The 121,896-nt window shown below is 55.8% G+C and overlaps 5 protein-coding genes across 10 annotated transcripts; 4 read left to right on the top strand and 1 right to left on the bottom strand.

Moving 5' to 3' along the window:
* Window positions 1-685: 685 nt before the first annotated feature.
* RASGRF1 (Ras protein specific guanine nucleotide releasing factor 1) lies at window positions 686-26,401 on the top strand. The gene is made up of 27 exons (XM_062501396.1): window positions 686-961; window positions 8,654-8,760; window positions 9,619-9,766; window positions 11,982-12,074; window positions 12,734-12,987; window positions 13,241-13,320; window positions 13,677-13,870; window positions 14,301-14,410; window positions 15,050-15,168; window positions 15,628-15,788; window positions 16,482-16,545; window positions 16,823-16,959; window positions 17,205-17,287; window positions 17,902-18,150; window positions 18,396-18,766; window positions 19,084-19,209; window positions 19,299-19,469; window positions 19,786-19,892; window positions 20,472-20,584; window positions 21,040-21,100; window positions 22,751-22,854; window positions 23,218-23,302; window positions 23,577-23,774; window positions 24,714-24,793; window positions 25,440-25,557; window positions 25,829-25,897; window positions 26,309-26,401. Exons 1-27 carry the CDS (start codon window positions 686-688, stop codon window positions 26,399-26,401), a joined length of 3,771 nt encoding a protein of 1,256 aa, XP_062357380.1.
* A 1,054-nt stretch (window positions 26,402-27,455) lies between these two features.
* Window positions 27,456-34,008, top strand: CTSH (cathepsin H). The gene is made up of 12 exons (XM_062501519.1): window positions 27,456-27,591; window positions 27,731-27,762; window positions 27,860-27,965; window positions 28,051-28,121; window positions 28,511-28,615; window positions 28,875-28,961; window positions 29,546-29,601; window positions 30,653-30,734; window positions 30,814-30,882; window positions 31,284-31,390; window positions 32,507-32,632; window positions 33,251-34,008. Exons 1-12 carry the CDS (start codon window positions 27,519-27,521, stop codon window positions 33,324-33,326), a joined length of 990 nt encoding a protein of 329 aa, XP_062357503.1. The 5' UTR covers window positions 27,456-27,518; the 3' UTR covers window positions 33,327-34,008.
* Window positions 34,009-34,357: 349 nt separating this feature from the next.
* On the top strand, window positions 34,358-50,708 carry BLM (BLM RecQ like helicase). 3 transcript variants are annotated; one of them, XM_062501463.1, is made up of 21 exons: window positions 34,358-34,470; window positions 34,547-35,076; window positions 36,178-36,358; window positions 36,773-36,879; window positions 37,240-37,372; window positions 38,237-38,931; window positions 39,793-39,969; window positions 40,301-40,419; window positions 41,064-41,177; window positions 41,910-42,008; window positions 42,517-42,665; window positions 42,965-43,071; window positions 43,824-43,984; window positions 44,434-44,629; window positions 45,351-45,541; window positions 46,431-46,578; window positions 46,912-47,111; window positions 47,831-48,023; window positions 48,158-48,280; window positions 48,614-48,821; window positions 49,608-50,708. In XM_062501463.1, exons 1-21 carry the CDS (start codon window positions 34,373-34,375, stop codon window positions 49,789-49,791), a joined length of 4,113 nt encoding a protein of 1,370 aa, XP_062357447.1. In that variant the 5' UTR covers window positions 34,358-34,372; the 3' UTR covers window positions 49,792-50,708. The 3 variants fall into 3 exon arrangements, with proteins under 3 accessions (XP_062357447.1, XP_062357449.1, XP_062357448.1); XM_062501465.1 differs by lacking the exon at window positions 34,358-34,470 and having other exon boundaries at window positions 34,978-35,064; window positions 36,776-36,879; window positions 37,216-37,372; XM_062501464.1 differs by lacking the exon at window positions 34,358-34,470 and having other exon boundaries at window positions 34,978-35,064; window positions 37,216-37,372.
* A 189-nt stretch (window positions 50,709-50,897) lies between these two features.
* WDR76 (WD repeat domain 76) lies at window positions 50,898-58,254 on the top strand. The gene is made up of 13 exons (XM_062501525.1): window positions 50,898-50,966; window positions 51,082-51,645; window positions 52,107-52,199; window positions 52,591-52,646; window positions 53,050-53,170; window positions 53,865-53,966; window positions 54,049-54,092; window positions 54,185-54,338; window positions 54,998-55,150; window positions 55,737-55,951; window positions 56,338-56,490; window positions 57,378-57,431; window positions 57,922-58,254. The coding sequence occupies exons 1-13, from the start codon at window positions 50,898-50,900 to the stop codon at window positions 58,172-58,174; spliced, it is 2,031 nt and encodes a 676-aa protein (XP_062357509.1). The 3' UTR covers window positions 58,175-58,254.
* A 2,494-nt stretch (window positions 58,255-60,748) lies between these two features.
* Window positions 60,749-118,169, bottom strand: FRMD5 (FERM domain containing 5). 4 transcript variants are annotated; one of them, XM_062501397.1, is made up of 14 exons: window positions 118,068-118,169; window positions 73,932-74,036; window positions 73,160-73,202; window positions 72,626-72,704; window positions 70,471-70,568; window positions 69,935-70,058; window positions 69,241-69,328; window positions 67,321-67,409; window positions 66,780-66,843; window positions 66,192-66,283; window positions 65,197-65,271; window positions 64,082-64,150; window positions 63,813-63,919; window positions 60,749-61,323 (listed from the first exon to the last, which is right to left on the bottom strand). In XM_062501397.1, exons 1-14 carry the CDS (start codon window positions 118,167-118,169, stop codon window positions 60,749-60,751), a joined length of 1,710 nt encoding a protein of 569 aa, XP_062357381.1. The 4 variants fall into 4 exon arrangements, with proteins under 4 accessions (XP_062357381.1, XP_062357384.1, XP_062357382.1 ...); XM_062501400.1 differs by lacking the exon at window positions 118,068-118,169 and adding an exon at window positions 74,143-74,205 and having other exon boundaries at window positions 73,932-74,105; XM_062501398.1 differs by lacking the exon at window positions 73,932-74,036.
* Window positions 118,170-121,896: the final 3,727 nt, after the last annotated feature.

Below are 121,896 nucleotides of genomic sequence, written 5' to 3'. Positions count from 1 at the left end.
CCTGAGGCTCTGGCTGTTCCTGGGGTCCCCTGCGTCTGTAGGTCTCTCTGAGCTTTGGCTGTGCCTGAGGGTCCTTCTGGGCCCGGGGCTCCAGCCGTGGGTAGGATTCCGAGGGTCCCACACGCCTGGGGTCCTTCTCTCTCGGTGCGGGCTCCCCCCTCTCTCGGTCTGGGGGTCCCTCTCTCTCTCGGTCTGGGGGTCCCTCTCTCTCTCTCGGTGCGGGGTTCCCCCGCTGTGCGGAGCTCAGCGCTGCCGGTGCTGCCGGTGACGGTGCTGCCGGCGGCCCCGGCATCCCAGGGCCCGGGGGCGGCCCCGGCGAGCGCAGCGCGGCGCGACCACCCCCGCACCGGCGGCAGGGAAGGAGGCAGGAAGGAGGCACGGGAAAGGCAGAGGGAGGCAGGGAAGGAGGGCCCGGCTCCGCTCGGCGCTCGGGGTCCCCGGTGCCGCCGCCGTCACTCGCCCCGCCCGTCCGCGCTTCGGAGCGGCGGGTGCGGGACGCGGCGCTCACCGGCACAGCCGCGGCCGGGGCTCAGCGGGGCCGGGCCGCGGGATGAGCGCCCGGCGGCTCCCCGGGGGCAGCGGGGGCCGCTGATGCTGCGGGGACCGCGGGCACCGCGGGGGCGGCGGGGGTGGCTCGGCGCGGCCCCGCCCGCGGCGGGGGCCATGTGAGCGCGGTGCCGGCAGGATGCAGAAGGGGATGCGGCTCAATGACGGGCACGTCGCCCACCTGGGGCTGCTGGCGAAGAAGGACGGGGCCCGGCGCGGATACCTGAGCAAGCGGAGCGCCGACAACACGAAATGGCACACCAAGTGGTTCGCGCTGCTCCAGAACATGCTCTTCTACTTCGAGACCGACTCCAGCTCCCGGCCCTCGGGGCTCTACCTGCTCGAGGGCTGCGTCTGCGACCGCGCGCCCTCCCCCAAGCCCCCCCTCTCGGCTAAGGACTCCCTGGAGAAGCAGGTGGGCGACACGGGGGTCCCCGCGGAGGGGGAGGGAGGATTCCTCGCGGGGGTCCAGGCCCCGCACCCCCGGAGCTTCCGGCGCCCGTGACCTGCCCCACGCGTGACCGGGGTGGGGAGGTGAGGATGAGGCCGGTCTGTGCGGGGGAAGGGGGATGATTCCCGTGTTGCAGTGCCGGAGCGGCGGGTGGGTTCATTGTGGGGGTGTCCGGGGCACCCCCACTCCCCCTCCGAGCTAATTAACCGCCGGTAATTAGCGCGGGGCTGCGGGGCGCCTCCCAGCGGCCGCGCTCGGCTCTGCAGAGCCCCCCGGCCCGGCGGGGTTCGGGGTCTGGGGTTCGGGGCAGTGGTCCCGGAGGGGCGGGGGGACAGTGGGGTGGCCCCGGCTCCGCGGCCTCGCTGTTTCGCAGCCCCTATGCCCGTTCCGTGCCCCCGCGGTTTGCCCGGCAGCTCCCCCGGCCCGGCGGTGCCAGCAGCCTGCGGTGGGTGCGTGCTGCTCGGCGGGGGGAGCTCAGGGCCTTGTTTTCAGGCAGATTTCACCCCGTTCCGGCTCGCCACGTGTGCGGTTTGCACCTCCAGCCCCAGCCCCGGCGGGGGGAAGAACGGAGTGTGGGTCCCTGAGCCCCCCGTGCCGGCGCGGGGCTCCAGGGTCCTTTGGCACCGCTGATGGCTGCGGGCGATCAGCGCGGAAACACCAAAGCCCTTGCGAGACCCTGGGAAAATCCAGGGGTCCCCCGGCCCCAGGACTGCTGTGGTCCCAGCCGTGAGCACCACAGCCCCTGGCAGGCCCCGGGGATGGGTTTCTCCTCACCAGCTGTGCCTTTCCCGGCTGGACAGGGCATTCCTGGAGCAGCAGGGCACGGACGTTGGCAGCCTCTGGCGTGTTTATCTGGGGTGGTTTGCTGGAGCTGGGATGTGCCGTAGCAGCCAGGAGAGATGGGGTGGTACCGGGATGGGGGAGAAGAGCTGGCACCCAACTGCGGGGGCAAATCCCCATCCATGGCTTCCAGAGCCACCCCCAGTCCCATCAGCGCGGACAGGAGCCAGCTGGATTCACCCTCTGACCCTCTGGTGGTGTCCGGAGCATGGACGGGTGCCCTGTGGGTGCCCGTGGCACGGCGGCACCGGGGGTGGGAGCAGAGGGGGGGTCCCGGTGCCGCATCCCGGGCTGGGCACGTGCGGGAGGCACGGCGCCTTTTGGGTCCGGCTCTGCAGGGCTTGCATAATTACTGCCTGGCAGGCTCGGGGAGGCGCCGGGAGTGCTGCCGGCAGACTGCAGGATGGGGCCCAGGGGCACCCCCGGCACCCCAGGGCATGGGGCAGCCTGGCAGGAGATCAGCCCCCCCCCCCCCCCCCCCCCCCCAGTTCTGGCTGTTCCTGGCACACCCCCTCCCTCCCGGCTGGGGGCACAGCAATATTTCCCTGTGAAGAGGAAAATGCTGTGGGTTTTGCCCAGCTGGGGCTCCCTGCGTGGGCTGCGGCAGCGAGGGTGGGTCTGTGGTCGCAAGGGGCCACACCACTGTGGTCGTCACTGCTGTCCCCTCAGTTACAGCTCCCAGTTCAGCTTCCATGAAGTTCAGCAGCCAGGCTGCAATCAACCTGCCTGGCCAGGCTGGAATAGAGCTTTTGAATCGAGGCTCTGGGTCCTCGTGTTTGTGCAGGAGGGATTTTCCACCCTGCAAGCGCCGTGGGGAAGGTGTCACATCCCCTTTGCAGTTCAAAACGTACGCATGGTGTTGATCCCGGCTGTGAGTGAGGGGCTGGGGGCACAGGCAGCTCCTGCCGTGGCAAACACAACCCCTGCCCCTGCTCCGCGTGGATCTGCAGCGGTTCAGAGCCTGGCTTGGAATTCTGTATAATTCCTTAGGCCAACCGGGGCTGGGAGCCGGAGCGCTGGATCCCGCTGCTCTGCAAGCTAATTAATGGCCCGGGGATGAGATAAGCGGCGAATATTGATGGTGCAGATCCGCAGGCTGGCCGGGCGGCAGGAGCAGGGGGCGCACGGGGCTCTGGGCAGGCTCTGAGCTCCCCACGCCGGGACAGCCTCGGCTCCTGGCTCACCTGAGACCCGCCCGTGCCCAGCAGCCTCCAGAGGGAAGGTGCTGAGGAAATTTCTAGCATTGCCCGTGGTCCCAATTAGCTGTGTTCTGAGGGTATTTATCTATCTATCTGTGCAGCTCCAGCTGGAGCTCTGAGGACAGTGTTCCTTGCAGCAGAGCAGCTCCAGGTTTGGATTCCTTCCTTGCTGGAGTGGAGCCTGAAAGGTTCCCGATTCTCTGCAAAGGAGAAATTTTAAGAGGTGGGGCTTTCAAACCCTCTCTTTTAACGTACACATGTTTTGCTTTGGGGGGGATTTTTTCCCTGGAACAAGTGAATTTTAGCATTGGTTTATGTGCGAATAAGGGAGCAAAGACATGTGGAAAACTGGAACACCAAAGAGGGATTTTTCTGCCTCTGGAAACTTTGTTTTGTTTTTTTCCAGAAATGAATTTTCCTTCCAACCAGTTGGATGGGGAAGGTAATTTCCTGCTGGGTGAGGTCAGGCTGTGGCCTGGGGAAGGGTCTGTGGATGGGGAGGGATGGGGAGGCTGTGACCTGGCTGCTCAGGGCAGCGGTGCTGGGAGGAGCCGGGCTGGGAGGGAACCCCCTTGTCCCCTGCCGTGGTGTCAGGGTCATGCCACGCCCCAGCCCCGAGCAGGGAGGGGTGCTGGGATGTGCTTTTACCTCTCCCCTCCAGGCCCTGGGCAGGATGTGGGGTGCCCCAGGTGAGAGGGGCATGGCCAAGGTGAGAGGAGCTGAGCAGGTGTAAGGTGCAGAGCTGGGGTCCCCTTGGCTCATCAGCAGGAATCACAGCTGGGTTTGCTCATGGATCCAGCCTGGAGACGGATTCAGGATCACAGAATCACCGAGGTTGGAAGAGCCCTCTGAGGGCTTTCAGTCCAAGCACTGCCCCGGCACCACCAAGGCTACCCTTGGTTTTTACCCCCAGGTAATTACCTTGCCCTTAGGTAATGTCCTCAAGTGCTGCATCCACACAGCTTTTGAACATTTCCAGGGATGGGGACTCCACCACTGCCCTGGGCAGTTTCCAGCCCCACATCCCAGTGCTGTGGGCTGTTCCTAAGCAGGAGCCCCCAGACAGAGCCGGCGTGGTGCTGGCTCAGGCAGTGGCCCTTGGCTCCGGGCTCTGTGCCTCTGGAGCTGAGCTGTGCTCCCCCAGCTGGGGCTGCTCCTGAGCACGCCCTGCCTGCCATGGGGATTTCCTTCCCCATCTCCAGAGCGGGGCCACGGAGCACGGAGTTCACCCTGTGAGTTCTCTCCATCCTGTGGCCCCCATTCCCGAGACACTGGGAGAGCTGGAATGTTTGGATGCCTTGAGGACTTGCCCCTGCCAGCCCAGCAGTCCCAGCTCTGCCAGCCGCAGCCCCAGGCCCTGCTGGTGGAGCCGTTCCTGGCAGTGCCAGGGCTCGGGCATCTCTCCAAGGGGCAGCAGTGGGGCCACGGGACCCACCCGTGCCCACCCCTGCACGGGGGCTCACCTTGGTATCCCCAAAAGGACTGTGGGGGTGTTCAGAGGGACCAGACCCCACCAGGGGAGCAGGGCTGGGCAGATCACCCAGGGACATCTGAGCAGGGCGGGTCTCAAGCTATTCCAAACTTCAGGATTGGCGTCCCAGGCACTGGATGCCCAGATTCCAGCACTGGCTGCAGCTCCATGAGCATCACCCATGTGGGGCAGTGAGAATTCTTCTACCTGAATGTCATTCTAGGCAATCGGATTTTTGGAGACTATAAATCATAATTTGTGGACTTAAACCTGAACTATCCATCAGTATTGAGGTGACACTGGGTTTTTAATTAATTAGTGTATTGAGTGATGCCATGTGGGGGTTTCTGAGTGAGGGGGATGCTCAGACAGTCAGTCTCAGCGATGCCTGCATGCCTGCCTGCCAGCATCACTGGATAAAATCAGGGGAAAATGGATTTATTTTAATTATTTTATGAATATTTCTGTGCAAGACTCCAGAGCCTGCTCCACAAGGGTGATGCTCACCTCTAGCCTCCATTTTCAAATATCCTGGCAGCCCATAGTGAAACAAAGAAGGGAAATTGCAGCCTCTGGGATATTTTTTCTTATTGTCAGCACGGAAATGAGCTGCTGGAGCATCCTACTCTGAGGTCCTGTTTTCCCAGAGCACATAGTATGTAGGTCAGGGATGTTAAAAGCTGCCATGGCTGGCTGTGGATTTTTAGACTCATCCATCCAGAGCAAGAAAATTCTCCTCCTCTTGCCCTTTGTGTCAGCTGGAATCACCATCAGCTCCACAAGCAGGCGGGTGTGGATCTGCCCACTCCAGGAGGGCGGAGGGCAGGCGGTTTGGAGGGACGCTGGGGGCATCCCTGGGAGGGGAAGGAGACCTGTGGTGGCACAACAAAGGCAGGAAAGGATGGCAGTCACTGCTGGGGCAGCTCTCTCGGGGTCCCCCCACGCTCACACAGGCAGTGCCCAGCGTGGGGGCTGGCAGAGCACCCACCCCCAACCACAACAACCCCAGGGGTCTGGTGGGTTGTTCAGGCTGTGAAGATGCCCTCCTGTAAATTCCAAAAAATTCTGTGAGAGGTTGATTTTTCGCTTTGGCGATAAGGAGTCGCTTTAAAGCTGGTTTGAATTTTTTCGGAGCCTTTCTTCACATCAGGCCTTGGTACCCACCCCCCGCAGCGGGCAGAGCCCGGTGCTGGTCACGGGCTCTGGGTGCCCCTAAAGTGCTCTGAGGTGTCCCTTGGTGACCCGGAACTCTCCCGCGTTATTTTGGGCAGAATTGCTGCATCCCCTGGGGCTTCCTGTGGGAAATCCCTGAGCTCAGGAGACCTGGGCATCCCCCAGGGGTCCGGGGGCTGTGTGTGTCCTGCGGTGCCAGATGGACACACATCCCTCGGTGCTGGGCTCTGGGGAACTGGGGAGGCTGGGAACACCCGCAGTGAGGGACTCCTGGAAGAAACACATCTGCTGGTTTTGGTGAGAGCAGGGCCAAATCCCAGCAGAGGGGCTGGGAGTTGTTGAGGTCATAAATGAACAAAAAACGGTGAAGGGAGAAGCAAAGTGATGCTGTGGGTGACTCGTGCCCTGCCCTGGGTGGCACAAACTGCCCCAGGGGTGCTGAGCTGGGGCTGTGATGGAGCTGGGGGCTCATCCTGGTACTCCCAGCCCTCTGCCCGTGCCCAGAGCCTGTGCTGGTCTGTGCCCATCAGTCGGTGCCATCCAAGGCTCTGGTGCTGGGACTGGTCTGATCCTCTGTCCCTGGTGTTGGGAAGCGCTCTGGGGCTGTTGGTGTGATGTGTCACTGTGATGGCAGACAGGGATCATCTCTTAGGCGGAGATAAAAGCTGGTGGGAGTTTTATTATTCCAATATAAGATAACTTCCTCCTTGCCAGCACGCTGCGCTTCCTGAGGATTGTGTGGGGATGAACTGGAGCAGCACATGGACCGGGGTGCGTGTGCAGGAGCCAGACTGGGATGGCAGGAGCAGCCGTGGGGATGGAGGAGCCCTGGCTGCAGCCCGACCCTGGGGGCTGACTCCCTCATCATTGCTCTGCTGCTTCTGGTGAGGGGGGCAGGGGGGGGCACCTGTCCAGGCTACCTGCTCCAGGTGCCTGCTCCGGGTCCTGTCCTGGGCTCTGCACCCCTGGTTCTAACCTCAGGCCAGCCCTGAATCTGCTGCTTTCCCAGGACTCTTTAACCCAGGCTGTGCTGGGCTCTGGGCAGGTGCACTCACCCCCAGCAGCACAAAGGGCACCGTTTTTGCCATCCCCACGGGCCTGAGAGCACACACGGGTGTCTGCGAAGGACAACCCAGGGCTCCCTATCTCCTGCCAGGCAGGGACAGGTTTGGAGGAACTCCTGGAAGTGTGTCCCCGTGTTTCCAGTCCCATGGGGGCCCCAGCCAAGCTCAGCAGTTGGTGTTGGATCACGGAGTGGGGATGTGCCCACTATGCTCTTGGGGTGCTCCATTCCTGCAGCACCAGGAGCTGCCAGGGGTACCAGGGCCTGGAAGGGGCTCCCCCAAACCTCACTGGTATTTTAGGGGAGCATTTCCAGCCTTGCCAACCTGATGAGCTCTTCTTGATATAGTTACAAGGGAAAGGTTGTAAAAGTGGGGACAGAACAACACCCATAGGGACCACAAATTTTTGGTGAATTTTCTGTCGGAGCTGTCTCTTTGCAATAAAAGCCTTTGGGAGTGGGAGGGAGGGAAATGGGTGGGATGTGAAAGGCTGGGGAGCTGCTGCAGCTCCAGAGGTGTCCTGCAGGCAGACACAGGGCTCTGGGCAGCTGGAGCACGGCAGGCTGGGCAAGGAGTGGGCAACGGACAATGGTGTTTGACACTGGGGTGTGTGATGGATGATGGTGTTTGGTCATGGGGATGGCTCCAGGAGGAGAAAGCTTGTCCACAGGATCAGCAGGAAAAGATCCTGCACTTAAAGCAAGGGAGCTGCATCTTCACCAGGGCCCTGCAGCTGCTCCCCAAAGGTGAGAGCTGTTTTGGAAGGAGGGCTCTGCTGTGCCTATGGGCAGCGTGGGCTCCTGACCCTCCTCTCCTCCCCTGGAGGGGCTGGGTGAGCTCCGAGGGTGTCACTCCGAGCCCTGAGCCCTGGGTGGGCACGGGCTGGGGGTGCTGGCTCTGTCTGTGCTGCTGCACCAGCTGTACCCTGTCTCCCCATCATGCCTGGCTCACCCAGACCCTCCTGAGCGCGTCTGGGGGTCCCTCTCCCCAGCACCCCCGGGCCTGCTCGGGGTCAGGAAGGGAAGGGCGTTTTGCTGCCCTTTGGTGTTTCCATGGCACACGTGTCACAGCCGGGGGCTGCCCGTGTCCTGCCAGGCTGGTGCTCCCTGGCTTGGAGCAGATTTTACCTGTGAATTCAGGTCCCCCATGAAACCCAGCAGAGGAGCAGATGATGTCAGGATGAGCTCGTTCCAGTGGGTTTGGTTTAGCCCAGTTATTCCGGGCAGTATCCGGCACTGCAGCGTGGTACCTGTTTCCTTGGAGACTGCAGGGAAGCAGAGGAGCGGCACAAACCCGGCGACGGCACCGCACACAATTAGCACAAACACTGCAAATGTCAAGGGACGCTAAAAATAGCTCCACACCACGGCCACCACCCCCCCCCCCCCCCCCCCCCCCCCTCCGAGCAGGACACGAGGGACCCAGGCTCTGCTCGGTGTCACCTCCGGGGGCTCCAGTGTGTGCCCCAGGGGCTCGCTGTGCACACAGGCAGGGATCTCAGCACCAAGGAATGGCTGGGCTTGGAAAAGACCTCCAAGGCCATCAGGTCCAAGCCTTTAGCTGTGGATGTGGGTGGGGATGCAGGTCCAGCTCAGCATCCCTGCTCCTGTGCCCGTTCCCCAGGTGAGGGTGTCCCCAGGGCGGGTGCCACAGGTTCAGGGCTGCAGTGCCCTGGACTTGGGTGGGTTTCAAGGCATCAGGTGGATTTAGGTTTTCCTGAAGCTGGGTCTTTGCCCAGCAGGATTCTCCTCACCAGTGGCACGGCTGTGCTGAGGGCAGCCCATCGTGGCTGGGCTCCTGGTGTTTCCAAACCTGTTTATTTTCAGTGACCCAGCCCGTGGTGGGTCAGGAAGTGTTTTGTGCCAGCCCAGTGTGAGGTGTGACCGAAACCCCTGTGCTCACCCCACAGCACTACTTCACCGTTAACTTCAACCACGAGAACCAGAAGACCCTGGAGCTGCGGACGGAGGATGCCAAAGACTGCGACGAGTGGGTGGCAGCCATCGCTCATGCCAGGTGTGCACTGTGCCTGCACGGGTGGGGGTCCAGGTGAAGCTGTGCTGAGTGTGCCTGGGGGGGCAGGATGAGCTGGACACTTCGTGCTGGGCACTCTCATGCTGAGTGGGGGCTGTGTTCAGTTGCTTCCCTGTCCCCATTGCCATCCCAGTCCCATGGCACCGGCCACCCTGGCACTGCCTGGGATGCCCGATTCACCCTCAGGCTGCAAGCCCGTCAGGAAGGGACTCGCCTGGGATAGCAAACCTGGTCAGGAAGGGTCTGTCCAGGCTCCTGGGTTTGTTCGGGCTCCTGGGTTTGACCAGGCTCCTCTCTGTGCCCTGGGAGTGCTGGCACAGCCTTGGGGAGCAGCCAGGAGCCAGCACGGTGCAGGAGCCTCTCTGGGGAAGGAAGGTGCTGGGCTGGCAGTGAGGTGTGGGATCAGGTGAGAGCATTGTGCAGGGAGTGGGAGAAACCCCCTCCCCTGCAGCCCCTGCCAAGCGCAGGACTTTGCAGGAGCTCGTGCCACATGTGCCCTTAAACGCTTGGAATGTGTGGCAGGTTACAGAGGTTTGGCCACGGGTGTTTGGGGGTCTTTTCTGGCTCTGTGATTTTATCAAAGTTTGCTCTGTCCTTTCTGTTTGCCCCCTGTGGGAGCCCATATTCTCCCCAGATGTGTCCTTTGGGAACAGCGGCATTCCCAGCTGCAGGAGCTGCCTCTGGCTGTTGCCCCTGCTCTGTTCTGGGAGCCGGGGGCCCGGGGAGGAGCAGCCCTTGCCAAACCGCAGCCCCCGATGCCGGGGGCGATGCCGGGGGCGATGCGGGGAGCGCAGGGCAGCTCCTGCGGGGGAGGGATGCTCACGGCCGTGTCTGCTGCAGCTACAGGAACCTGGCGACAGAGCACGAGGCGCTGATGCAGAAGTACCTCCATCTCCTGCAGATCGTGGAGACTGAGAAGACTGTTGCCAAGCAACTCCGGCAGCAGATCGAGGACGGGGAGATCGAGATCGAGCGCCTCAAGGCCGAGGTGAAGCGCCCGGCGCTGCCCCGTGGATGCTCCGACGCTCCTGGGGTGACCCGTGGGAGTGGGGTGGCATCCCCGCGTGGGCAACTGTCACCTCTGGGGTGGCTCTGTAGTGCCACAGGGCTGGCCCTTCTCCTGCAGGAGGGGCGAGGCCATCGCCTGCCTTGGGGATTTTCCTGGCAGGAGCGGTGCAGGGAGTGGCTGCGGCTGTGGCTGTGCCACCCCGGTGCGTGCGGGGGCTTGAGAGGAGCCCTGGAGTCGGGAAGATGCTGCTGCAGCATGGAAGGGCTGAGGCCAGCAAGGAGAGCTGGGGAGATGGTCCTTGCCTCTTGTGAGGGAAGGAAATAGTCGCTGTATCCCAGAATCCCAGAATGGGTTGGGTTGGAGGGGATTTCACAGACCCTCCTGTCCCACCCTCCGGAGTCACTCCTGCAGCTCCAGGTCCCTCTGGTGCTGGGATCCCAGAGCTGGGGCGGCTCTGAGTGGGGCAGAGGGCATCTGGTGCCGCCCGGGTGGCAGGGGGATGCTGTGATCCCACAGACCTGTAACCCCACAGCACCCCTGCCCGACCCTGCCCCGGGAGCTCTGGCAGCAATTCCCTCGGGGTCGGGTGTGGGAAGGGTGACACGAGGCCGGGTAAGACAAGCAAGGTGCACAGATGACTCAGCAGACGCTGCCGAGGGACACGCGTGTCCCCAGGGTCCCTGGGAGGAGGAGGAGGCAGCTCGGGAGATGCCTGGCGCTGGGGGTGACGCTCTCGGTGCGGGGTCTGCTCTGCGGCACTGGGGATGCTCGGCAGAGGGAGAGGAAGGTGATACCTGGTGCTGAGGGGGTGCTGGCAGTGGGGGATCCCCTGGGGTATCCCGGTGCTGCCTGACTCTGCCCTGCAGGACTGTGCCCCCCGAGTGCCCCTCCCTGCCTGGGCTCTGTCTGCAGGTGGGTGCTGGCACTGCTGCTGTGGCAGTGGGGATGGTGAGCGTGGGGTACCCTGGGGCACCCCAGAGCCAGTGCTGCTGCCAGGCCCCAGCTCGTGGATGGCAGGGCGTGGGGCATTGGGGTGGAGGCAGCCAGGAGAGGGTTGGTGGGGCTGAGACCTTGATACCAAATCACTCGGAGCCTCAACATCGCCCTGGAAGAGGCAGTGAGGGTGGTTTCACCTGTCCTAATGGTGGGCTTTTCCTTAAATTCTGAATTTTTGGGTTCAAGTGTACAGGTCAGTCGTCATGTGCTGGGGTGCACAAAAAGCTCTAAAATCTCCTCTAACGTCTGATCCATATAATGAAATGGGGTGAAACAGATGTGTAGAAGCTGGATCAGTGAGCATGAGCCTGTGGCCATCAGGTCTGGTGTGTTCCTGCTTTTTCCAAACTCCATCTTTTTTCCTCTTTCCAAGTTGTTTCCTTCTGTTCTCTTCTGTAAAATCACAATCCAGATCACATTTTCCCAATTCCCACGTTCTGGATGGCACATGTGCTGCTTTCTTGCCTTTTCCTGTCACTTTCCAAGTGGTTTTGGCCGTGGGGGCCGGGACACACGATGAGCAGAGGAGGGAGAGAAAGTACAGGGAGGAACAGAGGAACCCAAATCTGGGAGCTGATGGCTCTGATCCCACATGTGCGGGAAGCGGCTGCAGGCTGCTCCCCGCCTGCACATTTTGGGGTCCAAATGCTCAAGATTTTTCTGCCATTTTCTCTCTGAGTTGTGTTTATTGAGTTGCTGTGAGGGCTTTTTTTTTGGGAAAGAGGGATGGGATTTGTATTGGGCACCCATCAGGATTTCCAGGTCCCGGTCCTGGTGGGGTTCAGAGGTACTGAGGAGTTGGTGACAGCTCGAGGAGCCCTGACAGCTCTGCCATGTTTCTTCTTCTGCTTCATCCACCCATTGAGTCCCCATCCCTGCAGGGACTTAAAACCCATGTGGATGTGGCACTTGTGGACCATGGTGGGTTAGTGGTGGCCTTGGCAGTGTTGTGATTGGACCTGATGATCTCAGAGGGCTTTTCCAGACTGAAGAGCTCTGTGAGACTGTGAGTCTGTGATGCCCATTAGGGCAGACCCAGCACAATGTGTCCCTGGGTCTGTCACTAAGCCAGAGGCTCACGCTGTTCCCTGGCACAGGGGGAGCTCAGGATGCCCTCAGTCCCAGGGATGCCCTCAGTCCCAGGGATGCCCTCAGCCCCTGGGCAGTGCTGGGCAGCTGCTCACCCCTGTGCCCACAGATCGCATCCCTGCTCAAGGACCACGAGCGCATCCAGGCCAGCCAGAGCAGCGCGCCCAGTGATGACGACAGTGACATCAAGAAGATCAAGAAGGTGGGTGGAGGTGGGGGTTGGCACCTGGGAGTGCCAATGGCAGACATGCTCCTTGGGGGGCTGAAAGAGGTGTCTGCAGAAGTGCTTTTGTCAGCAGGGTTTTTGAGGGGGAAAATGGGAGCCCATCTGTTGGCAGGGCACTCCCAGCATTCCCAGGAGCACGAGGTGTCCCGGCCAGCGCTGGCTCCTGCACCACCAGCCCCTCTGACTTGTGTTCCCATGGCTGTCACAGCTTTTATTTTGGCAAAGGAGAAGCCATCACCCTGGCAGGATTCCCTCAGGGAGCAACAGAGCAGCCCTGGGCACCTCCTGTCCAGGGGACGGGAGCTGGGCACAGAGCAGGACGTGCTGTGGGTGCCCAGTTACACAAGGAAGGGATTTAAACCTTATCTCCTTCCATTCCCTGTTGTGGTCTGGGACACTTTCCACTACCCCAGGTTGCTCCAAGCCCCATCCAACCTTCCCTCGAACGCTTCAGGGATGGGGCAGCCTGTGCCAGGTATTTAAATGAATATAAATCTAAATGTTGGGTTCCCAGGAAGAGGCAGCAGCGCACATCCCCCGGTGCAGAGCCAGGGAAGTTCCTGGCTGCCCTGTGCCCAGCCAGGGTCCCTGCTGGCCCCAGCTCTGTCCCTAACTGGCAGGCACTGCTCCCTCAGGTGCAGAGCTTCCTGCGGGGCTGGCTGTGCCGGAGGAAGTGGAAGACCATCATCCAGGACTACATCAGGTCCCCCCACGCTGACAGCATGCGCAAGAGGAACCAGGTGGTGTTCAGCATGCTGGAGGCCGAGGCTGAGTACGTCCAGCAGCTCCACATCCTCGTCAACAACTTCCTGCGGCCGCTGCGCATGGCTGCCAGCTCCAAGAAACCGCCCATCACTCACGACGATGTCAGCAGCATCTTCCTCAACAGGTGAGCTCCAGCCCGGGCCCCGGGAGATCTGAGGTATCCCAGCAGCTCTGGGAATCCACTGCCCTCCCTGGGAGTCTGCAGCTCCATCATTCCCTGTGCCTCTAGGGACCCTCTGCACTACCTGGAGCAGCTGTCCCCAGCCAGCCCAAGGGCTGCCCCTGGGCTGGGGATTTGGTCTGATTCCTTGTTATTTACCTCTCATTCATCTATCTGTTCTTAGTTTGGCTCAGTCCTGTCTTGGTTCCTTTTCCAGTGAAACAATCATGTTTTTGCACCAAATTTTCTACCAAGGCCTGAAGGCGCGGATCTCCAGCTGGCCCACGCTGGTGCTGGGTGAGTGCTGCTGCCTTCTCCTCCTCCTGCTCCTCCTCCTCCTGCTGCTCCTTCTGCAACTCCACAGGCATTTGCCAACCATCAGCAAAACACACTGCACACCATGTCCTCGCTTGGTCATGTCAGGCACAGAGTAAAAACCCCAGAGTGACCAAATTCTGGTGTTGTGGTTTTGGTGGGAGGTGGGGCTGGGCCGTGCACAGGGTTGGTCATGCTGGAGAGCATCTCTGTGTCCCTCTAAACCCCAGCTGGGCAGAGCTGGGGCACACGGAGCAGGACACCTCGGGGTGCTCTGGGTGGGTGAGGGGGATCAGGGGGCTGGAGCCTCCCACCCACATCCCCTGCTCTGCCTGCAGCCGACCTGTTCGACATCCTGCTGCCCATGCTGAACATCTACCAGGAGTTTGTGCGGAACCACCAGTACAGCCTGCAGATCCTGGCGCACTGCAAGCAGAACAGGGACTTTGACAAGCTGCTCAAGCATTACGAGGCCAAGCCTGACTGCGAGGAGAGGACCCTGGAGACCTTCCTCACCTACCCCATGTTCCAGGTGACCACTGGAGCAAGGCTGGGCCCCAGGGATGCTGAGGGAGATGGGATGGGCCAGGCAAACCCCATGCCCACAGCTGGCACTGTGTGGTGGGAAGGCAAAGCCTGGGTGGAGGTGGCCTGGGGCTGCACCCTGGTGGTCCCACACGGCTCCTGGGACCTGCTTGGACCATCACTGCGGGAGGACTCTGGGTGCTGCTGGCTCCCCTGTTATCCCACACCTCTGGGACTGGGACAGGGACCAGCAGGGTGCTGGGCACAGTCCCACGTTGTTCCCCCTCTTTATTCAGCTTTGGCACCAAGAGCTTTGGAGTTTAACCGCTCCGGTCAGGGTGTCCCTGGCCAGGGTGTCCCCAGCCATGGTAGAAGCAGCCCAGGGTGGGTCCCTGCTGTCCCCAGTGCCCCTCTGACCTCTCTCTCTCCCTCTGCAGATCCCCAGGTACATCCTGACCCTGCACGAGCTGCTGGCCCACACGCCCCACGAGCACGTGGAGAGGAACAGCCTGGATTACGCCAAGTCCAAGCTGGAAGAGCTGTCCAGGTGAGAGCTGCTGATCCATCCCTGGGGTGTGGATGGGTGCTGGCTGCTCCTGGCCAGGGGCAGTGATTCCCAGGGCTCCTGGATGATGGGATGAGGGCTTTGAAGGCCTGGGATGGCTCTGAGTGTCTGGTTCTGTGCTCTGTTCAGGACTGGTGGGGCTGCCCTGTGAGAAGGCACCGAGTGCCTCTGAGATCTCCACACGAGCACTTGGGAATTGGCCATAATTTTATGGTTTTTATCCTCTTCACCCCCAGCCCGTGGACTGGAGTGGTCTGGATGTCAGTGCCAAAAGCACCCCCACACTTTAAATTCTGTGAAGAGTTTCCATCCCTTTCCCCACTCCTCAAGCAGCAGGAGTATTAGAGGGGGCTGGTAATGGGGGCTGGGGGCGGGGTCTCTCTGCCCTAAATCTGAATATTGTGATTTCCAAGCACTCATATTTCAATATTTATCATCCTGGAGGCACAGTCTGGGCAGCTGCACAGGTCACAGGAGCTCCTGGCTCATTCTGGGTGGATACTGCTGCAATTCCCTTGACATTCGTTCAGTTTTGGTTCTACCTGGTGCAGCCCCACCACATGTCCAAAGGGGTTGGGAAAACCTGTGCAGATCCCACCCTTTCTCCTCTCCATCCTTCAGGATAATGCACGATGAAGTGAGCGAGACTGAAAATATTCGGAAAAACCTGGCAATAGAGAGGATGATCATCGAAGGGTGTGAGATCCTGCTGGACACCAGCCAGACCTTCGTCAGACAAGGTGTGCGTCAGTGCCACTGTCCCTGTCTCTATGCTGAGTGTGAGCCCCATGGCCCTGTCCTGTGTGCCCTGTGGAATTTAAAAACGTGACTCAGTTCTGAGTTTCCACTGCCCAGAAACATTCAGCTCAATGTGGCACTTGTGGCACTCCCAGGCACTTGTGGCATTCCCAGGCATTTGTGGCACTCAGTCCAAGCATTTTTGGCACTCCCAGGCACTTGTGGCACTCCCAGGCACTTCTGTCGCTGAATTTTGGCTGTTACCGATGCCCCACCCAGGGAGGCAGCAGCAGCACCTGAGCTCGATGCCCTGGAGTGCCCCGGGATGGGGGCACAGGCTGGGCAGGGACCCGGCCGGTGCCCCCGGAGCTGCCGGGTGCCCAAAGCCCGGGGGTGCTGCCAGCCCCGGCTGCCGGGGCACGCTCGGAGCTGTGCCGGGGCTGACGGCGCTGTCCCCGCAGGGTCCCTGATCCAGGTGCCGATGTCGGAGAAGGGGAAGATCACCAGGGGCCGCCTGGGCTCGCTGTCGCTCAGGAAGGAGGGAGAGCGGCAGTGCTTCCTCTTCTCCAAGCACCTCATCATCTGCACCCGCGGCTCCGGGGGCAAGCTGCACCTCACCAAGGTGAGGGCTGGGGGCTGCTGCTGCTCCCTGCATTCACTTATCGTGGTCCTTGTCGGAGCTGAGCCGTGGGAGATATGCGAAACTACAAGATCTTGATAAAAGGATTTACCCTGATTTGCAGCAGAAACGCTGACAGTCTATTCTGGAAGAACCTGGAATCACAGCCCGGGCTGTCTGTAGCACTCCCTGGGCTCCTGTGTTTATTTGGGGAAGTTTGGCAGTTAATTGAGCAAGAATCTTACAGAAATTGCTTGTTACTGGCATTAAATTATCAGTTTGAAGAATTACAGTCCGTGGCAAAGAGCTGATAATTGCAACAACAGACTTTGGGAAAATTAAATTTAAAGCTCCTATTAAATAATTTATAAACAAATTAGTTGATCAGTTTGACAAGGAGAACCCAGAGATCCCAGCAGGCACAGACTTCTTTTTTTTCCCAGTGAAAGCAGGCTGTGTGTGTGTGTGTCCCCCTCCCCTGGGCTGTGTGTGCCCCCTCCCCAGGGACATCGACCTGTCCCCATCCCTGGGGTGGGGGAAAAGGATGGAGGAAATGCCAGCCTTTGGGGGGGGTTGGATCCTTGGGGGCTGCACTGGGAGCCAGGGGATCCTTGGGGGCTGTACTGGGGTGCGGGCTGCACTGGGGGGTCAGGGGATCCCCCAGGGCCCTGGTGCTGAGCCCCTTGCCCCCTGCAGAACGGGGTGATCTCCCTCATCGACTGCACGCTGGTGGAGGAGCCCGAGAGCACCGATGAGGATGGTATGTGCTGGGAAGGATGAGGAGGGGGGTGGTTGGTAAGTGGATCAAATCTGGGTGTCAATGGATTCATGGAATCCATGGTTGAAGTTTAATTAGATTAATTATTTATTGTGAACCAAGCAGACCCACACTTAGACAGACCTGACCTTCCTGGGGCAGCCAGCAACCCACACAAACCTGAATAAACCCTCCTTGAAAGTAGGATAAAGCCCTTGCTGGGAGAGAGGGGATGGGAAAGGCTTTCCCAATCACTGTGTGGGGCTTTCCTGTTCCAAAGCCAAAACATCGGGACAAGACATTGACCACCTTGACTTCAAAATCGTGGTGGAGCCGAAAGATTCCTCCTCTTTTACCGTTATCCTCGTGGCCTCGTCCAGGCAGGAGAAGGCTGCGTGGACCAGTGACATCAGCCAGGTAGGAGCCAGCAGGGAGGGGCTGTGGAGTTCTCAGCATGAGGAGCTGCCGGGGTCCCTGCGGGCTGCAGCTGCGTTTGGGCACGCAGGTTAACCCCTGGTGTGCTGCCTGCCCCACGTCTGGGTTTGCACCCCGGGAGCTTTCCTGGCCCTGTTGGGGTGTGGGGGACCCACAGTGAGCAGGGGAATGTCTGCTCTGGACGAAGCCAAGCCCTGATCCCTGCACCTTCTCCCTGTGTCCTGCAGTGCGTGGACAACATCCGCTGCAACGGGCTGATGATGAACGCCTTCGAGGAGAACTCCAAGGTCACCGTGCCCCAGATGATCAAGTGAGTGTGGACAGGGCTGGGACACAGCTCCAAGTGCTGCCAGGAGCCCCGGGACCACTGTGACCTCCCCGGGACCACTGTGACCTCCCTGGGACCACTGTGATCTCCCTGGGACCCCCGCAGCCTCCCCATGTGCTCCATGGGCGGTGATTAGGAGCGTTAATGAGCTGGGGAATGAAGGGGAGAGTTTAGAGAAAAATAACAATAGTGAAGATGGGGCGAAAAGGCCAGAAGGGAGGGGCAGAGGGGCTGCTGTCCCTGTAAATGCTGGGGTGCAAAGGCTGTGCTGGGACATGTGTGGGACCAGGGGGGCTCTTCCAGCCGCTGGGACAGGGCAGCACGGGGGTGTTCCTGCCCCATTCCCTGCTGCCAGGCCTTCCCAGGGGAAGGGGTTTGGTTTGTGTGCATCTGGGGATGGCCTGTCCACATCCCTCTGCCTGCTGAGCACTCTGCCCCTTCCAGGGTGTGGATTTTCCCGGCTTTGCCCTGGGAGCATTCCCACCCGTGATTTCCATGGGGACACCCTGGACCAACAGGGCTCCTTCCTGCACCGCTTCCCACGGTCTCTTGGTTTCGTTCCAGGCTGGAACCACAGATATCTTGTTTCTCTGCAGGTCTGATGCCAGCTTGTATTGTGATGATGTTGACATTAGGTTCAGTAAAACGATGAATTCCTGCAAGGTCCTGCAGATCCGCTATGCCAGTGTGGAGCGGCTGCTGGAGAGGCTGACGGACCTGCGCTTCCTGAGCATCGACTTCCTCAACACCTTCCTGCACTCCTACCGTGTCTTCACCACCGCCCTCGTCGTCCTCGACAAGCTCATCACCATCTACAAGAAGCCCATCAGTGCCATCCCTGCACGGTGAGGCTGCAGTGCTGCCCCAGCTCCTGCCCTGGTGCCACCCTGGGGCTGTGTCACTGCTCCTCGTGAGCTTCCCCAAGCAGGGGATGAATCCAAGCTCTGCAGGTGTCCCCCCCAAGTGCTGGCTGTGGGGTGCCGGGGCCCATGTTGTGCCTGGGGGGATACCCTGGGGTCCACCACGGGGGGATCCCCATGACCTCCTGGGCAGGGCGGGTGCCAGCTCAGCCTCTCCCTGTCTTTCCCAGGTCCCTGGAGCTCCTGTTTGCAAACAGCCAGAACAACAAGCTGCTCTATGGGGAGCCCCCCAAGTCCCCCAGAGCCAACCGCAAGTTCTCGTCGCCGCCGCCACTCTCCATCACCAAATCCTCGTCCCCCAGCCGCCGGAGGAAGCTGTCCCTCAACATCCCCATCATCACCGGGGGCAAGGCGCTGGACCTGGCGGCGCTGAGCTGCTCCTCCAATGGCTACGCCGGCGTCTACTCCTCCATGGCCCCCTTCAGCAAGACCACTCTGGACATCAACAAGCTCTACGTGTCCAGCGGCTATCCCAATAAAATCCCAGACGAAGGAGAAGCGGCCTCGGAAAAGCAAGAGGAGTCGCTGCCAGGCAAGCAAAGTGAGTCCCTGTGGGTTTGGGGGGCTCTGGTGCAGAGGGGCCAGTTTAGGTGCATGCACAGGGAGCTCCTGCCTCCTGAAACCTCAGTAATTTTTAATAACTAAACAAAAAAAACCCCACCTAACTGCCCCCCCACCCCCCAGAGGAAAAAAACTTGTTCCAAAATATCCCACAGAAACAGCAGAACTCTGTACCTCTCCTATACATGGTGGCTGCATCCAGAGCTGGAATGGGTCAGACTTCAGGAAATGGGGAAGAACTAAAACATGGCTGTGTTTGTGTGCAGAGGGTGTAAAGGGGTTCCCTGTTCCTCCCAGGCTCAGAGGTGTCTGTCAGGGAGGAGTCAGACACAGATCCCAACCACAGCGATGAAGCAGAAGCTGAAGCTTCCCCAACAAAATCTCCAACGACTCCCAAGTCCATCAAGTGCAAAAATTCATCAGGTAACGAGTGAGGTCTGGGGCTGGCACCTTTGGGGACCTGTCCAGGCAGCAGAGGTGCCCACAGGAGTGTGGGGTTTCTCCTCCCGCAGATTTCTCGCTGTTTTCCTACAACAATGGCATGGTCATGACGTCCTGCCGGGACCTGGACAGCGCCCGCAGCGCCCTGTCTGCCACCTCTGCCTTCGCCATCGCCACGGCGGGGGCCAACGAGGGCACCCCCACCAAGGAGAAATACCGCAGGATGTCCCTGGCCAGCGCAGGTACCTGCCCCGAGCGGGTGCCTTTGGGGTGTCCATTCCTACCATTCCCAGAGGGGTTTCCCTCCAGGCACGCTGTGCATGGGAAGAGCCCTGCTGGGGGAGCCCTGAGCCCCCAGAGCCTGCTCCAGGCCGTGTCCTGGGAATCTGGGCATGGTTCTGCCCAAGGGATGTGCAGGTGGCCCCAGGTGTGCCACTGCCTCCTGGCACAGCAGCTCAGGGGTGTTGGGGAAGGGGGCTGCTCCTCTGGCAGCCCTGCAGGAGCTGTGAGCCCTTCCTGAGGGAGCTGTGCCGTGCTAAGGGGCCGTGGCAGTTTCAGGCTTCCCGACGGACCAGCGGAACGGGGACAAGGAGTTCGTGATCCGCAGAGCGGCCACCAACCGTGTCCTCAACGTGCTGAGGCACTGGGTGTCCAAACACTCACAGGTGGGCAGCAGCTCCTTCCCTCCCTCCTTCCCTCCCACCCCTCCTCCAGGAATTCATCTGCATGCTGGGTGCCTCAGCCAGGACTCAGCTGAGCTTGGCATTGAGGTTTTGGTGAAGCAAAGGAGTGTAGATGGTGAGGAGCAGGGAGCTGGGATCCCCCGGCAGGAGAACAGGGATCACATCCCAGTGTTTGCACAGTTGGGGTGCAGCAAGGGGAGCTGGAGCAGCCATCACCCCCTGGCTGGGTGCAGAGGAAGGGGTCTCTCTGGGTTTGGTGCCTGTTGGGATGCTCAGGATGGGGACAGGGCTGGGCACTGGGAGCTGTCCCTGCTGTGCTGTCCCTCCCTGCACTGGTGGCTGGGGCAGTGAGAGCAGTGTTGCACTGGTTGTCACTGGGAAGTCCCACAGCTCTCCCAGGCCTGGTGGTGCTGGTGCAGTGGAAATGAGTGAACCTGTGCTTTCCTGTGCTGGGGTTTTGGGGAAGGACAGCCCCTTCCCCAGCTGGGTGCTGGAAGCAGCTCTGCTGGGATCAGTGTCACTTCCAGCACCGTGACCCCACGGCTGTGCTGGCCTTGGCAGGACTTTGAGACCAACGAGGAGCTGAAGTTCCGGGTGATCAGCTTCCTGGAGGAGGTCATCCATGACCCTGAGCTCCTGACCCAGGAGAGGAAAGCAGCTGCCAACATCATCAGGTGAGGGGCTGTGGGCAGGAGGTGGCATTTCCTGACACTGACACAGCCGCTGGCTGTCTCTGCTCTCACCGGGATCACAAAGCAGGGGCTGTGCCAGGGGAGGAAGATGAGGAGGTGGATGGGTAGTGCTGGCTGTATCCAGCCTCAGAATGGGGTGGGTGTGAACCCCTGGTGCAGGGCCGAGGTTCAGCGTTGAACCCAGTGGGTGCAGGGCCCTGGCTGTGCTAGGTGCTGGTGTGGCACCGTGGCTCCCTTGGCCAGGGGACACGTGTGGGCCCATATGGCCTTGGCTCAGGAGTGTTTTTCTCTTGAAAATGAGCAGTGGGGCTGAGGGTATCTCGTGAAACACAGCCTGGGTGTTTCAGCCGTGCACATCTTAGCAGCCACGCTGCCCTGCTGGAGCTCTGTGGGTCTGCTGGTTTCCCAGCTGCAGCAATCCTGTCTCTGTGTCACAGGACCCTGACGCAGGAGGATCCAGGAGACAACCAGATAACCCTGGAGGAGGTGGTGCAGATGGTAAATACTGCTTCCCTCCCTGCCTGCCCCCGCTGCCTTGGGGTGGTGGGAGGGGAGCAGCCGAAGGTCCTGATGCTCCAGCACACCTGGCTCAGGGAAGAGCGAGTCTCAAACCCAGTGCCAGGGCTGCAAAGCAGGGAAAGGCCTTCTGGGGAGGGGCCAGCTGTGAGCACAGCTGGATCTGTTCCAGGCAGAGGGGACACCATCCCCTCTGGAGAGGGCACAGAGAGGTTCCCATCATGACCTCTCTGCCCCCAAACTTGTCCCAGTTCCAAGTGATGGGCTCTGGCTCAGCCAGCATCACTGCTGCCCCCTGGGAAGAGAGCCCTGGGGATGTGCCATGGATTTAGAGCCCCCTGGGTCACTTGCTGCCCTTCTGCATTGAAAAAAAAAAAATTCCAACCAAACCTGTTCCCAAAAGAACTCAAGAACCACTTGAAGCTGGCCTGGAGCACCTGAAACACCCAACGTTCTGTCCCCTGGCTCTGCTGGTAGTTCTGGAGGGGCCAGTCCCTCCTGGGCTTTGTTTGAGCTGTTGCCCATCACTGCCTGTTCTGGAAACTTCCCCTGAAGAGGAGAGAACAAAAAGCCATGAGAGTTTCACTCTGCCCCTCAGGCTGAGCAGCAGTGACCTGCAGTCTGAGGGGTGGTGGGAACGTCAGGGTCCCTCCCTGCCTTTTGGGGTACACATCATGAGCAGGGGGGCTGTGTTGTGCTGACCCTGGGCTGGTACCTGCGGCGTGCCTGCTGCCCCCTGCCCTGCACAGGTGCCACTGGTACCCCCTGTCCCCGGGCACTGTGGGGTGTGCCTCACAGCTGCACCTCCAGGTGCCCCTGCAGCCACTCCAGGGGCCCTGGAGCTGTGGAGGAGCTGTGGGGTGCTTGTTTGCTGGAGCTTTCACAATCCCTGTCCCAAGGGATTGTGCAAAGGGCTCTTGCCTCGTGCTGGGCTTTGTGTTGATCTCGTGGGGTTCTTCTGTGTCATCAGGGCTGTTTGGGGTTTATTTGGGCGGGATGCTGGCGGGGTTTGTTTTTTTTAGTGGCTGATCTTTTCCCTGCAGGCGGTGGGGATGGAGGTGTTGCAGGGAGTGGCACCAACCTTGTCTGAATGCTGTTTTTTGGGGGAGGTTGTGGGGGTGTGTTGGGTGAGCTGTGACTGAGGATGGGGTCTCGGTGACGACGTCTTTGTGGCTGGTTTGAGGACAATCACCAGGCAGTGACCCCGTGCAGGTCTGGACCTCAGGCTTTGGCTGTCACCCCCAGGGTGGCTCCGTGTGGGGCACCCTGAGCCCTGCCTTGGCCAGAGCCCGGCAGTGGGGACAGGGATCATCCCTGTTCCTCTGCTTTTCTGGAAATCCCTTGGAAGAGCCATCTTGCCCCTCCTGGGCAGGGGCAGTGGCGCTCCAGCTGGGATCCCTGGGTGCTTTGTTAATTAAACAGCCATTGTTAAATCCCTGGGGTTCTCAGGGCTGGGAGGAGCTGGGCACAGCACAGGGGTGCCTCTGGACCAGCGAAGCACCGCACACCCTGACTCTGCTGGGGAAAAACCTTTGGGTTGGGAGCCTGGCCTTGGCTTTGGGTTTGTGTTTGGGTGTGTGGGAGCTCATTGGGCTCCTGCCTGGTGACCCCCATTGCTCCTCTGTCCCACAGGCTGAGGGGGTCAAAGCAGAGCCCTTTGAAAACCACTCAGCCCTGGAGATCGCAGAGCAGCTGACACTGCTGGATCACCTGGTCTTCAAGAAGATCCCATATGAGTGAGTGATCCCCATGCGTCATGAAAGGTGGCTCTAGTCACCCAGGGCTCACATGGCTGGGGTGACCCCAGGGAGTGCAAAGCCTTCCTGGGCTTTGCCAGTAGCCCAGACTTGGCTCAGGTGCAGATTTGAGTCCTGATCCTGTGGTTTCTCTGCTTTTATGGGATGTCCCAGAGGTAATCAGCTCAGGGAGGCCCTCCCACAACCATCGCACTTCCAACCACAATCATGAGGGCCCTTTCCAGCAGGGTGGGGGCAAAGACCCCGGGATCTCCATCCTGTGCGGGTGCAGTGGAGCTTGCAGGGCTTGGACATCCCATAAAACTGGGATATAAATGTTGACCTGACCACTGTGGTTTGCAGAGAATTCTTTGGGCAAGGCTGGATGAAGCTGGAGAAGAATGAGAGGACTCCATACATCATGAAGAACACAAAGCACTTCAACGATGTAGGTGCAGCTGCAGGGACAGGGCGATGGCACAGGGGAGGCAGCTCAGCCCCCCTGCCCCAGGGCTGGGGTGTGTGAGGGTCACCTGTCCCACCTGTGTGGGGGTCACTGTCCCAGGGCCCCACCTGCCTTGGGGAGCCAGTGCAGGTGCAGCACTGCTGCTGCCGGTGCTGCTGCAGCACAGGTGAATCTAGAAGCTGCTGTGAGGCTGGAGCACAGGGAGCTGTGCCCAAAGCCACGCTGCAGCTCGGGCTGGGCGCCCTGCGTCCCCCAGGTCAGCAACCTGATCGCGTCGGAGATCATCCGCAACGAGGAGATCAACGCGCGCGTCTGCGCCATCGAGAAGTGGGTGGCGGTGGCCGACATCTGCCGCTGCCTGCACAACTACAACGCCGTGCTGGAGATCACCTCCTCCCTCAACCGCAGTGCCATCTTCCGCCTCAAGAAAACCTGGCTCAAGGTGTCCAAGCAGGTACGGGAGGGCAGCTCCTTGGAGCCGGGGTTTGCTGGGGTGGTGTCGGGGCAGGATGGGATGCGTGGAAGAAGAGTTGGGGAATGGAGAAAGGTGTTTCAGGTCATTCTCGGGAGGGAGGTGCTGCAGGGATGGGCAGGCCCTGCCTTGGAGTTGAGTTTGTTTGTGGAATCGCAGGAGAGTTCGGGTTGGAAAAGCTCTCTGAGACCATGCAAGGGCAGCTGTGCCCTCAGCACTGCCGAGGCCATTACAAGCCCGTGTCCCGTGTGCCACATCCACATATCTGCTCAGTCGCTGACTGCACCACTGCCCTGGGCAGCTGTGCCACGGCCATTATGAAATTTTCCCAATATCCAACGTAAACCTCTCCTGGCACAACTCCTTTCCCTTTGTCCTGTCACTTGTTCCCTGTGAGAAGACCCTGGCCCCACCTTGCGAGTCAGAGGTGCAGTTAAACCTTTCCCAGAGAGCCCCTGCGTCTGCACACACACACAGACCATCTTTGGTTTTCTGGGCTCCTTGGGCTGTTGTGGATGAGCAGGATGAATTGATGAATTCCTGTTGGAGGTATGTGGCACAGGAGGAGCTGGCTCTTACTGGTGCAGAGCCACATGGAACTGGGCTGGCACCACTGTGGGCTCCTATCAGCGAGGAACAGCAATTTTTGCTATAAAATGATAAACTTGTGAATGAAAACAGGCTCTGGTGAGGGCAGAGGTGGGAGCAGGGGAGGCAGCAAGTGCACAGCCTGCTCAGCAGCAGCCAGGTGTGACAGCCAGGGCACAGCTGTACCTGTGCAGGTGTGGGCACAGCCGTTGGGTGATGTGCCCTGGGCAGGGTGGGATGAGAGTGACCCTGTGGCTCTGCAGGCTGCACCCCTAGCCACAGGGAGTGGGGGGTCATCCAGGGCCCCCCCAGCAGCAGTTTGGTTTCTTGCAGACAAAGGCTCTGATTGATAAGCTCCAGAAGCTGGTGTCGTCAGAGGGCAGGTTCAAGAACCTGAGGGAGGCACTGAAAAAGTGAGTGCATGGTACTTCTTTTGCATGGCTGCTCCTGGCTGTTGTGGGGCCTGAGCTCTGCTCCCAGGATTGTTCAGAGCCTGCACTGAAGGAATTCCTGTTGAGCCAGCAACAGGGGCTGGCAAGGGATCCCCAGGACTGAGCTACTCCTTTGGGCAGCATGTGATAGGATGGGAATAAAGGGGGAATAAAAGGGACTGCAAAGGAAAAATCACTGCCAGACACCGGAGAACAATTTTCCCCATGACTGTCATAGAATCATGAAATACCAGAATGGTTTAGGCTGGAAGGGACCTTAAAGCTCATCTTGTTCTATACCTCTCAGTAGGCAGGGCCCCTTTCCACTAGAGCAGGTTGCCCATGGAAGCTTCTGAAGGTCTTGCTGACCTGCTCAAAGGGTCAAAGCTGCCCTCAGCTCATCTCCTGCATCCCATGGCTTTGTGAGGGGCACAGCCACAGCTGCTGCTTGTCCTGCTGTGCTGGTGGGAATGAGGCCCAGCAGCATCCCCTGGGAGAGCCTTCCTATATTAGAGAGAATCCTTCCAATTCTGCTGTCTGCAGCATTGTCCCCTTCTCCCCTACCCTGTCCCAAGCCCCAAAGTGAGAAAGTTTTATTCCTCATTTTTTTTCTGGTTTGCTCTCAAAGTTGTGACCCTCCTTGTGTCCCCTACCTGGGCATGTACCTGACGGACCTGGCGTTCATCGAGGAGGGCACCCCGAACTACACTGAGGATGGCCTGGTGAACTTCTCCAAAATGAGAATGGTGAGTGCTCCAGCCCTGTGCGTGGGCACAGGGGCCAGCCTGGGGTGATGTGGTTGTGGCCAGGTCTGTGTCCCCTCAGGCTTCACCTGCACAGCACCAGGAGGCCACGTCTGTCCCCTGCACAGACCTGGGCTTGTTCCTGATGTCTGGAAGTGACAAAAAGGCCTTTGCATTGTGCTGTGCTGGGTGCCCCTACCCTCTTGGGCACTGGGACAGGTTCCCTGGGCGATGGCTGAGCCACACGCACCTGCTGTGTTTAATCCCCGCACAGATCTCACACATCATAAGGGAGATCCGCCAGTTCCAGCAAACCTCCTACAAGATCGAGCACCAGCCGAAGGTACAGCCTTGTCCCCGGAGCCAGGGGCATGCTCTGCTCCTCATCTCCCTCTTCCATCACAGCATCGAAGCCTCCAGGACCTAGCAGCTGCATGCTGGAGCCTGTTGGCAGAAGGGCAGGGGATGGAGGGAGGGGCTGGGGGCTCCAGCAGAGGAGGACTTGCTGCAGAGGGCAGCTTTGATGGGCAGGCTCTGAGGGCTGCAGCCTGGACACGCTAAGAAGCAGCTATTGAGGGGCAGCAGAGCGTGTCCTGCTGCCCCCGCTGCCAGCACCTCTGCCTCATGCTGGTGAGCAGCAGGAGCTCAGGCACCCTCTGTGCCAGGCGCCCCGTTTGCCAGGCTCTGGGTGCCCGGGCTCCCGGGGGTCAGTGCCCTCCCAGCCCCCACCCAGCCCGCTCCATCCCGTCCCCAGGTGACGCAGTACCTGCTGGACCAGTCGTGCGTGATGGACGAGGAGAGCCTTTACGAAGCTTCTCTGCGAATAGAGCCCAAGCTGCCTTCCTGAGCGCGGCGAGGCCGCCTGTACACTCGCGATCCCACCCTGTACATAGCCATGGACGCCCTGGAGTGACTCCCAGTCTGTGCTTCTCCGAGCCACCCGCCCCCGCCCCAGCCCGCGCTAGACCTCGCCTAAGGATTTCCCACCCCGTTAAGGTTTAACGCATCGACACTTCGCTGGAGCCCCGGGTTCTCTTCGATGATGTTACTTTTTGCCATTTGTCCCTCCTGGGGGGCTGGTGGTCGGGCAGGTGAGCCCTGTGTCCCCCCGGGGCTCTGGGGCAGCGCAGAGCAGCTCTCACTCGGGCAGTGCTGGCGGTGACATCCCACGGCAAACTCTGTAAGGTGGGAGAAGGGAACACATTAAAGGTTGTCCCTCGGTGTGAGCTGCCCTCTGTGTGTGTGCCACCCTCGTGCTGGCCGGGCACGGGGGGCCCCGGCCGCTGCCCCGCTCCCTCCGAAGTTGGGAAGATGGAAGCATCCCCTCGCCTCTCCTCGCTGCATCCAGCTCCTGTCGATATGCTGTAGATCCGTACCCTTGTGCCCACTCTGAGTACCATGACGTAGAGTTAGAGATGACGAGTGTTTTTATTACATCTACTGTAATCCTGGCTAACCACCCGCTAGCAGGATATAGTAATGTAGTGCTTATTCTGTGAATAGTACCTGGGTTTTTTACATTGTACAGTCCCTGACACGGTTCCCCAGCAGTGGCAGGCATGCTCCACTCACACAACACTTGCTGTAAGCAATACCTCGTGGTATGGGAATTCTCTTTCAAGCCCTAAAACTATTTCAACTTACAGCTTGTTTGGGAAAAAAAAAATAATATTTCCATTTTTTTTGTAAAAATATATGTTTCCTGATTACCTCTTGCTAATAAATCTATTCTATCTCAGGGTGAACCGGGGTTTGTGATAGTTTTACGGGCGGGAAAACGCCGGGCCCGGGCCACGCCCAGTGCCGGTGCCACGCCCAGTGCCGGTGCCACGCCCAGTGCCACGCCCACTGCATGTACCGCCCATTGTCCCGCCCCCTGGCAGCGGCACGGCCCATTTCGGCTCCGTTCGGCTTCGGCCAGGCCCGGCCCGGTTCGGCTCGGCTCGGCTCGGCTCGGCTCGGCCATGGGCTGGCCCGTGCTGCTGGCCGCGGCCGCGCTCCTGGCCCCCGCCGCCGCCTGGGAGCCCTCGGCCGAAGGTACAGGGGCACCGGGAGGGCAGCGGGGACTTGGCACGGCGTGGCCTGGGCCGGCTCGGCTCGGCTCGGCTCGGTCCCCGCTCGGTCCCCGCTCGGCTCGGCTCCCCGGCAGAGCTGACGGTCCCGTTCTCTCCCGCAGAGGAGCAGCTGTTCAAGGCCTGGATGCTGCAGGTGAGCTCGGAGAGCCGGGCCGGGCCGGGCCGGGCCGGGCCGGGCCGGTCCGGGGTCCCCGGCGGTTCGGGTGCCCTGACGCTCCGTGTCCCCGCAGAACCAGCGGCGGTACGGCCCGGAGGAGTACCCGCGCAGGCTGCGCGTCTTCCTGGGCAACAAGCGGCGCATCGAGGAGCACAACGCGGGCAACCACAGCTTCCAGAGTAGGAGCCCCGAGCCCTGCTGGCCACTGAGCCCGTGCCGGCTCTGGGCGCCTCGCTGAGCGGTGTCCCCTTTGTCCCCCTTTAGTGGGCCTGAACCAATTCTCAGACCTGACCTTCGCAGAGTTTAAGAAGCTGTACCTGTGGAGCGAGCCCCAGGTGAGTGCTGGCAGTGCCGGGTGGGCAGGGAAGGAGGGGTTCCCTCGCCTGGGTTCCCCCCGTGAGTGGGGTTCTGCGGTGCCCCGCACCCGCTGCTGGGCCAGCACCCATCACTGTGCCGCTTGGATCGGGTCACATCCTGTGCCACCAGCACCGGGTAAGAGCGAGGTGAGCCCTCTTCCCGTCCCCACGGCTTCCAGCAGCCTCTAGCCGAGCTGTCCCTTCTGCCGTCAGCTCCCTGAGCCAGGGCTGCAGCCTGGCTCTGCCCTCCGGGGCTCCCTCCTGGCCCGCGTGTGTGTGGGCAGGCTGGTCACCGATCCCCCACCCCTGGGGAAGGGTGGCTGTCACTGGCCTGGTGGCTCACCACAGCCCTCCTGCCTCGCCTGCAGAACTGCTCGGCCACCAAGGGGAACTTCCTGCGCAGCTCTGGGCCCTATCCCGACTCTATCGACTGGAGGAAGAAGGGAAATTTCGTGACACCCGTGAAAAACCAGGTGGGGAGAGTGTGAGATGCCCGGAGAGGGGCTGATGGCTGCGGGTGGGTGCTGTGGCTGAGGAGCAGTGCTGGGTGCCTGTGCCACAGGGATCCCCGAGCCACTCTGTGCCTGCTGTGCCCCCGGGCAGGGGCTGAGCAGCTGCCAGCAGGGACTGGAGGCTCTGCAGTGCTGCCAGGCCCCTCTGCCCCGGCGTTTTGGGGAGGCTGCTGAGCCTGCAGCACCTCCCGGAGCAGTTCCTCTCCCGTTCCTCGTGCAGGGTGCCTGTGGGAGCTGCTGGACCTTTTCCACCACGGGCTGTTTGGAGTCTGCTATTGCCATTGCCACAGGAAAGCTGCTCTCTCTGGTAAGGGATTTTCCTGGGCTTGGGCAGAGCCCTTTTGGGAGCGGGATGGAGCCAGAGGGGCTGGAGGCTGCTGGGAGCAGGCATGGGGAAAGAAGCTGTGCATTGCCAGCCAGCTGGGGCCCCTCACTGCAGGCAGCGCTTTGGGACATGTTGATTTTTCAGCTCCCAGGGGATTTATATTCCTGAAGAACTAGAAAGACGGTAGCCACTTACACAACTTAGCAGGATAACTGAGGTTTGGGTGTGTTAAAAACAAACCTGACCTTTGGAAGACATTTTAGCCAGTCCTTCTGGGGGGTAGGGATGGATTCCTGGCAGGCTGAGGAGGAATGCCTCTAGCATCCAGGGCATCCCAGACTGCTGGTCCCAGGTCTTCCTTGTCTGCCTCCTGGGACACGGAGCCGTTTCCAGGTGACTCCCAGTGGGTGAGCAGGCAGCTGCATGGCTAAACCAGTGCTGTGCTGGTTGTCACAGCCAGCTGCACTGATAAACTAGCTCTCAGTTCCTGCTGTGGGGTTGCTTTTTGTGCCACTGACTCTGAACCCAGGTGTGGGACAATCCGTGACTCAAACCCTTCTCTGCAGGCAGAGCAGCAGTTGGTTGATTGCGCCCAGGCCTTCAATAACCACGGCTGTAGTGGGTAAGTCAGAGAGGGTCAGAAAGAACAGAAATTAGAGTATTTTACATCCTGTGATGGACAGCCTTCCTCAGGATCTGCCTTCCACAGAATGGAATGGCTTTTTTCTTCCCTTGGCTGCAACGTGTCAGGGAAAGCAACTTTGGATTTGGTTGCTTGTTTTAATTTCACCCTCCCTAGAGGTTAGGACATTTCAGTAAATCTCCAGTGTTTCCCAACCTCTGTTGTTCCTCATTTGTGAGTTTTTATCAGGGACATTTTTCACACAGCAGCCATAGGCCAGGCTCTGATGGGCTCTGGGACAGCAAGGGGGGTTCTGGCTGTTCTGCCCTGGGTCACGTGCAGCTCGTGGTACCGTGAAGAACCCACAGAAACCTTAGCTTCCCCTTCGGGAAATTCCTCCTGCCTTTGCTAGAGAAGGCAGACAACTGAGTTTTCTGACAACTTCTGTTTTCTGTGAGATAAGTGGTCCTAGAGGGACGCTCAGAGTACAGCAAAGCCACTCTGGTGCTTTTTATTTTTCTTGAGACTCCTCCTTAGGCGTTTCTACATCAACACTACCTGATCTTCTCTCTTTCCTTGCCTCCTGAGATGTGCTTCTGGAAGGTGGCCCGGGAAGGGAACAGCTGCTTGCTGGAGATGTGGGTCTCTCAACGTCCCCCAGGCTGGGCTGGGGCTGGGCAGAGGGCACCAAAAACACCTTTCAGCATGTGAGGCTGGTGCTGTGTGGGCCAGCTGCCCTCATGCCATGAGGACTTCTGGTGTTCTCCAGGGACCTGGCACCTGGAGAATGAGGTGTGACCGTGCCAGGCAGCGTGGTGGGCCGGGCCAGCAATCCCAGGCTGGGAGATGCTTCAGGAACAGACTGAGTTTGTGCCTCTGGAGGCTCTGGGAGGGCACTGCCCTTCCCTGTCTGCCTGGCTGGTGGGACTGGTTTGCAGAGGGGGAAATGTTGATGGCTTTGCTCTGCAGAAGCTGCAGTGTTATTATCCAAACTCATCATTGCCATCCTAATGAACTTCTCCCATCCTAACTGAGCCGTGTTTTCTTGCAGGGGCCTGCCCAGCCAAGCCTTCGAGTACATCCTGTACAACAAAGGGCTCATGGGGGAGGAGAGTTACCCCTACAGGGCCAAGGTACTCCCAGCACAGCCCCAGCTGTCGTGGCACAGCACAGCCTGGCACAGGCTCCAGCAGCTCCTTTCTGTCCCCACAGAATGGCACCTGCAAGTTCCAGCCAGAGAAGGCCATTGCCTTTGTCAAGGACGTTATCAATATCACACAGGTGAGGCCCTGAGGGCTGCCTTCCCAAACTTCCAGAGAACCAACAGAAGGTGCTGGCATGCCCAAGGTGTGCTGGGCTCAGCAGCTGGAGCTGCAGCCTGTGTGCTCCTGGAGACAGCAAGATGCTGGCATTCTCCTGCTCTCCTGCACACCTTCTGGAAGGTTGGCACCAAGGAGGTGCTGGAGCCAAAATCCAGGCCCTGAGTTCCTGCCTGCTTCCCACAGTGGGTGCACCTGCAGGCTGGGACAGAGCACTGTTTCTCATCTTACAGCTCAGCACTTAGATTCCTTGTGTACGTGCAGGAAGCCAGGGTTATCCACCCCCCATGCCCTGGCTGCTGGTCCTGGACTGCTCCCAGCACAGCCAGGAGACGATGGATGACCCTTGGTCCTCTCTTGCAGTACGATGAGGATGGCATGGTGGAAGCTGTGGGGAGACACAACCCAGTGAGCTTTGCTTTTGAGGTGACCAGTGACTTCATGCACTACAGGAAAGGAGTGTATTCCAAGTGAGTGGGTGAACCTGGTGTGGTGAGGTGAGGGCAAGGGGAACGTGTGGGGCTGGAGTCACGTGCAACCCTGTTTCTCCTGCTAGGTGCAGGAACACTGCACTGCATTCTCACACTCCTTTTACGTGATCGGTACACACTGGAAAGATGAGAGCTGAGTGAAGCAGCACAGATGCTGTGAGCCCAGCAAGGGGGAAACTGCATGTTTGGAGAAACAGAGAAATACTGTGGAGTAATGAACCCTCAGTCACGTAGAACTGCAGGGAAAATGCGAGGGAAACTCTGAGCCTGAGGGATCTGCCCCAGGGAGCTCTCAGAAAGGAGTAGGTGGTGATTCCAATGGCTTTGCTGGACCAATAGCCAGTGATGCCAGAGGTGAGTGCCAGCCCTGGGCAGGTGTGAGCTGTGAGGGCAGGGACACTGTCAGAGGAACACACCAGGAGCAGTTACCCATGGATTTACAGTCTAAGGTGTATTTAAAGTCAGAGTGCTTGGAATAATTGATGCTCCAGAGCTTTTAGCCCAGAGCAGCTGTTAACAGATGGAAAAAAAGGGAAATCTGAGGTGGATTATTGATCTTTTCCTGTGCTGCAGTTGGAAAATGTTTCAAAGTAGATGCTCCTGAGGTGGGAGCATGTACCATGAGTTGTCTTGTTTCATACTACAAGCAGCAGCTTTCAGCAAGTGCAGTTTAAATGTTAAAAATTTAGAGGAAACACTTATTTAGACCCAAGAGCTTGGTGTTCCTGTGCAAAACATGAAATAGTGCCCTTGAATTTCAGGGCAGTACAAACCAGCACCGGGAGGCACTAAGAACTGCTGGTTTCAGTTGGGAAAATTCCTTTGCACTGTAGCTCCTCTTGGTGGGCCAGGAGCTCAGAAGTCCGTGGATTCCCTAACTCCAGATATGGCTGGTAATTCCAGAGTGGAAAAGCAGAGTAGTGTCTCCTTTCCGTGGCTTCCCTCCTTACCCTCCACAGCTGGGAGTTCAGAGCATCCCATAGTTCTGTTTGCAGTGTGGGTTCAGTGTGCTGGCTTGACCAATCCCTGGCTAATTACAGACTGCTTTTCAGGCTAATTACAGGCTACTTTTCATCAGTGTTATCTTCCCTGCAGCCCACGCTGCGAGCACACCCCTGACAAGGTGAACCACGCAGTGCTGGCCGTGGGCTACGGAGAGGAGAGGGGGACCCCTTACTGGATCGTCAAGAACTCCTGGGGCCGGCTGTGGGGCATGCAGGGGTAAGGGGGTCCTGCTGCCCACCACGCTCTGCCTGGGCAGGGGAAAGGCTGGGATCCCACCCACCCTCAGCCCCAGGCCACCCTCATGCTCTCCAGCTGGAATTTGGCAGCTGGGAATCGTCCCAGTCTGGGTGGTGGCATGGCTCACCCAGCCACTTCTGGAGTCACTGGTCCAGCAGAGCCTGGGGTCAGCCGAGCTGCCCTGGTGCCCAGTGGTCAGACAGTGTGTCCAGAGCTGCTGGTTCCCCTGGTTCCTCTCTCCTGGTCACACAGCCAGGGGAGAACAGGTCGTGCCAGGAGTGTTTGCAGCTGCAGGTGGAATTGTTGGGAGTGAGATGCTAATTCTTGTTGAGGGTGTAAGGGGACAGGGAATGGCATTGCCTGGAGAGCTGAGTGGGAAGGGACCTTAAAGCCCCTCCAGTGCCCCCCCTGCCATGGCAGGGACACCTCCCACTGTCCAGGTTGATCTAAACCCAGTGTCCAGCCTGGCCTTGGGTACTGCCAGGGATCACAGCTGCTCTGGGCACCCTGTGCCAGGGCCTGCCACTCTTGTGTGCCATGCTGGCTCTGCCAAAGGAGGGAACGCTCACTCACGCCCATTTCTCTCTCTCTTTTTAGGTATTTCCTCATTGAACGAGGCAAGAACATGTGTGGTCTGGCTGCTTGTGCCTCCTACCCTGTTCCTCAGGTGTAGGAGCATGGCACAGGCTGGGGACAGGGGGCAGAGCTGGAGTCACTGATGAGTTCCAGTGGCTGACTGTGGAATGAGGACAGGCAGAGCAGGGTGCCACATCCACTGAGAGGTGTTACCCTGCAGAAAGGTGTTACCTGCAGGCAGGTTCCTTGGCTTGCACACACCTCCTGCAGCAGCACGACCTGAGCCTGCTCTCTCCAGCCAAGCCCTTGCGTGCTCCTGTGCCCTGCCAGGTTCCCTCCTCCTGCTGTGATCAGGTGTGCCTCCATCCACCTGTCCAGACCCGCAGGAAGTAGCAGGGGCTGCGTGGGTGCTGGGAAACCACACTGGTACTGATTTAGGGTACACACCCTGTCCTTTGGGTGGCTTTTTATGTAATAACCAGGTGTGAATTTTAGCAATTTTTAAATTTTCTTTGAAGGCAATTTCCCTGTTCTTTAAAGGAATGGTGAGCGAGTGCTGTGATTTGTACACTTTTATCAATTTTCATGAAATGCCTGCTATCTTTTGTATTAAAAAATAGGGTATTCTAATGGATAGGGAAGAAACAGGTGATTTGTCTTTAACCCATCAGCCAAGACGCGAGAACCTCGGTGCCGATTCTGAACAGGCGCTGGGTTAATGAAGAGTGTCTGTGTTATTTCACGCTGAAATCTGTCTCTGGCAATAAAGCTGCCTCAACACCGGAGCGCTGTGCTGTGAGCTCTGAGGGCGGCCGAGGGGGGGGGTGCTGCTGAGGCGCTCCGGCCTCACAGCGCCGCTCGGCCCACCCCAAGAGCGTTCGACGGGCCGAGTACTGCTCGGGGGTGTGGCGTGCGGCTTTGGAGCGGGGCCGGGGCCGGGCAGGGAATGGGCCCGGCCTGAGGGCGGTGCCGCCATTTCTGGCATTTCCGCTTCCTCAGCCGCTCCCCGTGCGTCACTTCCGCCCCGTCCCTCCATCCAATCGGGGCCCGGCGCTCACTTTGGCGCCGAATGCGAAGTGCGCGCGGCGCGGGCGGGGGGCGGCGGTCGCGGAGCGCGCCCCCTGGCGGCGGGGCGGCCCCGCGATGGCGGCCGTGCCGCAGAACAACCTGCGGGAGCAGCTGCGGCGGCACTCGGCCCGCGGGGCCCTGCGAGCCCCGGCACCGCCGCGGGACCGCCCGCCGTGAGTACCGGCCTTCGGGGAGCGGGGCAGGGCGGCCGCGGCGGCCGGGAAGTCACGGGGGCTCGTCTCGTTGCAGGGGCTTCACCTTCAAGAAGGCGCCCCGGGGCCTGGCCGCCGCCTCGGTGCTGAGGGACAAGGACGTGAACACCTTGCGGGCCCTGCCCTCGGCTCTGACGGACAGGAAAGCGCCGGCGTGGGGCTGCGTTCCGCCTCGCAGCCCCAGCCCGCAGCCGGCCTGTGCCCCCCCGGGCCCCGCCGGGCCGGCCAAGGGCCCCGCCGGCAAGGCCGGTCCCGGCCCCGTTATCACCATCGGCGATGAGTGGGACGATATCGACGACTTCGACCTGTCGGGAATCGAAAAGAAGTTCTCTCGGCCGCCCGTCGTGTCCCCCAAGGGGCTGCGAGCCCCCCGCAAGGAGCCCCCGCGGCCGAGCCCCCGGCCGGCCCCGGCCGGCTCTCCCGAGCAGCGCCCCGGCTCGCAGAGCTCCGTGATCTGCCTCGAGGACTCGGCTCTCTGCAGCGGGAGCCCGCCTGCGGGGCTCGTCCTCGGCCAGGAGTCACCGGCCGGGCCCCGCCGGGATGCGGCCGGCGCAGGTAAGGGGCTGTGTGAAGGTGCACACACCTGAGCCGAGCTGGAGGGGCTGGGCAGGCGTCGGAGGGAGCTGCGTGCTCGGGGCTGGCAAGCGGCCCCGGTCTCATTGAGGTTCTTGGATTCTGTTTTGAGTACCCCCAGCCTGGGAGCAGGGCAGCGTTCTGTCGGGGCAGGAGTAGCAGCTGCTCGCGTACTGGAGTTACAGAACTTCCCACGTGGCATTCCTGAAAGGGTCAATCATCTGTAGGGATGTTATGGAGAAAGAACCACTTAGAAAATTCATGCAGGAGAGACATAAAGTCATTTTACACCTAAATGAAATGTTAAACCAGAAAAAGTGATCTCTCTCCATTTTTAACACCAACATAATAAACACTACAAAGAACTCCAACCCTCAGTTATGATCACAAAATTCCTGTCTGTCATTGCTTTGGCAGCTCTGTCCCATCGCTCTATTTTAGATTCCTTACCTGCTGTGTTTTCAAACCTTGTACCTTTATTTGGGAAATTAACATGTTTATGCAACTGAGTAACATCAAAGGGTGTTCTGGGATGCTGCTCTTACACTGAACTATGAAAAGATTTATGAACTGTATTTCTGCTCATCATATTTTGTTGTCTTTTCCTTTCTCTGTGGAATTAATTTTAATAAGTTAATGATAACTGACCTTTCTTTGTAGGATTTGTCTAAGACACAGTATGTATACATTTACCTTCCAGTTCCAGTACAGGGACTGTGCCAGCTGATGAGTCTGCACTCTTTTAAAGGCTTGGATTTAATGTAATAGGAGCTTTTTATAAAATAGGTTTCTATATAAATACTGTTTATAGAAAAGTATTGCAGAAAAATAGACCTCTTCAGTGTTTCCCTTCTGCCAGGACAGGTGACTGTAGGCTTAGCTGTATCACTTTTGCACTTAAATGAGGGTTTGTGGGGCTTTGTCAGTCTGGTTTTAATGAGGGGAGAAAAGGGAGCAGTAAGATTTATCATTTAAAAGTCAGAAACTGTATCAAGCGAGCGTTTTGAGATCTGGCTGCTGCTTTTCCCCTCCCTCTGTTTGTGGCAGGCTGAGCGTGCAGTGTTACTCAGCAGTATCAATGCACTTCTCTTGCAGCTGCTGGTGCTGAAGAGGGTCTGTCCCAGGAGCAGCAGGGGGCTGGGAACAGCCCCCCAAAACTGGATGGAGCCACCAGGCCATGTGCAGGTGCTGAGCTGGAGGAGGATGACCTGGACATCATCCCTCCCTCCCCTGAAGAGGAGCTGCCTCCCTTCTCCCCCTCTGTACAAAGTGCCAGGTAATCAGAGTTCACTGCTGAAACCATCTGTGCATGGTTAGAGAGGTACCAAAAGCCATCCAAAACTCCTGCTTGTTGAAAAGGTACAGGCTGAGCTTGTGTCTCTTTGCTGCTTGGCAGGTTAATGGTTGGCAGCTGCAATTAAGGCTTTATCAAATACTGTTTTTATGGCTGATGTTTTAGGTAGCTTTCACTTCAGAAAAAAAGCAGGGTTACTTTTGTAGTGGGATGGGGGAAAATTACTGGGGCAAAATTCTACACATTGGTACGCAGGATGAGTGACTGCTCAGCTCTTGGGTTCTACCTGCTCCTTGAGGAATTTATCTTTTCCACACGTCTTAAATCCTGCTGTTCCATGGAAATGCCTCAGTTTACAGATATCTGTACTTTAATGGCTTTTTCTTTTGGTCTTAGCAGTGTTTTCAAAAACTCTCCTTCTGGTGGAAGATGCAGCTCCGAGGCCAGGCAGGAGAAAGCTCCCACAACACATCCTGCAGGTGATCCCAGTGCAGGGGATTCAGGTACACAAAATGTTTTGGAATTTCTTATCGCTGATTTTGGGGATAGCTTGCAACTATTTATTATCCTGTGTAATCCAATAACGTTAACTGACTGATGGAGAATTAACATCTGTAGATGGAGAGTTGACATAAATCATTAATTAGAGACAGATAATAAAATACAAGGGCAAAAATATTTAAATTCATTGAGTTCCTGCGCACAGAAACAGTTTCTTTATGCAAATGGACTAAAAATATATCGGAAGTAAATAGATCAGACTGATTTACTGCAAGGTAAATGTGCTGTCCTCTGGGAGAGTGGTATCCTCATGACACCTATTGTGATGAAAATGACAGTGCTGAAGTCCCTCCCCGTGCCAGGTGAGGCCGTGCCCGTGGCCCTGCAGCTGTTCCGAGTCATGGAGGCCATCTGTGAGCTGGTGGATGCCGTCCCCCTGCAGGAGCTGCAGGCCCTGGGCTGTGCCAGAGCCCTGCTGCAGCACAGGGACCTCAGGTAGGCTGGAGCAGGGAACTGCCTGCAGGTGTCCCCAGCACACTGGAGAACCAGGCAGGAGGGATTTCAAAAGCTGGAAATACTGACTGGGGGAGGGAACAAAATACCCCGAAGTGCTGCAAGTGTTAGCAGTCCCTGTGTGATGCCAGAGGGAGGATGCAGTTCCACAGGCAGTGTGAGGAGCTGCCTGGCACCAGGTGATGTGATGTGAGCTGCCAGGTGTCCTCCTGCCACAGGCATTCAGCTGTTGCTGCCTCCCCTCTGCCTGACTGCAGGGATGGTGATTCCTCCTAACATCCCTAGACTTGTCGCCTTCCAATGGAATCGTTGCTGCCACAACCTGCTGCTTTGTCACCTGATGGCACAATATGTGGACAAAGCTTTGGGAGTTGGGATTTGGGTTAGATTTTTCCTGGACTGGGACTATGAGCTTCTGTAAATGTTCTCAGTACAACAACTTAACTTTATTTCTCATTGCCGTAGTCAGACATAGTCTTTAGAAAATACCTAAAAACATTTGGTTCAGGCATACTTTAAACTTCAGGTTTTACCTCTAAGGATTTATTTTTTATATTCTACCTTGCCTGGATCTGTTCCTTGCTTTTAGGAATTCTTTTGTTTTGTGTCTGTAGAGGTGATATCACAATTTTGCCATTGGTTTCTTCTGGTGGTATTCTCTCTTCCCTAGATTTGTTTGAAATCATTTTCAAACATGGTGACTCAGAACACGATGGAACCACCATATGTTAATATGTTTAATAGCAGTGAGACAAAGCTGTTTAATGAATGTTGTAGAACATGGTAAATCACTGCTTGTGACTAAATTTTTTTTTTCCTTCTTCCTTCCCTTGTTATCTCTCCCAGGAGAAAATTGCTTGCTAATTCTGTCAGTTTGAACCAAAATGGCATAAATGCCACTTTTCCTAGAAGCTGGAGGTCTCCCATGGAGCAGGGCCCTCATGTGTGTCCTGGTGCAGGCTCAGGTTCCGGCCCAAACTGGAGCTTCAGTTCTGACAGAAGCTCCCCCAAATCCACAAACCTCCAATCGGTGCTTTCTGCTCATTCCAGCAACTCTTCTGCCACAACAAATCAAACCTTGGACACCTCTTGTGCCTCAAAGCAGGGCGTTGAGGATCTGCCCAGCCCAGGAACTGCAGGGCTGCCCTGTCCCAAGGGAGGTGGCAGGGAGGGAGCTTCCCTCAAGCTCAGCCTCCAGTCCTGCAGCAGCAGCTGGGACCAAACTGCGGGAACAAGGACTGGGAACCAGCCCCCGAGCAGCACAGCCCTGAGGGCTCAGAGCACAGCTCCCAGGGCCAGTCCTGCAGGGAACACCTTGGAGACAAGTGATCCAGACTTGGACCTGGAGCTCTTTGACATGGATGACTTCGATGAGGACTGGGAGAGCCCGGGGGCTGCTCCAGCCCCACCCACGCCTGTCACAGAGGGGCCTCCTGCCAAATCCCTCTTGTCCAAGATTATGTCCAGAGCCAAAGGGTCTGTGGGATCTGATCCTGCTGCTCCAAAGCCAGGCCTGCTGGTGGCAACAAAGAATCATCCAGGTGAACTATACTCCTGAGGATTACTGGATGTTTCCATTTTTAAATTCTTTTCACTGCCATCTCACACGAGGGCACCATTTGTCAAGTTATTCATGGGTTTAGGTCTTCAAAGAAACCAGAGCAGTTGTTGGTAGCTGTAAAATTGTTTATTGCAAAAGCACATCAGTATCAAAGGCAAAGTGTCCAGAATGTTAAAGTCAGTGTTAAAGTTTTCTGGCATAGAGTCCTGAGTATTTATTTTTAATAGAATCTGAGACCAAGTAACTACTGCAGATCACATCAATGCTTTTTGTTTCTGTGGAAGTTTCTTTTGGCTCCTTTTTAGCAGTGTCATCTTGGTTTTTTGTTGTTTTTTTTTTTTTTCCCTCTAAATTATGCCAAACGTGAATATTCCCTTCCTGTGCAGGTTTCAGGCTGCTGGAAAATGAAGCTGCTAAAATTAGAAATGAGGGTGTTACTGTGTCTTAGTTAAATAATGATTCTATAGTTTTTGATTCAAAGCTGTACAATGGTTTTTGCTGCAAAATGTTCCAAAATGGGTTTGTGGAAGCAAAGGTTGGTCAGTGTCATTTCAGGTTAATGTAGGCATAGGCTGGCAAAAGGGGAGGTGAAAATCAGAGTCACAGAATGCTTTGGGACCATTGAATCCCATCCAGTGCCATCCCTGCCATGGCAGGGACACCTTCCACTGGCCCAAGCTGCTCCAAGCCCTGTCCAGCCTGGCTTGGACATTCCAGGGATCCAGGGGCAGCCACAGCTGCTCTAGGTACCCTGTGCCAGGGCCTGCCCACACACATGGGGAATTATTTCTTCTATAACTTGATGTCCTAACTTATTCTAATTACATTTTCTCTCTCCCAGATCCAGTGATTCATAACCCTGCACTGGAGCGTTTCAGGGGTATGAAATTTCCCCATTCTGCAGAAATGATGAATATATTTCACAGGAAGTTTGGACTGCACTCTTTCAGGACAAACCAGCTGGAGGCCATCAATGCTGCTCTGCTGGGAGAGGATTGCTTCATCCTCATGCCCACAGGTACGTGGGCTACAGACCTGCAGCTCCTTCTGCAAGCCTTGGGACAAACTTTTCTGTTCCCCTGTGCCTTTGTGCTGCTGGAATTCTGTGACTGCAGGATTTCAGGGGTATTTTTGCACTGGGGTATTTTGAGTGAGGGAATTGAATTTCAGCCTTCATTAATAATTCCCACAGTAACTCTTTCTTATCCTACAGGTGTCATTTTGTGACGGGCAGGCATTGGTAGAAATATACTGTTTCCAAAAGTGCTGTAAAATGGGAAGTAAGAAATAGATCTCCATCCCTTTTCTCTTGATGTCCAACACTTGCTGTGTTTGTCTCATCCTCACAGGAGGTGGGAAGAGCTTGTGCTACCAGCTACCAGCCTGTGTCTCTGCCGGGGTCAGCATCGTTATTTCTCCACTGAGGTCACTGATCATCGATCAGGTTCAGAAGCTGAAGACTTTAGATGTAAGTTCCAGCAGCTTTATTGAGTGAAACTGCAGGTAACTGGATTAGAAATCTGAAATTTTACAGCAAATCTTGTCTCTCCCAAATATAAACTGCATAAATTGATTAGATGGACACTGTGAACGGCACAGGAAGTTGCCTGGGAAGGACTAAATTGGATGAACTCCAATATCTTGGCAGTGTGACTGCTGGATTTATTGTTGCTCTTTGTGTTTGGTGTTAGAGCTGTGTTTTTCAGAGCAGGTGCTGGTTCTGAGATCCTGAGAGTTGTAATCATTCACCTACACAGGAACAGCCTGACTGTGCAGCAGGAATGAGCCTGAAGAGTTCCTGAATTGGGGGGGTTCTGGGGGTGCAAACATCTTTGGAAACATGATACACAGTGCAGAAATGCAGGAGATCACAGGACCCCAGAATGGTTTGGGTTAGAAGGGATCTTAAAGTTCATCTTGTTTCACCCCTCACCAGGGGCAGGAGCACCTTCCCCCAGCCCAGGCTGCTCAGATGTGTGTTCCCAAATGTGTGTTCCCAAGACTGGCTGGTTTAAGAACTGGTTTGGAATGAGAGGTAGGGCTGCATTTGGAGGTTATTCTGTTTTGCATATAGCAAAACTCAGTATATATATTTATAACTTTTTAATACAGATTGCTGCAACATACCTGACTGGTGACAGAACAGATGCTGATGCCTCAAAAATCTACATGCAGTTGTCAAAGAAGGACCCTGTCATAAAGCTGCTGTATGTCACCCCTGAGAAGGTCTGCACTTCATCTGCAGTTGTAAAACTGTAGGGGCTACGAGGGGGGGGCTTGCTGTGAGGTGCTAAAAAACTGCACTCAGAGCAGGCTTCTGGGGAAAAAATGCTGAGTTTTAGATAACTCATTAAGAATCTACGTGGATGTAGCTAATTTCAGTCAGTAATTAGCCAAGAATAATAACTGACTAGGTCTGTAAAATGTAAATTCCTAAAACAAGCTCCCAAGCCCACCTGTTTCAATCTACCTTGATACACATTAGTGTTGATCACTGTCCAGTAGCTACTCAATCCAGACTGTTTTGAATGGGGTAATACAGGAAAAATACAACACTGTCAGGGTGGTAGGAGATTGTCAGAGCCTGCCTTGGGCTGCAGTATATGCTGCCTTAAAAATATGTTATTGCACAAGAGCTTTGTAAGAAGGAGCTGGTTAGTTAGAAACAATCAGTGTGCTGATTGTTTCTCTCCTCAGCATTATTTTCCCCTCTGTTTCCTGACATAAGTAATTTAGATTTACTGAAATTTTCCCAGAATGAGGGGCTTTGGGACAGTTGATCCCAGAACCTGCTGGGAATACCACAGCAGCTGCTGGGTTAGAAGACAGCTGGCAGTGCCTTGAAGCCTCACCTGAGTAGCGCAGGGTGATTCTGCAGTTGTTTGTGTGTTGTCAGCCAGGCCAGCTGGCACTTCTAGCCCAGGTATTTTGATTTCCATTTCCACTGTTGTGTCCCAGGTGTGTGCCAGCAGCCGCCTGATGTCCGCCCTGGAGAACCTCTACGACAGGAAACTCTTGGCACGTTTTGTTATCGATGAGGCCCACTGTGTCAGCCAGGTAAAACCTCCTCTTGTTTTTAGGAATGCCAATGATGCCTTGGGTTTTAGCTTTTATATTTTTCAGAATCTCTGCTGCTTAGTGTGTAACCCTGAAACTTCATATTGGGTGTTAGTAAGTTCACAGGGTAGTGAGAAAACAATCCCTTCCCAGCTTGGAGAATCAGGGACAACCAGTACCCAAAAAAGCAGAAACAACAGCAAGGGAAAGGGGGCAAGCTAGGGGGCTGAGACTTCATTGCCTAGGGCTGTGTTGGATAATTAATCCCAATATATAGATCAACCAAAACTTTTGTAGAAGTGTAAAATTCGTGACCAGGATCCATCTTGGATTTGATTTAGGTGTAGCCCCTGCCGGGCTCTCACACTGCCCAAGGGGCATCCTTTCAATAAATACTGATTTTATTCCTTTTTCTCTGCCCTTAGTCTCTGTTCGAGGTCAGCCTTCCCAGGCAACACCAAAAGACTCACTTGGAGCGTTTTACTCTTCCCTTTTGTTTCCCAACCAGTGGGGCCACGACTTCCGGCAGGACTACAAGCGGCTGAACATGCTGCGCAGAAAGTTCCGCTGCGTGCCCATGATGGCCCTCACTGCCACGGCCAACCCCCGCGTGCAGAAGGACATCCTCAACCAGCTCGAGATGCTCAAACCACAAGTGTGAGTGGCTCAGCAGGTTTCTGGAACCGTTTGTTTGTGCCACGGAAATTTTGAGTGGAAGACTTAGTGAAGTAAAAAAAGCATCGCAGGCCCATCTGAATTCCTTGTGTCGCTGTGTCTGATGGAATTAAATGAAATTAAATGCATGCATGGAATTGAATGGGGGGTAAATAAAAAAATATTAACTTTAAGAAACAAAGCACTTGCCAAGCCCTTCCTTGCATGAGGAAGGAAAGCTGTTAAACACAACATAATTATAGCCATAAGGCTGACGAGCACCACAAACTGTCACATTTCAGGTTTACAATGAGCTTCAACAGGCATAACTTGAAATATGATGTGTTGCCCAAGAAGCCAAAGAAGGTGGCGATGGATTGCTTGGAATGGATTAAAAAATATCACCCCCGTGAGTACTGAGCAGCATGATGCCCACAGGCCTTCTCATGAACCACTTCTCAAGGCAGTAAAAGCTTTTATGGTTCTGTAATAATGATACATTTACCAGAAAAGCAAGATGGAGATAAAGTGATGTTACTGAAAATGGGAGTCAGGTTTATGTCTGTTCTAAAGTTGAGAATTTAAGTTAAGATGGAAAAGTACATTATGGTGATGCTCTTGAATAACCCTTCTGGAGCCTGCCAGAGGTTTTAGGATCTTGTCTTCAGGGCATAAAGGTCACCCAATATCTTAATTGTTTAATTGTGTGGTCTGCCTATCCACAGTTCCCCTTGAAGCTATCTTCAGAGATTCCCATCTCTCCAGGCTCGCTTTGGAGTCCTGCAGCTCCTGCTGCTGGAACTGGATTACACCAAGCTCTCTCAGAGCTTCTCCCATGCTGTACCCTCAGAGAGCATTTACTGAACTGCTCTAGGTCTTGAATTATATAGATTTTGTTCATGTGTTCTAAATCCTGAGATTGCACAACACTGATGAGGAAAACATTTATTTATTCCACCTCACCAGAAGCCTAGAAATACTGTTTACGAAAAACTGTCAAGACTACCTAATATTAATAAAATAAGTTCTACAGTGCAACAGTTATATCTTTACTCTTATCTTTATTCCAATGGACAGAGTATTCCAAGCGGTATCTGCTTGGCAGGTGGAGCAGGGAAAGGAAATAAAATTGTATTGTAGTTCAGATTTCTTTTTTTGCAGATGACTCTGGGATAATCTATTGCCTTTCCCGGCACGAGTGTGACACCACAGCAGCCATCCTGCAGAAGGAGGGGCTGGCTGCCCTGGCCTACCATGCTGGCCTCACCGACTCCAACAGGGACCTTGTGCAGCAGAAGTGGGTTAATCAGGAGGGATGCCAGGTGAGGAAAAGCTAGGAGGAAAATGGAGGAAAGTCTGGGCACTTTTATCCCTCTTGGCCTGGGAAATAATAGGGAAGTTGTGGAGTGTTCTCACCAAATGTCTGCAGTATTGAATAACTGATCCCAACAGACCTGCTGGGGCACAGCTGCCACCCTTCACTGGGAGTTCTGTGAATAAAAGGTTGTAGCACTACCCCAGCGGGGAGGACCTGAGCAGTGCAGGGCTTCAGAGCAGCTCCTGGCATGCTGCTGGGCAGACACTGGAATTTGGGGTTCTTCCTGTGTCTGGAGCGGCTGCTCTGACAGGAGGGGAGGTTGTTGCTGTGTTGTTCTTGTTCTGCACTGTTATGGCTGAAATTCTGGGTCCTCCATGTTTCCTAATCCAGGTCACTGGGCTGCTCTCCATGCAGTGCTGCAGGAGTAATGTCGATAATGTGTGTCCTTCCCAGGTGATCTGTGCAACGATTGCCTTTGGAATGGGCATTGACAAACCCGACGTGCGCTACGTGATCCACGCGTCCCTTCCCAAATCCATCGAAGGTTACTACCAGGAGTCTGGCAGGGCTGGGCGGGATGGAGAGATGTCCCACTGCCTGCTCTTCTACAGCTACAGTGATGTGACCAGGCTGAGAAGGCTCATCCTGAGTGAGTTCTCCTCTGGGAGCTCAGAGGCGACATTACAGCAGTCACATTGCACTGCTCTCATTTAGCCTCTGTTACTTCTCTTTTACAAGTGCCATGGATTGTTCAGTATTGCAGGGAGGGGAGAACTGGGAATCCTGTCCTGCATGGTTTTCAGTCAGGTGGCAAGAGCAGGATTTTTGTCACTTGTACTTAATTTTAGTCAAAACCACTTTGTTTCACAGAATCATTGAATTGTTAAGGTTGGAGAAACCTTTAAGATCATCAAATCCAACTGTTAGACCATCTCCATCCCCCGTTCATCACTAAAACATGTCCTCCACATCCACATATGTTTTGAGCACTTCCAAGTATAGTGACTCCATTCAGGGCATCCTGTTCCAGAGCTTTGCTACCCTTTCCATGAAGAAACTTCTTGATATCTAATCTAAATCTAACCCTCTAAAGCTAAGCCGTTCCTGACACAACTTGAGGCCACTTTCTCTCATCCTGTCATGCATACCCTTCTCTTGACTTTTGTCATTCTAGGCTTATTTCCCTTCTCCACTTCTTTAAAACGTCAGTGATATAAGCTGTCTTACATCTGTTCTGTACTAACCCACTCATTTTTTCTTAAGCAAAGCCAGTATTGCAGGTTTTTGTAAGCAAAGGTGATTTTTTTCGCAGTCCATGAAAACACAGAGGTGCAGCTTTAAAAGGCACCACTGGATTTGCTGTGTTTCAGTGGAGAAGGATGGGAACAGCCACACGAGGCAGACCCACTTCAACAACCTGTACAGCATGGTGCACTACTGTGAGAATGTGGTCGAGTGCCGCCGTGTCCAGCTGCTTGCCTACTTTGGGGAAACCAACTTCAACCCCACCTTCTGCAAAGATCACCCAGAAGTGATTTGTGACAACTGCAGCAGGAAGAAGGTAAACCCCGCAGGTTTTATTTGTAGTGTGTTAAACTGAATTCGTATTTAGATGCATCAAAAAGTGGTTACATGACCTTTGGGAAGGCAAATGGAGAAAAGGAGTAAAAGTCCTGTATTTTTGGGATGCTTCCAGGTATTTTCAGGGTTTAACCATGAACTTGTGATGCTTCTGTTCCTGTCAGAGGTATAAGGGTGTTCCTTGTAGGAGGCAGGAGCTTAGATCAGATCCACTGCAATGACCATGGGGAAATCCCTTCAGCTCCTGTCCTGGTGTTTTCGAGGCAGCTTTGTACTGCCAGAGCAGCGTGAGGGCCACATTAGGTGTACACTGCTGAAGGTGATCCAAACATTTGGGTTATGCAAACTCAGTGGCAGGAGCAGAAGGGAAGGCAGCTGTGGAGGCTGACAGGGAAGGGATCCTGATTGGTTTTATACCTGTGGATATTGTTTCTCAGTTCTGTGTTTCAAGCATTCCCTTACACAGCTGTGATTTGAACTAAATTTGACCAGGATAATGCATATTCAGTCTCATTTTGATGCATTTTGGAAGTGTAAATTCTAGAGCGTGGCAGGATAATTACAGGAGTGCTTCCCAAATGATTTACCTTGATTCCCAGTATTTACCCAGCAGTCTTGCACCTCACACTACACAAATAACCCCAGGTGGATAATATACAGTCAGCTGGACTGGTTTTGTGTTCTCACATCCAGAATCCCTGTGACTGTATCACTGTAGGTTACTGACCAGGACATCGTGGTTTCTTTATTTGAAGCAGCTCAATTCACAGCTGAGGAAAGCTCAGTAATGAAAGCTGAGGTTGTCAGTAACAGCTTGGATTAGGGCAGGAACACGTAATGGCATGTCCTAGTCAGGTGTGATTTCACAGGATTACAAATCAAGGAATGTGACCGAGGATGTGAAGAGCATCGTGCGCTTTGTGCGCGAGCACTGCGGCCAGGCAGGGTGGCTGAACGGCAAGAGGAATCCAGGCTCTGGCAGGTACACCCTCAACATGATGGTGGACATTTTCTTAGGTGAGTCTGTTCTCCCAGAAACTCCTGAATAACCTGGGGCACAAATCCCTGACCAGGGATCAAGAGGTTGTGCAATGCCAGCTGGCGTTTTAAAAAACCAGCGTGTTTTGCAAAGTTCATCTTCCCAAGAATGTCTTGGTGGCAAGTGATCCAAAATAAATGAAACTGAAGAGTTAATCCATTTCAGGTTGCTATAGTGATAATATTGTTTCTCCAGTGTTTAAAGGCATTTTTGAATGTGAACAGACTGCCTTGGGAATCTCCCACGGATCTGTAAATGTGTGTACGTGGGCTTTGTGAGCACGGGCTCATCCTGTGCTTTCTTTTGCACAGGTTCAACGAGTGCCAAGATTCAGTCTGGAATATTTGGGAAGGGGGCTGCCTATTCCAGGCACAATGCTGAAAGGCTGTTTAGAAAACTGGTCCTGGACAAGATCCTGGATGAGGATTTGTACATCACAGCTAATGACCAGGCAGTGGCATATGTCATTCTGGGAGAGAGAGCTCAGGCTGTGCTGGATGGGTCACTCCAGGTGTGTAACTGTTTTGTTTCTTGAAGACATTGTTTTAAGGAAGGTGTTGCAGTTTTCCTTTAGCATATCCCCTCAGGTAGCTTAAACACAGTTTTCCTCCAGCTGAACTAACATCTGGTAGATGGAAGGAACAGCATCCAACACATGTGATTCCTAGATCAGTATTTCAGTAATAATGCTGTGGGGCAAAAGGCAAGTTTGAGAGGCTTGGAGAGATTCAAATCTTTTTCTTCTTCCTCACCCATCTGATTCCTGCTGGACAGTGAAGGAATGTTCTAACCCCCACAGAAAGATGGCTAAGAAGGACCAGCACTCCCTTAATTTTCTACTCTTTTTTTTTTTTTTTTTCCTAGTAATTGGTGGGATCTGATGGAATAGGCACTTCATGAAGGTCATGGAACAGTTCCAGGTGTCTTGAGGCAACACCTCCTCTGCATTAGTGCTGTGTTTAGAGCAGGACAGAGCCCTCAGCATTACCCCAGTGACCTCTGAAGCCAGCTGGGCTCTTTTCCCTCTCTCTAAACTCTGCCACCTCTTTGTAGAAGAAACTTGGGTGTGGTTGAGTAGCCTGTAAAAATTTATTTTAAAATGTATACTGGGTAAACAGCTTTTTTTGGTCCATCAGAGGATACTTTCTATTTGCTGTTCTGTGTTCCTGTGTTACCAGTCGGGGTGTGGAGGAGCTCCCTGGCAGGAGTTATGGGTGGCTGTTTTTACAGGTGGAGTTCCACGAGACAGAGAGTGCCAGTTCCATCAGAAGGCAAAGGGCTTCCATGGCAAAGATGTCCCAGCGGGAAGAAGTGGTTAAACAGTGCCTCAGTGAACTTACAGACACCTGCAAAACCCTGGGCAAAGTTTTTGATGTGCATTACTTCAATATTTTCAGTACTTCCACACTAAAGAAAATAGCAGGTAAGGTCAGGTTTCTCTGAAGTCATTTGGGGCTTCTGCATAGAGGGACATGGAAAGGAATTAATTTCCTTCTGGGTATCCTTGTAAAAAGTTATTTGTTTGGCATGTCTGAGGGGTCCTTTGTTGTGTTGCAGAAACCTTGTCCTCAGATGTGGAGGTGTTGCTGCAGATCGATGGTGTCACAGAAGACAAACTGGAGAAATATGGTGCAGAAATCATTAAAGTGATGGATAAGTACTCAGAATGCTCCTTCCCAGGTGTGCTTTGTACCTCAACATGTACTTCCTGTCCAGTGCCTTTCTCCTCCTCTAGCAGATGTTTGATTCAAAAGTTACCATGACTTAATTGCAAATAACCAATTCTTTCACTTCAATAATTCCAAAAGGGAGCAATCACTTTCAGAACACACCAAAGTCTTTCTACCTCTCACTAGCTAAATTCAGGGTATCTCTGAAAGTCTGGGGCTGGGGCAGTGCAGAGGAGGGGAGGAACAGCCAGGACAGATGTTTTGATACCAGCAGTGTTCTGGTATCAGTCTGACTGACCCAGGTGATTCCCTGACTGTGTTTTCCCTCCCTGCCTGTGTGTAGAGGACGCTGCCTGCCCAGGTGTGGACACAGCTACGGGCAGCACTGGCTCTCTGGGCAGCGATGCAGAAGCAGAGGATGCAGGTACAACCTCCAGCTATTTTGGCAATAACACAAACCAGAGGAGGAAAAGGAAGCGGCCACCAAACTCCAGGGACTCCAAGAGGAAGAAGACGAGTGCTGGTGGCAGCCAGCAGTTCCAGCCCAGAGGGTATGTGCATGGGGTCACTTGGCACTTTTGCCTTGTGATGGTCCCAGAACTGCAGTTTTGTGTTAAAATTACCCATGTGTCTGGTCAGAACTACTCTGCTGTGCTTTTCTGCGGGTTTGGTTTAAAAGCTGGTGATGAAGGATGTTTAGCAGTTCTCACAATTGACTGCCACAGACTAAGCAGGGAACACTACATTTCAGTGTTATGCCATAGCCAGCATTATCAGGCTGAATCAGGTTCCTTGCTTGAAATCATAAAGAGGTCTTAAAACTGAACATTTGATGGAATATTTGAACTTTAGACCCTTGTTAATTCAGATTCTCCCTCTGACTGTATCATGCAAGGGAGCACCTGCATCTGCTGTTGGTTGGTTTTGAGCTTCTAGGGCAGATCTGCCTCTTCCCAAGGATTTCCCCTTTCCTGCCCCATTTTTCATCATTCTGCTCCCTGGTTTTTGTAGCAAATGGTTTTCTGAGCCCAGCAGGTTTTGTCCCACCCTTGGCACTTTCCCATCTACTGGAATATGTGTCATTGGCTGCTGCTGCCTCTGAAGCGTCACTTGCTGCTGCTGCTCACCCTTGGATACATCCCAGAGCAACAGCTGTACTGTTCGCTTTTCAGAGGTTGTTTTGAAGCCACGTGCGTTAAAAAAAAATAAATTTTACAAAATGAATGCATAGTCCTCTAGAAAATGCAGTGGTGGTGCCTGTGTGAGCACAGGCTGGTGCAGGGGCCAGGCCAGGCGACAGAGGTGTCTCAGACACACACCTTCTCTGGTTTTTGCAGTGGCTACAGCAGGTACAGAAGGACCAAGAAGCTTCCGAGCTCGAAGACTCCAACTTCCTCTGGTGCCAGCTCCGTGTCCTACAGCACTGGTGGCACACAGGGAGCTGCTGGGAAGCTGGCCATGATGGCACTACCCAAACCCAAATCCAGGAGCTTCCTTCAGCCTTCGTATTCCATATTTTAACTGCAAAATGCCATTACTGAATGAATTTCCCCAAGATGGAATCATTGTTTATTAAATTTTTGTTTCATTTGCTGCTGCTAAACCTTCCGGGACTTGTGTATTTGTCAGTACAAAAGCTCACATTAAATAAATATTTTTTAACTTGTCAGTTTATTTGGGCCTACTGGTGAGTGGTTCTAGAAACTGTCCCCTGTTGGTGACACTCCTCCCTGTGATCCTGATTTACAGCCCCTCAGGGGCATGATTGGGACCACAGATGCTGGGGGCTGTGTGTCACCAAAACTGACTCTGTCCTTGCTGGAGAGCTGGGCAAAGGGCAGGGTAAGAAGGAAAAAAGGTAAGGAATATTTTTAACTCTCCCACTTGATTCCCCACCTCCTGGAACTGGGAGCGCCTAACCCTGCCCTGGGTGTGCATTTTTTTTCAGTTAGTGTTTTTTTGTTTTTTTTTTTTTTTTTTTCTTTTTAAACCGTTATCTTGTCAGTGCCATGGCACAGGGTGCAGGAGCTGCCTCCTGGCCCTGCTGTGCTGCCGGCCCAGGCACGGCGATGCCGCTGTGGGCTGTGAGGGGCGGCTGTGCCCTCATGGCTGTGAGGGGCGGCTGTGTCCTCATGGCTGTGCCCTCATGGCTGTGAGGGGCGGCTGTGTCCTCATGGCTGTGCCCTCATGGCTGTGTCCTCCCGGTTGTGCCCGCAGCACCGGGCAGGGCACACGGGCCCTTCCTCGGCTTGCCTGGAGCCGAGCATTTCACCCGCTGTTCCTGGGCAACGAGTCCGTATGCTTGGGGTTGGGAGGGACCTTAAAGCTCATCCCGTTCCACCCCTGCCACGGCAGGGACACTGCCACCGTCCCACGCTGCTCCAGGCCCCAATGTGCAGCCTGGCCTTGGGCACTGCCAGGGATCCAGGGGCAGCCACGGCTGCTCTGGGCGCGCTGTGCCAGGGTCGCATCCGCTCGGGGAGGGATTTCTCGGCCCTATCGCAGCCGTCCCTGCCCCCCGGTAGCCTGAACCGGGGCGGTGCGGCGGGCGGGCGGCGCTGAGGGCGGGACCCGCCCGGGCCGCCCCCCTGTGCGGGCGGGAAGCGCCGCTCCGCCCCGCGCGCGCCATGGCGCTGTCCCAGCCCGGGCCGCGGGAGCCCGAGGAGCCGTCACCGCACACCCGGCAGCGGCTGCAGGTCCGGCACCGCGGGAACCGGGGAGACGGGGACTGAGATGGGAGGGGACCTGAGAGATGCTGGGCTGTGAGGGGAGAAACCGGGGTAGGTGAGGAGCGGGGCGGGAGGTGTTCAGGGCCTGGCGGTGCCGGGGGTCCCGCGGCGGGTCCCTGCTGACTCCCGTTCTGCCCCGCAGGAGCGTCCCCCGTTGGACCCCGCTGACCGCCGTTCTGCCTCTCAGGAGTTGCCGCCGTCAGGCCCCGCCGTGCCCCGTGCTCCTCCTTCCCCGCAGGAGTGCCCCGCCGAGCCCCGTTCTGCCCCGCAGGATTTTCCCCGGTCAGAGCCCGCCGAGCCCCGTTCTGCCCCGCAGGATTTTCCCCTGTCAGAGCCCGCCGAGCCCCGTTCTCCCCCGCAGGATTTTCCCCAGTCAGAGCCCGCCGAGCGCCGGCCGAGCGCGGTCCCGGGGCCGGCCCGGCAGCTGCGGGTGCTGCTGACGCCGCTGCCCGTGGCGGCCTGGCCGCGGGCCCAGAAGCGGCTGCTGAGCCCCCGCTCCCCGGCCGGCAAGAGGCTGTGCCTGGAGCCCGACAGCGGCTCCAGAGATACCCCCGGCTCCGCGGCCGGCCCCAGCTCGGCTGCCCACGACCAGGACGGACCGTGGGATGCGGACAGCGACGGCAGCGATGGGGGAGACGCGGTTCCGGTGAGTACCCGGCCCCCAGTTATTATATTTATAAAAGTAAACGTTTATGTGCTTTGCTTCTGTATGTAGGTTCCCCCCCCCCGCCTTTTTTTTCCCCTTCTGGCTGTCAGTGTCCCACTTCATTTTACCCTTTCACTGAAGTTTTAAGTTCTTTATTGAGTCTCTTAATTATTTTCATTATTAAAAATTTTGGTACAGTTCTCTTCCTTGAGTTAGTGCCAGAGTAAGTTTTGTAAAACTTACGAAACTGTATGTTACTTAAAAAATTTACAAATCCGTATGGACAGATTTTTGTGTTTATACATGACCACCGCAATTTGTGTGGTCTTATGTTTATTACAAATACTTCAAACCACTTAAAAATAATCTAATCAGTTTAGAGACTCACTTCCCTGAGCCTGGGACCCCTCTTGCAGCCGTGTAACTGTATGATGGAGAATAACTGGCTTTTCTTTCTGTAGGATGGATCCTCCCACCTATCAGCCTATGAAAGGAAAAGACTAAAGAACATTACGGAAAATGCTAAATTCTTCGCTGCTCTGAAGCTGCATGAGGTTTGTATAAGGTCTAAATAGCACCAAAGTGCTCTTTCCAAGTGTCATAATTGCACTGTCATCTTCCTGGTGTGAAACACTTTCCTCACTGAGGCAGCTGTATATGAGGAAAGCCATGAAAATCACAGAATCCTGGATCTTTTGGAAAGGACCTCAAAGCCCCTCTCATTCCACCTCCTGCCATGGGCAGGGCCACCTTCCATAGACCAGGGTGTTCCAAGCCCCATCCAACCTGGCCTGGAGCACATACAGGGATGGGCCAACCACAGTTTCTTTCTTCTTACTATAAATAATTGCAGTAAGTTCATTGGTGCCTTGAGATAATTGTATTTTATACAGGTTAATTCTTTATGCTCATTATCTGTAATTGATCTCTTTCTTTCTCTTTAAGTCAGCTGCAAGGCTTAACCGGCTTACAACTAAAAGGCAATCTCATATCACTAAAAGGTACAGTGACAGTAGGTGAGATTTATATGCTTGATTCTTCATTGTGGGATGAAAACAAACGTGGGGAAAAGGTGGGGGGGAAAAAAGAGAGGGTGTGACCAAGGCGCAAGGGAGAGGGTAACCAGTAAATGGAGGAGAAGGCTTGGCCTTGCCAGCACAGTGCCAGGTTGAGCAGAAAATGAGCTGAAGGCCAAACAGAGTAAGCTGTATGATGGGAGAGTGAATGGCTGGGTGGATAATGAATGAGAGCTGGGAAGGGAAGCAGCAGGGTGGGGAAAACAGAGGGGTGGCACCGCTGTGCGCATTGCAAAGTGCTTGGCTGGGAGGGGCTGATGTCAGTCTGTGCCCTCGGGGCTGTCACCGAGCACGGGGACTCTGAGCTGAGATGTTCTCATTGTTCCAGAGCCAAGCCTAAGAAGGTGGAGGATGAGCCAGCCCGGCGAAGATCCAGGCGCCTGCTCAGGGTGGAGCCGCTGGACATTCCCTTGCTGGAGACGCCCGCCCGGCCAGCAGCAGAGGAATATGTGAGAAGGGAGTGGGCAGCAGCTTCCTAAAACCACTGCTGTGGTTTTAGATGGGTGGCACTGGGCATGGCAGACCCTGAGGCATTCGGGAGCTGGGGACACAGGGACAGTGAGGAAAGGTCAGTTCTGTCACCCCGAGGAGCTGCCACGGCCTTGCCACAAGCCAGGCAGTGCTCTGTGGCCCAGGCTGATGACATGGTGCAGTTGGGGATCCACAGAGGAGTCCTGAGGTGAAACATCCCACCTCAACAGCCCATGGAGCTGAGCAGCCTTAAATCCAAAGGTTTATTACTCTGGTTTTAATTTCGCTCTAACTCTTGAGCTGGTTCTATTTTCCTGGGTAGTGTTTACCATCTCTTTGAAGCAGTGATAGAGCAACAAGTAAAAGGTGTGTTGTTCTGAGAGATGGAAATTTAAATCTTCCGTGGAGCTGTAGAATAGATTGGAATCTGTAATAAAAGTCTTGCTGGAGTATCAGGAGAGGAAGAAACCTAGGGAGGCAGTTTGTCTGTGCTGCCAGGGAAATTCTCTTCATCTTTTTAATAAGGTTATGATGCCACCTCTTGTTTTTTCTGTTTATTTCCTGTCCTGTTGTAGGCATATTCTCAGAATGTCTGCTGTGGGGAAAGAACCAATTCACCTTGTTTGTGATTTTAGTTGGTTTGAGTTACAAAAATTGCCAATGTCCTCCCAGCACCAGGTTCCAGCTGGACCTTTGCCCATGGTTCCAGAGGATCAGGCAGAGAGCAGTAAATGGACAGAGGCCTTACTGAGCACATGGATGAGGATGAGTGAGGTATTATTAGTTTAATTAGTTCTTTGTGGATAACGTAATTTCACTTGGGTTCTGATTTTGATTAGATATCTCCTCTTTGTAGCTGAACGCAGACAATGCTGACCAGAGCACACCTGACATTATGAGGTAATGTGGAAAGAGCAGCCAAAACAGGTTTTCTGGCCCCCCTTCCTTCCCTTATGAGCCTTTTGGTGATGAGTATCATTTTGGTTTTGCAGGTACCAGGAGAGCCTGAGCAGCATGGTGCTGAGCGAGGAGAACATCAGGAAGGTGGTGAAAGCCCGGGTGTGTTCCATGGCCATCCACCCTTCCCAAAGCACCATCCTTGTGGCAGCTGGAGACAAGCTGGGGCACGTTGGCCTCTGGAATGTGGTGAGTGGTTGATGTGCTCCTCATCTGAACAGGTGTGTGCTTCGGGACAGCTGCAGGTGGGGGCACAGCCTGAGATGGCATTTTGTCAGGCTCATCAGAAGTGTTTTAGAGTTTTTCTGTTCTTAGGGATAATATATGGTGGTTGTCAAGAGTGATTGTCAAATTTAGAGTTCCCAGAATGGCTTTCCCATTTGCTCTCCCTTGTTTTCTTCTGAAGATTGAGAGCACAGTCGTCTTTGTGGGATGAACCAGAACTTGGTCCGAAATGACCTGTTTGGTTTCTTTTAAAATAACAAAACGATGCAAAATCTAGAAGAGAAAACATGGGAGATCCTGCTTTCATGCAGTTTGGGTCAGTAACTCAGCCTGAGCTCTCAGTAACCCAGTGTGTCCATATTTTGATGTGGTAGCAGAACCCAGCTGTGCGGGTGAAAACAAGCCAGATGCTGCTGTCCCAATCCAGGACAGAGCTGGTGGCTGCAGTAATTAGGGACCAGAAACAGCCTCACTGTCCATATTACCTGTGCTGTTGTCTCCTCTCACCCAGCACCCTCTGCCTCCTCCAGAAAACATTTCCAAAACCAGAGGTTTGGTTTTAAGAGTACCAGAAATAACTGTAGTGCTCAGCACCTGTGTCTGTGGGATCTGTTATTTTGCAGAGCTGCGGGTCTGAGGAAGGAGCCCACATCTTCACCCCCCACAGCTTCCAGGTCAGCTGCATGCACTTCTCTCCCTGCAACCCTGCTCACTTGCTGTCCCTGAGCAGTGACTGTCTGCGCTGTGCCGATGTCACCAGGGCTGTCTTTGACGAGGTGAGGGTGAGGCACTGCTGGGAAGGTTCAGTCTGCTTGTACCAAGTCATTCTCTGGTTGTTTTATTAACAAGAAAATTCAGGTTCTATTTCCACAAGGACATGTCAGTCAACCTTTAATTAACATCACATAAATAGGGAGATGTTTACTAGACACCAAAGCCCAGCGACAGCCTGGGTTCTCCCAGTTTCCAAGTTTACATTTCTGCACATGATTAAAAGTTTCTGGAGCACTGGAGAAGGGGGAAAGATATCCTTAATCCTCACTCAGTGTGTGCTCAAGGCCGAGAGCCCTTTGATTGCTGGAACACAGAGGTGACAGTGAAGCTCTAACAGGGAATTTGGTGCGTGCTGTCGCTGGTCTGGTTTGGATGGTTAATTATCTCCTAATTATTTCCCCTGTGGAGAGCATCCCTATTTCACAGAAGGGTTACCTGTGGCTGTGTGAGGCTGTCACAAGGACTGCATGGCTTTTTAGTGTATTAAAAAGGGAAAAGATGAAAGCCATAGCCCAGGGAGTGTTTGGGTGTTGGAACAACTGGCTGTTTCCTTTAGTTGTAGTGACATTTAACCTTCCCTGGGCTCAGGTCTGCAGGAGTGAGGACAACTTCTCCTGCTTCGACTTCCTGGAAGAGAATGCCTGCACTGCCATCGTGAGTCACTGGGATGGGGCCGTGGCCGTGGTGGACAGACGGACCCCGGGGGTGTCCTCAGAGCTCTCTGCAGACATTGGCTTCGGGAGGACACGGACAGTCCACGTGCACCCCGTGAACAAACAGTATTTCCTGGCTGCTGGCTCTGTGTATGTAGCCCAGCTTGAGCTGCTTGTTTGCCCAGGGGTCTCTGTGCTGGGGAGAGCTGGGGCTGAGGAGTTTCTCAGCCTCAATTTACAGTCAAAGCCGTCTTGGTCCTTTTAGAAAACAAGTTTCCAGTCCTTAGCAGGATTTAAGGTGGGATTTGGTTTGATTTCCCAAACCAGATGGGGACAGATGGGCCGTGGTGGGCTTTGGCACAGAGGGACTTTATGGAGGGCTGGTTGGGGTGGTTCTGGTGCTCCCAGAATCCCTGGGAGCCACCATTTGAATGGACATTGAAGCTCTGAACCAGCTCCCGCACAGCTTGCCGTGCTCTGGAGCTTGTTTGGTGAATGAAGGATAATTACTGAGGTGTCTGTGGTGCCTGTTGCAGGGATGTTTGTGTTTTCGATGTTCGGTACCTGAAGGCCAAGGGGAACAAGCCCCTGAGCTCTCTCACAGGACACACCAAAAGTGTGGCCTCGGCCTATTTCTCACCTGCTACTGGGAGCAGGGTGGTCACAGTGTGTGCTGATGACAAGCTGAGGTAAGGCTGTGAAAGGAAGAATCCTCATGGAACATTCTGACTGGGTAGTTTATTGTAATAATATTGATGATGATGATAATAATAACAACAAAAATTATTATTATTATTATTATTATTATTATTATTATTATTATTATTATTATTATCTCTCCACATGACCCATCATTGAGAACCTTCTGTCTTTATCACTTTAAAAAAAATTATATTTTCTTGCACTAAAATTTTTAATGTAGTTCTTAATGATTTTTTTGTTTGTTTGTTTGGATTTTTTTTTCTAATTGTTGTTTTCTCTCAGGATATTCAACAGTAAAAATATACAGGTACTATTAATCTTTGAAAAACAAACAAACAAAATCAAAACCCACAAAAACAGCCAGCCAAAACCTGCCTGGTGAACACAAACACAAAATGCTCAGAAACTAAATTTTTTTTGTAGCTGGTACTTGAAATAATGATGATATCAGGTCTTCTGTAAATAGCCTACCTCTTTATCATTTAAGCTGCTGTGAGTTGTTTGTGTTAGAAGTGCTTTTTCTCCTAGTTACTTTGCGACCATAATTAAGGTAATTACCTGATTTTGTGTGGGCTGGGCAGTTTTTGTATCTCCCAAGTTGATGTGGGTGGAGGAGCAGGTGGGATGCTGGGCTGGCCTTTGGGTTCTCCAGCCCCTCCTGCAGAGCTGCCAGCCAGGCTGGGCTGCAGTTCAGCTGAAAGGAAATGCAGTTCCCTGCCTGTGCAGTGCTTCCAGCTGGGGTGCTGCTGCCTGTGGCCAGCCTGGCTGTCTGTGCACTCCTGGCTGCAGGAGATAATGCTCTGGATGAGGGTGAGAGAAGGGCTGACTTAGCACAGGTTCATGGTGTTAATGTCTTCATCTGTTCTGTGCCCAGGGTCTACGACACCACATCCTTGTCATCCACTGTGACATTGCTCAGCTCCATCAGGTAGGGACAAAGACAGCACACCTGGGCCAAGGCAGCGCCCCGGCTGCTCCTGTGGACACAGGGAATGGCTTCCACTGTCACAGGGCAGGGATGGGTGGGATACTGGGCAGGAATTGTTCCCTGGGAGGGTGGGAACACAGGTTGCCCAGAGCAGCTGTGGCTGCCCCTGGATCCCTGGAAGTGCCCAAGGCCAGGTTGGACACTGGGGCTGGGAGCAGCTTGGAACAGTGGCAGGTGTCCCTGCCATGGCAGGGGTGGCACTGGATGAGCTCTAAAGTCTCTTCCAACCCAAACCATTCTGGAATTGTCCCATCCTGCCCATCCCAGGACAGGGATGTGCTGCAGGGATCCAAGCACTCCAGTGTGAGTGCTGAAGGTTTAGAAGGCAAGGGAACATAGTGACAATAATAGGGACGTAATGACAATAAGGAACATAAATGACAATTCAAATGCTGCATTCACCAGGAGCAATGTTCCTCTTCCCTTGCAGACACAACAACAACACAGGCCGCTGGCTGACCCGCTTCAGAGCCATCTGGGACCCCAAACAGGAGCACTGCTTCCTGGTGGGCAGCATGGCACAGCCCAGGCAGATCCAGGTCTTCCAGGACACCGGGAATTTGCTGCACTCCTTCTACAACATGGACTGCCTGACCTCCGTGTGCTCCATTAACGTCGTCCACCCCAGCCAGAACATCCTGGTGGGAGGCAACTCCAGCGGCCGCCTTCATGTGTTCAAATAGAAGTACCTTAGATCTTTATTTTCTGCCTTTCTGCATTGACTTTGTTTATTCCATTTTGAGCAGTTCCGAAGCTGTTGTTTCTCAGGACAGAAATGTAACTTCGAAAGTCTTAAAATAAATCATTTGAACTACCTTTGGCACCCATGTCTTCCATGGAAATAAAAGTGATCCTTGAGCCCCCCAGCCCCTCAGCGCCTTCCTTGTGGTGAGGGGTCAGAACTCCCAGGTGCATTTGTAAAACTGCTCCCGGAGTGCAGAGATGTGCCAGGGACTCACCTGCAGCTCTGGAACTCACTGCACTGTGAAGCTGCTAAAAGATTAAATTTGTCAGTTTGAGCTGTTTTCACTTGAGTAAAAAATCAGAATCATTCAACAAACCTCATCCCGACTCTGCTTTTCATGATATTTAAATATTTATTTAAATTTAAAAATACTTTTCATGGCACCAATGATTTTATGCTAACTAAGGTATTGGATATGTAGAAAAAGGTACATTTTGAAGGAAAAAAAGATGTAACTTACAGTATTTGGCACATGAAAGGTTAATCTCTAGGTTTTCTTTATGAAAACTAAGAAATTCACATTTTCAGGTATTTTACTGTCTACTGCTGAAAGATGCAGTATGCTAGGACAGGATTCACGGGTTTCTGATCTCAGAACCTATGGAAACAACATTTTGATAGAAAGACGGGTAAAACTAACAGGGCCTGGAAACACAGGGCAGGATCTGGGACGGACGCGAGAAACGTACAAGGGAAAATCACCAATTCTTGTGGTTCTGCAGAAAAACGCTGGGTGACAACGGCGGGGGTGACCTGGGGCTGGCACAGAGCGTCACCCGAGGAAAGCCACGGGGCAGGTCCCAGGTGGGGGCTCGGAGGATGGAGCTGTGCTGTCACACGTCACACAGAACATTGCAGTGAGGAGAGGAGGAGGAGGAGGAGGAAGGACAACACTGCAGCGTTAACCCAGGGTAAAAAAATGTCAGCGTCGGGACGAGCACAACTGCATAGAAACATCAGCGCTATGGGCTGAGGTAGGAACACTACACTAAGAGTTAACTTTGCTATGTTGCATAAAACAGGATTATCGTGTAAAAAAAAATTGCTCCTCCACCTCCTGGAGCCTTCCCGGAGAGCTCCTGCCTTGCTCTGGAGCAGGGGCTGGACCCCCCACCCCTCCTCAGGCCTGTGCTGTGGTGGGCCATGGCCTGGGCAGGGGGCTGTGCCCCCCACGGGACCTCTCCCCTTATTGCAGTGACAAGGAGCCCGTGTGCCCCATGTCCCCTGGGCGCTGGATGCTCAAACACAACGCGGACGTCAGGCTTTGTAAAACTGCAGGTATGGCCCCAGTTTACGGAAAAATCTCTCCCTGAGATGAAATTAAACTTGCTCAACTGGTTTTTTTACCCTTTTTTTTTTCTGATATGTCCAACTTGTCACCCCAAGCTAAGCAGAACTGGCTGTTATTGCTCCCTGTGGATGGGCTTCTGCTCCTGGTCACCAACAGTCCTGGGGTCGTCACCGGTACCATGAGTTGGGTTTATTGACTTGCACTCCACGACAGTCAGGGCTAAAGGTGTCCATTGGCTTCTTCAGTGTCCCCTGAACTTGTGTCCTCTTGGGAAGAGTCCCAAAACCAGAGCTCCTTCTCTGTTCTAAGCCCAGCAGGGCTCAGCTGGTGTTGGGCTTCTGGTGTTCACTCAAACCATTGCTCACTGGGAGCCACTCGGTCCAGGCGCCCACAGTCACCCCATCCGTAAAGTAAAAAAAGACTGGATTAGATTTGATAACAAAATAGCATTTCCTTGTTAAAATAGACCTTGAAATGTCTCTCTCTTTTTTTTTTTTTTGTTCTTTTTGCTTGGTTGTTTTTTGTTTGTTTTTTTTTACAAAACAGGTACAACTGGCGGAGGGTAAAGGTCATCCCAATAAATCTGACACAGTCACTACAGCTCCACGCCAGGTTTGGCCTGGCATCCCCTGGCTTCCATGCTCCCCTGCCCTCGGGAGCAGCGATGCTTCAAGGCTTAAAAAAAAGTGGCGAAGGGCCGAGTCCACAGCAAGGCGAGGGCTCCGGATCCGGATCGCTGCGGGGAGGGAGGGAGAGAGGGAGGGACACGGCGGCTGTGTCACCTCTCCGGTGAGCGGGGAGGGCTCTGCCAAGCGCTTCGTGGAGGGCGGGGGTGGCGGGCACAGTGCGGATTGAATACCGTAACAGTACACGAGTGTTAAATTAAACCTCAGTAGCACCATTGCTAAAGCTCCTGCGGAACGGCCCCGCCAGCCCCGGGGGGGGGGGGGGGGGGGGGGGGGGGGGGGCGGGCAGAGCAGTGAATTCCCCTCTGCTCGGTGCTTCCCAAAGTCGTGTGCGCGGGGTCGGGACGGGAGGTGGTGTGCGGGCTCCGGGGGTGGGCACGGGGAAGGAGGGGGCTCCGGGGGCTGCGCCCACCCTCCTCTTCCTCCCGGACAGCCGCCTCCTCGGCCGGCCGGGCTCTGGGTCGGGAGGGGAGGGTTAGCGAGCGGCCCCGGCCGGTCCCTCGGCAGGTCCAGGGCCCCGTGCTGGCTCCTGCCTTCAGGTGTCAATGAGCAGGTTTACCACGGCGCGGAGCTTGCAGGCAAACCATCGCCTGAGGGGACAAAAGTATTGGTAATGGAACTGCTCGAACTCTGGGGTCTGGCGGATATCACGGAAAAAGGCAGTGTCAAGGTCGGACTCGGTAAGGACGATCAGGAGGAGGAGCAAAACAAAGAGGAGTCCAACTGTCACAAGGAGCAAACGGAGGACACTTAAAAGAAACTTATTCACCTGTTGGCCGTGTGCCGGCCCCAGGCCGGCGCTGCCCGGGCACAGCGCCCGCAGCTCGCCCTCCGCCTCGGCCGCCGGCGTGCCCGCCTCCGACTCCTTCTCCTCCTCGATGCTGCACGGGGCCCCGTTGGCCTGGCGGGACAGCAGCATCAGCTCCAGGCTGTGCTCGGCCACGGGCGTGGGCAGCACGCTGTCGGCGGGGCTGTAGCTCTCGTCGGCGATCACGGCCACCCGCTCGCTGCTCTCGGCGCGGCCGCTCCGGCCGGGACCCGCGAAGGCGTCGCCGTGGGAAGCCGAGCGCACCGGGGTGGAGTGGGCGCTGTCACGGAGGGACTCCAGGCCTGGGGAGACAGGGCGGGGACAAGGGGATGCTCAGCGGGGTGCAGAGGGGGTTCCTCTCCGCAGCCGGGAGCGGAACTTCCCGCGCTGCCCTGCCCGGGTGTCCCTGCACGGACAAGGCACGGCTGGCCCGGCTCGCTGCTTCTTGGTGGTGGCGGTGGTGGTGCTGGGGACCTGCAGCCCCTTCCCCGTGACCGTGACTGCGGCGGTGGCACTTCCACACCCGCCTAGCTTGTCACCGGCACTGCGGCAGGGTCCGGGCTCATCCGCAGCGATCACACACACCCACGGGCCGTGGCTGTCCCGAGGTGACAGTGACAGTGTCCCGAGGTGACATTGCCCCTGGTGACAGTGACAGTGCCCCTGGCAGCTGCCCGCAGTGCTTGGGGCCCCTCTGCTGTGGGAAGGAAAGAGCTGGGGAGCGCAGGAGGGCAGAGATGGGTGGCTGTGCTGGGCTGGCAGGGGTGGCTGTCCCCCATCAAATGGGGGGAGATGTCCCCACCACGTGCAAGACCCCCTGCAGCACAGGCTGCTCTGAGCTCACCACAAAGCAATTGTTTGACATCGCTCACACACGAGCAGGAGCCGTGGCAGGAGCTGTGTGCCAGCTCCTGTGCCAGCTCCCAGACCTGTACCAGGCTGCGCTTTGGTCCAAAGAACTCCTGCCCCTACCAACATCTCCTCCAAAGCCCCAGATTCCAAGAAATCACACACATATAGGAGTTGTTCCAGGTAGTTCTGGCAGGGGGATGAGGGGGATAGGAGCTCTGCCATTGCAGTGGCCCCAGCTCCAGGGAGGGTGTCTGAAGGTCACGGTGGGGACCAGCTGGTCCCCAGGGCCACCCTGCAGGCAGCTGGAGAGGGATGGGGCTGGCCAGGGGAAGATCACAGTGCACTAAAGCACCTTGACACTCTGTCACCACCGGTCCTGGCTGCCCGAGGGTGAAGGGCAGCATCTGGAGCTTATCCCGTTCATTCCCGGGGATTTGCAGCCTCCTGGGCCGGGATGCCTCCAGCTCTGACCCTGCCAGCTCTGCACCCTCCCCTCTCATGGCAACATTCCCCACGGCACCCACTGTGTCCCCAGCATAGGGGACAGCCACTGAGGGGGTGCCACTGCTCATCAGCACAGTGACAGCAGTGCTGGCCCCAGACCCAAACCCTCCTGCCATCTGCTTCCACAGGACTGACAGCAGAACCCAGAAAATCCTGGGAATTTGAGTCCAGCCCCACCACCAGAGCTGCTCTGTGCTAACAACAACCTGGAGTCCAGCCAGCCTCAGAGACCCCAGCTCACTCCCTGGCACGCATATCCTGCATCCCACATTCCTGCATCCCAGCTGGCTACGGGCACCACAGTCCATGGGGAGCCCCGGGGACGCTCCAGGAGATCCCAGCCCCCACGGCGCAGCGTTACCTGGCTCAGGTGGGTCCCCAGCATCGTGGCCAAGGCTGGGGCCGGCCGGGAGCAGCGGCAGAATCCCCAGGGCTCGGGACAACAGGCGCGGCCCCAGGGCCAGCACCCGCACCCGCACCCCCCTGCAGCAGTGGTTGATGAGCCACAGGTGGACGCTGACCCTGGTTTTAATCTTCACCAGGCACTTCACCATGGTGGCCGTGGCACAGGGACACGGGGAGTGCGGGCACAGCTCTGTGAGAGGCACTGCTGCCCGCCCTGGGGTCAGAACTATTTTGGGCACCTCATTCCCACGGGACCGAGCTGAAGTGAGAGTGAGGAAAAGCAAAGGGGTGGTACCAGCTCGGGGTGATTTATGGTGGGAGGTGATTTCATGCTCTGGCTGCTTCCCAATGGCATGTGGGGGACAGACTGTCACATCTAACTGGGTGACAGAAGTGACCCTGTCTGCTTCCGTCCCAAAAACTGGCACAAGCACCAGCCCCGGGATCCCTTGGTGGAATTAAATCCCGTCCCTTGAGGTGGACAGTCCCTGTCCCTGCCCACATTCCGGGACCAGGACCAGGATGGGGTGGCTGTGCTGGGGCAGGGTTGGCCCCGCAGCCCATGCAGGAGCAGTGTCACAAGAAGTGGGACACTGCTGTCACCAGCAGGTGACACAGCCACCACCAGCAGCACAGCCACCGCCCCCAGCATGTCCCCAGCCCTGCGGGGACCTCCACAGCTGCTCCCAGTGTTTTGCCTTTTGCCAGACCTTCTTCCCAGGGCATCCCACTCTGGCACAGCCCCAGAATGGGGAGGAGCAGCCTCCCTGCTCCAGCCTGGTGAAACAGCAGCAATCCTGGGGACAAGGCACAGGGGCTGCGGCCTCAGCTGGGTGTGTGTGCACGTGTGCGTGTGTGTGTGTGCACATTGTGTGTGTGTGTGTGTGCACAGGTGTGTATGTGTGTGTACATGTGCATAGGTATGTGTGTACCCACACCTGTGTGTACCTGTGTGTGTGTACGAGCACAGGTGTGTGCGTGTTCCCCCCCCCACACCCCGGCGTGTCCGTCAGGTCTGTCCGTGTCCTACCTTCCATGATGGAGATGTGCACGGCTCTCCGCCGGGTGCGGGGCACGCTGCTCAGCCGGGGGCCGTGAGTGATGGACGGGCAGCTCCGGCTCGGCACCAGCCCTGCCCTGGGGACACGAGGGGACAGGGTCAGGGACAGGGCAGAGCCAGTGCTGCGGGGACAGGGCAGTGCCCTGGCCGTGATCCCACACCCTGGGGCACACAGCAGTGCCCTGGCCATGATCCCACAGCCCAGGCTCCCACCCCTGGAGCTCCTGCCCAGCTCTCACCGGTGGATCTCGGGGGGCTCCCTCTTGATCTTGGCACTGGACTCCATCACCTCCTTGGCGACGCGGCCGCTGCAGGTGGGTCAAGAGCAGCAGAGGTGAGGACAAGAGCACAGCCCTGGCAGCCACGTGGGCACACTGTGCCCAGCCTGGGCCACTCCCCACGCAGCTCCAGGGGAAAGCAGGAATGTTTTGGAAAGCAGGAGTGGGGCAACGCAGGAGCTCGGAGGGCTGGGCTGACATTTCTGCCACCAGAATTTGCTGCTGCCTCTGGCATGGGATGCAGGACACCAGGGGATCACCTCCCCTCAGCAGAGATGGACACAACACAGGCATCCAGGTCCTCCCATGGCAGCGAGGAGGGTGCCAGCACTGTCACCCCAGTGACACAGGCACAGCTCACACAGTGACACAGGCACAGCTCACACAGTGACACAGGCACAGCACACACAGTGACACAGACAGCTCACACAGTGACACAGGCACAGCTCACACAGTGACACAGACACAGCTCACACAGTGACACAGACAGCTCACACAGTGACACAGGCACAGCTCACACAGTGACACAGACAGCTCACACAGTGACACAGGCACAGCTCACACAGTGACACAGGCACAGCACAAACAGTGACACAGGCACAGCACAAACAGTGATGCACCTACAGCTCACACAGTGACACAGACAGCTCACACAGTGACACAGGCACAGCTCACACAGTGACACAGGCACAGCACACACAGTGATGCACCTACAGCTCACACAGTGACACAGACACAGCTCACACAGTGACACAGACAGCTCACACAGTGACACAGACACAGCTCACACAGTGACACAGGCACAGCTCACACAGTGACACAGGCACAGCACACACAGTGATGCACCTACAGCTCACACAGTGACACAGACAGCTCACACAGTGACACAGGCACAGCACACACAGTGACACAGACAGCTCACACAGTGACACAGACAGCTCACACAGTGACACAGGCACAGCTCACACAGTGACACAGGCACAGCACACACAGTGACACAGGCACAGCTCACACAGTGACACAGACACAGCTCACACAGTGACACAGGCACAGCTGTCCCTGCTGCCAGCCCTCACCTGTAGCGGAAGCGGCTGCCCTTGAAGAACAGGTTGCTGCTGGACACTGTCCGCACCTGGCTCGACTTCTCCAACCTGCAACAGCACCAGGAGCTGAGTGAGAGCCCTGCCCTGCTGAATAGGTGACAGCAGCAGAGGTGGCAATGTCACCAGGAGTGAACGCTGTTGGTGGCACGGGCCCGTGGGACACCACAGCCCAGCCCAGCTCATCCCTGCCGGCAGCTCCAGTGCCAAAGGCTCTGCAGGGGCTTGGGCCACAGCTCCTGCCAGGGCCAGCGACACCCACGAGCAGGGACTGACTCTCTCCAGGGGGCTGGAAGCCCCCCTGGCTTGGGAATTGCAAGGTGACAGAGTCAGCCCCTCCGGGCAGGTGGGCACTCGCCAGGGTGGGTGAAGCTGCCCAGAGGGATCCTCCCATCTCCTCCCCATCCTCCCCATCCCCATCACCCTGGGAGTATCCAGCAGCACCTCAGCCCTGCCCATGGTCCAGCATGGGTGCAGAAGCCGGCGGTGATTCACTGCCACAATTAATCACAGAGAGATTTGTAAAGCAATATTGCAATTGCATTTCGTGTTCATGTAATGAGCAGTGAAACCTGCTGATTGCAGCTGCTGATTGCAGAATTCCCAGTGGGAATGCATCGCAGGTTCTGTCTCGCAGCTTGCTGATTAAAATAAAACTCATTACAAAGCACAAAGCGGCCTGGGTTAAGTATGGCAGAGCAGGAAGGTGCTGCTTGGCATTCCAGGCTTCATCCCACATAATTAGTTATAATTTCTTGATGAAAGATTTCTGTGGAGGGATGAGCACAGAGGGGCTGGGAAAGGAGGGACCCCCATCCAGGGGTGCTGGTGATTTTGGTGGCTGGTGGCTCTGCCAAGGCCACCGGGACCAGGTGCCACATGGCCAGTGACTGAGCCCAGGGCCTGGATGGAGCCCAGAGGGGGACACCAGCCCACGGGGGCTGCAGGACACTCCACAAAGCAGCACTCACTTGTAGAAAGCCTGGTTCTCAATCCCACACTTCCAGAGGTGTTTGCAGGCTTCTGGTGTTGGGGCAAAATAGGTGAGAACAATTTTCTTCTCCTAAAGGAGAAAGACGGGGAGTCAGGGGGAGAACAGGGGGTGGTGCTCATCCCACAGACAAAGAACAGAATAGGCAGAGCTGGAGAGTGGCACTGGCACAGACAGATCCTGCTCTGGAGCCATTTGGGGTGCAGGGATCAGCATCCCTGGTATGAGGCATGGGCAGATGTGCTCCAGGGCCACAGCTCCCACTCTGCTCCCAGCCTTTGGGAACAGCCAGAAACACAGGGGTTCTTAAAAGTCCAGCCAGAGGAGTTCTGGCTGACTGCGAGGGATGATGGCAATGAATGAGGAATGACCTTGGGAGTAATCCCAAGGCAGGGCATGGCCAGGAGCTGTGGCCCGGCCTGGGGCTAAGGGGGGCTGTGGGGTCCATGCCCAGATCTGGGCAGCAGCAGGGGCAGGGAGGTGACCCCAGCACTGGCACGGAGCTGCTGTGCCCATACCCAGGGTGATGCTGTGCCCAGGATGTGCCAGGGGAAGGGGAAGCACTCACCTCCTTCTGGCTTACATACAGATAGAAAGTCTTCCCTTCGAATTTCATCTTGGTCACCTCGTTCCTGCAGGGACAAGGACAGGCAGGTGGGAGCTGTGGGGAGCCCACCCTGCCCAGGCAGCTCCCAGCAGCTTCCAGAACCTGTTTTCCATCCCAGGAAGGGTCACAGGGTGGTGAGAGCAGCCCTGGCTCACAAACCTGAGTCTGGAGCTGGGGACAGCCCAGGGTCAGCAGGGGCTCATCCCATGGAACAGTGCCAGACGCCAGGAACACACCAGCCAAAACTGGGCATCCTGAAGTGACCCAGGGACACCTGGGGAGGCTCACAGGGGCTGTGGGGGCGGTTTGGGATGTGGCTGCCATGGGGATGGTGAAGTTTAACGAGGACAAATGAAGAGAACACGGAGCCTGGGGCAGCTCTGGGTGCCCCGAGCACTCCCTGGTGACCACAGCCCCCCAGGGGATGCCCAGGGCAGGAAGGGACCCCAAAAGGGGAGCTCAGCACCTGGAAGGAGCTCAGCACCTGATGAAGTGAACTCACCACTTGATGAAGTGAACTCTCTTGTTCCCCTGCAGGACCACGAAGCCGAAGGGGGTGAAGGCCAGGAAGGCTGCATTGCCAGACACGTCCTGCAAGGCAACGGCCAGGGCTGGTGGCCACCAGCACAGCTGGGCTGGCACGTGTGCCCTCTGCCCCAGGGCTGGGCACTGCACCACCCTGCGTGCCAGCACTGCCAGCAGCATCTCTCACTCACCTGTTATTGTCTCTACTGACACATACAGAATTTATGCTATTAATATAACATGTTATAGTTGTTGCAACTAATGTTTATTTATTAGTATATATTGTAAGTATGCTACTCTCTATATGGTTATTGTGTAGATATTCACAATGTATTTGGTATATATAATTACTATAATATATATAGTTTAATAATTATTTATTATCTCAGAATATCCTGAGTCGGAACCCACAAGGATCGCTGACGTCCAAGTCCTAAATATATAAATATTATATATAGCAATTAACCCAGAACACGATAACCCCCAGCTGCACTTCCCTCCCTCGGAGCCCTGCCCAGCCTGGGTGGCACCGAGCCAGTCCAAACCCACGAATTAGTGTCAGCACTTGAACCCAGCCCAAGGACTGCAGGGGAGGGGGCAGTGACCCTCCTGCACTGCACAGGGAAGAGCGGGGACAGGCTGCACTGTGAAAATGTCAAAACATGAATCCCAGGGGATTTTTGGCCAGGCCAGAAGTTCTGTCCGTCGCAGAAACAGAGAAGCAGAGGGACCCCTGTTCTTGTCACACAAATTCCTGCAGAGATCTGCACACAAAACCAGCACCAAGCACAGTCCAGGGCTCAGGTGAGCCCTGCCTAAGAAAGGAAGATCTACCTCTGTGGGTTTTTTGGGGGGAGGAAACAACTATGAGAGTACCACGAAAACTTCACAGGATTGAGTGAAGGGACACTGAGCTGAGATGGCTGGGGATGGGGAGCAACCCCTCAACCAAACTCCACAATCCACTGGGGAAGAGAGAGCAGAATCAGATTCATTTATTTAACTTTGGTTTCCAGATCCTTTAAGCACATTAACAGCAACTCTTGATGAATCAGGCAGAATTCTGCTGATAGATGTACAAGTGTGTATGTTTGTCCCTAGCTACTATAAGAACATTAATTAGTGTAAATCAAATATGTTCAAAAGGTTCTTGGAGTAAAAGGATGGCAATTACCTGACTCCAGCAGCAAAGGTCACAAATGGGTGGCTGCTGGCAAGACACTGCTTTAGACAGAATTCAGAGCAAAACAACCCTTGGGTACTCAGAAAGAGCCCATAAACAGGGAAACCCTCCCAGTTTACTGCAACTGGGTGTTTATGTGGCACAATTCAGGGAAAAACCCCAGGGAAAAACCCCAGCTCAGGCACTGCCCGAGAGGAGAATTTTCTGTTTGCTTTGTATCCCACATCCATCTGCACGTGATGGGATTACCAGGGACCAGAGGGGCCACATGCAGTGACTTCCTCAGTCAATAAAGAGCATTTCCAGCAGCAAACTGGATTATGGGCTGGGCAGGGCAGAGGGATGGACTGTCCCAGACAGATTAATGCCTGGTGGCTCCTCAGCCACATCACTGACCTTGTTCCTGCCTCCAAAGCTCTGCAGGAGAGGATGGACCTCCTGTCACAGCCGTCTGCACTGAGAACATTTTCCTCTGGCTTCCCTGGTACCCTGGGAGGGTTTCAGAGCCCGCCCCACTGCCCTGGTGCTCTCACACTGGCCAGGGACGGGGCCAAGGCTGACAGCCCCAGCACAGCCCCTGACCACAGCCCCAGAGCCACTGGCAGGTGACAAAAGCACCTGGGACAGTCCCTGGCTCCTCAGCAGATCACCACAGGCCACAGAGAGGAATCCAACCAGCAAGACCCCGAGGAATGAATTTAGGAACTGCTTTACCTTGCATGGGTGTGGGTCAACCCCGTAGGTCTCCAGAGTCTGGGCTTTCCTGAGGAAATTCAGCTCTGAAGTAGCTGGTGTCTGCCCACTGCAGGAGGGAAAAACCGGGAAAAAAAAAGAATATTCCATGGCAGACAGGGAGGTGAAGGGCAGCTACAGGGATCCTGGTAATGATAGAGCATCAGCCACAGCACATCCCCATCAGATTTTTTAGCACTGATCCTCTCCTGCCAGCTACATCCACAGGAGCCATGGCAGCACTGGGAAGGGTCAAAAGGCATCTGCCAAATGTAGGGATGAATTTCCTCCTTGCAGCACAAACATCTCATGGGGGGAAGGCAAGGGGAGCTTGGTGGCAGAAGGCAGCAGCCCCTGGCACACAAGGACAGAGCTTTGATGGGGTTTGGGAAGTGAAACCCACTTCCCTGCCTGGGAAGCCTTCAGGACACAGCTCCAGAGGCACCAGCAGTGCCATGGGATACTGGGGATTGCTGATGGTCTCCACACCTCACTGGGCAGGGCTGAGGGCAGGAGATGTTTGTCAGGGTCACTGTCCCCACCCCTGGGCTCTGCTGGCTGAGGCTGGAGCAGGTCCCAGCTGGATGCGACACACGAGGGCTCAGATTTCTCCTCCCCAAAATCCCAAAGAGGGACAGAAGTGCTCTGAGCACCACCGAGCCCTCAGCTCCTGTACCTGAGCTCTGACTTGTGGATCTCCGCGATTTTCCTCTCCAGCTTCTCCGAGTGCTTGGGGAAGAACTGGAACTTGGAGCTGTAACCTTCTGGGTGCTTCCCCGGGTCGTAGTCCCCAATCTCAGCTGGTGGGAGACAGATGCAGTGGGGAAGAGCAGCAGGAGCAGAGCACAGCGTGCATCCCCAGCACCAGGCAGGGCTGGGCACAGCCTGGCAATGCCCCGACCCCGCTCTGCTTCCCTGGCTGGGAGCGTTTGTCAGGCATTAACTGCAGCCAGTTAGTTTTGCTGTTTGTGTGGCAGTCACCTGGCAGCAGATGGTCACCGTCTCAGATTTATGAATTGCTCAAGCTGCAGGAGCAGGCAGGAGAGCAGGCAGGAGGGCAGGGGCTGGATGAGCCATGGGGACACCGTACAGGTGTACAGGTGAGAGCCCAGCACCCCTCCCCAGCCCAGCCCAGCCCTGGTGGTGCCGTGGGTGTCTCAGGTGCAGTGAAGGATGGGTTTCCTCTGCAGGAAAAGGGAATTTCTGCCTTACCCTGCAGGATGTAGGCAGCCAGCAATGCAGCATCCGATGTCTTGCACAGGAGCCTGCCGTGGTACAGATCCCTTTTGATCTGCAGGAAAACCAGGTACCTGGGGACAGGAGAATTCTTTCTATTAGGTACAATTTAAATTACCCAACCTGGCAATTTAGCCATGGAATACCTGCAGATACTCGCTCTGACATCTCTTTCCCAGCAGCCCATTTACCAAACACGGCACGTGCTGGGCTGATCCTGGCCAGGGCTGGGCTCACATCCACACATCCCAGCCCCTCTCCAGCCCGTGGTGTTCCAGGGACACTGTGCCTGCTCTGGGGCCAGGGCATGACCCCAGGGCTGCTGGAGATCTCCATCAGCCTGGATCCCATCGTGTTTCTCCACACAGCTGCAAACCCAGCCCAGCCCAATGCTCTCAAGGGGCTCTCATGGTCCAGAGCCCACCAGTGCCTGCTGCATTTTCCCTGCATGTTCAGCTTCCTCATCACGTGGATTTTCTCCTTCCCAAACTTTCTGTGTCCCTCTAGGTCTTGGTGTGTGCACCTAAATCCCTCCTCTGCGCTCGCCACGACCAGCCCTGCATCACCCAGGGCTGGAATGATTCCCCCAGCCCTGTCTCTGTGCCCAGTGAAAGGACAAACCACGTCGGAAAAATTATATATTCCAATAAATTTAAACCTAAGTAACATTTTTGGCTGCGTCATGTGGCATTTGGGAAAACCTTTAGCTGGTAAAACGTAAGTCATGGAGTGAAGGAGCAAAATGGAGCGCTCAGAAGTGAATTTAAATAACCAGACTCACACTCTGCAGTCCTTGGTCATGCCTCATTGCTCAAATCTGAGTTTATGAAGAGGTAAACTATTAATTTTCACAGATAAAATACATTAAAGAGAAATCTCGGTGTTAAAGTGGACTCAGTTCAGGGAAAAGTGAATTTTAAGCCCGGGTTCCAGCTGCAGCTGCAGGCACAGCAAGCAGGGGCAGCTCCCCTGCACGGGGGCTTCAGCCTGGCCCTGGGGGGTGTCAGAAGGCAGAGTTAGAGAACATCTGGGGAGGAAATTCTCCTCTGTATTCCACCCCCTGCCATGGGCAGGGACACACAGGGGCCTCACCACCCTGACAGAGAAGAATTTCCTCCCCGTATCCCCCCTCAGCCTGCCCCTGGCAGTGAGCAGATCCCGTCCCCCTTGGCCTGGCACTGCAGACTCTTGTCCAAAATCCCTCTCGGATCTCATGGAGGGGGCTCTCAGGTGTCCCCACAGAAGGCACCAGCTCAGAACCCTCCAGTGGCTCCAGCCCAGCTGCCCGAGGAAGGGCTGAGCCAGGGACCAGGGAGGGCTCTTGGGGTTCCACAACCAGGGCTGGTTCTCCAAGGCTGCAGTGATTGCTCCTCACGGGCTCCTCGTGTCCTTGCTCCCGGCAGGAAGAGCAGCATGAAGAGCCCCTAAAGATAGCAGCTCAGGAGAGGCTGTGCTGTCAGGCTGTGCTGTCAGGCTGTGCACGGCAGCTCCTGACGTCAGAGGGACACGGCTCACTGCTCCCAGGGAACCTCAGGGGACCTGGGACACTCAAACCCTCCCCGACAGGCCGAGCTCAGCGAGGACACCCCGGGCTGGGGACGTGCTCGGGCAGGGCAGCAGTGCCTGGCTCTGAAGTGGAGGAATCTGAGCAGCAGGGATTGTGTTATGGGGCCATGCTTGGAGTGCTCTGCCCTGGAGTGTGGGTTTGGAACTGACTGCACCCACAGACCGAGCCAGGGGCTTTAATCACAGAGCCCAGGGATGGTTTGGCCTGGAAAGGACCTTACAGTGTCACCGCATCCATGGCAGGGACACCTCCCACTGTCCCAGGCTGCTCCAGCCCCAATATCCAACCTGGCCTCGGGCACTGCCAGGGATCCAGGGGCAGCCACAGCTGCTCTGGGAATTCCACCCTGTGCCAGGGCTGCCCACCCTCAGCCTGTGCTCCCCACCAAGCTCCAGGTGCTGACCCAGCACAGGTGGGGACTCCTGTGCTTTTCCCCCACAGCAGGAAAAATGCCAAAGCATCTGGGCTGGTTGGGAAATCCCAATGGCTGTTGTTGTTTCCTACAAGACAAGTTTGTCCTTGTGCTCCTGCCCCAGCCAGTCCCCCCACAGTGCCCGTCCTCACCTGGTGATCTCCTCCTTCAGCGCCGCGGGGTCCGTGGGGTAAAACTTGACACGGAAGCACATGGTGAAGGGAGGCTGGGCTGCAGAGAGCAGGGACACCGTGTCACCACGGGCAGGGCTGCCCCCTCCACCCCTGCAGCACCCTGCTGGACTCAGGTCCTGCTCGGGGTCTCACCTGCCTTGTTCCCCCAAACTGCCCTCGGTAAAGGGGGACAGGCACTCCTCACTGCAGTGGCCACGGCAAGGGCAGATGGCCCTGCTAAAGCTGTGGGAAGTGCCAGTGGCTCTCTCCACCTGCCACCCAACCCATTTCCCATTCCCAAACATCACCTCCTCACCCCCATCATTGCTCTCCTGGTCTCCGTGGAGGCTTGTGGGGATAATCCTGCTCTCAACCCACCAGAACAGCTTCTGGGGGAGCCTGTTCCTGGGACAAGGGCTGGGAATTGACCCTGAGGGGACAGGCTGGAGAAAATGGGAATTCATCTATGATGGGAGGAGCACAAAGCCTGCCCAGACCACCTGCAACACTCACCCCGCATCTGCTTCACAACCGACTTGGTAAACTCCAGCCAATGCTGAAAGGAAAAGAAGGTCATTAAAGCCATGACTTGGTAAGGTGGGGAGGATGAGGAAGAGGAGAGTTTGCTCTGGCTGAGAAAAGCCACCTGAGTGTGGGTGAGTGGCTCTGGAGGGGAGTTGAGGGGAGAAGGAGGCTGGGACTGGTCACATCCACAGGGAGGGAGCAGCTCCATGCCCAGCTCCTGGCTCAGCATCTCCTGCTGCCTCTCACAGCCATGGCAGAAGAGCCCCGGGAGCCGGAATTGGTCGTTCTGTGTTAATATCGATCGGTGGGGAGCACAACACGAGGCTGTCACCGAGAGCTGTGCCTGCCAGCCCGGAGCGATTCTCATTCACAGCCCCGGGGCTCTGCCGGCAGGGAGGGACTGAGGGGACACCGGGCAGGGCTGGCTCCGCACCTGCCCTGTGCGACCCCACAGCCCGGCGTGGGACCGGCTCGCTGGGGCCGTGGCTCTGTGCCACTGGCCCTGGGACTGGCAGGACGGGGACACGGGGACAGGCACAGGAGGGACACGGGCACAGGGACAGGAGGGACACGGGCACAGGGACAGGAGGGACACGGGCACAGGGACAGGAGGGACACGGGCACAGGGAGGCTGAGGAAGAGCCCCTCAGCAGTGCCTGAAGCGATCGTGCCCCAGATCTCTGCCTCACGCTCTGGGTTTTGTCTGCAGGATGAGCCCGAGCCCCGCTCCCCAGCCCGGGCAGGACGGGATCTCTCTCACCCTTTGCTTGTCGGGGTCCACGAAGCGAATGCCAAAGTAATCCTTCTCCAGCAGGTTCAGGTGGTGGCAGAGAAGGTCAAACAGGTACTGGCCCTTGGCATCTCTCTGCAGGACAAAGACACTCAGTGACGGCACAGGCGGGTGTTGGGGCAGAGCTTGGGGTGTGTGAGGGGTCTGCAGCTTGAGAAGTGACACCAAGGACAGTGCAAACCCCACCGAGCTCCCGGTGTGGCATTGTCAGCTCCGGAGCCATCTCCCAGCCCAGCCGAGGGGCAGCTGAGGCAGTTCTGCCCCTAGGGAGGGATGAAAACTCCCAGGCTGGGGAATGTCGCGACAGCTTCCCAGGAGGGAGTTTCACACTTGAGCCGGCTGAGTGGGGGAGAACATTGCCCTGATGAAAAGCCCGGATAAAAAGCCCCGATAAAAGCATTATCCCACCTGCAGGATCCGCTTCTTATCATTCCTCTTTCCTCATCCCTCTCCACCCAGCTGTGTTAAACAAAAATAGGTTTCTGTGGTCAATTCCCGGCGGTGGCTACTGACCCTCTGCCCCCGGGCTGCAGAGGCAGAGATTTGGCCACCACACCCCCAAAACTCTCCTCGTTGCCCCCCTTCCAGTGGGGGCTGCAAAGCCCCTGCTGCTTTGCGAATGTCCATGGTTCGGGGTCATTAACGCTGAATTTGGGCTCACGCGGTCCCGTGTGATTCACAGCGCTCTGCGGGCTGCGCCCGGCTCATCTCCGCGGATCAAAGGCTGCTCCTGACACAGCGCTGCCTCCTTCCTCCCCTCAAACACCGGCACGCAGCGCTGCTGACAAATACACGGAGCACAGGCGTTATCTGATCAAACCAGGGCGTTATCTGATCAAACCAGGGCGTTATCCGATCAAAGAGCCGCTCAGCAGGCGCACGCTGCCGTGGGGCTCGGTGCCGCTCGGGGAATGTGCTTGTGTTGTAAATAAAGAGAATTTCACGCCGTGCCCTGGGGGCCCGGGCTGGCGGAACCAGGGGATGCTGTGCCGGTCCCGGCGGCAAACCCTGGCCGGGACAGCCCGTGCTGTCCCCCGGCTCTGCCCGGCACCGGGACACGGAGCAGGGACTGCGCCCAGAAATCGGGAACTGCCCCGGAGCTCTCCTGGAGGAGCCCGAGCCGAGGTAAATCACGGGAACTGAGGGAGGAAAAGCCGCCCGAGACATCGAGTCCAACCGTCCCCAGCACTGCCAGGACACCACGAATCCATGTCCCCAAGTGCCACAGCCCACAGCTTTCAGTCGCTGCAGTGCCCTGACTGGACACGGCTGGACAGCCTTCGGGGGAAGAAGTTTTCCTGATGTCCAACCTGAGCCTCCCGTGGCACAGCCAGCCTGAGGCTGTCTCCTCTCCTCCTGTCCCTGTTCCCCGGGAGCAGAGCCCGACCCCTCTCGGGGGACCCTCCTGCTGCCTGGGAGCTGGGGACAGTGACCAGGGACCCCTGAGCCTCCTTTTCTCCAGCCCCTTGTCCAGCTCTTCTCTAGACACAGTGCAGGAACTCCAGGTCTTGGAGTGAGCACTGGGGTTCTGGAGTGAGCACTGGGGTTCTGGAACCATCAGTGGGATTTTGGAGCCATCACTGGGGTTCTGGAGAGAGCACTGGGGTTCTGGAACCATCAGTGGGATTTTGGAGCCATGACTGGGGTTCTGGAGAGAGCACTGGGGTTTTGGAACCATCATTGGGTTTTTTGGAACCATCACTAGTATTTTGGAGCTGCTGCTGAAGCCCAGCAGAGCAGCCCAGCTCCTGCAGAGGATCCACGGAGCTCATACCCCTAACTCATTCCTAGCCAGACCCCAAGGACAGTCAGAGCCACCTGGAGCCGCTGCTGCAGCAGGGGAGGGGCTGATTCCACATCCCCAGCATCCTGTCCCTCCTCATCTCGCAGAGCAAATCTCACAGGGCTGTGCTCGAGGCTCCTCTCCCTCCCCCTGCCCCAAAGCAGCACGGAGCCTGCAGAATGCTTTCCTCTGTGATTTTCACAGAGGAATTGCAGGGAAGGACAAACCAGACACTCCCCAGTGCCTGGAATCTGGTGAGAGTGTGAAACCATGGATGGCATTACAGGGAAAATGCTCCCTCTTTGATCTCTCTAACTTGAATTAAACATATTCTAAATTAATCATTAGCAGAATGTCTTTCAGGAAATTATCTGAACTGCCTTTACAAATCACGACTTAAAAGAGCTCCCATTGCATAACACCAGCTTAAATATTCCTTGTTTGGATCTTTATATGTTCTTATAAAATGAGAGTCCTGCCTGGCTGAAGGATTTTGAGGTCAGCCTCCTGGGATGCCCAGGCTGCTGGGGAGACCACGCTGGCACACGCTGGGTGCCACGTGCCAGGCTGGCACCGAGGGCTGGCTCCCAATGCCAACACCTGCCAGGTCCTGTCAGAACCTGGAGGTGCCTCCAAGAGAGCCAGGGAAGGACTCTTCATCATGAACTCCAGTGACAGACAAGGGGGAATGGCTCCCACTGCCAGAGGGCAGGGCTGGATGGGATATTGGGATGGGATTGATCCCTGGCAGGGTGGGCAGGCCCTGGCACAGGGTGCTCAGAGCAGCTGTGGCTGCCCCTGGATCCCTGGAAGTGCCCAAGGCCAGGCTGGACACTGGGACTGGAACAATCGGGGATAGTGGAAGGTGTCCCTGACCCTTCCCTGGCTTTGGGAAGGAGCTCTTCTGGGAGTTTTGTGATCCCTTTCTATGAGGGAAAAGGGCAGGCTCTGCTGGCTGCAGGGAGATCCTGCTGGGATTTCCCAGTGGCAAACACTGTGGTGCAGGTGATGGGAATGCCTGTGGGATGGGAGGTCCCGACATCCTCATCTTCTCCACAGAGCTCAGCAGCTCCATTTGGGACGCCCCTGGCCCCTGAGCTGCACCCCAGTGCTGCCAGCCCAGCATCCCAGTCCCCTCCCAGTGCAGAGCACCCCGGATCCCAGTGCAGAGCTCAGCACACCAAGCTCCAGCCTCTGGGAAGGTGCACAGACTGCTCCTGCAGAATGTGAAATTTGGCACAAATTCCTGCAGGAACCAGGGCTCTGTGCAGCCACGGGCACCCACAGCCCTGTCAAACACGGCCTCCCAGGGCACTGCTCAACTTTTGGAAGAGTAAAGTAACCTTGCATTATTTGATTTTCCAAACTTCTCAGCCAAAACTAGGGTCATCCACAGACAGAAAAATAAACGAAAAAAAAAAAAAAGGAGAGATTTAAAAATAGCAGCTCCTGTGAAAATGAGCAGAGGGCTCAGTTCAGGAGCCTTCCTGTCCCACCCCAGGGCTGGGAACTCGCTGGGGGCAGTGGCAGCATCGCACTGCAGGATGAGCCCAGCTCTGTCCCCAAGCCTTGGCTGCAGAGATTGGTGGCACAGCCACTTTCCAAAACATTGGAAAGTTGTTTCACTCCAGCCGAGGCAGGTGTGGCACAGCACTGACCCCAAAGCCTGTAAACATCTTCACTTCCCACCCCTGCCCAAAGCTGCTACCTCCCCAGCACCACCAGACCAGCACAGCCACCCCCTGACCCCCCCACGGTGCCAGACCCCAGCCCCACCACAGCATTTCCACCTCCCCACGGTGCCAGACCCCAGCCCCACCACAGCATTTCCACCTCCCCACGGTGCCAGACCCCAGCCCCACCACAGCATTTCCACCTCCCCACGGTGCCAGACCCCAGCCCCACCACAGCATTTCCACCTCCCCACGGTGCCAGACCCCAGCCCAACCACAGCATTTCCACCCCCCCACGGTGCCAGACCCCAGCCCCACCACAGCATTTCCACCTCCCCACGGTGCCAGACCCCAGCCCCACCACAGCATTTCCACCTCCCCACGGTGCCAGACCCCAGCCCCACCACAGCATTTCCACCTCCCCACGGTGCCAGACCCCAGCCCCACCACAGCATTTCCACCCCCCCACGGTGCCAGACCCCAGCCCCACCACAGCATTTCCACCTCCCCACGGTGCCAGACCCCAGCCCCACCACAGCATTTCCACCTCCCCACGGTGCCAGACCCCAGCCCCACCACAGCATTTCCACTCTTGGGGCTCCAGTGCAGCGTTCCGCCCCCCCCCCCCCCCCCCCCCCCCCAGCTGCTCCAGGGATTAAACCCAGGATTTACAGCAGCAACAGAAACAGCTGAAAGCGGCTCCTTCCTGCAGTGTTTGGGTTGGAAATCTCCTTGTGGGCTGCCCACTTGGCCCTGCTTCCTGAGCTTAGGAGGAGATTATTTTTTTAAAGGAAACCGTCAAAAAAAGTCTATTTTACAAAGTGAAGTTTAAGCTTAAGTCTCTTTGGCAGCAACATCTGAGCTGGGAGAGATCAAAGACCCTCCAGCTCCACTGCCAACATGAAGAGATTTTCACCAGCAATTTGACTGCAATATTGTGGTTTAAATGCTTCATTTTCCAAGTTCAGCATCGCGCTGTACGAGCCCAGGGTTTCTCATCCTTCGGACAAAGTTAATGTTGGCTCTGAAGGCAGGGCTGAGTCCTCCTGCCTGACAGCTCTCACAGTGAGCCAGAGCCTCTGCTAAGCCCTGGAATGAGGAGGAAATGAGCAGAAATAGGCCTGAGAATATTCATTTGCAGGCAGGGAATAAGCAGCCCAGAAATCCATGAGGACACCTGGAGCAGAGCTCCCAGGGATGCTCTGCCTGCACTGAGCCCTCTCCCAGGGAGGGAGGTGTCCCCAAGGGACAGGACAGGGCTTGGGCTGTGCCTGCACCTCCTGGGGATGTGGGACACCAGAGAGCTGCCCTGAGACCCTGGACTGAGGGTGATGGACTTGGGCTGGAAGGGAACTTAGAGACCACCCCTATCATGACAGGGACACCTTCCATTATCCCAGGAGCTCCAATCCCAATGTCCAGCCTGGCCTGGGACACTGCCAGGGATCCAGGGGCAGCCACAGCTGCTCTGGGCACCCTGTGCCAGGGCCTCATCCTCCCAGGGATCAATTCCTGCCCAACATCCCACTGAACTCTGTCACTTTGAATCCATTCCCCCTTGTCCTATGAGGATGACAAGAAAGATGCTCTGGGAGCTGTAGGTGGATGCCAGGGGAGTGCCCACCTGCCCAGCAGAGCCCTGCCCACCCGAGGAGACTCAGAGGAAGGAAAAGGGGTTTTACATAACTCCAGTGTAATCCTGTTATATTTATAGCATATGCATTTCAGTATTAATTCCCTGTTATCTCTAATCCTTCCTCCTCGCTGACACAGTAATTTCTGTCTTCAAGACTTATCTGGGCAGTTTGATCCAGAAGTTTATAAAGCTCTTGAGGAGGAAAGTTCCTAATGAAGGGACCCAGAGAGCCTTAAACTCAGATTATCGATTCTGCTCTTAATCCTTTACAGGTTTTCAAACCTCTGACGTGCTGGCATATGCAGAAGGCTCCACACGGCTCCCCATCATGGAATTGCAGCCACTGATGTCCTCATTTAGGGAAGTCTGCAGTGGGACAGCAGTTTAGCACATTTCTAAATCCCTTAAAAATCAGGAACTTGTGCCCGGAGCACTCACCAGGCTCCCAGCAGCATCTGGGGAGGTTTGATCTCCTCGTTTATGAGTTCTCCTGACAGCATCCAAGGGCTTTGGAAAACTTACCCTGTGCTTTCCCCTGCGCTTGCCCAGCCCAGCACTGCAGCTCTGGCATCTCCCAGCAAGGAGCAGGAAAGGGAAGAGCCAAACCTCTCTGTCCCCCCATCCCCCTTCCCCAAACGGGCACTTTGTCCCTGCACATGGTCACAGGGGGTGGCAGCTGGGACTGATGCTGCTCCCTGTCCCAGCAGCAGCCCCGGGGCTGGGAGAGACCCTGGCAGGGTGGAAAGTCCCTCTCTGCTGAGCCCCGGCTCTCTCAGGACTGCAGGTCCCTTACCTCTCCATCCACAGGGCAAGGAAGGACATCCCCACCTCCAAATCATGTCCTGGGCTGGCACCAACCTGCACAGAGACTCACAGAGCATGCAGGGAATATTCTCCAGCCCTGACGCTCTCCGCAGCCCAGACCTTCCCTCTTGGTGACTGATGACATGTCACCTTCACTCTGCTGCCACGGAGCTTTTACCAATTACATTCAGGATTTATAAGTCTATAATTGAGCGGCACTGAAAATCTCTCTCCATAAGGACAAATTGGTTTTTCCAATAACTCAAACTCCCTTTTTTCATTCACGAAGCCTGGAGCAGCTCCATGTGGCTCTTGTTGAATTTGGCTCTCCCCTGCCATTAGCATGCAAAAGGCTCTGGGCACCAGCAGCTCTGGTGTGCATTGTTTAGAGCCAATAAATATGTTCAGAGAGATGATCACAAGGAATGCTGGCTCTCAGGAGTCAGACCTACCTGTGCAGGAAAAGTTCTGCTCCTGCAGGCTGGGCTGTCTGGAGCTTGTGGGAGCCAGGAACACTTTGCCAATGGAGCTGGGAAGGCTTTGGAGAATTCCTGAGGGAGCTGGAAAGGGGCTCAGCCTGGAGAAAAGGGGGATCGGGGGGATTCTGTGGCTCTGCACAACTCCCTGACAGGAGGGGACAGCCGGGGGGATTTGGGATCTGCTCCAGGGAACAGGGACAGGAGCAGAGGGAACGGCCTCAGGCTGGGCCAGAGGAGGTCAGGGTGGATTTTGGGAACAATTCCTTTGTGGAAAGGGCTGTCCAGCCCTGGCCCGGCTGCCCAGAACATCCAGGAGTCCCCATCCCGGGGGGGGTTTGTAAATGGGGCCACGGCTCAGTGTGACCCTGATGATCTCAGAGCTGGTTCCCAGCCCCGGCAACTCCTTGCCACAGGGTTGGTGTCAAGTGCTGTACCTGAGCCTTTGCATTTGTACCCAGGGCTCAGCTGTCTGTCTGTCTGTCTGTCCAGGAGCTCCAGGGCCTGTGCTGGGTGCTCTCTGCTCCATGGTCCTGAGTTCCACACTCCCAAAGGATCCCAGAGCTGCCAGCCTGGCTCAGCATCTTCAACTCCAGCAAAGCTGGGCCAGACCTTCCCAACCCCACGAGCTGCTGGGGACAGCCTCGGGGAGCTGAGCGAGGTAGGGCAGGCTCACACCTTGTGTTTCCACCCCTGCGACCCCCGCATAACCCGAGAGGCTCTGGGGAGGCCCCTTGGGGCAGAGGTTTGCAGGATTCTGGGGGAATCGTGCAGTGGGAGCAGCATCCTCCTGCAGAGCCTGCAGGAGCGAGCCCTGCAGCCTGTGCTCAGGAAACAAAATAAACCAAGCAGAAACATCAATCTGTGCCTGCCCCTGGCACCCAGAGCAGCAGCACCCCTGGCTCTCTTGGCAGAGCTCCTGCCCAGCCGCTCGCTTCCCTCCAGCAGCAGGGCTCGGGGGAGGCAGGAAACAAACTCTAAATGCTCCATAAAAAATTCACTTTTCGTGAAAGCCAGGGGAGGTACTGGAAGCAGCACAGGCGTGAGGGGTGCCCAGTGAGCCACAGCCCAGCTCTGCCTTAGCCCTCCCTGCCTGCTCCTGGCAGTGGGTGGGACAGAAACTGTCCCCAAACCAGCCCCAGGGTCCCACAGACTGTCCCCAAACCAACTCCAGGGTCCCACAGACTGTCCCCAAACCAGTCCCAGGGTCCCACAGACTGTCCCCAAACCAGCCCCAGGGTCCCACAGACTGTCCCCAAACCAGTCCCAGGGTCCCACAGACTGTCCCCAAACCAGCCCCAGGGTCCCACAGACTGTCCCCAAACCAACTCCAGGGTCCCACAGACTGTCCCCAAACCAGTCCCAGGGTCCCCAAGGCCATGCTGGACCAGCAGCCCCGGGCCACAGCTGGGGTGGGGCTGGAGACAATGCTGAGCATCCAGCAGGGTGGAATGAGTTTAATTTGCTTGTTCTCCACAAGTGTCCCCAAGCCCTAGTTTCAGTGGAAGGATTCAGTGTGAGCTGTTAGGACCAGCAGTGTATGCCAGGCCCTAAGGAAGCAGCTCAATCCCATGGGAGGGGTGTCCTATACCCCTGCATCCTCCAGAACCAGTGGAAGCATTACAGCTTCCCCCAGATTATCCCCCAGGGAGGATGTGGGTCCCTGCAGGCTCCTGGATGGAGTGGGGGAATGTGGGGGGTGCTCAGCTCATGCTTCCCCATTTAAAACCAGAGCTAAAATAACACAACAAAAATAAGGGAAAATCCCAACTGCAAACACAAGGCAGACACTCAAAACCCCAATTCAGACTCAGAACTAAGAACAGGTTCAAAACTAATGAATATTTCCATCTCCCAGAATTGCACCTCAGGAATAAAGACCATGATGCACCAAGAGAGCAGCTCGAGCCTCTGAGTGAGGCAAACCAGATTTTATTTGTGCTACAAGAATGACCATATGTGGAATCCTTCTGGGAGCCTGCAATCAGTCAGATTAACATGATAATGAACTCTGATTTGCCCAGCCACGGCCAGATCTTTGTCCTGGGAGAAGTGGCACTGCTCCCTGAATATTAACAACGAGGACTCGCTTTTTCTAGCCAGAGACAGCACTGGGCTGCAAGAGGGTCTTACTCACAGGAGATTTCCAGGGAAAGGCTGGGAGCTGAAGGTGTAAGTGATCCACACTAATAGGGGGCAGAGAGCAGAAACTTCCCAATAAATCTGACAGCACCTTGAGCAGCAGTGGAGACACAGACAGCGCTGGGGGATGGAAACCTGCACCACAATCACGTTCTTTCAGCAATAACCCGGGGGTCACTGGATAACACGGCGGGCACTGCTCAGGCAGCACCTGCACAGGTGAGAGGGGGAGAGCCCAGCCCTGGGGAGAGCAGCCTCACGGGGCTGGAAAAGCCTGTATGGCAGAAAATATTTCCAAAGGGGCTCTGGGAAGGCTGTGCCTGCTCGGGGGTGCTCTGGGCAGTCCCTGGCTGGCTGGGGATGCTGTGGGAGCCAGGGATGCTGCCCAGAAATCCCAGCAGGAGCCGTGGGATGTTGCTCTCTGCTCCCCTTCCCCCAGGGGACAGCTCAGGGCAGGGAATTAGGATGGGCACAGGGACACTCGCCCTGCCCGTGCCCCCCATAGCCACCAGCACGGCAGCCTGGCCACTTCTGCACAGCACTGGGTATGGAAAGGGAAGGGGACAGACCTTCCAGAGGGGGATCTGCATCCAGGATCCTCCAAGGCACCCAGGACCATGTCCTTGCAGGGAGACAGCAGCACAGCAAGAGCCCTCTGAGGGAAGGGGCACCAGCCCCAGCCCCTTTTCCAGGAATTCCCAGCCCAGAGGAGTGGGCAGAGGCTGGACAGGGATCTGAGCATCACCAACCAGGGACAGGGCTCTGAGCATCCCCAGACAGGGACAGGGAGTGGGGCCAGCATGGCTGATCTCAGCCCAGCTCCTGCTCTGAACTCTCTGGCAGCTTCTTGAGCAGCTGGGTGTGGAATTCAGAGAGCCTGAGCTTTATTCAGCAAGGTCTGAGCCAGCAGCACGCTCACCTGGGAGCCTGGAGCTGCAGTTTCACTGTGCCCATGGCTCTGGCTGGATGGGGCCCTGCCCTGCCCTGCCCTGCTCTGTGCCACAGGCTGCAGCTCCGGCCAGGACCAGGGACAGGGACACTCACCTCCCATCCTGCTGCTTGCCCAGATCACCCTGGCACCAGCCCAGCTCCACCTCAGGACAGGAGATGCCACTCAGGGCTCCTGCTGCCCACAGCTCATGGCACCACAGCCCCAGGGCTGCCATGCCCAGTGCCACACCAGTGCCACACCAGTGCCACCACACCAGTGCCAGTCCCTCCTGGCCATACCTGGTGTGCTGCTGCCACTCTCTCCATCGAGGGGCTGTGCCAGTCCTGGCTCACCCCTCAGCCAGACTGAAAAACCTCCAAAACCCAAGCCAAAAAACCACACTTTGCATCCCAGATGACTCAGAGCCAACTTGTTTTCCCCCCTTCCCAAGCAGATTTTTCTCTCTTAATGAGGATTGAGGTTGAAAAAGAAGCTGACCTGGAACTGCAGAACGTGCTGAGATCGTTCTCCTGCACATCACAGACCCTGCACATCCAGCAGCCCTTTGCCCTGTTAATGTTTCAGCTGCTCAAGTGCACACTGAGCATTTACAGCAGTCTGTGGTTTTGGGGAAAGTGAGGGAAGAGAAACTGCTGTGGCTGACGTGGGTTTATTTCTAAAGGAGATCTCGGGAACAGACACACGGAGCAATGCATTTGTCATCGCAGCAAGGCCCGTATTTAAAGTCTCTAAATACATATTCATTTAAATGCAAATGTCTGCTTTCACCTGGGACCCAACAAAAGCACTGTGAAGTGAACCCTGACCTTTCCCGTGCCTCTCGATCCCTCCCTGCCTTCCCAAGCCCGTGAGCATGGCCAGGACCGGTGACCTTGCTGGGAAGAAAGCAGCACCCTGCCAGGACCTGCCACCCCACAGGATCCTGGAGTGCTCTGGGATGGGACTGCACTGCCCCTGGTCCCGGGAGCAAGCTGCAGGAACAGGGGATTGCAAGATGCCATCCTGCATCCCTGCATCCTGCATCCCATACACCTGCATCCCCTATCCCTGCATCCCTGCATCCCATCCCTGCATCCCCTATCCCTGCATCCCTGCATCCCTGCATCCCCTATCCCTGCATCCCTGCATCCCTCCATCCCTCCATCCCATCCCTGCATCCCTGCATCCCCCATCCCTGCATCCCCCATCCCTGCATCCCTCCATCCCTGCAGCCCTGGGCACAGGGACAGCTGTGCCGGGAGGAGAGAGCCCATGGCTGATTCCAGCTGCAAAGGGATGGGGCTTTGCTCAGATGCTCTGTTTTTAAAGAAAAGCCCCAGAAGGGCTCTGTCCTTCCAGTCACGTGCCAGTGTCACACACGGCCTTTTCAGATGAACCCCAGAGAGCACGGAGTGCTCTGGTTTGGGGATGGTGATGGGGGCTGGCATCTCCCTGCACACACCCACGGGGCAGTGCTGGGGTTCTGCAGGGACCATGGCACAGAACTCCATCCCCTTTGGCTCAGAGCAGGCACTGCTGCCCCCAGTGCCCCCGGGGTGCCCCCACCCCTCACACCAGGCAGGAGCACACCAGGGGCTTGGCAGGCAAAGCTCTGGGTTCGGGCAGTGTTTGCAGCAACACCTGCAGGAGGGATGTGCCATCCCCTCCATGGCAAAGTCTTGCAGGAGCAGAAGGAAAACTGTTATTCCATCCACTCCCCAAAGCGTCCAGCAGGATCCAGCTGCCCACAGAAAGCCACAAGCAGGATTATTTACTTTGTTGTTTTTTTCCAACAGAAACCAGTGACCTTATTTCTGTGTTCTGTTCTGAGCGCAGGCACATCCCTGCCTTGGCAGCATCACAGGCCCTGGCAGGGGACACGGGAGGGCTGGGCACTGTCCCCTGCTGCCAGGCACCAGGACACTCCTGCTCTGGGGGAAGAGGCTGCTCCAAACCCCGGTGGCTGTGTAAGATCCACCCAGCCCAGGGGATGAGAGCAGTGGCTGCTCCCCAGCCCAGGTCACCCAGGGCTTCCCCCTTCCATTCTCACTTCATGGAAAAGCCATGGAAAAAGCCCAGTAAGGGAACAAGAGCCTCTTGGCACCCCCTACACCCCTCCCTGGCACTGAACTGGAGGAGCAGCCCACAAACCCAGGATTTCTGTCAGCAAAGCCATTCCCCACGTTACACTGGGGAGGAAGAGATCCAACCCTGAAGGCAGAGCTTCCATGGCTCCGAGCAGCCCCATGCCCTGGGAGCAGCAGCCCTGACACCCAGGAACAGAATCCCAGAAATCCCAGACGCCGCTGGAGAGCTGCCTTGATGTCCCTGTGTTTACTTTGCACATCAAACCCAGCAGAAGAAAGGATTTCAGCTCCACTCCACAAAAGCTGTTTGACAAAGCACCAGGGCTGGAGCACAGACAGGTCAGAGAGAAGCCAGGAGCATCCCCAGGGGAGGGGGACCCACCAGAGCCCCCAGAACCTGTGCCAAACCCATCCCCTGGCACAGATTAAAGCCAAGGGCAATGTCACACTCTGCTGGAAAAACCTCCAGTGGCAAAAGGGGCCCCTGGCTTGCCGAGGACAGAGCCACCAGTTCAGGTGCTCTGGGGGTCCCATTCTGACCCCTCCCTGCAGGGAGATCAGCAGCAGCTGATCCCTGATCCCCACAGCTGCTTGCCCATCCATTTATATTCAAATTAACGATGCCCTCTTTGCCCCACCAATCCAGCTGGGCACATCCCAGGGCTCAGAGCCACCCCCAAACCCATCCTTGCTGCAGCCAGGGAAATGCTGCCAGCCGAGGGCACACAGAATAAAAATCCCTCAACTCTCACTGGACTTCCATTTTAAACTGAAATCCAAACCATCCCCACTCTCAAAATCCTCAGCGAATGGCAGGACAATGCCTGGGAGTGCTCCAGGGAGGTCCAAAATGCAGCCCCCCACCCGGAGCAGTTGGAGTATTTCTGCTCATGGAAAGAATGTGGGAATTGCAGACAGACGGACAGACAGAATGCCACCGGCCCTGCCAAACTTGGCCAGCTCATTAAACAGACCCCAGCAAGTCCAAATTCCTTTATCACTATTAAAAATCAACTCCTGGCAATGCTAAAAATCAGAGACATGGAAAGAAACTATCTGAATTCCAAGTCTGTGTCAGTGTCCCAGACAGCCACCCCAGCCAGGGCAGTGACACTGCTTTAAATGCTGCTTACAGAGAATTTCATATTTACAGATAAAAATAATCCACAGAAGCATGGCCCAGGGGACCAGAAGCAGCTGAGCTTGCTTACAGCCTGAGTTTCGGGACAGATCTGCACTGACAGCAGCAGCTCCTGGCCCTGCTGCACCTCCCCAGGACAGGGGGCAGGCACTGAGCCCCCCCATCCCATGGGACCTCAGCATCCCCTGTCCCTGTGACCCCACAGCAGGCCAAGGGCTGTGCCCACCTCCCCTGCCCAGCTCCAGGGGCTGTTCCCATCACCCTGCCCAGATCCAGGGGCTGTTCCCATCACCCCTGACCAGATCCAGGGGCTGCTCCTTGGCACAGGAGCACTTTGCCCCCCCAGGCTGCTGTGTGCTCAGAACAAAGCTGTTTTACACGAGCCCAGCCCTGGATTACTCGTGTTGAATGGGGAAAGTCTCTGCTCCCAGCCCAGATGGCCTCGTAAGCTCCCCCAGAGCCGGATGAGCCCGTGGGGACAGCAGGGCTCAGGGAGCGAGGCTGTGCTGGGGCTGAGCATCCCAGAGGGAACGCTGCACAGCCACAGCTCCTCCTGTCCTGCTTCCCCCAGCACCCACATCCCTCTGCCCTGTCTGAGGAGCCCCTTCAGGTGTCTGAGAGATGAATAGTCCCTACAGAAAACCTCTGGAATGAGGTGGGAGCCCAGCAGTGGATGAGCATTGGAGAACCAGGATGGAAGCAGGACCTCGCAGCAGGTTTGACCTCGCCAGGACAAACCAGGACTGGGTCACAAGCCTGAAGTGACCCATCCTCCAGTACTGTCCATTCTGCCAGTGCCACAACGTGGCCCAGCTGCTGAGGGAACATTCCCCATGCCCAAAGCCCGAGTTTAAAACCCTTGGTGTGACCTGTGTGGTAACATCTGAGCCCACCCAGTAATGTGGGGAGGGGAAGGAGCGAGCAGAGCTGGGTCAGTTTGGTACTGGGCTTAATTGAACAGCCAGACCTTCAAGTACAATGAAATAAAGGAGATGAAGGTGGTAGAACCATGCAAATGTATTGGAAAAGCCCTCCAAGAGTCCAACTCTTCCCCCAGCACTGGGATGGAATTGAACGCTCTGGCTCCTGAGTTTATTTTAAAACAGAGGCCTGCAGAGGCAATAAAAATAATTACAGTAATGAAGTCATTGTGCCTGCACTATCACATCGGATTATCTCAGGGCTGACAGAAGATGAGTCCCTGAGGAAAAGTCTCCCTTTACTCTGCGAGTCAGGAGTGCTGCCAGGACAGCCTGGGCACCACCAGGGTCAGCACAGCCCCATCAGTGCCAGGACAGCCCCATCAGTGCCAGCACAGCCCCCATCAGTGCCAGGACAGCCCCATCAGGGTCAGCACAGCCCCATCAGTGCCAGCACAGCCCCATCAGTGCCAGCATAGCCCCATCAGTGCCAGGGTCAGCACAGCCCCATCAGTGCCAGCACAGCCCCATCAGTGCCAGGGCCAGCACAGCCCCATCAGTGCCAGCACAGCCCCATCAGTGCCAGGGCCAGCACAGCCCCATCAGTGCCAGGGTCAGCACAGCCCCATCAGTGCCAGCACAGCCCCCATCAGTTCCAGGGTCAGCACAGCCCCATCAGTGCCAGCACAGCCCCCATCAGTTCCAGGGTCAGCACAGCCCCATCAGTGCCAGCACAGCCCCATCAGTGCCAGGGTCAGCACAGCCCCATCAGTGCCAGCACAGCCCCCATCAGTTCCAGGGTCAGCACAGCCCCATCAGTGCCAGCACAGCCCCATCAGTGCCAGGGTCAGCACAGCCCCATCAGTGCCAGCACAGCCCCCATCAGTTCCAGGGCATGCCAGGCACTGCTGGGCTCGCTGCCACCATGGAATCCCATTAGAACCATCCCTTTCCTCCCTGTGCCCCCCTTGAGGGGCAGCTCCTTCTCCAGCACAGGGCTCCTGCAGAAATCTCCTTTTCCCTGCTGCCAGCTGCTCCTTGATCCCAGCTGGCACCCAGTGCCAGGAGCCTCTGGCTCCTCTCCAAAGGGCACTGTTGGCCAGGGAGTGTCCAGCCCAGCCCTGCTGTGCCAGCTCCAGTCCAGCTGCTCTGTCCCAAACCAGGCTGCCAGGGACAGGGACAGGAAAAGTGAGGCAGCACCTGCAGCACGGCCGAGCTGCCAGAGAGGAGAAATCCTCCTGTCCCAGGTCGGGAGAGCTCCGGGCTGGGCTGAGGAAGGGCTGAGCAGTGACTCAGCCCTGGCAGAGCAGCTCTACATCCACGGCTCAGGGATGTGAGGGAACAGGCAAGCAGGACCTTCATCCAGCACGGCTCCATCCTGGATGTCCTCCCCACTGAGACACCTGAGCCTGCCCCAGGGCATTTTTCCTGAATTTAACCCTCTCCTGGCTGGGATCCGCTCACACCAGCAGCTGTGATGATGGATTTTCACCTGCTGCAGCAGCCAGACCAGAACACCTGAGTTCAGTTTGGAGAAGGCTCTGGGGAGATCTCAGAGAGCTGGAGGGGGACAAGGGATGGAGGGGCAGGACACAGGGAATGGCTCCCACTGCCAGAGGGCAGGGATGGATGGGATACTGGGAATTAGGAATCCCTGGCTGGGATGGAATTCGCAGAGCAGCTGTGGCTGCCCCTGGATCCCTGGCAGTGCCCAGGGCCAGGCTGGACACTGGGGCTGGAGCAGCCTGGGACAGTGGGAGGTGTCCCTGTCCACCCAAACCAGTCTGCAGGAAATCTGTAAAAAATCCAATTGCAGCTAAGCTCAACACGTCCCTCATTGCTAATTGCAATCAGTCACCAGTGCCTGGGTGCAGAGACCCTTTCCCTGCCCAGCTGCCTCATTCCAGAGCAGCAGGAGCACCCTGGAGCTCCTTCCCTCTCCCACAACTCTTGTGCCACCGAGTGCATTTCTGATTATTCGTGTTACAAAGGGCCCTCAGCCCCCCCGGCAATATTTCCCTCCCTTAATTAAAGATGGCAGCAATAAACATGAAATATGGACAAAAGGAGATTTTAATAAATGCTGCCTCAGGGAGCCCAGAGCCAGCCTGGAAACTTTTCATATCTGCTGCCATTGTTATGGAATTCAAACAATATATCGCCACATAAAAGCAATATTAAAAATAATTATCATAAATTAGCCTCGGGTAGGCTGGGAGCCCCCAGGTGGGGGGGGGAAGCTCCTTCCCACAGAATTTTGAGGCAAAGCCACGTGCCTGACTCGTATCTGCTCCATCTGACTGGAGAAGCCAACACTGGCACCACCTCCCAACACCACAAACAACAACAAACACTTCTCTGCCTCCCATTCCTGCTCTCAGTTGTGGATTTCAAGGTGGCCACACCAGAAATAATTAGTCAGAGCCTAATTAGTTTTCCCTTGCCCTGTGGAGCAAGGAGCCAGCTCCCAGACAGCATTCAATAGCAGGATTCATATAATTGCATTCGGGAAGACAAAACTCTGGGCAAAGTCCAGGTTTAAGCATTTAAATTGGAATTTCTTTGGGACAGGGACTTTGGGCACTTCAGGGTTGTGTAGAAACTCACCTCATTTTACACCTCTACAAGAGAAGGCTCCGAAAGTCTGACTTTGTCCTGAAAACAGGACTCTGGCAATAAATAAGAAGGATAAGAGTCTTTATGGGCAAACCCCATCTTCTGACCCCAGTCCAATGAAGGATCTGCTGACAGCAGAGAGCAGCCACCGAAACTGGTGAAAAATGAACCCTGTCAAATCTGTTTGAGCTTTTGATGTGTTTAAAAATTGGTTAATAAAGGCAACAGTGGCAATTTAATAGATTTAGACTCTGGCAGACACTTAACCTGGTATTGCATGACATTTTGATTAAAAATTAGAATGATACAAGAGCAACATGACACGCGCTAACAGGATTAAAAGCTGCCTGCAACGCAATTAGGATGCTGCAACTGCTGGGTGGTTTAACAGGGATCCTTGGGAAAACAGGCCCAGTTCCCAAGATTTTCAACAAAAAAAAAGCCACAAGAAGCCAAAGCAGAGCTGTGCAGGTGGCAGAGAGCACAGAACAGGGAGCAAGAGGGTGCCAGGTCCGAGCAACTGGAATTGTGAATTAAAGGTGAGTTAAAAATCAGCATCCAAGCAGTGGCTGCCCCATCCCTGGAATGTTCCTGGCCATGGATGGATGGGGCTTGGAGCACCCTGGGACAGTGGAAGGTGTCCCTGACCATGAGTGGGATTTCAGGTCCTTCCCAACCCAACCCAACCCAACCCAACCCAACCCAACCCAACCCAACCCAACCCAACCCATCGTGGGTTTGTGATTTCCTCTCCAAGCAAAGCGCTCACACCTGGCAATGGGAAGGATGTACATCCATCTTCTCAAACAGAGCACATCTTCCCCAGATCAAAAATCCCACCTGGACTCAGGAGGGAGATGCTTTGCAGATAGTAGGAGTCCAAGCCAAGGCACATCTTTTCTGGGAATATTGTAGGAATTATTGTCACGGCTGCCCCTTGCTGGAGCTCCAGGCTGCACAAACAGCATTAAACTAACTGCAGGCAGCTGATTAATTCCATCCTGGCTTTCTGCAAAGAGCCACACACAGCTCCAGCTCCACCCAGAATCAGCTATTTTGAAGTCACCAGATAACTCTGACTTCTAATTTTATCTTTTGAATAAAACAAGCCCAAAAGCCCCACAAGATGACAGGCGTGCATTCCCAGCCAGGTAATGATCATGTGATAAACCAGGCCCGTGGCTTTTGGGGAGCTTGGATTAGACAAAGAGAGACAAAACCTCCACATTTTCCCTTAGTAAATTCTTCCCACACCTTTAACACTTTCTGTTAAAGTAGCACTCAATCCTGCCAATGTTACACCAACGTCACCCGTGCCCAGATCTGGTGGTATTTTGGGGACTAACTAGGATTAAAAGCACATTTAACACCTGGTCTCTCCCCCAAATCCCTCTATCTCCTTCCACCTCAGCTGAACTTGTAAAACCACAGTTTCTAGTTGTTTGTTTTTTACTTTTTTTGTTGTTTTGTGTAGTAGTCACTCCAGGCTGGATGAACAGCCCAGCTCCAGCAGCCGTCCCAGATCCCTCCAGGTGCCTCCAAACACAAGTGCAAATTTAGGTAGGAAAAAAGGCCAAGGTTTTGCCCATTTTAGCATCAGAGCCCAACACCCTGCTCACCCCTGGCCCTGTTACCACCCCCAGATCTGCAGCAGTGCCCTCCCCGAGCCTGGAGCACCGACCAGCAGTGCAGGGCAGCGCTTGTCACGCCGATGCTTTTTGACTAATTACTGCTATAAAAAGCAAAAAGCTGTCAGAGAGAATTATTCAGCTTCTGCAAGAGTGAAACAGAGACAAGTCTGAGAGGAAATGGTGCCACTTCAGACTCCAGTGGTGCCTGCAAGGATTAACTCAAGCCTTGCAGCACCTGCTAAAGACATTATCTGCTGCACCCATCCCAAAATGTTCCAAGTGCAGAGAAAATGGGGTGGAGGGCAGCTCGTGGTGCGGGAGAGGCTTGGGGAGCAGGAGGGGTTTGACTCCAGGGCTTCTGTTTTTAGAATCACAGAATCACAGGATGGTTTGGGTTGGGTGGGAAGGGACATTAAAGCTCCTCCAGTGCCACCCCTGCCATGGCAGGGACACCTCCCAGTGCCCCAGGCTGCTCCAAGCCCCAGTGTCCAACCTGGTCTGGGGCACTGTCAGGGATCCAGGGGCAGCCTGTGCCAGGGCCTCACCCTCTCAGGGAACAACTTACCCCATCTATCATTTTTTTCTTTATGGTTTGAAGGTAAATCTTTGGTGAGCTGTGCTGAAGGAGCTGGCTCTGTGAGCTCCTCCCTGTTCTCCAGCACAGAAAAAATATTGCCACAAGATTTTTCTTGACACTGAACTCTGTCACTCAGGTAATAAAGTGGATTGATTCCAAGGCTCAAGGCAGGCTCGGGGCAACTCCCTCAGGCACCAAAGGACTCAGTCAGGAATTCCTACAAATGGGCATTAATGGCAAATGGCAGCAGAGTCACAGACGCAGGCTGTCACAATTGGTTCCTTCCCCCAGAAGGAACCCCCAGTACACGTGGGATGTGCAGAGACATCCAGCCCTGGGGCAGCTCCGAGAGCCTCTGGGCTCTCTCCAGCACTTCCACATCCTGCTGGTGCTTGCGGCTCTGCAGGTGGGGTCTCACCTGAGCGGGCCAGAGCCCCCCAGGGCACAGGGCTGGCTCTGGGCAGAGCAGTTTGCCCTGCACACCCCTCCTGCTGCTGGAAGGCTCAGCCTGGGAACGGTCTGGAAGCAGCCGCCTGGCAGGGAACGAGGAGCTCTCATGCTCGGAGAGCAGAGAGGCGACACGGCCAGCATCCCTGAATGCCTTCACAGAGAGAAAATATCAGCTGCTAAAGGGCTCTTCAATCAAGTGAAGAGAGGCAGCACAGCCCCAGCCCCCAGGGGCTGGAGCGGACTCACTTGGGCTAGGAACAAGATGCAGTTTGTAAAAATAAGAGCGATGAAGGAGACGAACAAGCTGCCCTGGGGTGCTGGATCCCCCAGCTCGCGGTGCCGTGGACAGGAGCTCTGCTCCAGCACGGGCTCCGGGCACAGCCCTGGGAGCCTCCACGCTGCTGCCAGCTCCCACTGCCCCCGGGGCAGCCGACAGCGCCAGGACGTGTCCCCGGAGAACCCCCCTGAACTCCGTCCTGGCTCCAAGGTCCTGATCTGCACCATCCTGACTCTGCATGAGCTCCCACCGTGAGCCACTGCCCCTGCATCCCTGGCGGCGCCCAGGGCCAGGCTGGACGAGACCTGGAGGACCCTGGGACAGGGGAAGGTGTCCCTGCCCCCGGGAGGTTCCCTCATGGAGCTGGATGAGCTTTAGGGTCCCTTCCAACCCAAACCATTCCGGGATTCCATGAGCACCCAGGTGGTGGCAAACGTGGTTCCGTGCAAAGAGCTGAAGAGGGGGAGAGGTGAAAAGGTGGGGAGGTGGGGAGGTGAGGAGGTGGCCTCTGGCACCCAGCCCTCTCCACCACCGATTTCCACAGTCACAGATTTTTAAACAAAGCCAAACGATCCAGTTTGCAGCAGATTTCCCCTCTGGAGCCAGCCCTCCGTGCCCAGCAGGATGGCAGTGCCAGCACGGCTCTGCCTCGGGGAAGGGTGTGGGAAAGCAGGCAGGAATTAATGGGGTACTTGGTGAAAAGGACGGACTAGGGCAGCTGGGGAAGGAAGGCAGTGCTGATGGTTTCACATGCAAATGCCCCCGCCCGGGATCCCAGGGAGCGTTAATGTGAGGAGCAGCTGGGAGCATCGCTGGAGGATGCAGTCACCATGGCAACGGGACGAACATCCTACCACGGGACCAAGGACACGATTCCATTGTCCGAGCGCCGAGCATTTCTTAGCCCGGTTTCTAGGGACTGCCCGTTAATAACACTTGCATCCTATTTATCCCGCGCCTTTATTGTCTCCGTAATGAGCTCTCCAGGTTTTCCTGGAGAGCGTTTCCTCGGAGGCTCCGCGCCAGAAACGCGACTCCGAGTTAAGTGGTTTGCTTCGCTGGCAATTCCCTGCCATGCCCACACGCTTTGAAATACAGAGCAGGCTGATTAACTATTAATACCAGGGCACCGACAAACCACACGTTCTGCCCCAGTTTGTGCCAGTTGTTCCAGAGGCTGTGGCTGTGGGGATGCTCCTCACCCTGCCATGGCTGGGACACAGGATGGTCATCCCCCCTCCCCTTGTGCCCTGTCCTGGCACTGCCTGATGCCCTGGAGCTGCACATTGCTGCAGTTTGGGTGAGGATCAGCTGAGGTGGATGATGATGATGATGATGATGAATGACAGGGCACGGCTGTGCGTGCACACAAATCTGCCCAGTGCCCCTCAAGGACAACGCCACGTCCAAGTGACTAAAGTCTGGAATTACTTTCATACTTACAGAGGGTTGGACTCAATGATCTTGGAAGTCTTTTCCCACAAAAACGATGATTCTATTAAATACATTGATACTGTGCTGTTCAATTATTTCCTGCATAGAAGGAAACCTTGGCTGGCCCCAGTGAGGTCTGGCTCTGGTGAATCCAATCCCTTGTCCCCTCGGCACCCCAGTGCTACTACAGCAGCTGAAATCTGCCATGAAACCAGGGATCTTCAACATGACCATGTCCTGGGAGCCCAGAGCAGCCTCACGCAGACAAAGAGGAGGATTCAGCAGGGCTTTGGAAGCTCTGAACATCTGAGCACAGAGGGAGCACTCACGCTGCCATTGGAGGTGTTTATTACATCCTGTGCTGTTTCCAGAACAAATTCTGTTGGATGGATGAACAGGCCATCCTGTCTGCACTCTTTGGGCAGGAGCACAGATGTCACCCTGCACAATGAACGTGCCCAGCCACGTTCAGAGGAGGGAGGCTGCTCCTGGATGGGGCTGGAGCTTTCCCCACAGATCTGCTGCTCATGGCACCTCCCCAGTGCAGGGAAATGGGGTGAGAACACTCCCAGCTCAGCTCAGGACTGTGCTGCTGCTGAGCTAGGGATGCTTTCACCCTGTTTCACTCCCTCCCACCCAGTCCTGCCTGAGCTGGAGCTGTGGTCACTCTGTGCTGTCACTGTAAATCCCAGTGGCTGCTGCAGCCCTGAGGATGAGGGATCAGCAAACCAAAACCAGACCTGCAGCCAGCAGGGACTGCCAAGCCCAGCTCTGCAGCTACTCTCCCTCCGTGCAGCCCAGCTGCTCCCAAATCCTGGATTTACCACCTCTGCCAGGGCAGAGCTGCCCTCTCCAGGAAGAAATTCCTCCTCATGCCCAGCCCGAATCTTCCCTGGCACAGCTTCAGGCTGTGTCCTCTTGTCCTGTCAAATCTCATCGTGCCTGGAGCAGCTCCCCATCCCAGCAGTCACCACATTCCAGTGTGACTCTCCCAGGCACAGGAACCAGGCAGCAGCCCTGGTTTCCATCCAGCTTGTGCCACGAGAGTTATCCCTGCTCAGCATTCCCAGATTCCCACTCCCTGAGTAGCCCCTGCCGGCGGTGGCAAACAACCCGGCCCTTCAAACACACACTGAGGTTTTCTTTTCTTCTTTAACCAACAACCACTGGCACTAAACCCCCTTTCTGCTTAATGCAGCTCTGCATCAAAACACCTCCGAGGCAATTCGTTTCTACCAGGAGAACTTCTGAGGCTGGAATTTTCCCTGATGGCACTGCTGGAAGGCTACAGCAGCCCAGCAGGTCAGCGAGTTGAAAGCAGTATTTCATCTGGCAATTTATTCAAATAAATCTTTCAAAACATGAAATAAGCTGTAAAGATGGAGTCTGTCACAGGCTGCAGTAGCTGAGTTCCTGAGTGGAGTGGCCAGGCTGTGGGACACCAGGGTGACCAGGGAGGGCTCAGCAGGATAACAGCCAGGGGTTTCATGATGAAAAGGTGATGTTGTTAACTGCTATCACTACATGTGCTATGGCACCCAAGAGATGTCACCAGCACCCTGTGGGGGTTTGAAAGGCTTTGAACCTCCAGGGCTGAGCTCGGTCCTGGCCTGGAGACAACAGAGCAGCCGAAGGGAATTCCAGCGCAAAGGAAGCTTTTCCTGCCATTGTCCTGGGCAAGGAGGAGCTGTGACAAGTGGCCAGGCATGGTCTGGGGGGACAAGAGCCTCTTTGTGGTGTGCACACCACAGGCATTGTGCTGGCTGAGAGCTGCCCCCGCTCTGAGCACTCACTGCAGGCTCTGCTCCCTCCCTCAGCCTCCTCTTCACCAGCTCCATCCAGGAAGAGAAAAACCGATGGAGACAATAATCACAGAGCCCTGGAACAATTTGGGTTGGAAGGGGCCTCAAAGCCCTTCTCGTTCCAGCCCCTACCATGGGCAGGGACACCTCCCACATCCAGCCTGGCTTGGGCACTGCCAGGGATCCAGGGGCAGCCCCAGCTGCTCTGGGCACCCTGTGCCAGGGCCTCACCACCCTCACAAGGAATTATTTCTTCCCAACATCCCATGTAAGCCCGCCCTGTGGCAGGGAACACACATCAAGTCGTTAATCCTTATATTGGATCCACTGTGTAATTCCGAAGGTCTCAGCCTCATCCAAACCTGAAGGAAACTCTTTTGCTAAAACCAGTGAAGATTGACCTTGATTGGGCTCCTGCTTCATCAAGAATGCTGAATTTTGGAGGAAAAGAGAGCAGGTAGTTATTTTTTGTTGTATTTTGTGCTTGTGCTGCACCTCTCCCTGCTGCTGGCTGAACTGGCAGCTCATGGAAAATCAGGAAACAAAGGTTAACCCAGCAGCTGAGGTGCTGATGCTGCTGTGAAGATTACAGACCTGGTGGGATCTGCGGGCTTGGCTCTTCTTTCATGAATCCCCCCCAAAAAAGCTGCTTTGAATACCCTAGAATTGTTGTGCCTTAGCCCCGGATCTCACTCTGGGGATCTGATGGCTCTGACCCATTTCTGCAGCCCCTGCTGCAGCCCCAGGAGCTGCAGGAGCTCTCCAGGAGCTTTGGGACCTGCATCTCAGGGAAGCTGAGTCCCTCCTTCATCCCCTCCTTCAGTGGGGATCAACTCCTGCAGGTCCCCACAGGGAATCCCTGCTCCTGCCCCTGTCCCTGCTCCTGTTCCTGTCCCTGTTCCTGCCTCTGCCCCTGCTCCCCACGCCGCTCCCATGGCACACCATGGCACAGCTTCCCTGTGCCAGGCAGGCGGCTCTGCTGATGCCCATTAGCTCTAATGGGAAGCTACAGATCCCTTCCCTCCCATCAGGGCTAATGGGCACTGCAGGGATAGCTGTGCTCTCCTCCTGGGAGCCACAGAGCTCCCAGCAGCTGCAGAGCCAGCGGGGGCACGAGCCGCGGCTTCATCCCCGGGAGGTGGGAGCCAAATCAGGCTGTGCATGGACTGGGCAAGTAATTCCTGAAAGCACGGTGATGCAGGATGAGAGCTGGGCTCATCCACTTCATCCCCAGTGCCCCAGGGCACGGAGACACCTCCAGGCAGAGCCTCCCCCTGGCACCGGCACCGGCACCGGCACCGGCACAGTCTCCTGCAGGTCAGAACCGTGCAAGTCTCTGACCCTGGCAGAGCCCTCTGGGCAGCTGGAGGGAGAAATGCAGGCAGCAGAGACATGCAGGGAGCTCTTCCCATTCCAGCATCCTGCTCCAGTATCCCACTCCAGTATCCCACTCCAGTATCCCACCCCAGTATCCCACCCCAGTATCCCACCCCAGTATCCACTCCAGTATCCCACTCCAGTATCCCACTCCAGTATCCCACCCCAGTATCCCACCCCAGTATCCACTCCAGTATCCCACTCCAGTATCCCACCCCGGTATCCCTCTCTGGTGTCCTGCTGTCTCAGACCAGTTCTTTCCCACTGCCCAGGCAGCAGAACCCAACTGTTCACTTGTTCCACTCATGATTCACATTCACTCCCAGTTAATCCCCTGCACCTGCTGGGTCAGGAAAGGATTTTCACATTTCTCTCCTCTCACAAACACGGGAGCTGCTCTCCATGGTCAGGATCTCTGGATCCTCTCTGGAACGCTTTGCAAATCCTAAATCCTGATTCTCCCGGAACATCCTGGATTCTGAACAGAAACGTGGTGGTTTCTGGGTCTGCTTTGAAGTGCGGGTTCCATCAGGATGCCGTTTGCAGCATGACAATGAGGATTGTGTAACGATTTCTCCTGGAGATAACGGAGCTGCCAGCCGGGAGCACTGGCACTGATGGAATTGCCAATGGAAGAGCCCAGCCTTGGGAATTTTTTTTTTTTTTTGGTAAGTGTTAGTATTTTATAATAAAGGTTGCGATTACTAATCCTAGAGAAATAGAGCAGCTGAAGAGGCTCCTGGTCTGATTTGGGTTCACAGCAGCCTGGCCTGGCCTGGAGGCTGGCACTGCTGCTTGGCAGGCTGAGCCGGGGTCTGCCACATCCAACATCCTGGGGCACTGGGAAGGGATCCAGGATGCAAACGCAGGGAATGGTTCCTCCTTCCCCACACAATCCCTCCCCAGCAATGGGACCCTGCACTCCCAATCCTCTTCTTCTCCCCTTCCCCATTCCAGAAGCAAACCCAGATCTGCAGTTTCCCCACATCATTTCCCTTTGCTGCCCTGATTTGCAAAACCCCTTTTACTTCTCCTCCCCGAGTTCTGCAGTGTCCCCCACTCCCTCTGTGCCACGAGTGTTGTTCTGTGCCCCCATCCTGGGGGTGCCCCCATCCCAGAGGTGTCACCATGCCCATCCTGGGGTTGCCACTGTGCCCATCCTGGGGGTGCCACCGTGCCTGGCCTGGGCTGGGCTCAGAGTTCTGCTATTGAGCTGTGAGCCCTCTGCAGCTGGGCACGAGCAGGGAGCAGCTCCTCTCTCTGGCATTCCCCTCTCCAGGCCATCTGCAACTCTCTGGACTGTGGTCACTGTTTTTGCGCTGTTTTTGGGATCAGCTGCCAGCCCAGCTGTGGCAGCTCCCACAACAAACCCCGGCCCCAGCCGTGCCACAGCGGTGCCTGTGCCAAGGGCTCCGGTTTGCATGGGAGAAACTGCTGGGAATATGGCCAGCAGTGGCCAGATCCTCACTCCTGCAGCAGGAAGGATGATCCTGGCTCCCAGGGGCTCCAGGGCAGAGGTGTGGGATATTTCTTGGCTCCCACAGGTGAGCTCTGCCCAGGACTCTGGGCTGGGGGCGTGCTGGGAGCCCAGGGAGCTGTGCCCCCTCTGGGGGACTCTCCTGGAGCAGAACAACCTCTGCACCCCTGAGCCCCCGTGCCAGCGAGGCACACCCCCGAGCAGCGTGCCATTAAATATTCAAGCGTCTCATTAAAGATGGAAATCACGGGTGACCCCATGGCACTGCCCATGTCTGCCAGGGAGGAGAACAACGTCAGCAGCAGCTCTGCACTGCACAACTGCCTGAGCACTGTCCCTGGGCTCAGTGCCGGGGGATCCGGGCTCCCTGAGTGCCCAAGCAGGCTGGAGGATGGAGTGGCACAGCCAGAGCCCCCCGAGCCTTCCTGGGGGCCAGGGCAGCCCAGCTCAGCCTGCACTGTGCCAGCGCTGCCACCCTGACACGGCCTGGCTGTGCCCAGTCCTGGCCAGGGGTGGGAGGGGGGCACTGGGGCTCCTGGGGACAAACAGCACCTGTTTCCCAATGTGTACTTGTCCCTTGTTGTCCACATGCCTTGTCCTTCAGAGTGGGCAGGACGGGCAGGAGGCACTGCAGGTGTGGGCAGGACGGGCAGGTGACACCACAGGTGTGGGCAGGTGGCACTGCAGGTGTGGGCAGGACGGGCAGGTGACACCACAGGTGTGGCAGCAATTCCTCAAAAGCCACTCTCCAGATGCCCACAGAGAGGGCCCAGGAGCAAGGGCAGGGCAGGGCTGGTGCCACGCAGGGACTGCATTCCTGACTCCTCTGCCAGCAGCTCCAGCCCACCCTTGCTGCCCTTCCTGAGCTCCCCTCCAGCTCCTGCTCCCCACAGTCCCCCTGCCTTGTCCCACTCCTGAAATCGCTCCTTGCTCCCACCTTGCACAGCTCCAAAACCTCGCATGCAGAGCGCCTTGGGTTTAACCTTCCAGCACATTGCCCACACCTCTGCCTATGTCAGGACATGAATCCTTCCCTGGCAGGGTGGGCAGGCCCTGGCACAGGTGCCCAGAGCAGCTGTGGCTGCCCCTGGATCCCTGGAATGTCCAAAGCCAGGTTGGACATTGGGATTGGAGCAGCCTGGGACAGTGGAAGGTGTCCCAGGTGGAACAAAGGGTAGAACAAGAGAATCTTTAATGTCCCTTCCCATCCAAACCATTTTGAGGGTTCTGCAGCTCCAGGATTCTGTAACCACCATCCAATCTCAACAAGGAGTAAGAGCGCGGAGCAAATGCCAAGTGCTGTTTGTGCACCTGATTCCTCCTCAAACACAGTTAAATCTCTGATGCCCTCAGGGACTTTTCTGTCTATATTTTAAAACACCCCCTGGTTACTCCTGTGCTGGAAGCAAACCATCGCCAGCCCCGTCAGGCTGTGGCCTGAGGAGTTCCCTGTCCCATTGTAAACCCCAATAATTGTGCAGCACCCTCCTGGCTCTCCTTCCCCCGGGGCTGGGAGCTGCCACACACCCGGCTGCAAATGCCACCAGGGCTCTATTTAAATTGAATTTTTAATGTTTATGTTTTACCTCGCCTCTCTGTGCAGTAACTGCACTGAATCACCTCAGTTTCATTAATTCCTGGCTCGTTTGAAAGAGTCCATGTGCTGTCAAGACACATTCCCTGGAAAGCCTGTGTGGGCGAGGGCCACAGATCCACCATCCGTTTGCAGAGACAAATGCCTCATTTTTAATTAGACATACAAAATGATTAACTGAATTCTTACCCCCAAACCACCCCACAGAGCTCGGGCTCATCCTCCCCAGGTTCCCACCTTTGGCCCATGAGGCAGCTGTCAGCAGCTTTTCACTGCAATAAACTGGAGAGTTCCTGTCAAGGACTTAAATCAACAACTTAGGGCTTGCCAAGGCAGGTTAATCCACTCCAAGGCAAAGAAATTATTTATCTCTCTGTCTTTAAAGCCAGTTTGGTGCTGAGGCACCTGAAGCCAAGCAGAGCATCTCCCCTCTCCCCTGCTCTGATGGCTGGTGGTAGATGAGAAACTGGTCCAGCTCCTCCATGGCACAAAAAGTCTCTTGTGAATCCTGGAACCAATTAAAATTATTTCAGGCTTAATGATTCAAGCTGCTGCTGGTGATGGAGAAGCTTGTTGCTGTGTTAACTCCTCATTTCATGCTGTTCCTCTGAAGGAACACGACAGGCAAACTTCCCTGGACCCCAGGTGAGGACTCCAAACACGTCTGGGGCAGTGAGACCTGGTGCCAGGGGACCCTGCTGGCACTGCCAGGAGCATGGGACAGTGCCCAGCCTTCCAGCAGGGCTCCAGCTCCCTCTGGGGTTATTCTGGGGGGCAGGGGGGACCCTCCCCGCTTGGCTGCTGGAAGCATCCCTGGAAGATCTCTCCACTGGAGCCTTTTGGAGCAGCCCAGCACCTCCCCAGTGGCAGGGGTGGTACCAGTGGTGCCAGCGGCCCCGTGGCAGGGGGCAGTAGGAGGCAGGACCACACATGACTGCAGCATTTCCCCATGCTGGGATGCCAGAGAGATGGGAGCAGTGTTTGTGAGCTCGCTGGGATGTGATCACAGCACTCAGGCACTGTCCCAAGGGCCCACAGATTGCAGCAATCTCCTCATCCCTCCTGCTCTTCATTCTCACTCTGCTTTCTCCTTCCTCTCTTCGCTGATTTAATATTTATCCAGCCTGACAGCCCCTCACCCTCCAGGAGCTTCTGAAAATGCATTGCCCAGAGTTCTTAAACCTTGACTATGCCACCGAGCCTGCTGGAACAGGCATCACTGGGACCTGCAGCCACCCCAGCCCAGCCCCACTGGGGTTACACAAAACACCAGAGCTGAGAGAGCTTGGCTGAGTTTGCTCAGGGTTTCATGTCTGAGATTACTGTGTGTGTGTGTGTGTGTGTGTGTGTGTGTGTGTAACAGATCACACTGCGTGTGTGTAACCCAGAGGATCACATGTGAGATCACTGTGTGTGTGTGTAACAGATCACACTGTGTGTGTGTAACCCAGGGGATCATGTGTGAGATCACTGTGTGTGTAACCCAGGGGATCACGTGTGAGATCACTGTGTGTGTGTAACAGATCACACTGTGTGTGTGTAACCCAGAGGATCACGTGTGAGATCACTGTGTGTGTAACCCAGGGGATCATGTGTGAGATCACTGTGTGTGTAACAGATCACACTGTGTGTGTGTAACCCAGGGGATCATGTGTGAGATCACTGTGTGTGTAACAGATCACACTGTGTGTGTGTAACCCAGGGGATCATGTGTGAGATCACTATGTGTGTGTAACAGATCACACTGTGTGTGTGTAACCCAGGGGATCATGTGTGAGATCACTGTGTGTGTAACAGATCACACTGTGTGTGTGTAACCCAGGGGATCATGTGTGAGATCACTGTGTGTGTAACAGATCACACTGTGTGTGTGTAACCCAGGGGATCATGTGTGAGATCACTGTGTGTGTAACAGATCACACTGTGTGTGTGTAACCCAGGGGATCACGTGTGAGATCACTGTGTGTGTGTAACAGATCACACTGTGTGTGTGTAACCCAGGGGATCACGTGTGAGATCACTGTGTGTGTGTAACAGATCACACTGTGTGTGTGTAACCCAGGGGATCACGTGTGAGATCACTGTGTGTGTAACCCAGGGGATCACGTGTGAGATCACTGTGTGTGTGTAACAGATCACACTGTGTGTGTGTAACCCAGAGGATCACGTGTGAGATCACTGTGTGTGTAACCCAGGGGATCACGTGTGAGATCACTGTGTGTGTGTAACAGATCACACTGTGTGTGTGTAACCCAGAGGATCACGTGTGAGATCACTGTGTGTGTAACCCAGGGGATCATGTGTGAGATCACTGTGTGTGTAACAGATCACACTGTGTGTGTGTAACCCAGGGGATCATGTGTGAGATCACTGTGTGTGTGTAACAGATCACACTGTGTGTGTGTAACCCAGGGGATCATGTGTGAGATCACTGTGTGTGTAACAGATCACACTGTGTGTGTGTAACCCAGGGGATCATGTGTGAGATCACTGTGTGTGTAACAGATCACACTGTGTGTGTGTAACCCAGGGGATCACGTGTGAGATCACTGTGTGTGTGTAACAGATCACACCATGTGTGTAACCCAGGGGATCATGTGTGAGATCACTGTGTGTGTAACAGATCACACTGTGTGTGTGTAACCCAGGGGATCACGTGTGAGATCACTGTGTGTGTGTAACAGATCACACCATGTGTGTAACACAGGGGATCATGTGTGAGATCACTGTGTGTGTGTAACAGATCACACCATGTGTGTAACCCAGGGGATCACGTGTGAGATCACTGTGTGTGTGTAACAGATCACACCATGTGTGTAACACAGGGGATCATGTGTGAGATCACTGTGTGTGTGTGTAACAGATCACACCATGTGTGTAACCCAGGGGATCATGTGTGAGATCACTGTGTGTGTGTAACAGATCACACTGTGTGTGTGTAACCCAGGGATCACGTGTGAGATCACTGTGTGTGTAACAGATCACACTGTGTGTGTGTAACCCAGGGGATCATGTGTGAGATCACTGTGTGTGTAACAGATCACACTGTGTGTGTAACCCAGAGGATCACATGTGAGATCACTGTGTGTGTGTGTAACAGATCACACTGCGTGTGTGTAACCCAGAGGATCACATGTGAGATCACTGTGTGTGTGTGTAACAGATCACACTGTGTGTGTGTAACCCAGGGGATCATGTGTGAGATCACTGTGTGTGTAACCCAGGGGATCACGTGTGAGATCACTGTGTGTGTGTAACAGATCACACTGTGTGTGTGTAACCCAGAGGATCACGTGTGAGATCACTGTGTGTGTAACCCAGGGGATCATGTGTGAGATCACTGTGTGTGTAACAGATCACACTGTGTGTGTGTAACCCAGGGGATCATGTGTGAGATCACTGTGTGTGTAACAGATCACACTGTGTGTGTGTAACCCAGGGGATCATGTGTGAGATCACTGTGTGTGTGTAACAGATCACACTGTGTGTGTGTAACCCAGGGGATCATGTGTGAGATCACTGTGTGTGTAACAGATCACACTGTGTGTGTGTAACCCAGGGGATCATGTGTGAGATCACTGTGTGTGTAACAGATCACACTGTGTGTGTGTAACCCAGGGGATCACGTGTGAGATCACTGTGTGTGTGTAACAGATCACACCATGTGTGTAACCCAGGGGATCATGTGTGAGATCACTGTGTGTGTAACAGATCACACTGTGTGTGTGTAACCCAGGGGATCACGTGTGAGATCACTGTGTGTGTGTAACAGATCACACCATGTGTGTAACACAGGGGATCATGTGTGAGATCACTGTGTGTGTGTAACAGATCACACCATGTGTGTAACCCAGGGGATCACGTGTGAGATCACTGTGTGTGTGTAACAGATCACACCATGTGTGTAACACAGGGGATCATGTGTGAGATCACTGTGTGTGTGTGTAACAGATCACACCATGTGTGTAACCCAGGGGATCATGTGTGAGATCACTGTGTGTGTGTAACAGATCACACTGTGTGTGTGTAACCCAGGGGATCACGTGTGAGATCACTGTGTGTGTAACAGATCACACTGTGTGTGTGTAACCCAGGGGATCATGTGTGAGATCACTGTGTGTGTAACAGATCACACTGTGTGTGTAACCCAGGGGATCACGTGTGAGATCACTGTGTGTGTGTAACAGATCACACCATGTGTGTAACCCAGGGGATCATGTGTGAGATCACTGTGTGTGTGTAACAGATCACACCATGTGTGTAACCCAGGGGATCATGTGTGAGATCACTGTGTGTGTAACAGATCACACCATGTGTGTAACCCAGGGGATCACGTGTGAGATCACTGTGTGTGTAACAGATCACACTGTGTGTGTGTAACCCAGGGGATCATGTGTGAGATCACTGTGTGTGTAACAGATCACACTGTGTGTGTAACCCAGGGGATCACGTGTGAGATCACTGTGTGTGTGTAACAGATCACACCATGTGTGTAACCCAGGGGATCATGTGTGAGATCACTGTGTGTGTAACAGATCACACCATGTGTGTAACACAGGGGATCATGTGTGAGATCACTGTGTGTGTGTAACAGATCACACCATGTGTGTAACCCAGGGGATCACGTGTGAGATCACTGTGTGTGTGTAACAGATCACACCATGTGTGTAACCCAGGGGATCACGTGTGAGATCACTGTGTGTGTGTAACAGATCACACCATGTGTGTAACCCAGGGGATCACGTGTGAGATCACTGTGTGTGTGTAACAGATCACACCATGTGTGTAACACAGGGGATCACGTGTGAGATCACTGTGTGTGTGTAACCTGAAGTATCATGTCTGAGATCACACTCCATGTGTGCACAAGGCTCCACGTCTCCAGTTTAATGTAGAAAAGGTTCTGCCTGTCTGTTCCACTTACTCACATCAGAGTGGGTTTCACATGGGATTAACGCATCCTGCTAAAGGAGAGGGGAAGACAAATGGAATTAAACCTGTGGGACACTTGTGGGCTCAGGGAAATCACTCCAAGTTGCACTGATTTGTGTGCACACCGATTTGTTGCACTGGTCTGTGGCTGCCCAGTTCCATCCCTGGCACGTTCCAGGCCAGGCTGGACAGGGCTTGGAGCAGCCTGATAGTGGATAGTGGAAGATGTGGAAGGGGTGGAACAGGGTGAGTTTCAAGGACCCTCCCAACTCAAACCATTCCATGATTCTCAGATTATTTTAACCCAAAATAAACACTCTGATTACATTTTCTCTCTCTGATGTGTTATTTGTCCTGCCAGAAACATGAAGGGGCTCAGAGCAGTGTGATTTGCATGCGCACACAGATGGGACAGGGAAATAAAGGTAAGGAGGTTCCTCATCCCTGACCTCAGAGAGGGGTGATGGATCTGCTCACACCCCATGGGCCATCCCAGTCCTGTGGCAGTGCTTGGAAAAGAGCCCTTGATCCCCCCAGAAAACTTCTGGGAGCTGCATCTCTGCACAAGGAGACACCACTGCTGACAAAGCAGGAAAAAACTGCAACCCTGGGCTGCTGTGGGTGATCCTCTGGAGGACTTGCACTGCAGCATGGATGCTCTTCTACCTCTGCTGCTCTGCAGGACTTAGGGCTTAAACAGCCCAAAGTTCCCCTTTGGGCACTGGCAGGGGCTCTGAGCTCTCCCTGGAGCTGTCCCCTCTCCAGGTGAACATTCCCAGCTCTCCCAGCCCGGCTCCAGGGGGGCTCCAGCCCTGCAGCAGCTCTGGGGGCTCCTCCAGCAGCTCCAGGTCCTGCTGCTGTCCCAGAGCCGTGGGCAGTTGCCTGCCCTGCAAGGGGATCCCTGATGGTGACAGGGAGGCAGGGCAGAGGCACCATCAGTTCCCAGCCCTGCATCCCCCTGCCCCACCACTCCACGCCCTGGTGAAGAGCAGCTTCTGGTCACACCTTGAAGGCAGATCCTTTCCCAGCTGGAATCCATTCCTGCTGGGGAAGCAGGAAAGGCAGAGCAGAGACCGAGGCAGCCTGGCACAGGCAGGTGTGTGTCACACCCCCCTGACGTTCAGAAACCCCCAAGGACTCCCCAAACCGTGTCAGTCCCCGATCAGCCAACGCAATCACGTTTCCCTTGGCTCCAGAGGGAGGTTCTGGGTGCAGATTTCACTCGTCCAGCAGCACACTGAGCTCTCCCCGGGCCCGGGGCTCTGCCCTGGCACCACAGAGCCCCAGCTCACTCCACTGGGCTCCTGCATGGCACAGAGTGGTGGGTGAATGGCACAGGTTGGCAGGTGAATGGCAGTGTCTGTCTGTCCATCCCAGTGCACAGTCAATTCTGGGCAGTGCCACCCAGCACAGGTGACATCTCCTGCCCTGGTGCCAGTTCCCTGATGTCTACGGACACCTCAGCAGTGGGTTGGGGCAGGATTGGGGTGGGTTTGTAGGAGCACTGGAGCCAGGCTGGGCAGACATTCAGCAGGGTGAGGGAATGCTGGACAAGCTCCCCCTATGAGCCCCCGGGGCTGGAGAGGTCCCAGCCCTGCTCACACACACGGAGGAGCTGCAGGGACACAAATCTGTTGTAACTGGGGACACTGATAAGGAAAAACATCAGGATTACACAGGGAAGGCACTGCTTGGGAGATCAGCCCTGTGCTGCACAAAGGCAAATTGAGTCACACAAAGGAGCTCTCGTGGTTTATGTTCTTAAGATGGTATCGGATTCGTTAGGAAGATGGAACAGCAGGAGATGTAATTTACCTATTCCACGGATATCCTGCAACAGGGTCAATTGACTTACAGAGCTGCCAGGTAACACACTGCTCCCAGAGATTATTTATTGACCCAGAGAAGGAAAAGGTGAGTCCAGCCTGGCCCGGCAGCCCCAAGGGCTGGGGCAGGCACAGGACACCCAGGGCAGGGGTGGCTCTGGCAGGGCACAGCCTGGCATGGCTGGCACGTGGCACTTCCTCAGCCGAGACCATAATTCCTGTTAAGACAACCCCCAGCTACGGAACAGCGTTTTCAAATGAGGCTTTACAGAAATTAAACAGATTAAAACATGCTTTTACAACAAACTCTTCCCTGTGAGCACAGCGAGGCCCTGGCACAGGGCTAAGAGCCTGCCCACCCTCAGGGGAACAATTCCTGCCCAATATCCCACCCAGCCCTGCCTGTTGGCAGTTGGGGCCATTCCCTGTGTCCTGTCCCTCCATCCCTTGTCCCAAACCCTTCTGCTGTGCCTCCCTCAGCCCCTGCAGTGGGATGCTGCCCTTTCTGGGGAGCACAGACCCAGTTCTTACAAACCTTTGCCAGCCGAGCCCGCCCTTTCCAGCTCTTTGCCACCAAAGGGTAATTACCTTAAGAGCTCATTAGGACCACAGGACGTGCGCCTGCTGCTGCCTGGAAATCATCGTGCTCTATTTTTATCCCGTGAGAGTAAAACGTGGCAGATTGACAGGAATTGTCCCTCCGGCAGGAAGGCAACTGGCTTCTTACAGCTGACTTTCATTTTGCTAGAAAACCTGTTCCTGTCCCTTCCAAGCAGGTGGGACACCCCTGCTGACCCGGCCCCAGCTCCAGCACTGCCCCTGGTGCATCCTGAGCCCCAGAGTTCCAGCTGCCACAATCCCAGCTGCATGGGCAAGGACAGGATGACCCCCATGGCCAAGCCCTCCTTGCCCAGGCAGCTCTCACAGGTATCCTGCATCCCAACCCTCAGCTGCACGAGCCACCAGCCCCTGGAGTTCTGTACAAAGCCTCCCCTCGCACCAAGGAGCTCTCCAGGAACAGACTCCATGGATCCTCCCCAAATCCCAGCCCTAAAGCTGCCCCTCACCACCCCTGGTGGCTGCAGCCACCCCCACGGCTGGGCTGGTGCTCTCCGGAGTCTCTCCACAAGCAAAAGCAGAGCAGGAGGATGCCAAATAGGCTCAAAACATGTATGGATTGCAAGGCCATAAATATTTGAAAGGGCTGAGTGAATCTGTTCTAACGCTGTGCAAGCTCCACTGCCCCTCAGCCCTTCCCTTGGCCAGGATACCAATCTTGGTGCCTCCCTGGCTGTCCAAACAAACACCGGGATAATTGCAGCACTTGCAGAGACATTTCTTCTGGCCTCTGTAGTTCATCAGATTTTTTTTTTTCCCCCAAGCACACCTGAAAGAAGCCATAAGCAATCACCCCAGCCACGCCTGCCCCGTGCAGGGCTCCTTTCATGCCAGGCTGCTCACTTGGAAGAGTGCAGCTGCCAAGCAGCGCCGTAATTCCTGTGCCTGGACCCCGGGAACACAGCGGGAAGGGAATGGCACAGCTCCTGCAGGAACACTGCAGGACACTGCAGAACACCTGCACCAGGAAGGTGCCACGGGGCATGGGGCAGTGGGGACAGGGTGGTGGCACTGTCCCCTGCCTGCCATCAGCCCTGCTCCTCTGTTCCCATGGCAATCCCAGCTCTTCCAGCTGTGCTGCACCTGCACTGCTTCACCTGCACTGCTGCACCTTCCCTGCTGCTCCTTCCCTGCTTCATCTGCACTGCTTCATCTGCACTGCTGTACCTGCACCGCTGCACCTGCACTGCTCATCACAGCTCCCAGTACCAATCACAGCTCCCAGTTCCCATCACTGCTCCCAGTGCCCTACTCCTGTTTCATTTCCACCCCAACCCCAGCCCTCTCCTCTGCTCCTGTGTTTCTGCTGCCCTTACATCTCTTCTTTTCCAATGGCCCCAGGAGCTCCAGGTTTTCAGGTCCCAAAAACACTCTGTTCTCATTACATATTTCCTTTGGAAAACCATTTTTACTTGCAAGCCAGAAATATTAGTCAGCAAACTATGCAGTGCAAGGCTAATGAGAGCTAGATCGATTCATGAAAAGTACCTGCTCAGCAAATTTATTACTTTCCAAACACAAGCCTATTGGATTCCAGCTTTTTCCCCCAGCCCCAACACACTGCCTATTCCATGAGTTAAGTGTCTAAGGGATAGCTGCAATTGCTACCTGATCCATATATTCTTAAAGCCTCTTTCCATCTCCAGAATGGCTGACTCAATTTTTGCCTTTTTTTCATTAAAAAATATCCCCTCCAGGCAGCTGGCTGGATGTTTCCTTTGGGATCCCAGCCTGTGTTCCAGGGCAAGAGCCAGCACAAAACAGCCACTATAAACCCTCCAAAAAATACAAGCCCCTCATCGATGTGACAGATATGCCACTACAATTAAAGTCTTTGGCAACAGACGTTATGCAGCCAAAATATTCTATTTTGGGCTGCAGCATTGATCAGATCCTGACATCACACATTAACGAGCTGAGGCCTTGCTGGTTGTGGAAGCTGCTGTTAATAACCGTGGAGAAAAACCTCTTTGATTGTCTGGTGGGACCTGGATCCTCCTCCTGGCCCAGCCCAAGGGTTTGTCCCTGTCAGGAGACCAGGGCTCGTGCTCTTTGCTGCCAGACAGGAAAGATTAAAACATGTGTGAACCTTGAGTTTCCAGTGAGCTGCCCAGTGCAGAGACCTGGCACTGCCAGGACAGGAAAATGGGACTCAGCCTTCACTTGGCTCTGGTGGGATCGTGGCTGGCTGGGAGCAACGGGAGGCTCCCTGCTCAAACAGCCAAAGCAAGGATGGTGAAATTATTATGGCAAAATTATTCTGAAAAAAACATAAGGCTAAAGCCAGCTCATGGCTCTGAGCCTTGCAATGCCCACACCTCTCCAGGAGGAATTTCCCACCCTTTCCATCTTCCCAACACAAAGTACATCATAAGGAACCAGCAAGGGTTTCAGCCTGCTCCCTCGTCTGCAGAGGAGCCCTTTCCATTTACATCAACTTTCCTGGCCAGCACCAAGCACCAGACACCCTGGGAGCACAATCCCTCCCTGGTTTCCGTGAGGACACTGGGATCACGCAGGAATGGACAGAGCTGATGCTGTGGTTTGAAGCACAGCCCTGCCCCACCAAGGCTTACATAAACCCAGCCCTGACGGGGATCGGCCGCGACAGCCGCTGGCTCTGCTGAGCAAAATCAGATTTTCCCAGATTTTACCCCCGAGTCCCTCCCAGATAACAAGCTGGAGGAAGCACAATGGCATCTTGTGTTCTGCGTGTGCACAATTAACCGAGTTCCTCATGAAATTTCAGCTGCCAAGTCACTTCTGCCGACAGAGACAATGACACCGGTGAAGGTGATGTGCTTGGAGGGTAATTAAAGTCCAAGTGTAATTAAGGGCAGCTTTTAAAGGACAACACAGGAGGGACAAAATGCCCAGCTGGTCCCCAGGATCCCATCTGATCATTCCTCCACAGTTACAGAAATTCTAGTTTTGCTTAGAAAAAGAAGAGCTTTTCTCCACCAGCATCTGAAGCCCATTGCCATTCCCACAGCTGCCCCAGCCCTTCCTGGGGAAACGTCACTCTCAGCACCAGGAATTGTTTGTAAATAAAATTACCAAATCCCAGAACGGTTTGGGTTGGAAAGGATCCTTAAAGCCCATCCCACCCACCCCTGCTATGGCAGGGACACCTCCCACTGTCCCAGGTGCTCCAGCCCCAGTGTCCAACCTGGCCTTGGGCACTGCCAGGGATCCAGGGGCAGCCACAGCTGGGCCTGCCCACCCTGCCAGGGAACAATTCCTGCCCAATCTCCCATCCAGCCCTGCCCTCTGGAAGCAAACACATTTCCAAATGATTTATTTTCTGCAGAGGAAGGAGCTGGTCTCCAGGATCTGGGCAGAAGGGCTGGCACAACTCCTGCCAGCACTGCTCACCTGGCTCATGCCCCAGCAGCCCTGGCACCCTGACACAAACCACGAGGGGACACACGCCGCTGGGTGACACATTCAATAAGGTTCCATTTCATTTCTAGTTTTTAATGCTTATTTTCCGGCAGTGCCGGTGTTCCACAGGGGGCACGGTGCCACGTGGCACTGGGGACGTTCCCTCTGCCGTGCCAGCCCAGCACAAGGACAAAAAGATTTCATGTGGCTGAGCCTCAGCTCGCGTGCTCCCACCCTGCTGCCCTTCACGCTCCTCTTCCTCACTGAGCAGAAAGGCTCTGGCAGCCCCAGGGCTCCTGCAGGGAGCTCCTGCTCCATCCTGTGAGTGGCTGCTGCTGCCCTGGGCACGGAACCTGCCTTGGTGGAGCTGCTGCTGTGCTCCAGTGACAGCTCCAGAAAACTGCTCCAGGTGTGGGTTCCTCCCTGTGTCACCAAGAATGGAGGGTTCGCCCTTCTCCTGGGCCTGGGCAGCAGCTGGCACAGCTCCAGCACAAGGAAAACATCTCTTGTGGTGACAGAGTGCTCCATAAATCAGATTTTAGAGAGTAACCAGCCCCACAGTGGGTGTAACACTGATGGGAATACAAGGGGAGAATCCACAAATCAGGATAGCATGTATTTTCCTGAGTTCTGAATGTTCCTATAACCAGAAGTAAGTAACTACTAATCCTGTCAGAGGAGGGCATTTAACCCCACCTTTGGAGCAACCTGGTCTAGTGGGAGGTGTCCCAGTCCATGGCAAGGGTTTGGAACAAGATGAACTTCCAGGTCCCTTCCAACCCAAACCATGAAATGATTCCATGATGCAATGATCCCTTCCAGTCATCCCAGCCCTGGCCCAAGGCAGCCCCAGAATCCACCAGAGCCTGTGCAAGAGCCACGGGCCCTGCAGACACTCACCGTGGACACATCAGCCTCACAGCAATTCCAGATCATCAATGGGAAGCTACTCCCCTACTGCTGGAATGATTTACCCTGGAAACATCTCAAAGAAAAGGATTTGACCTGAAACCTTCTTATTTGCAGAAGCAACTCCAGCACATGCTGTAACCAAACAATAATTGGGTTTTCTGCCCACAAACAAGTGGCTGATGGCAGTGGCAGCATCCGGGGCTCTGCCATGGTCCCCAGCCTGCCCCAGGCTCACGAGGGATTGTCTGCTCTCCACAAAACCGATGGCACAGAAACCCCAGCACTTCCCTCACAGCAAACCCTTCCTTAGCTTGTTCCCAGCCCTTTCAGTGGCACGAGACGAAAACAAGCACAAGCCATCCTGGAACTCCAGGGGCCCATCAAGGAGCCAAGTGGCAAAACCCTGGCACAGGGTGCCCAGAGCAGCTGTGGCTGGCCCTGGATCCCTGGAAGAGCCCCAGACCAGGCAGGACAGGGCTTGGAGCAGCCTGGGACAGTGGGAGGTGTCCCTGCCATGGCAGGGGTGGCACTGGAGGGGCTTTAAATCCCTTCCAACCCAAAGCAGCCCAGGATTCTGTGGTGCCCACACCCTGGAGAGGACCCCACCCCTGCATGAGCTGGGGAGGAGTTTCCACAGACTGAGGACATCTCCAGCAGGGCCCTGCCCAGCACCACTGGTGGCATCAGTGTGGGTCCTGCTCCCCACACAGTCCTTGTCCACACCACACGGCTGCCAGGAGGAGCCAGCTGTGAGGTGCCAGTGACCAGGAGATGTGCCAGGTCAGGAAGGGATCTCAGGAGCCGTCAGAGCCTCTGCTCCTGTACGGGATAAACCAAGGCACCGTGTGAGTGCTGGCACTGCCAGCACGTGGCCATCGACGTCACCCCCATGCCCACCATCCCTCCGGGCTCCCAGAGACTGACTCAAAAATTAAAAATAAGTGGGCTGCTCATGGCACTCTCAGTATTCCCCAGACGTCTCAAAAAAAAAAAAAAAAAGCCTTCTGCTGCACATTACCTAATTCTGACATGGCAGAAGGAGCAAATTCCTTTTTCCTGGTGCTGTGGTGCACATCCCTCTCCAATGGCATCTCCGTGTGTGTGCACGAGCCCGTGGACACCTACATCTATATCTGCCTGTGTCTATATTTGCCTTCAGCGTCTTCCACAGGAAAATGATAAGCAAAGTGATTCTGTCAGGAAATTGGCTCCTGAGAGGGGAATAGCCGGCGGGTTCACAGCAGGTAACGTTGTAAAACAGGTATGAAAAGTGAACAGAAAACAGACATTTCAGCTGCTGGAGAAAGAACAGCAAGAGAAATATTTTCCACAGCTTTGCAAAACAACTTGGGGTTTTGCTCCCACTGAAATGTGAGTGAATATTGTCCCCCATTTTCAGTGGACATTTAGTGGATGTTTTCCTCAGCTGCCTTCTGAATCCTTTGGACATCAATTGGAGAGGTAAAGCAGATGAAATGCTCTGCTTTGATTGCTGTTTTCCCTTCGAACTCATTGTGCATTTCAGGCAGTTTCCTCCTGAGCCTACAAAACCAAATGTATGCAAATGCTGGAGCCAGGGGCAAAGGAGCTGCCCTGCCAGCACAACTCACAGAGACACAGCTGAGCCACCACGATGGGTTTCTGCTGCAAACACATTTCCAAGGCTATGAATAAAAACATTACTTTGAACAGCCAACAGCAAAGCTGTGGTGATGCTTTCAGGCTCCCTGGGACCGGGGGAGCTCCCCGTGCCCGCTGCAGCCCAGCCCCAGCCCGGGGCAGCTCGGGGGCTCTGCAGGACCAGGACACCGGGGGATGTTTGGGGAACCCGACCCGGGGTGCTGACCCTCGGTCTGAGACCCTCAGCCTGGGACTTTCACCCTGGGACCCTCATCCCAGGACCCCCAGTCCAGGACCCCCAGTCCAGGACCCCCATCCCTCCACACACCTCATTTCTGACAATGGCTTTGGCCCCGGTCGCTGTCCCTGCACTCGGGCTCCAGCTGTGGAGGGAAGGGAGGGCTCTGGGACAGACAGACAGACAGACCCCAGCAGGGGCACAGAGCCCCCGGTTTGTGGCCCTGTCCCCCCAAACGTGTCACCCACACTCGGGGCTCCGAGCGGAGCCGCCCCTGTGGAAGCAGCGGGTTCCTAACCTACTTCCCGGGAAAAGCAATTGGAAACTCTCCAAAGATAAAAAGATAATGAACAAATAACCTTCACTGCCACAAACCCCCAGTGCCCCTTTGTGCTGCTGCCTGATATTAATGATCCTGCCAGGGCTCCTGAAGAACTTCGTGCTCCAAGTGGGAAGCAGGGGGTTTGTCCCAGAGTGCAGCCAGGAGCTCGCTTTCATTTCCTCCCAGTCTTAGGCAACAAAGTCCTTGTTTCTGCATCTAAGAAACCATATATTTATATTCTCACATCTCCACGTTCCTGTCGTTCTACTGGGGTTTGAAACAAAACACCACTGTCTTTTCAGGAAAATACTTGATGCATTGAGCAACAGCAAATCATTAATTATTTCAAGACTTTTATGCCACCACCGACACCACAGCGAAGAATTTAAAACATTTCCTCAGACAAGCAACTCACTCGGAGCAAACCACAGCACTGCTGGGTGTTTCGGAGCTCTTCCCATCCTGACGGTGCCGCCAGGAGCCCGCGCCAGTCCCTGCTGAGACACGGAGCACCAGGGCTGAAACTGCAGTTAAACACTCAGCCCCTCTCCACGGAGGTGAGTAAAACACCTTCAGGAATGGCTGTCCCTGTCTGCGAGCCCCTGCTCCCCGGGGACACCTCTGGGGACAGTGACACCCACGAGCAGGGTCCCCATGCGCGCAGGTGTGGAGGAACGGGGCAGGGATGGCGCTGCTGACACCTGATGGACCCACACACCTTCATCACCTGCAGAGGTGCCTCCCTGGCCCGTGATACTGTTAAACATCAGCTTTCCCAGCCAAGAGCCAAACATCTCCACGTTCAGGCAGCTGCTGTGAGTCCCCAGGTCCCGGCAGGGCTGAGGGTCCAGCTCTGCTCGCCACGGACCGAGCCCCGGGACCAGCACACAGGTGCTGGGCCAGCATCTTCCCCAAACCAGCAAATGCTGGAAGTCACAAAAAAACCTCACAACAGAAGGTTTGTGGAGGTGCCAACCCTACTGCCCTGACCCACTCCCTGTGCCCATGGCACTTCTGTCCCCCCAACACATCTGGGGGGCTCCAGTCATGAATCCTCCAGGCTCCTCTGCCTGCTTGGACGAGCTGTTCGGGAGTGAGAATTCGGGGAAAAATAGAGGGAGGATTCATCCCCGCTCAGACAATGAACTGCTCATTCAACATGGGAATATGAACAATGCAAACCTTGGGAAATCAAATAAAAAAGACTTTATTTAGAAGCCGAATGCTCAGGTATTAGCTGGCGGCACCAAACCCCTATTCACGCACCTTCATCAAGCACAGCCAGAGGTTAATTTTATGACAGATTTAACCAATGCCATTATCTGAAATGTAAATAAACCTTAAAAATCAGGTTTAAAAATTCGGTGCTTCTTCCTCCTGCCCAGCAGTGAAGCCAGGACCCGTCAGGCAGGCCACGCTCCAGGGAGGGCACCGAGCCCGTCCCCATCCCTGCTGCCAGGGAGGACACACGGGCACGGCAGCAAAACCTCAGCACAAACTTCCAGGCACGGCTCCGCTCCCAGCCCTGCGTGAGAGCCACGGCCGCTGCTCCAGCCAGGTTCTCCGGGTTTGAGCAAAAATAGCAAGGCAAAAATCCCACCCAACAGGCACAGAACCAGCCTGGGCCAGGAGACACCGTGGATCTCGGCGAGATGTGGAATCTCTGCGCTCGTGAGGGAATGACCTTCAAAACTCATTCAGCGCTCGCAGCCTGCGCCGTGGCGGTTCCCTCACTTGTGAGACATTACACATTCCTGCTATGTTCTCCCTGATTTCGCATGGACTATAAATACTTGCCTCATAAGGCAGCATGAAAGCCAGCGAGAGCAAACATTTAAGCGGGGTAACCTTGCTTGTCAGGGTGGCAGGAGCAAATTCTTCATCCCTCAGGTCGCGCATGCTAAATACCAGGAATCCCTGTTTACTATGCTGCACATCAAATACCAGCCGGAATATGGGACCAAAGTAGTATTTTCTCTTTAAAAAAACTGACATGCAGAATGACGACACCTTGTCAAATTGTCTTAAGGGCAGAAAATCCAGATTTTTCTGAACTGCTCTGCCCACACTTTCTCTCCCGAACTACAGTTTCCTATTTAATTAGTATTAAAAACAACCTCTGAGAGACGATTTAGTTTGGCTTATGCAAAATGAACTGGGCTGCTGTTCGAGCTGTTTACTGGGTCACACTTTACAACCCCGGTGGGGGAGGTGAGCGGGGACCGGCGGCGTTACCACCATTCTTCAGTGGCATTTGCACAAATCACCCTTTTTATCGGTTTTAGACCGGTTAAGCCAAAATGACGGTGCCACCCATCGCCTGCAGCACCCTTGGTAACCGTCCTTTGGCATTAGCACCAAAAGCAGGTTTGTGCCTGTAAATGAAAGGATGCTCACCCCTCCTTGGCACCGCGGGGAAGGGAGAGCTGGGGACCCCGAGGCTGGGCGGTGGGAGCTGCTGCTGTTGACGTGTTGAGTCACCTTTACTCAAAACTCTGCCCCGAATTTTCCATCGCCCACGGGCTGGGCTGGGGCCAGCCGCCTCCAGCAGCAATCCCCGCGCGTGCGGCTCCGCACAGGTTTTCGTGAGCTCCCTTGAGAGGATGATGCTGATGGTAGGGATGAAGCGCAGCAGCAGCCGGAGCCAGGGACGCTTCTCTCAGCCCCCGGTCACACGGTCCCGGTCCCGGACTCGCTCCAGCGGAGCCCGGGAGCGCGTTTCCCTAGTTTTCAGCAATACGACACATCCCGCGACATCTGCGCGCTGAGCGATGCCCCTCGCAGCCCTGGCAGCTCAGGGACACCGGCTGAGGGCCCACGGCTCCGACCACGGGTCCCGGTCCCGGGACGCGCTCCCGTCCCCTCCGCTCCGGACGATTACAAAACCCGAGCGCTCGTCACGGCGAGCCGGGCGCTAACGGGGGAGGCAGAGCGGGCAGCGGGCTGCGGCGGGGCCAGGAGGGTCTGTCCGTGCCAGCAGCACCCCCGCGCATCCCTGCCCCGCTGCATCCCTGTGCATCCCTGCCCCGCTGCATCCCCCGTGCTCCCGTTCGCTCCCACGTCCTCCCCGCGCTGCGCGCACCCCCGTGCCCGGCACCGAGCGGCTCCCCCGGCCCCGGGGCTGCCCCTGCCCCGCTCCGGCTCCGGCAGCGCTCCGGGTGCTGCGGGCGGCTCTCCGCGCCATCCCCGCACCCCTCCGCGGCTCAGCCCCGGGGCTCTCCCCGCCGCCGGCAGCCACGGCTCCGGTCTCCGCCCGGCGGCGGCGGCGGCGGCAGCGGGGAGGCCGCCTTTGTTGGCGGCGCGGGGCAGCACCGGGGCCGCCCCCGCCGCTCCGCTCCGCTCCTTTTGTCTGCCGGGGCCGGGCGGCAGCGCGGCGGCTGCGGGGGCAGCGCGGCCCCGGTGCGGTGCGGATGCCGCGGAGCTGACCTGGATGGTGCAGGTGTACTCGCTGTCGTCCAGCAGCCGCACGGTGCAGTTGTACTCGCGGTCCAGGTTCCTGCTGCTGCCACTCATCCACCTGCTCAGCATCTTCCCGGGGCGCGGGGCGGCGGGCGCTGCCGGCGGAGCCGCGGCTCACATCGCGGTGCGGGGCGGTGCGGGGCGGTGCGGGGCGGTGCGGGGCGGTGCGGGGCGGTGCGGGGCGGGGCTGTGGCCGCGCCCCCCGCCCGGCTCGGCCCGGCCCTGCCCCCGCTGCGGGCGGTTCGGTTCGGTTCGGTTCGGTTCGGTTCGGTTCGCTGCGGAGCGGAGCGCGGTACCCGTGCCCGTGCCCTGCCGGGGCCGCGGCGCTCGGCGGGCGGGGAGGAGGCCGGGCCCGGGGGTCGCCCCGCTCCGGTTGCGGGGGCCAATCTCGGCTCGGCGGCGGTGACGGGCTCCGCCGCAAACCAATGCGGCACGGGCGGCACGGCCCCGCCGCCTCCGCCGGGAGCCCCGCGCCGGACGGGAACCGAGCGCGCCGGGAGCCGGAGCTGCGGGGCTCCCCCGCCGCTGTCCGCGCCTCCGCAACCCGGACCCCCTGCCCCGGGGGCTCTGTGTCCCCAAGCGCAGGCTGGGCGTGACCCGGCTGGCCCGCGGTCCCCGCCGAAGTACCGACCTGTGCCCAGCTCTCTTGTCAGAGCCCAGTTCCATCTCTGGGCTGGGATCCCCGTGCAGGGGTTGGCAGCTGCCGTGGTCCTTCCAGCAGAGCCAGCCAAAGTGCCAACGTAGCCCCCAGGACGTGAGCTGGTCCCTCTTAATGTTAATTTGCCGTGAATGGAAACCTTTAAATGTCTGGCTTTTGGACAAAATGGACTCCAAGTGCCACCAGTGCTGATGGGGTGCAGCTGGTGCTGCTCTGGGGCACTGAACTACCTGGTGGCAGCACCAGCAGTGCCCAGGGAGGGTGGGAATCCAGCCAGCACTGCTGCAGGGCTTCTGCCTCCCCATTCCCCTGCCTGGGTGTCACAGTCCCCCACAGCCACCCCCAAGGCCACACCGAGGGGTTCAGCAGTGCTCCCCACACACCCAAATACCCAAATCAAACAGACCACAGTGAGGACCCGTGTTAAGCTGTCCCAAATCCATCCCACTGCACCACAGGCCCTGTTCCCACTGCACCTTCCTGGCTCAGCTCCTCTTTGCCTGGAGCCTCACCTCTATCCCCTCGGCTTCACCCCCAGGCTCAGTGCAGCTCCCATCCTCTCCCCAGAAGCCCCAGTCTCCATGGACCACAGCTCTCCAGCCTCTCCCCAGACTCTCTCTGCTCATTCCCTGCCTCCCCAGTCAGCAAGGTGCTCTGCAGAGCTGCATTCCTCACCTTCCCCTGCTGTTCCCACCGGCCCTTCCAGAACACTGCTGGCTGCAGGGCAGTGGCTCTCCCCACACCTTTGCACTCCCACAGGCAGGACAGCTGCTCCCGAGGGCTCTCCAGGCTCTTCCATCCCTGAGCCTCCAGTGTGTGGGGCTGGGATCCTTCAGCATCCTACGGTTCAAGGGTTATCTCATAACAGGTGATGAGAGATGTGTCTCTCCCTGCCTGTCACCCCATCCCCAGCCAGGCTGGCTGTGCGAGGGCTGCCTGTCAGGCTGGACACACGTCTGTGACCCTTGTGCCCACGGAGAGTCCACGGAGGACAAGGCTTGGTTATCTCAGTGCCCAACAGCCGTAAATCCAAATGTCCACTTAATGCAAAGGACAGAGTGGGAACACGACGTTGTGGGAGCACCCTGGGGAGGACATTATCCTGCAGAAAACATGTCAGCAGAGCCAGGAACTTGGCCTGAGTGGGCTCTGTCGGGAGCTGGATCCTGCAGCTCCCAGGACCAGGGCACGTTGTCAGGGGCGTGATGCGAGCACGGAACAACAACGGCGCTTTTCACAGGCACGGCCCCGCTCCTCAACCAGCTGGGCACTTGTACAAAGATGCTTGTATTCACCAAAGTGGCTGCTACTTTGTCATGGATCCCACTCTGCATAAATTGTTCTTCTGCCTCCGAGCTGCCCTCGTGCAGCAGCTGAGCTGCTGCTGAAGAACGGGAGCCTGGGCTCTGGCAGGTGCTGCTTTCAGCACCAGCAGCCAGGGCTGAGCCAGCTGAGCTGCTCCATCAGCAGCACATCCACGGCCGTGCCCAGCCTCAGCCTGGGCCATGGCCCCGCTGAAACTTTGTTCCTCCACCCAGGGAATGGTTTTGTTGAGGTTCCAATTTTTGGTTTTTTTTTTTTTTGGTTTTTTTTTTCCCCTGAAGCCCCTGGCTGTGTTCACTCCCCTCTGCTGCCTCTGACTTGTCCTCAGAACAGGGAACAGCACTGGAGCCCGACAGCTCCACGTTCCACTCTCAAAATACCTGACAAGGTTTCCACAGAGCATATCAAAGGCTGGCAGATGCCTTTATAAAAGTACTCTCTGTTTGCAGCTTTGATCGACAAAGAATGCACTTTTCATGAGTAATGTCTTTTTCTTTCCCTTTTAATAATTTATACTGTAAATCCTACAAATTCTCCCGATTTGGATTCTCTGTTACTTGCAGGTTTGAGCTAAAATATGCAGCTTTCCAAATGTAAAGTGAATTCTTAGCTGTGTTTGTTTTCCAGCAGGTTAAATTTCACTTGGAGAATTGCACAGTCTGCCCAGAGAAGCTGTGGGTGCTGGAGCCCATTAAATGTTCCAGCTCCTGGACAGGGCTTGGAGCAACCTGGGATAATGGGAGGTGTCCCTGCCCATGGCAGGGGGTGGGATGAGATGAGATTTAAGTTCCCTTCCAACCCAAACCATTCTAGGATTCTGTGATTCTATGCTTTCCGTAGAAAATATCATTCATTACCTATTCTGCACATACTCCATGCATTTATCATCCATTACAACACGTCACCCACAGGTAGCTGGAGCTTTGAGAGCAGGGCAGGTCTGTCTGAGGTGTGGACAACAACACGTGGTTGTTGCCCAGGTGAGGCTGGAGCAGGGCCCAGGGATGCTGAGTGCCTGCCTGGAGACCCTGGCCAGCAGCCTCGGGGTAAAGGATGGCTGTTCATCCGTAAATTATGGAAATGCTGTGAGCAGTGAGCACCTCTTGTGCTGAAATGACCGAAGCACAGCCCCCTGCTCTCGGGGGCGCTCCCTGTGTGGGTGCAGCCTGCTCAGTTTGGGCACCTTTGGCATTTCCTGGAGCTGGGAGCGGGGCTGTCAGCTCTGCCTTGCCTTTCTGCAGGTACCTGCATCTGAAATGATAGAAACCCACTGTCCTCAGCTCGGAGCTCTGACAGAGCCAGGACTGGACTCTGACATCCCTGACTGGACTGGACATCCCTGACATGTCACAGTGGGGCCCAGCTCTCAGGGCTTGTCCGGAATTCAAGTGGCCAAAAGCACTGTCAGCATTGCCAGCAGCCTTCCAGAGCAGCTGGGCTCATCCCTGGGCAGCTCTCCAGGCTGAGCCATCATTCACCACCTCATGTTTGCTCTCAGCTTCCTGTGCACTGAGAATCGACAGGAACAAAGCCCAAATTCTCTCCTATTCCTTAATTACTTTTTTTTTTTTGTTATGAAAATGTTTGGAAAATAGAGTGCACTTCTTCTGGAGAGAGGCTCACCTGGTTATTGCAACCAGGCACTGAGCTCCTCCCCATGCACCTGCCCTGGATCTGGAATAAATGTCTGTCACCTATTTGTGCAGTATTTTCCTACAATAATGAATAATTACAACACTATGGCAACGGCCTCAGGACTCACCCCTGGCCCCAGGCCAGTTCCAGCACTGCAGGCTGGTTCCAGACCAGAGATCT

This window comes from Cinclus cinclus, chromosome 13 (assembly GCF_963662255.1).
Source record: "Cinclus cinclus chromosome 13, bCinCin1.1, whole genome shotgun sequence".
NCBI classification, from domain to species: domain Eukaryota; kingdom Metazoa; phylum Chordata; class Aves; order Passeriformes; family Cinclidae; genus Cinclus; species Cinclus cinclus.
The sequence above is the reverse complement of the archived record's forward strand: the minus strand, read 5'-3'. Positions and strand labels throughout refer to the sequence as shown.

Excerpts from the sequence above, each read along its gene's own strand:
- WDR76 (XM_062501525.1), top strand. The coding sequence starts at position 50,898 with ATGGCGCTGTCCCAGCCCGGGCCGCGGGAGCCCGAGGAGCCGTCACCG. Across the intron at positions 55,151-55,736 it reads CCAGGGCTGTCTTTGACGAG|GTCTGCAGGAGTGAGGACAA; the intron begins GTGAGGGTGAGG and ends CCCTGGGCTCAG. Across the intron at positions 57,432-57,921 it reads ACATTGCTCAGCTCCATCAG|ACACAACAACAACACAGGCC; the intron begins GTAGGGACAAAG and ends CTTCCCTTGCAG.
- BLM (XM_062501463.1), top strand. The coding sequence starts at position 34,373 with ATGGCGGCCGTGCCGCAGAACAACCTGCGGGAGCAGCTGCGGCGGCAC. Across the intron at positions 38,932-39,792 it reads GGCAACAAAGAATCATCCAG|ATCCAGTGATTCATAACCCT; the intron begins GTGAACTATACT and ends TCTCTCTCCCAG. Across the intron at positions 41,178-41,909 it reads TGTATGTCACCCCTGAGAAG|GTGTGTGCCAGCAGCCGCCT; the intron begins GTCTGCACTTCA and ends GTTGTGTCCCAG.
- CTSH (XM_062501519.1), top strand. The coding sequence starts at position 27,519 with ATGGGCTGGCCCGTGCTGCTGGCCGCGGCCGCGCTCCTGGCCCCCGCC. Across the intron at positions 29,602-30,652 it reads AATAACCACGGCTGTAGTGG|GGGCCTGCCCAGCCAAGCCT; the intron begins GTAAGTCAGAGA and ends GTTTTCTTGCAG. Across the intron at positions 32,633-33,250 it reads CGGCTGTGGGGCATGCAGGG|GTATTTCCTCATTGAACGAG; the intron begins GTAAGGGGGTCC and ends CTCTCTTTTTAG.
- FRMD5 (XM_062501400.1), bottom strand. The coding sequence starts at position 74,184 with ATGGCTCCGGAGCTGACAATGCCACACCGGGAGCTCGGTGGG. Across the intron at positions 66,284-66,779 it reads TGTATGTAAGCCAGAAGGAG|GAGAAGAAAATTGTTCTCAC; the intron begins GTGAGTGCTTCC and ends TTTCTCCTTTAG. Across the intron at positions 65,272-66,191 it reads GAGAACCAGGCTTTCTACAA|GTTGGAGAAGTCGAGCCAGG; the intron begins GTGAGTGCTGCT and ends GTGCTGTTGCAG.
- RASGRF1 (XM_062501396.1), top strand. The coding sequence starts at position 686 with ATGCAGAAGGGGATGCGGCTCAATGACGGGCACGTCGCCCACCTGGGG. Across the intron at positions 18,767-19,083 it reads GTCGCTGCCAGGCAAGCAAA|GCTCAGAGGTGTCTGTCAGG; the intron begins GTGAGTCCCTGT and ends TGTTCCTCCCAG. Across the intron at positions 19,470-19,785 it reads GATGTCCCTGGCCAGCGCAG|GCTTCCCGACGGACCAGCGG; the intron begins GTACCTGCCCCG and ends TGGCAGTTTCAG.